Source organism: Podarcis cretensis (assembly GCF_951804945.1).
Source record: "Podarcis cretensis genome assembly, chromosome: 6".
Classification (NCBI taxonomy): Eukaryota; Metazoa; Chordata; class Lepidosauria; order Squamata; family Lacertidae; genus Podarcis; species Podarcis cretensis.
In genome coordinates, this window is record NC_137175.1 from 31410218 (window position 1) to 31531138 (window position 120921).

The 120921-nt window shown below is 42.6% G+C and overlaps 3 protein-coding genes across 5 annotated transcripts; 2 read left to right on the forward strand and 1 right to left on the reverse strand.

The window, feature by feature from the left end:
* Positions 1-731: 731 nt before the first annotated feature.
* Positions 732-14149, forward strand: LOC307217671 (ER degradation-enhancing alpha-mannosidase-like protein 2). Of its 2 annotated transcripts, XM_079979331.1 has the most exons (12): positions 732-940; positions 2236-2274; positions 2638-2748; positions 3512-3551; positions 4418-4523; positions 6240-6365; positions 7895-8106; positions 9315-9456; positions 10272-10396; positions 11155-11299; positions 13163-13284; positions 13594-14149. In XM_079979331.1, the coding sequence occupies exons 1-12, from the start codon at positions 822-824 to the stop codon at positions 14092-14094; spliced, it is 1788 nt and encodes a 595-aa protein (XP_079835457.1). In that variant the 5' UTR covers positions 732-821; the 3' UTR covers positions 14095-14149. The 2 variants fall into 2 exon arrangements, with proteins under 2 accessions (XP_079835457.1, XP_079835458.1); XM_079979332.1 differs by lacking the exon at positions 2236-2274 and having other exon boundaries at positions 733-940.
* Positions 14150-16416: 2267 nt separating this feature from the next.
* Positions 16417-43092, forward strand: TRPC4AP (transient receptor potential cation channel subfamily C member 4 associated protein). The gene is made up of 19 exons (XM_079979150.1): positions 16417-16593; positions 22346-22474; positions 23113-23229; positions 26069-26126; positions 27371-27426; positions 28244-28372; positions 31025-31226; positions 31384-31572; positions 31866-32008; positions 32740-32871; positions 33153-33211; positions 34484-34585; positions 36310-36393; positions 36824-36914; positions 37252-37392; positions 37481-37589; positions 38095-38207; positions 38383-38589; positions 39926-43092. Exons 1-19 carry the CDS (start codon positions 16432-16434, stop codon positions 40067-40069), a joined length of 2367 nt encoding a protein of 788 aa, XP_079835276.1. The 5' UTR covers positions 16417-16431; the 3' UTR covers positions 40070-43092.
* Positions 43093-43688: 596 nt separating this feature from the next.
* On the reverse strand, positions 43689-102502 carry MYH7B (myosin heavy chain 7B). 2 transcript variants are annotated; one of them, XM_079978808.1, is made up of 43 exons: positions 102369-102502; positions 100841-100992; positions 98315-98418; positions 86745-86888; positions 86032-86188; positions 83952-83979; positions 80614-80710; positions 79817-79840; positions 77145-77237; positions 76057-76120; positions 75846-75944; positions 73936-74039; positions 72597-72735; positions 71518-71636; positions 70845-70994; positions 69253-69423; positions 68043-68222; positions 67817-67949; positions 67466-67542; positions 65674-65761; positions 64480-64597; positions 63809-63932; positions 62553-62689; positions 61511-61766; positions 60451-60693; positions 59850-60026; positions 58908-59053; positions 57878-57968; positions 57125-57514; positions 56309-56435; positions 55018-55136; positions 53938-54134; positions 52929-53278; positions 51900-52024; positions 50616-50731; positions 50212-50404; positions 49272-49475; positions 47891-48016; positions 46625-46795; positions 45588-45692; positions 45144-45239; positions 44416-44553; positions 43689-43812 (listed from the first exon to the last, which is right to left on the reverse strand). In XM_079978808.1, the coding sequence occupies exons 2-43, from the start codon at positions 100935-100937 to the stop codon at positions 43801-43803; spliced, it is 5829 nt and encodes a 1942-aa protein (XP_079834934.1). In that variant the 5' UTR covers positions 100938-100992; positions 102369-102502; the 3' UTR covers positions 43689-43800. The 2 variants fall into 2 exon arrangements, with proteins under 2 accessions (XP_079834934.1, XP_079834935.1); XM_079978809.1 differs by lacking the exons at positions 80614-80710; positions 86032-86188; positions 86745-86888; ... (1 more) ...; positions 100841-100992; positions 102369-102502 and having other exon boundaries at positions 83952-83978.
* Positions 102503-120921: the final 18419 nt, after the last annotated feature.

Consider the following 120921-nt stretch of genomic DNA (forward strand, 5'->3'; position numbering starts at 1 on the left):
ATTGTTCTAGGACCAATCAGACTGCTGCATTCTGAATCCTATGGTTCTAGGACCAATCAGACTGCTGCATTTTGGATCCTATTCAACTCAGTACATAACAATAATATTTAGAGAGGGTATGTTTAGCCTGGAAAAGAGGTGGCAGAGGATATCTGATAGCCATCTTCAAATATCTAGACGGCTGTTACATGGAAGATGGAGCACGCTTCTGCTCAGGAGGCTAGCACCAAACCAATGGCTTCAAGCTGCAAGAAAGGAGATTCACACTAAACATCAGGAAGAACTTTGGGATAGCCAGAGCTGTTCGGCAGTGGATGGGGACTCCCACGAGAGGAGGTTTTGAAGCAGAGGTTGGATGGCCAGCTGTCAATGGATGCTTTAGCTGAGATTCCGGCATTGCAGGGGGCTGGACTAGATGACTCTTTGGGGGGGAGGTCTCTTCTAACTATAATTCTATGATTCAACACAGGGCTATTCGGAAAGCCAACCTTATTTTCTCCTCTCCCCTTTCTCCCTCCCGATAGGAAGAGCATCAACCAATAGCCAGAACCGGCGCACCGCAGCGGCCTCTATTGGCCACGCCGTTTAGAACACGTCCCTACTCCCCTCTGCGCAGGCGCCCTCCAAGCTCACCAACCCTTTCACCTCGCGTCATCCCTACCGCAGGGGCGGGAGGGGCAGGCGGTTCTGATTGGCGCTCGGAGGAGTGGGCGGGGCTACAGGAGTGGGCGTGTCCCGGAAGGGAGGCTGCTTGATGGCCGCGGAAGCGGGGAGAGGGAGGCAAGGGCGCCCGGGTTGCCCTCGCTGCGCGCGGCTGCTAGATGCTGCTGTCGGCGCAGCGCCCCCTGCACCGGCTGGGCTGGCTCTGGCTGTGGGTGCTGCACTCGCTGGGGCAGCCCCCTCCGGCCGCCGGGAAGGAGGTCGACGTCGCCCGCTACAGGTGAGCCCGGACCAGGATGACTGATGGAGAGAGAGCAGCTCACTGCTCCCTCATCACCACCTGGGCTCTTTTGCCTTCCCTTTTCTAAAGGCTCTGTGGTGCCAGGCGGATTTTCAACAGGTGAAGCCTCCCCTTTTTCCATGGCGCGCCTCTCTGGCTGGCCACGTTGAATTTCACCTGCCATCAAGTCTCCCGCAAGGACAAGGGGAGAAAAAAGGATGGTGGCAGCCCTGCTCTCAGGTGGAAAACCGAGGGTGGGAGAGGGCGGAAATACTCTGATACTAACATGCAGCTGTATTTATCAGTTTGCTTTTTTAAAAAAGTGCTTGTTGTCTAATAGTGAGGATGGAACAGAAATAAAAGGTATGGGGATGAGGATTAGATGGCAAGTTCTACCCCTGTAGAAGACGGTAAGAAACGACAGTCATTTTATTCATGTGTTTGTTTAAATGTCTTAGGGATGTGGCTTCATGGAAAAGTAAACAAGATATCATAGCCATATATGTGGGGAAGTCTTAAAAATAACTGAGGGCATGCTGCTCTTGACATATGCAGGTCTTTGTGGTCATGGTTGAAAGCAGCTGTGAAGAACCTTGAGGCAAAAAAACCCCAGAAGTAGATCCTGCAAACCTAAAGTGCTTCCTTTGAGAAAGTAGGAAAAGTGCAGTGGATTCTTGGAAATTATAAGGGAATCTTGAAGACATTGGTTTGGTGTGAAGACATGAACAGAGGCCTTTTTCTCTTCCCTTCTTCTCCTGCCTTCCACTGCATTTTGTGTATATCAAGCAGGCAGCAAGAAAGTTGGAAGGAAGAGAATTGCTGAGGTGACCTACTGAGGGCCTGTCACAGCCCTGGCATGGGAGCTGCCAGAGATCCATATTTATTCTGCATGGCGGCATTCCATGTGGAGGCTGTAATATTTGAAAGCATCTCATTGTGTAAATCCTAGAGGAAAAAATTTTATTTTGCTTTTCAGACCAAAATTGTTTGCCAGAGTGGCTCATGGTGATCAAAAAGTCAATTCAGTCCTTGTGGCAGCAATAGTATGTAAATGAGATTGACACAGAGGCCTTGTCCTCAGGTTTACAGACTAAAATGACCAAAAGGAATGGGAGCAGAGAGAGAACCTCGTGAACGGAGATCAGTTTGACAGTGTCAGAATTACGTGATTAATTCTGAGTTGGCATTTATCCAGTTGTGGTCATACTGACCTTCCCTTGCTGTTGGTCTTGCTGGCCTAGAAGGGATACAACTATCCATTAGTCCAATTAGTGCTTTCCCCCTCACTTCTGAAGTTCCAGGGCAACTGGAGCAGAGCTCTTTCTGGCTGGAAGGTGGGAAGCAAACATATTGCGGCTGCTCCATTTCTGGAAGAAGACTGCTCTCATCCTTGCTGTGAACCCCCTTGCTGTGGGGTTTCAGCCTCCTGGCCGCCCTCAAAACTTCATCTAAAAACATACTTTGTTTTTAGATGATATTGCACATGTATTGCGTCATACCCCATTTTAGAAGAAGCATTCTCTGCTCTGTGAGAGAAAAAATGCTGCTTCTATGATGGCAAGTGTGATCCACTCCTTTCAAAATTTTGGCAGTGCTATGCTCACCTTTGTAGAGGTCACCTTTTTTGCTGTTGTTCTGTGGCGTCCACTTTTCTGTAACACTGTAAGTCTGAAATGCCTTTTTTTCCCTCCCTTTAGAGAGCGAGTCAAGTCCATGTTTTATCATGCTTACGATAATTACCTGGAAAACGCCTTCCCATATGATGAACTGCGCCCTCTGACATGTGATGGGCAGGACACTTGGGGAAGGTACTGGGAAGACTGAATGCTCTTTCTCTGGTTGCTTGTGAAATTTTGAAATAACACCACCTTAGGGGATATCCCTGTTTACTAGAGCAGGTATCGTTGTCCCCCACCTGCCATGCTGAGTGAAGCTGGTGGGAATTGCAGTCTAACTTCTGGAGGGCCCCATGTTGAGGAAGGCCATGTGAGAGGACATGTCAGGCTAAATTTGGCTGATTCTTAATCAGATATCCCAGGTAATCTAGACCCAAGAAACAGGTTAAACAATTTAAAAAAACAGGTGTCCATTTTATAACTTCAGTTGTTGAATGCAAAAGCAGCATGGGAAGCTTACAGCATATGCTAGTTGTCCTGGAACAGCATAGATTTACTTAACCTTTTCACCACCTTTAGAATGGGTTTGTTTAGCCTAGTGAGGAAAAACTGAGGTGCACATGATGAAACTGTTCCAATACCTGAAGTGCTGTCACATAGAAGAGACCAAGTTCTCTGCAGAACTTGATGTAATGGGCTCAAGTTGCAGGAGGATGGATTTCAGTAGAACAGTGGGAGAAACCTCTTAATGGTAGGAGCAGTTTAGCCATGGAACTAACTATTAGAGTAGAGGTGGGCTCTCCCTCACTAGATCTTTTCCGACAGACTGGACAGCCATCTCTTGGTTTTTCAGAGAAGAAGCCCATTGGTTAAATGCCAGCATGTGCATCTTTCTATGTATTTTGTGGTTGATGCCACATTTGCCTCACCAGCATTGCCTTCCTTCCTTTTTCAGTTTTTCTCTCACACTGATTGATGCGCTGGACACTCTGCTAGTAAGTACCGTTTGTCAGTAACATAATCTTTCTTAGTTTTCTCAAGTCCTGCTTATTCTCAGGCATATTGGTAGAAAAAAAAATTCTGTTCCTCATACTTTCAGTTTCTCCCTACTTTCAACTTCTTTACAAACAAGTAAAATGACAGCATTACTAAACCAAGCACAAAATGGATTCCAAGCACAAAATGGATTCACAAATTTGAAAACAAAGGGTTATATCCAACACTATTGTTTCACTTACACAACGTATGTTTCCATAAGGAATGGATCATGCTCCTCTTTCTTGCCTGCAGCTTCCCCAAATCTTCTCCAGAGGGTTGAGGGACCTTTCAGAACAGATTTGGGGGTGCACAGGGAGAGAAGAGGACAGTGTGAGACTGGAACTCCATGTGTGCAGTGCAGGATACTGCCCAAATGTAGAAGTAAAATTGTCCATTGTCTCCCAAGACAGATAGATGCCAGCTAATTCCAGACTTGATCCATAGGAACATAGAAAGCTGCTTTATACCGAGTCAGACTCACTGGTCCATCTACCTCAGTATTGTCTACACTGACTGGCAACAGCTCCCCAGGGTTTCAGGGAGGGAGTGTCTCTCAGACCTATCTGGAGATGCTAAGGATGGGACCTGGTACCTTCTGTACACAAGGCCAACTTCTGTTGTTGATGCAATGCCAACATTCCAAGTTCTAGCACATTTTCTTCATTAGAACAACTTAAAGAAGCTTCAAGGGCAAAGCTATATTGCTCCAGTGTAATATTCTGTAAGATAGCTTTCCTACTGATTTCTACCCTGCCTTCCCCCAAATTTAGATGTTTGCAGTCTCATGAATTGTGTGCTTTCAGTTACATTTATTTCTTCCCAGATTTTGGGGAACGTCTCTGAATTCCAGAGAGTTGTCAGCGTGTTGCAGGAGGGTGTGAATTTTGATATCGATGTAAATGCTTCTGTCTTTGAAACCAACATCAGAGGTGAGCGGAACTCAAAAAGGTCACTGTCTTGGAAGTATTTTGCATAGCAAATTAGTCTAAACTTGCAGCACAGAGGAAAGATGAGTGTGTAATATAGTAACAGGAATCAGAATGGTAGCCATGTGTAGCCAGTTGTAGCAAAAACAACAAAGAGTCAGTTGTAGCAGCCTTTTTAAGGACTGACAATTTATTATAGCTTAATCTTTCATGGAGCAGAGTCCATAAGAGGTATAAAGTGTAATCCTAAATTGGCAGGCATTATATTAAAAGCACTGGGGGTTGGAAGAATGGAAAATGGAGAGGGAAATAAAAATTGTAGAAATACCCTGTTCAGAGGCAATACAATACCAGATTAGAACAAGGGTGGATTAACCAGATATTGCTGAACACCAGTTCTCATTATTCCTGACCTTTGGCCTTGATCTCTGGGGCTGATGAGAGTTGCAGCTTCTAGAGGGTCCCCATTTCCCAATCCCTGTATTAAAGAGAGAAATCAGACAGAGAACTATGGCCTTCTACCCCCTGCCTGTAGGAGTCCTGGAAGCAGTCAGCTGGCAACTGTTAGAAACAGAGAGCTGAGCTACATGGGCTTTTCATCTTATCCAGCTGAGCTGCTGTTAACATTCTTGTGATGATTCTAATGCAAGTCTTTGCTCTGATGCTTTTCTGTATTCATTAATAAGGCGCTAAGTTGAACATTTCACGACTTACACAATGATCAAGGGAAAAGATGTTGCTGGGATAAGAACAATTCATGTGTGTCTCCTGAGAAGCTTAACCAAATGGCTAGCTCCTCTGTGGCCACTGAAAAGGAAATCAGTTCTGCACACTTTACATTGGCCAATTTGCACAATCAAATCCTGGGTTAAGAAGCCAGGATGTGAAAGTGTCATGCATGCTCACATGCAACTCCTTCATGTGAGCAGCATAACAGGCCAAGATTCAGCTTTTGGCCCTAGTTTTTCATTATGTGTGAACCTGGAAACTGTGGTTAATGGGCTTTCAGATGAGACTTGGATGTGAGGCCATGGTTTAAACCTGATTGCCAGTTCCTGGCTGGTTTGGAACCCACATAGCATAGCTTATGAATTTGCACATAAAATGAATCTCTGGTTAAAAGCTGAATCATGGCTTGTTCAAAGGAACTCAGTGCCACCCAAAAGTAGCTCCTGCATATACTGACTTCTTAAGCCAGGAATTGATTGTCCAATTAGTCTGTTTGCTCCTCCTTTTAAATATACTGTGATTGCAAATAAAGGAGCTGGGCATGGTTATCAAGAGGATGCTAGCTAGTCGGCTGTAGATATGCCTGGAGGAAGTGGATTTTCTAGATCCGTTCCAGTCTGGTTTCCAGCTTGGTTTTCCTTGATCTCTCAATGGCTTTTGACACCATTGACCATGGTGCTCTTTTGGAGTGACTCAGGGAGGTTGGAGTTAGAAGTACTGTATTACAGTGGTTCCCCTCCTACCTCCAGGATCACTACCTGTTTACTGAGGCATTTGATGGCTGAAAGAGACTGTGAGATCACTAGCTGAGATAAAGGTCTTAACTGTTTTTAGATTTTTGTTTTGTTTTGTTTTGTTTTATCATTGCTATGTCTGCTGCTGTGGGCTCCTTTGGGAGGAAGAGCAAGATACAAATCAAATGAATAATAACATATTCATCCTTTGCCATTGAGACAGCTTTTTTAATAAGCTGTGCATTCCCATTTTCAGTGGTCGGCGGACTCCTGTCTGCTCACTTGTTGTCAAAGAAGGCCGGTGTTGAAGTGGAAGTGGGATGGCCCTGCTCTGGGCCCCTCTTGAGGATGGCAGAGGATGCAGCTCGAAAACTTTTGCCAGGTGAGCACTGTTGCAGAATCTGAGAATTCATTTCCTCCCTTTCTGTGTTGCTGCCTTATAAGCTAAACTAGATTATAAGTAATAGGTACCAGGAACTTCAGGGGGACAAATTCTTGCAAATTGCTAGAAGCAGAAGAGATGTAGTTGGATACCTCAAGTGCGTTGAAAATAAATCTTTATGCTCCTAATGCAGACTTCCCCAACATTGGGTCCCCAGATGATGTTGGACCCCAGTTCCTATCATCCTTGACCACTGGACCCGCTAGCTAGGAATGATGGGAGTTGTAGTCCAACAACATCTGGGGACCCACGGTTGGGAAAGGCTGCCCTAATGTATACTGGGCCAAATGTTGCTAAAATCTGAAGTGATGAAAATGGACTCAAGTGTCTGCTTTTTTTATCAATGAGTATACCACAGCAGCAAAATTAGTATTATGGCTAAGTGGATAATGTGGGATGCGGTTGGTGCTGTGGTCTAAACCACAGAGCCTAAGGCTTGCCGATCAGAAGGTTGGCGGTTCAAATCCCTGCGACGGGGTGAGCTCCTGTTGCTCGGTCCCTGCTCCTGCCAACCTAGCAGTTCGAAAGCATGTCAAAGTGCAAATAGATAAATAGGTACCACTCCAATGGGAAGGTAAACGGTGTTTCCGTGCACTGCTCTGGTTCACCAGAAGTGGATTAGTCATGCTGGCCACATGACCCGGAAGCTGTACGCAACCCCCAGATTCGTCCGCAACTGGACCTAGCGGTCCACGTTACCTTTACCTAGTGGATAATGTAATGGCTCTGATAAATATCTAAGATGAGAAATAATGCAGCTAATGCAGTGTTTACTCTGAGGAAGTAGAAAGGCACTTACAGTGCTGTATATGGCATGTATTTGTCACTAAGCATTCATTGCACACTTGTGCTAAAACAGAACATACAGTCTTTGCTGTCTATTTGAATAGCGATGATCATTTTAACTTGTGGTTACTAGGATTCACATTTGTTCACCTGTGAATGGGTTACCATTAAAGTGGAATATAAATCCCAATCTATACAGCAGAAACCTCTTTGAGCAAAGTAGTTCTTCAGTATACAGCTGTGTTCTTGTGTTTGTGTGTTTTGGAAAATCTTTAAATTATTGTCATAAACGTAGGAAATCTATTAGTTGCCAAGCCCGTTGAGCTTGATTGGACAGTGTATCAGGGTTACTCACCAGGAGCAGGTAACAATTCCTTATGGGTAAATACGTTGCTTACCAGACCTGCTGTTCAAATTGAGCTGTGCACTATAGGTGATGAGGCAGACAAACCTATGTGCATTGAATTCAATGCATTGAATTAGGCAATCTTCCCAGTAGTTGTCCTGACTTGTTTGCCCACTGTTTAGATTGTGCTGGGCTGTCACATGACTTGCTGTTAAAACTTGAAACACGCCCGATAGGGGACTTGCAGGAGTATTTGTGGAACCAACCTTGGGAGAATCCACAGTTTGAACTGTATTACCTACACTGGGCCCCCAGTTATGCTAGTTTTGTTTTGAAGCCTTTCAGACTCCAACTGGAATGCCATATGGGACAGTGAACTTACTACACGGAGTAAACCCTGGAGAGACACCAATTACTTGTACTGCTGGAATTGGTACATTTATAGTGGAATTTGCTACATTAAGTCATCTTACAGGTGACCCAATATTTGAGGATGTTGCCAGAAAGGCTCTTAAGACCCTCTGGAAAAATCGTTCTGATATTGGCTTGGTGAGTGGAAAAACCTCATGTCACACTTTCCAACTACATAGTTTGATTTCTGTTGAAAGTATGGTTGAATTAATGCTGCCACTGAAACAATTGATTGCAAGAATATAACAGTACCAGGTCCACCATGTACCATAAACGTACACAGGCTGGTATAAGCTGAATCCTACTCCCAAACCTCTGTTGTTTGTCTACATCAAGGATGGGCATGATGATCATCACCATTTTTCAGTAGCTTGTGGTCCAGATACCTTGAGCTTTTTTGCATGAATACAATGGGCGATCATATTAGAAGACGGCTTTGTTGAAGTTACAATACTTGTAGAAACCTGCATTGCTTGCTACCAGTCACATTCTTACAAATCTTTTTTAAAAAAGATTTGCTCTTACATTTTCTCAGGTAAACAAATCAGTTCAGGAATTTCCTCATTGGTCATTTCTCATCATCATCATCTTAAATGAATCTCTTCTGTCATGGAACTCGAGAGAGCATACATGACCCATCCAGACACTGACCAGACTCAGACCTGCTTAAGTTCAGCAAGTGGTGGCCTCATGTGCCTTCAGACCCTCCCACTCCCATCCACCACCCATTAGCCATTGGTCCTTGTTTTCACTGAAAACTGGTATGATCCACAAAGTGACTGTCACAGGATTTAATGTGGAAATGAAATTCACTCTGGGGGAAATCCAGTGTATTCAGTTGCGTTCTAGGCTTATAGTATGTTCTTGGGCAAATACAAGAACTTGGAACCGAAAAGCTGCTGGGATTTTAAATAAAGGTCAGAACAGTTGATGCCATGATGAACATTCTGGTTTAAAAGGCTGTGTTAATGAATCATTAATGTCGCATGTTAGAGATGCCTGGTCCTGTGTTAGTTCTCCTAATCAGAGTAGACTCACTGATGTTAACGAACATGGCTAACTTATGTCCATTAATTTCAATGGGCCTATTCTGAGTAAAAATTAGTTGACTACCACCCATAGGTTTTTATAACAAAGAATTTGTACAGTAGCACACATTGTTGGTACTAAATACATGTTAGAAGGGCTGCAGAAATTAAGATTTTTTGTTACATCCTTGTGCTTTTTGGAAACTTGTACAGATAACAAACCAAGGATCTATTGTTTGCTGAAATGTATAGAAATGTAAACCTATGCTAATCCCAATCTACAGCTTTTAATTAATGAGGATTTTTTTCTTTCTTCAGGTGGGTAATCATGTTGATGTGGTAACTGCCAAATGGGTAGCCCAGGATGCTGGCATTGGAGCCGGAGTAGATTCCTATTTTGAGTATCTTGTTAAAGGAGCCATCCTTCTGCAGGACGAGGAACTGATGTCAATGTTTCTAGGTGAGTTCAGAAAGGGCCATAGCTCAGTGGCAGGGCATCTTCTTTGCATGCCAAAGGTCCCTGGTTCCATCTCTGACATCTCCAGGTAGGGTCAGGAAATACCTCCACCTGACATCTCGGAGAGTCATTGCCAGCCATGGTGGACAACGCTCATTGGCTTCCTTCCTTCATCACATTAGGGAAGGGCTGTAGCTCAGGGATATAACATCTGCTTTGCATGCAAGAGGTCCCAGGGTTTGGGAATCTCTCTTCTCTGCAGCCCTAGAGAACTGCTTATAGTCAGTGTGGACAAAACTGAGCTAGACTCAGTCTAAGGCAGTGACATGTGATGGTCTTGTTCAGTGGTGATGAGCACAATCGGGAGAATCACACTTTAAAGCTTCTGATTATGCATCGGCAGCCCTGTCTCTGTCTGCCCCTGTCAGGTTTGGGGCAGGTGCACATGGTTTGGGGAAACTGTCTTGCAGCCAAATTGGAACAGGTGCCAGGCCAAATTAGGACACATGTCAGGCCATGGCCCCGGAGGCTCCTTGCCCCTGCTTTAATGATAACTCATGTGCCATTTTTTTCTCTTCCCCCCCCCCCTTTTAACAGCAATTGCTCTGTATAAGCTCATGTGTTGTGAGCAGCGTTCCTTTTTAAAATATTTTCGTATTGTCATCCCTTTAACATTGTTAAGCATAAAAGGAAATTCCGATGATAAATGTGTTCTTTGAAATATATGCAAATAGAATATATGAAAGCCAGTTCATTTTCAGGTGCTCTGAAATTCTTCTTCCAAAGTTTATCGTTCATTTTGACTTGTCTTTCTGTAGACTACAACAAAGCTATAAGCAACTACACAAAATTTGATGATTGGTACCTCTGGGTTCAGATGTATAAAGGAACAGTCTCAATGCCTGTTTTTCAGTCCCTTGAAGCTTACTGGCCTGGCTTGCAGGTAAGGGCTGATGAAGAACAGCTGTGTTTTAACTCAGGGATCGCTAAAGAACTTGTGGCTCTTCATATGTTGTTGGAAGCTGTGGTCAAGCAATACTTGGTGGCCACAGGTTCCATCCCTCTTTTAATTGCTTGTGTTCTTTGTAATTCCATTTCTACAGTAAAACTGAGAACCTGCATCAGAGTAGGCTTCCAATGCAGTATAACATGAATCCAGTCTTTTTGCCAGTGTTGGATAATCCTGTACTTAAATCAGAAGTGTTAAAGCAGATAAGGACAAATATCTGCACTGAGAAAACCAGCTGTGGCTTTTTCTTGCCAAGAAAACAGTTAGCAAGAATCCACTTTTCGTTGTCTCTCTGATCCCGTGTGAACTGTAATTCCGCTGAGAATCTGACAAAGGCTGTTTTAGTATCTAGGAATGAAAATGAACGATTTCCTAAAACAGAGTAGCCCTATTAAACTTGAACATGTTATTTCTAGTAGATTCCTTTCCAGACTTTAAAAAAAAATCCTGGTTGCCTCTGAGGTGTCCGTCCTATGGTTATTTTATATCCCAAGTCTTCTTACAGACATCATTTCAGTACATAGTTGATTGTGCTATTACGGTTCTTCCCCCCCCCCTTTCCATTTTTTAAAGCAGATTAAGTACTATTTGAGGGTTCTAGTTGTACACTGTGCTTGGTTTGATTATGTCTGCTATGCTCTATTCTTTCTGTTACCTCACTGGGTTTTTTCTGGTTTTGTTCTTCCTCCCAGAGCCTCATTGGAGACATAGATAGTGCAATGCGAACATTCCTCAATTATTACACTGTTTGGAAGCAGTTTGGTGGGTTGCCCGAGTTCTACAATATTCCCCAGGGTTATACAGTGGAAAAGCGTGAAGGGTATCCACTTAGACCTGGTAAATGAGAAATAAGTATTTTGTATGTGGCATATAAGGCATATAAATACTGCAGATGTATGTTTAAATAAAATAATTTATATACCACTTAACTACAGTAATCTCCAAGCAGTTTACAAGGATGAAATACTGAAAGTAAATATTGGTTAGAACTATAAAATCAAACTCCAATTAAAATGCCTGCTGGAACAATAACAAAAAATGTCTTCAGTAGGCGCTGGAAGTTCAGCAGGGAGGGAGGGAGTCTTCATGACATTCCTCCTAGGGGTGCAGCAATAAAACTGCTAGCACATTTGCAAAACTAAGCATGGTTTCAAAGCAGATGAGAAAACTGTGTGTTAAGATTCCTGCCTTGCAGGTGGTTGGAGATGACTCTCAAGACCCCTTCCAATTCTATGATTCCATTATGTCATCTGGAAGCAAGTGCCATAAAATTGGGCCCACAATACTAAACACAACGGCTCCTGGTGAATGTGAGCCATGCAGACAAGTCACAGGGGACCACTAACAGTAACTCCCCCAAAGACCTCAGTAATTAAGAAGAGATACAAGGGATTAGGCAGGTATCCTGGACCCAAATTGTTAAGGGCCTTTTAAAGTAATATAAAAACCTTGAGCATAGCTTAGTAACGTTTGGGCAGTCAGTGTAAACTTTTGAACACTGCAGTTATGTGCTGGCGGTAATCTGCCCCCATCGACAGTCTAGCCCACAGCATTTTGCATCAGCTGGAACCTCTGGACCAGGCCCAAATGCAGCCCCACATAGAGCACACTGCAATAATAGAGTCTTGAGGTTACTAATGCATGGATCACTGTCCAGCAATGGCTGTAGTCAGCATACCAGCTGTAGCTAGTAAAAGGCACTCTTCATCACCAAGGCCTCCTTAGCCTCCAGCAACAAAGATAGATACAGGAGACACCCCCCTCAAAAAAGTCCAAGCCTCTTCTTTCAGAGGGAGCACAACTCCACGCAGAACAGGCAATTGTCCAATCTCCCAAAACACATGAACCACCATCCCAAAGGGCTTCCGTCCTCCCACAGTTGATGCTTAGTTTACTGGTCCTTGTCCAGATCACCCCTCCACCTAGGCAAGTGTTTAGATCATGCATAGCATCCCCTGACTCAATGTTATGGAGAAGTAGAGCTGTGTGTTGATAGACTATTGATGACCCTTAGCCCCAAATCTCCTAAAGACCACACGCAGTGACGTCATATAGATATTAAACTAGATTGTTTAAGACTTTAGCTTGTACCTTGTGGCTTCCTTTTGGATGATCTCCAAGTTGCTTTGTGGTTTGCCTTGGTTATAGATAAATCTATAGATCATTAACATTTCAGTCTAAGTGGCTCCTGAACCTCTTTCTGTTAAAAATAGGGTTCCAAATGCATATTGTTCTCTGGTGTTGCCTAAGGCAGCAGCTTTGAACAGCAAGCTACCTCTTAATGCAGAATAAAATGAGCTCCAAACTACGTGGCATGAGTTTTAAGGAAAACTGATTATTTTGTCCCTCATTCAATAATAGATTGAATTTGTCCCTCTGTTTTGAACTATTGTGTGTTCTGAATCTTTGGGAAACTGTGCAGGTGTTTGCTGTGTATTGAATAAATGCATGTGTATGCAATGATGTAACTTAAGGGATGGGATTCACCTCATCAGTTGAAACCCTGTGCAATGGGACTTCCCCTCTCTCCTTCATGTGCCTCCTGAAATTGGCTCGGGGGTTGAAGAGAACCCCCCAAATACAGCACGGGGGAGGGGAGATAATTCCATCTGGAAAGCTGATAATTTTGTGCATACAAAATATTTGTAATAGTGCAACATTGATTTCCACCCAAGCTTTTTCTTTTTTGTATTTTTGCAGAACTGATAGAGAGCGCAATGTACCTATATCGTGCTACCCAAGATCCCACCCTTTTGGAACTGGGCAGAGATGTTGTAGAGTCAATAGAGAAAATCAGCAAGGTTGAGTGTGGCTTTGCAACAGTTAAGTATTTCTCCTGAACTCTCTTCCCCTGCCCCTTCCTTTTTAGTAATGGGCTAGCGTGTCCCTCTCAACCATCCTTTTCTCACTAGCAAAATTTAACCTCACAGAATGTGTCGTCTTGATTGGTGTGTGTGTATGTGTGTGTGTGTTTTATTCTGTGGCACAAATATGGCACTGATTCTAAGTTCTGCTTATTTCAACCATAGTCTTCATGCCACAGTATATTTCTCCAGGATGTTGCTGAAACAATTGTACGACAGATTCTGGCATATGCAGTGTAACCACTTTCCCCTCCATTTATTTTAAAGATCAAAGACCTGAGAGATCACAAACTAGATAACCGCATGGAGTCCTTCTTCCTGGCTGAAACAGTGAAATATTTGTATCTACTGTTTGATCCTGACAACTTCATCCATAACAATGGGTCATCCTTTGACGTCGTACTGACACCCTATGGAGAATGTGTTCTTGGTGCTGGTGGATACATCTTCAATACGGAAGCTCATCCTATAGACCCTGCTGCACTGCACTGTTGCAGGAAACAAAAGGAAGAGCAGTGGGAGGTAGAAGATCTAGTGAGAGAGTTCTATTCTCTGAAAAGAAGCAAGAAGTTCACTTTGACAAGAACTTCCGGTGGAAGAGAAGCAGAGAGGCACAAAGACTCTGCAGATACTTCTTCAGAAGGCCGCAAAGAGCAAATGAACACTAAACAGAAAGAAAAAAGGAAAATCCCACTCCTGAGCTGCCCTAGTCAACCCTTTAACTCCAAACTGGCTATTCTAGGGCAGGTCTTCTTAGACAATACTTGATTCCTTTGCTCTGATTCAAAGTTGTTGATTTCAATAAATATGTATTTTATTTGCACTTTTCTGTTGCTGTTTCCTTAGAGGGATATCTATCCTTAGGGGCATATCTTCAAACGGGAGTAAATTGTGTTTTGGCATACATCCACTTTGGAAAGCAGAAGTATTTTGAGAACAACAAAAAACAATTGTATGACACTTAGTATAGCTTTAGTTCCCAGATTGTGCCAGCCCCCTGCATGCCTTATTTGTTAATTTTTCTCTATCTATCTTTCTTTCTTTCATAGAGTTTTTCATACTCTTTAACCACAGGCAGCAAGGCAAATTTGATCTGATATTAAATAGTCATGTTGGCCTCGTGCAATAAGAAATATTGCAAGCAAGTTTTTGAACTTTAGGCAAATGTGTTTAGAAGACAAAAATAGGTTACATGCCCAGGTTGTGGGTATCTGGATGCAACACCATTACCTTGGTGAGACTCGTCAAGTAATGTGCAACTTAAACAGCTGCACCTAAATAAAGTTTAGTTTGAAAACTTGCCACACACTTCCAATAAAATGTCTTGGTCTGTAGTCAACAAGATGTTTGTTCACAGCATGGTGACAGGGAGGATCTTGCAGATACGGTGTTCTGTGGTAGCTTTGTCATGCAAAGTAATCTGCAAGATGGAGATAACATACAGTACTAACCTACTGAGTTGCCATAAAGATTGCTGAGATAATTATGCTGAGTGCTATGAATTCTGACATCCTGTATACATGTTAAGTTGATAGCTGTGAGAATAGATGGATTCACACATTTCTATCATGGACATTAAAGAGAAGGGTGATTATTTGTAGTCTTGGGGCTTTCCAACTGGGACACGATGGTGGCTTCTGATTTGTATGTGATTGTTCTGGCAAAGACATCTATCTTACTCTATAGTTGGGAATACTTTTTGTAGAAAGCAGGGGGTTTTTTAAGGGGATTTAAAGGTATATAATGCAGCTTCCATTTTAAGATGCATTGCTTTTCTTTGTTTAGAGAGAAGCAAACCATGAGTGTTGGCTTGCAAGTAACAAGAAGTCAACCTTTGTTCTCCAATGTGGCAACAGCAAAACTGAAAAATAAATGAAGCAAGCAAAAAGAAGAGGGGAAGAAACCTCTTGCAGGCAGAGATTTGTGTTTCTATTTTTATATGGGGTACTTTTTATAAATAATAAATGGCGATAAGTGAGCTAGTAGGAAGGCTGTAAATCCTGGAACACATAGAGATGGGACTGGTATAAGTTCCATGTTGGCAATTTCTAGGATTTCTGCCAGATTCTAAACAGACAGTTTGTCTGAAAGGAGCAGAAAAGCTCCCATTTTGTGATTATGGGTCAGCATAATTGCATAGAAGCGACTTGCATTTACTTTTTCTTTCCGCTTATATATTCTCATGTCCCATTTAAGGACAAAACCCTGTGATTTCACCTCGGCCAACCTCCCAGCTTCGTTTTACTATCTACCCTGTTGAACTTACGGAGAGGAACTTGAAAGCTTGTACGCTACTTTGTTCCAAGTTGGTTGGCCTGATTAAGGTATTGTGCTACTATGGATTATAGAATCTTTCTTGTGGGCCGATATAGCGTCCCTAAACTTTTGTGTTCACAGGGTTGCTTAGAAAATGCACGTGAAGTGCTTCAAATATTCTAACATGCAGTTAGGGAAAGGAGAATGTTAGCCGCTTTGAGACTCCTTAAAGGGAGTGAAAGGCAGGATATCAAATCCAAACTCTTCTTCTTCTAGTAATATAATTATTACTAATTATTAGTAGTAATACTGTAATTATTACCTTATTATATTATATATGCACATAATATGCTGATGCCGATTATAAAAAAAAGTAGTTGTTAGTAATACCTGTATTTCGTACACAACTATGGCTTAATTGAAGAAAGGCTTTACATGTAGCTATCTAACAAAGCAAGGGGGGGGGCATTTAAAAAGAACCTCACGTGCCTTTGTGTCTGCGGAAAGCGTCGCACAAAATACCGGAAGTCCTGGCTTTGACTGAAGGGAGAAGGAAATGACAGCTTCTCCTCTCCGCTCCTTACGCGCTTCCCTCACCCGTATCCCTTTCTGTGAGTAAAGCTGCTCGCAATTTACGGCCAAAGACTACGTTTCCCATCAGCCCCTGGGGAATGAGGGGGGAAAGGGGAAGAGGCTGGCGCGTACTCCTCTCCCCACCAATCAGGAAGCGGCTGGCTGTGCGCGCGCGGCCGGGCCAGCTGGGGTCGCTGCGGAGCAGCCCGGGAGACGTTCAGTTCAAAGCGCCTGAGAGGAGGGGCGCTTCCTGTTTAGCCAGAGGCAGGAGCGGCTATGGCGGCGGCGAAAGGAGCAGGAGCGGCGCCCCCGCTCGCGGCAGCGGGCCCGGATCCCGGAGCGCCGGGGCGGACGGGAGCCTGCAGAAGGCCGGCCAACATCCTGGCCCAGCTCCGGCAGGCGCAGCTCAGTGGCCGGGGCCTGTCGCGGGGGCCGCAGGTACCGCGGGGCTGAGGCGGGCTTTGTGGGAAGGCCGAGGCTGAGGCGACGCCGACACGCCACCTCCCTCAGAAGAGGCTCCGCTCGGCTCTCGGGAGACGGGGCGCTGGCGGCGGGAGGGACGAGGCGGGGAGCGAGGCCGCGGCCGAGCCACGTCCCATTCTAGCCTTGCCTTTTGCACCTCGCCGTGGGGTGGGAAGTGGGGGGCGGTTTTCGCCCCTGTCCCTCCCTCGCGTGTGATGCCGCCCCTTTGTCTCTCCCCACCCTCATACCCGCATCCAGGAGGCGGCCCTTCTTGGCACCCGTTGAGGCGAGCTCGGGCAATTTTATCCCATCTCCCTCACCCTCGGAAATATGGGAGTCTGCCGCTCGTCTTTCTGGGCTCCCTGGGAACCCTGGAGTTGCTGCTGCGAGGCCTGCTTGGCTTCCTGGTCTTCAACTCTCAACGGCTTTTCCGTTAATAAGGCCATTGGTGAAGTCCGGTACCTTTCCCCCAGTAGCATGCAGTCTTCGATGGAAAGGCGTCGTCTTGCCTTGCTCGCCAAAGTGTTTTGCGCGCGCACGGGCGTCTTGCACAGCCCCATGGCAAGGTATGACTCCCAAGCAGTGGCGTAGCGTGGGTTGTCAGCACCCGGGGCAAGGCAAGTAATTTGCACCCCCTAACCCGTGGACTTGCGCCCCCTAACCCGTGGATTAGCGCCCCCTAACCCCAACCCCCAGATGTTGCGGCCGGCCCCCCCTGCACCCCCCACGCTACGCCACTGCTCCCAAGCAGGAGTCAGTTGGCAGAATGTAAGAGCACCATCGCTGAGTCAACGTGTGGCAATTTTGCTGTGTTCCGAGAGGCAATCTTAAAAGTGTGATCTTTATGTAGCAGACACAGTCTGGCAGTTGAATTTATCACCTACTTTACTCCATAACAGCTGCCACATTTAGGAGCATTAGGAAATAATAGTGTCCAAGGACACATATCAAATACGTTTTCTTTATTTAGTAGAACTTAAGCATTGCAGGGGGAAAACGACATATGATGTTAATACCATAAAAACCTGAAGTACCAACATTGCAAATCTACAACGTTGATTATCGATACTGAGATGTGAAACCCTAATTAAATCATAATTCCCTGAATAAGTAAGACTAAAATTGGGCATCAGGCAAAGGTGATATTGGCCTCTGAAATGGAAGAATGGGAGATGCTCAAAGAAATGGATATTTATACCCATTTTTTTCCTTTGAGGGAGATAATTTTTTCTAATCTTTTTCATTTATTTGAAGACTACAGTCCACAAAATACCCAACTTCAATAAAGGTCTATATTTTTGCTTTTATAAGTATGTTTGTTGTTGATGATGATGATGTTCTCCCTCTCTTCTTTTTTCCCTGTATCCCTTTATTTCTTTTAACTGAAATCACCTAAATAAAACATAAGTATTAAATTTAAAAATGAAAGGATTCAATAAATCATGTCCTCAAAATACATTCATTTCAGCTTTGGCAGTGGTTTTGATCAAACATAATTTACTGTCATCAAAGCATAATAATTTTAGTAGCATCTAAAACAACTACATCAAATACAAACAATTGCTATTTTAAAAAAGTATCTGGATAAGAATTACATGCACATTATTAAAACCTAAATTTTACAGGGATGTGTTTGACTCATATTGGAGCGTACTAAAATTATCAATGTTAAAAATAGCATTTGCTGTGAACACAGCTTGCTTAACCAATACATAAAGGTGGATTAATTAAGTCAGGCCAATCAAGGGTTTTTTTATATAATGGGAGACGTAATAGTATTGGTTCAAGATAAGGAATGGGAAATAGTGATCTACCATTCTGGTATGCAAGCCTGTCCTGTCTCTGAAAGGTGTTACAAAAATAGAAAGATGCCTTATATTCCCATTTCTGTAAGTTTAGTTGGATTGCATTGGTATAAGGAAAATCAGCCATATGGACTATTGCAGTGTCCTGGAACCAGCCAAAATGAAAATATTTGACACAAATATATGTGAAGTTTTTTGAAGAAATATTCCTTTGTATGTGATACCTCACAATACACAATATAATTTAATGTTGCAATCCAGCACTGAGCTGGGTACACCGAAGCCTGCTGTTTTCAGTGATTTAAATGAGTTTTAACACTGTTGGATTATGATCAAAATGCACAATGTAAATGTTAAAAATTATATTCCTTCTTTTGAGGCAAGTTTCTAGCTGCCTAGAGTGATTCTTTTCTAACTTGAAAATAGAATTTACTTACCAGGATAACCTAACTTGCTCGGTTCTTTTTTTGTCCTTCAGTGAAATATGTTGTGCCTATCCTACTTACCTAAGTCATTTCCTTTAGTCATTTCCCCTAAATACTAGAAGAGTTCTGGTTTGAATGACTAGTGGAAAAGGTGACATTGATCTTGTAAACTCCTAGTTGGGTTTCTTTGATAAGTTTTGAACCTTTGAATCTGTGCTGTTTTGCTTGTATATATTTCATGCTTGATCAGCATTCCTTTCTCTTTTGGCACAATAAACTAAATTATATGGAAATTTACATCCAGAATTTTTGAAAACTCTTCTCTGAAAATGGTGGAGCCAGAAGCTTTGTTAAGTGTGAATGCTGAATTTAAAATACTGTTTTGTTCTGCTCACAGGGACTTCTTAAAATAGAAGTCCCTGTGAGTTGGGGGGCAGGGAAGCTGCAATGGCCCAAAGTTACCTATCTCTGCTACAACACTTTAGCATGGAGTTGCTAGTCAAAACCTTTTGTGTAGGTTCTTGTCACTGCTTTGTTGCAAGATTGGGAATGAAAAGAGAATTTGAAGCATTGATTCTTTTCCACGGTAATGGAATCTGCATTTCAATAGCATTTTCATGGGGAGGGGAGAATTCATCACTGTCATGCACATTGCATTTTCTGCATGGGCATCATCACTACTGCACATTACAATCACACACATCTTTTCTGGTGCAAGTGTTCACAGTACAGAAACTGGTTTTCCAGCTCAGGTATGCATAACAAAAGATACTTGTAAATCTACTTTGTTTGTTTTTCTTATAGTGAAAGTTATATCTGTGAAGAAAAATCATAATGTGAGGAGTCCTTCTATCTTAAAAGAGCTGTGGTGTTAATCCTATCTATAACCTGACAAAACTGATGGCACACATAAGCTGCTCATTTGGCCAACATCTAAATGATGTCTGTCTGTTTGCACAATGGGATTTCTAGTTTCTCTTCTCTCTCCCTAAAATCTGCTGAATGGTCCCTGAATTCCCCCAGAGCAGATTTGGGGGTTGTGTTTTGGGGGTCCATGGGGAGGAAATGAAGGGAAAGCCCCACTGTGTAAGCAGGAACCTACTTCCGCTAAATTAGATCTCACATCTTGACAAGCAACCCTACTTAGAAAATTTATTTTAACCCTTCAGTGGTTATTGAAAATCTAGAGTATTTTTTGTGTGATAAGGCTTCCTAATTTTGATAAAATAAGGTAAGGAAGATGAGGATAACACACTTGTGGAGAACTAGAGTAAGTTATATTTTGGATATTGAAAGTGCAGGATAATTTACAAAATATTAGTTTATGAGTCTAAAGATAATACAGAATGAAACGACAGTATCCCATCAGTGCAAGGATTGATCCTTGCACGGCTGGACTTTCCTGATACACACTCTCCAAATCTGCTCTGTAAGGTTGAGGAAACCCTCTAGAATTGGTTTAGGGGGAATGCAGGGGGAAAGGAGGGGGGACATTCTGTTGCACAAGCAGAAATTATTGCACAGATAGAATGTTCATATAGCACTATGTTGGATACAACCCTTTATTTACAGTACTATCAACATCTGTGAATTTATAATTTCTCTGTGAAAATGACAATTTTTTAGAAAACCCATTCTTTTCATTTTTATAAAGAAGATAATAATCTACGAAAGAGAAATATAGGTGGAAGATATAGCAGGGAAAGCAATCTAATTTTCTTTTTGTATTAGTATTTTTTATTAGCAACAAACTAGTCAGCAGTTCACATTGTTAACATACCTCACCATTATCACTACTCTGGCTGATAACTTTGCTTATTTCCTTTGCAATACTCGTATGTGAGAGCTGTGGGTATTATTAATATCGTATAGTTATAACAGCAGGGAATCTCTTGATCTACAGATTTGATCTAGGTGGCCTTAAAAAAGATCACATTCAGAGCCTAGCTGTCACTTTTCAATACTATGGAAAATATTGCTGGTGGATTATTATTTTTTTAAAAAAATGTTTTGGAAATTCAGCATTAGACATTGGCCTACTAGAGAATGGTAAGAATTTTTAGGACTGTTCTTGAATGGGAAAAGCTTTAAGCAAAAGAAATGATGGGGTGGCTTGGTTTTCACCACTGTTTACATTAGCTGACAATGTTAACTAGCTGACAAATGAGGAAAAGCTTAACTCACAATGATATCTGAAAACAATATTTCCCATTTTCCTTAGGGTAACCTTCAAAGGGAGCCTGGGAGATTATAAATCTGTCCTCCACCCCACCTCCAGCTGTAGTGGCAATGTTTGCTTCAGTTTACCAAGGTCAAACATTTTTAATGCTGATTTCAAAAATCATGTTTTAGCAGCTGTACATTGGCTTGACATGTTCATCAAGCTATCCACCACAAACTCAAGTCCTCATTCCTATTCAGTTACCACCACCACCACCACCAATTCAGACTCCTTATATGAAATTTAGAGAGAAAAGTGCCCCAGTTTGCATCAGTTTACTTGACTACATAGTGTTAAATTTTCCATTTTACTGCTCATTCACCCAGTTTAGATAGATCCTTTCAAAGCTCTTCCTCATTTTTGTTTTAACTATCCAGATCATTTTGGTACCATCAACTCTAATTTATGAACAAGTTAAAAAGCACAGGTCCCAATATCAGTCGTTGGGGAATTTGCAGAAATCTGCTTTGGCAAGTGTTAGGACAATTGGAACACACACCTATAAGTTTTTCTTATAAGTAAGATGCAGTGAACATATGTGGATTTAATACATTTTTAAAAGTACAATTTTCAGTGAGTAAACCATACTAGTCCTGTTATGAGTATCAGAGTATTTGACTAAACATCACTGGCCCCATTCTTCAAAATGTTACAGTCTGCTTGGCACTAAAGATCTGTTGTAATTAAGGTCACACAGTGTTGCCTGTATCAGAATACAGAACCCTCTTTGTATCCAGATTTTCACGTGAATGACAACTGAATTTCCAAATCTCACTTACAATGAAAGAACTTATATTCTTGTGGAAGCATTGTTAACACCATTACCTGATATTTAGAATGCTTGCTGGAGAGATGGGGACAGTGTTTAATTTCTAAAGAAACATCCAGGGACTCAGACTTATACCATGAGTTTTATGAGCCCTTCTCAACAGAGTGTGGGAAGGGTGAGGAAACTTGTTTAGTGGAAAGGAAAGGACATACTGTGTGAGCTCAGGGACACTTTTAATGTATTCTAGTGGGTCAGTAGAATTAACTGTTGGCTTCCAAGTTTGAAGGCAATTTGTTGTCTCTTCTATATCAAGAAAAAGAAGTTTCTGCATGATTGGGGGTGCCTGAACAGACCTAGTGTAATAGTGAATATCAGATACAGTGAGCTCACAATTTGGGTATAGTGACCAGTTTCCAAGACACAAGGTAGCATGATGTATGCTCTGGGGCAGTATAAAATATATTATATCTGAGAAATGTGTCAGTCTCATCTTTATCTTGTCTTGTAGCTCACAGAAGCGTTGTTAAAGGAAAGAGATAAACAAGCAAAGTGGAATGGAATTCCCTTGCTCTTACAGAAGCTGTATGAGAACAGTCATCCCAACAGTGATTTATCCCAGTGCCAAGGCATCTTAAAGGTAATGTTTCTTACTGGCAGACTGATGCATGGAGCAGAATCCATTCTCAGTTTCCTCTGATATTTTAAGTCAATTCATAAGTTATGTGTTAGTCACAGATTCTCTCAGTGGCCCCTCAAATGCATGTGCTCAGCTGTTTCCATCCTATGCATAATTATATGGACTGCTATCAGAGCCCTCATTTGTTGTCTTCCTCTACTCCCAGCTAAACCTCCTCAAAGCTTTAAGCTTTCTTCGTACAGAAGATTCTCCAACCCTTTGGTTATTTTTTCCAGAAGAGTAAAAAGGAATTGAGTATTGGTTCAAGTTCTGCTCATATAAAGTGAATTTCAACAAATGTGTTTCGCATATTTACTTAGAAATCATTTCTTTCCCCAATCTTGCATGTTTGGCATTTCAGACTACATTGATAGAATAATTATGTTTGTTCTGTTTTCTGATATCACATTTAGCTGCTGATGCAATGAATTAATCTGTATTTGTATATTTTTTGATGAAATCAGCTATCTGGTGCTGCAAATTGATGTTTTGAAAATCTCATAAGTACCCTCAGTAACCTTCTGCAACTACTTTGAATATTATGCTTTGATATGAAGTATCTCTCAGTACTTACAACTTTAACTTTTGTTCCCTGCCAGGAGATTTCTCCCCTCCTTTCAATGGAAGCTATGGCATTTGTCACAGAAGAGAGAAAGTCTGCTCAAGAATCCACTTTTCCAAATACATACACATTTGACTTATTTGGAGGAGTTGATGTAAGTGGTTTCTACTTTTTTAAAAAAAATGCTGTAGCATATTGTCAAATACAGTAACTAACACATTGAGTGAGGCATTGGTAGTAGGAATAATTAAATACTAATACTCTTCTTCAAGACAACAGTACAGCCACAGGAAGGTTTGGTTACCCAAGAAAGCCAAATTTAAAATGTAAGGAAGGGATTCTTCATTACAATAGGAATATTGTGTTTTTGGAGACTAAAGTAACTTGGCCTTTTGGTTTAGAAAATGAAGGCTTAAGAGAAAACACAATTTCACTCTACAAGTTGAATAAACAGTCACAGGGTGCAACTTTAACCAAGGTTAAAGTTATGTGATCTTGGTGTGTTTCTTCCATTCTTTTGGATTATGGGGGTGTAAAGCAGCATGGATTTGCATCACTTTATTGGATGCTAGGAAGGAATCTCCCTCAATCAGATTGAGTATCACAAGGAACGGGAATGTTTTCTCTCTAGCAGGAATGACTAACTAGCAGTCCATGGGGTACTTGTAGCATCAAGAGAGGTAAGGATGGAGGGCACCAATACAAAAAATCAGAAGAAACTTCTAGAGTGCAGAATCTTGGCCCTCTGGGTTTTTTCAGACTACAACTCCATAGTGTTAGAAACTGAGATATGAAAGCTAAATGGCACATTAAAGCTAGGTGATGGGTGCAACAATGGAATGTCTAGGTGTGTTTTTTTATAACAAGAATTCCGAAGCTGAAAATGAATGAACTGTAGCTAAAATATTGTGTTCATTTTTTACATGGTCTTCTAGTCCTTCACCCGCTCCCCCCATATATTCTTAAGAGGGTCTCTTCTCCAGTCTTCAGAGAGTAGCTGGAAGTGGGGAGGCAGAAAAATGTCTCCCTTTCCTTCTACTCTGCAGTTTTAATCTGAAATCTTAGGTGCAGTACTGCACCCAGAGCTCAGAAATTGCTCACTCTAGTGAAATTCCCTATGACAAAATGTGCCTAGAACAGTGGGAGTTTTGAACACTGCAACTCCAACAATCCTTGATCATGCTTGTAATCTGGAGGGCCACAGGTTCTGCACCCCTGCTGTAAGTGGCACTAGAAGTGTGTGACTTATTTCACCCAGTATATTTTGAAGTAAGACTCTTCATCAGAGGCACTGCGTATTTTTTGTGTTGCAAGGTAAATGCATTCTATATTAGGCGTCTCATAACCTGACTGGCCAACTGTCCTTCAGCATTTCAAAACGTTTATGGGGCACCCATAATTTCAGTGCTAAGAAAGTTGAGGGTTGTCATGGCTCAGAAGTGATATTCAATCTTCTTGAGAGTCATAGGATCCTGACGTATATAATTAATACTTAGCCTCTTGAATCCAGTATATTAAGTACAAAGTGTCTAGTTTCCTTTTGCATATTTCATAACCAAATCTTTAATCTTAATAAAGCTTCCATTTAGTGGGAGGCTGGCTCTGGCAATGGAACCCCTTGTCAATACATGAGTGGCCGTAATGAATGGGTCTGTGATAGAGCTAACTAAAAGTTGTCTATAAATTAAACACAAGGTCATAGTTAAAAGCTTGGAGAGCAACATGTCTGTATCTTAAAGATAAATTTAGAAAAGCACATTCTTTTATTACTACAGAATCTTAATAGCTAGCTTGAACTAATATTGAAACTAAGCTATTTCACACTAAAATATGGAGCTGCCTACTACATCAAAATCTTTTAAATCCTCTTCAATAGGAAGTTAAAAAAAACCCGTTTGTCTGTATAAGCTACAATTTTACAACTAATATGCGCAAAGACTGAGTAGTGATGCCGGTTGATATAATGTCTCGATCAGATAAGCTACAGGCAGCGCAGATTTTGCTTTTAAGTAGCCTATAGCTTTTAAAAGTTGCAATGTATTCAACTTCTATGCAGCCTTCACAAGGAGAGGCCACAGGCGTATATTATAGAGTCCTGTCCTCCTTAGTGATAGAGGGGTGGTTCGTGGTCCAGTCCTGTATGTTGTGCAATACAATTGCATCCTGTGCCACTACTGAAAGAATAGACTGGATGCCAGCCCTGATTCTTGCTCTGGGATAGCACCAGCTATTGGTGCTACTGTGTCAACTGATAGGGAGGACAGGGTGGCTTCCATAAGGTGCAGGAATGTGCAACGGCCATTTTCAAGGGCAGGAGGTGCCCCATAGTCCTATAGATAGCTTTGCTACAATTGTCTGGAATGTTCTCTGGGTGACATTGTTTCCTTTTACAATAGTTGCTTCTGTCTTTTTTAACCCCTTATCAGTCTTATCCCAAGTCTTTCTTTGAAATGGAAAAGAAGGGTAATATAAAAGGGTGTGTGGGGTGAATAAAAGTATCCATTCTTTTTAATTCACTTGACTTATATTTATGTAAGTGTGTTACTGTATTGAGTTTTCCCAGTGTGTATATTCAGTAAATATTAGTAAGTATATGTGTATCTTTAAAATATTAATACATGGCAGGGGGAAAGCTTGCCCTGCAAATGTAAAGATCAGTAGACTATCCATGTCCTCTGCAAATGGCATTGCCTCAGAAGTGGAGAAATGTTGTGGGAACTTTGCACCAACTTTGCAACATGCACGAACATACTTCTCATTCACATTAAAACTATAGTTTCTTTTAAAATGTCATTGCATTGCTCTTGAAATATGACTATTGTTTTGAAGAGAAGCATAGTAAAGTAGAACACTGGATGTTTTGTGCAGTACAATAGAGCGGAATTGTCGTTTTTTAAAGTAGTTTGCTTTAAATTTCAATATAGCCCAAAAATTAGGTGCTTTTTTTATTAAAATGCATCTATATAAAGTTATTATGTATCTAATTTTCACAGCTTCTAGTAGAAATACTTATGAGACCAACTCTTATTACACAAAAGAAGAAGCAGAAAAGTAAGTCAATAATATACTTCCTTCACCAAACCTTGTTTTGTTTCCTTCTCTTCTCGTATCCTGATAAAATAATTGGTCACTAAACCAAGTACTGGTAGCAATACTTGTTTGCTAACATTGTGTGTGTGTTTTAATGATGTATGAAAATGAAGTTTTACCACACAGTTTCTTAACTTTTATGGTTGCAGAGGTGATAAATGCTGGTAAACCATGTTTGTTTATGGGATTAAATACTGCACAATAAACAAAGTATATAGGCAGTGAACATAGCACATCCATAAAACATCATTAGACTACTTAATAACATCTGGATAGTGATGCACAATAACCAGTGTGTTAGAGGACCCGCTCCCCAAACCCTGGAGGCAAGCCCAAGTCTTGTTGGGTAGCAGTAGCCAAATGACCAGAATTAAACACCAACCACTGTCATCACTCCTGTGAGTCCACCAGTTTTGGCTAGGAAAATCACAGAGCTTTACAGAACGTCACCTAAGATTTGAGGAACAAAATACTAAGAACCAGATTTTCTGTTCCAACAATACATAAGCCTCCAGGAGGTTATTCAGTAGCAGTTTGTCTGAGCAGCCAAGTCCATGGATTTAGTTCTAGAAATCTTACTCAGAAGAACGCACAGGAAATAGGTGAAGTAGATTTCTTAAAAATTAAATTAAAAATAGCTTTTTTAAAAAAATAGACTCCAGTATCCCAGTGAAAGTATAAAAACAAAAAACCATTGTTAAGACTACAGTTGTGAATTACAAGACAGAATACAAAGCAACAAAAGCTAGCTTTCTTAAGCTAATATAAACAATATCAGCAAATGGACCAGCGCTGCTTACTTATAATAATAGGTACAGAGTTTCACAATCCAGACAAGCTAAATGCCCTTTCATTTAGAAGCAAGGCTAGAATCACATGGCATATATATAGGCTCATAAGGTAATAAAAGGAAGTCAAAGTCTCAGTTTCTTGTTTCATATGGTGTTCAGAACAGGAATATCACATGATATCTGCAGTATTTCTGTCAGCCATATAAACTTGATGTGAACGGATTGCCTACCTGCTCTAATAATAGTTGTCGTTCCTCTGTGTGTTCAACTTCGATCAGATCTCATTTTTATTAGATTTTAGCAGCTGAGATACTTCCTGGATTTTTTCATTTGGGCTGTTAAATAGTGTGGTGACATATGTCTTTGTTTGTGGTTGATTGTTCAGGAAGCATTAATCAGTTTTTTCTATTGCAGTAAGCGATGACCTCATCAAGGATTGTTTAAGCATATTGTACAACACTTGCATATGTGTAAGTTATATTTTCTGTTCTGTCAATAATTTTTGTTTTGTGATACAGCTAGGTTTAGGGGATTCTTGGTCTGACAGAGAAAAACATTCAAAGCATTAAATTAATGTTGCATGCTGTAATATTCTTGATGCTAAAATTTCTATTGCATTTCACAAATTGCAGTGCAGCAAACCTGTTGCTGCTTGCATTTTGTCTAAACATCTTTTAAGTAAGGACTCATTGCTGTTTATTTTGCTGAAGTGTTTTAAGCCTTAATGCAGTGGCTTACTGTGGGAATCTTGGTCAGCATTCCCTGTTTAAGACTCTTTTCAGTTATGTATGCTTTTTAAATTTTGTTCTGGAACTGTATGAGTCATTTTATGTTAGTGGTAGTATTTGGACTGGGTTTTTTTTAAAAAAAAATAGAAACTTTTTATCAATGTAAAATTAGTGTTGAAAACTAGAGTTGAGTTCATGACATTAAATGTTGCATGAAAACAAACCAATAATTCCTTTCATTCACATTACATTTGTATGCATTGGCAAGACTATTGGATACTTTACTTAGCTGGTATGCACTTTTATACTCACGTCATTTGAGCAGCCTAGCTTTCCCTGTTGAGAATTTATTGCTCTTCTACTTAAAGGCAAAGAAAGCTGGAAAGGTTCAGAATCCTATGTGGAAGGAAGGCACTTTTCTCCATTCCTTTTTTAATTTCCACTTTGCCGCCTCCTGGGAGAGCTCTGTTTTTCTATATTATTTTAAAATTATATGTTATGTTTGTCTCAGCAGTGTTAGCTTTTGCTCATGTGTATATGTGGTTTCTCATTATTGTAGACTGAAGGAGTCACTAAACGATTGGCAGAAAGAAATGATTTTGTATTGTTCTTGTTTACATTGATGACAAATAAAAAGACATTCCTGCAAACAGCCACCCTTATAGAAGACATCCTGGGAGTAAAAAAGGTTTGTTGATAATGTAGCCTATACCATCATGTTCTCATTTAATCTTGAAAACTCTTTAACAGCTTGTAAGTAGAAGTCCCTTCTCAGTTCAGTAACTGGGAAAAAAAATATTGTATCCTAAATGGAAAAAGCCATATTACTTGCTCCTAGCCTGTCTTTCCTTTGTAATGTTTAAGAGTATCTTGGCAGCACCTCTCCTAACTGTAAAATGAAATTTTGGGAAGGCATCATGTAATAGCAAGGCTGGGTACTTTTTATTGAGCCTGCTGAAGTGAGTCCCCATTATACATCTCTGCATGCACTGCTTTGATTACCCCATTCACGCCTTAGCTTTCTGGTCTCAAATAAAGTAATGTTGTGGGTAGCACTATGCCCACTTCTGGATACTGGAATTTACAAAGAAAATGGTGAAGCAAGTGTGTCCAGAGAATAGTGACTAGGGTGGTGTACAGGGTCTGGAGGGACAGTTGGAAAATGGGTAGGTTTGGTGTGGATAAGAAAAGGTTAAGGGGAGACATGTCTGCTGCCTTCAAATACCTGAAGGGCTATTGCATGCATTGTTTTTTGTTGTTTGAGAGCTAAGAGCTGTTGGACAGTGGAATGGACTGCCTTGGGTGGTGGTGGGCTTGCCTTCATTGGAAATATTTAAGCAGAAGCTGGGCAACCAGTTGTTGGGGATGCTGTATTTAAGTTCTGCATTGCAGATCCTTCTTTGATTAGGAAGTTGGATTAGGTGATCTCCAAGGTCTCTTCTGATTCTGAAATTCTGTGATTCAATTTTTTTATCATGAGCTTGGAAATGCATTTATTTAGCACTTAAGTTTTATCAGCAGATTTAATTAGATCTCCCTTTTCCCAGTTAAAATAATAGCCGAGGCTTTCAAGAGAGAAAGAGGGGAGTTTTTAAAGATGAGACATTATTTCCTGACCCCCATTATGTTTGCTATTTAAACTGTATTTGGGTTTGCACAGAGACAAATATAGCATAAAGGTAAATGCTATTATTTATTTGTAGTACACAAGCTAAAAACTTTGGATGTAATGTTTCATGAAACTTGTACACTTTCAGGAATCTGAGGAGTTTACTTATGTTCTCTAACTTGTGAGATTAGTTGTCAGTTGCTATCAATACTTTTCAGCATTGTGCCATTTTAAAAAATTGCTTAGCAAAGAGTAATTTACCAGTTATAATTTTAAAATATGTTCCCAAAGGTATAATTCATTCAAATTAAAATGAGATACAAGAAATAGAAGGAAAACCAAGAAGCAGGGGACTGCAGCCAGTCTCATTTTATACCCTGCACTCTCATAAATGGTGCACAGATGTCCTTGAGACTCTGCAAAATGTTTAAGCTAGAAGCATATTGCAAAACTGTTCTTTTCAATATTCAGTATTATTATTTTAGCTGCTAGTGCTAAAAGAATTAAATTCTTTTAATTTTCTAGAAGTCCAGAAAGTGGGGAGGTAGCTTCATACCCCCATCTAATTAAAGAAAAATAATAAATTATTCCTGCAATTAATAATTTCCAGCCAATCGGCATGGAACAATATGCAGTTTTGTGGTGAAGTACAGTATAATTTGTGGACTGTTTATTAATGTTAATAATATATCAGAAGTAAGTGTTGATAACTGCTAAGAGGGTCTAGACGCCTTTGCTGCTGTGCAGCATGATCTCTCAAGGTTGTTGTATGGCCCAACTAATACATTACTTAGATAGAATAGGAGCCCCTGGAAAACTGTTCTCCTATGATAGGCTTCCATGTTGCCTAGGTAAAGTATTCTGTTCCCGCCCCAACTTGTCAAGGTTGATAGCAACAGCCCCACATGATCAGAACTTCTGTACTTTGCTGGGGTGACTCCTTTGTACAGACGTATACAAATCATTAGATCCATTTTAAGTACTTGCTATACAGAATCTAATGAGCCACATAGCAAGTAATATAAAAAGTAAAACGGTTACAGTAAGCCCACAACTTGCATGCAATTAACTTGTGCCCATTCAGTTTTACATGCTTGGCAGAAAAATACTTTTTTTCAATAGAAAGGGGGTGGGTGTCTGGGAAATCCCAGCTGCCATTGAGCTCAATGTGTTTTGACTAGATGTGATTTTGGCTGTAGGCATGATCCCTGTAACATAGCGCCACATAAATTGCAGACTTACTGTAGTTATGTTAATGTTCTTCAGAGTGGTAAATTAAAAGATTCCTATCTCTATATAATGCCCTATCTAGGAGTTTGCTAAAAAGTGTTAAGTGAGGTGAGGACAGAGGTGCACACCAGCTCCTTTTCAGACCTTCAGCTGAGTGCATCTTAGGTTCCTGACTTCAAATGCACTTTGAATTGAATATTAATGCAGTTAGACTCCTCCTTGTAAATGGGAACCCTGGTTTCCCTATCAGTATTCTAAGCACATTCAGCTGAATATGTTCAGGATTCCCCTTTGTCATAGGGACAAAATGAAGTGCAGGTTAGCATGTTTAGGGACATTGAGATCAGTGCTGCCTTTCTCCACTTCTAGCTAGTGGTTTCAGATGGAGATCAGAATAGGCTTTTAATCTGCAAGAATCTTGGAAATAATATCTTTGCTAAAAAAAAATTAAAAATCATCTATGGGTCACTAACAGTCAGCATATCGCTTGTCATGTTTTAGGAAATGATTCAGTTGGAGGATATTCCAAACCTCTCCAGTCTAGTCTCTAGCTTTGACCAACAGCAGCTTGCAAACTTCTGCAGGATCCTTGCAGTTACAATTTCAGAACTGGACACAGGCAGTGATGACAAACATACACTTCTTGCAAAAAATGCTCAGCAGAAAAAGAACATGGGTCCTTCTCGGGCGGAAATTAATCAAGGTAAAGCATCCTGTTTCTGAAATTAATATGTACTCAGATTGATATGTACTCAGTTAAAGTATTTTAAGATGGAAGTAAACTTGATTTCGTTTGGATTTCTAATAATAGTTGTTCCATCAATTTAACATTTGTTAATCCTATTTGCTTCTTGTCATAGCTGCACTCCTCAATATACCAGGCTTCATTGAACGGCTGTGTAAACTAGCAACCAGAAAAGTTTCAGAAACAACAGGAACTTCAAGTTTCCTTCAAGAATTGGAGGAGTGGTACACCTGGCTAGATAATGCACTTGTACTTGATGCACTAATGCGTGTGGCAGGTGAAGAGACAGAGCAAAGCAGCACAGGTACCTGCTTTTAAATTTACTGGAACAGCCATTTAATAATCTGGTAGCTTTATCACCTGTAGATCTGCGTGTGGCCTTGTCTTGCACTGTACTCTTGCTTTGACATTTTCGTACTGGAATGGAAGCATGTGTGCAGCAGTCCCTAAAGACCGAAAAGACTTGTGCAAATACCTCAGGATGGTATATTCAGTTTCTGCTACATTGGAGAAACTTAACATCTTCTCATTTCCTACATTTTTGTTGCATTGATAACTATTATATAACTACCTCGTTGCCCTTTTTTTGTCTTTTAGAATCTTCAGATGAGAGTGGATTTGCCTCTACTTCACCAAGGAATCAACTTCCACAGACCATGAAGATTATGCATGAGATTATGTATAAACTGGAAGTTTTGTATGTCCTCTGTGTGCTTTTAATGGGCAGGCAAAGGAATCAGGTGAGATTCTGCATCAGAAGTGTATAGTGAATTGCAAGCAGTGGCTCTGAAAATTCAAATGGGGGTCCAGCTATTTAAAATCCTACAATCTTTTCAAACTCTAGACCACTAATAATCTTATCTTGTAGGAAATGGATGCTTGTTGATTCATGTATCTTGCACAGTGATCAGCTATAAGGTTTTTGGTTGGTGATCTAGTAAGACTTTAATTTGTATGTGCCTTTATGTACTTTTCTATTTGGCAAGTACTTTGCATTAAGATAGGCAGCAGTTAAGGCACCCTGCTTTATGCAAATACTTTGAAATGAGGCTTTTGGCTAAGGAAGTCCATGCCATGTTTTATGCCAGTCTATTTTGGGATCAACAAACTCACACTAAAAAGTTTCACTTTAAATTTTGAAATTTGGTGCATTATTGAAAACAAGTAGATTAAAATGAAGGGTGCAGCCACTGCAGAAGCACTCTTGAAACAACATTTTCTTCATTCCTATTCATTCCTGTGGGGTGTGCAGAATAGAAATCTCTAATGGATATTGCTGGATATTGAAATATATATTTTTCAGAGTTAATTTTGTGTGTGTGTGTGTGTGTGTGTGTGTAGATTATGATTTTTATATTTATATATATAATGGGCTATATTTTGTGGGGAGGTGGGGGAGCTTTAAAGAATAAACTGGAAGATCTTAAAAATATACCTGTAGTGAATATACCTGATTATTCTTCTTGCCTAGGTTCACAAGATGATTGCAGAATTCAGATTGATCCCTGGCCTTAATAATTTGTTTGATAAATTGATCTGGCGGAAGCATTCAGCATCAGCCCTTGTTCTGCATGGGCATAATCAAAACTGTGACTGTAGCCCGGTGAGTATTAGGTTTAAGCTGCTGCATAGAGTATGTTCTTTTGGAATGGCCCTTAAGAGCTCGTATGTAATAGCTGTTAATAATGTTGATAGCTAGCCTCTTCAGTTGTTTTTCATACTAGTATTTTTTTCTGATTGCAATGGTAACAGCATCACTCTCTAAAATGGCTTAAATATTTTTTAAAGCCTGGAAGTTGTGAGTTGATGTTTCTACCAGTCTGCTAGGAAGGATATTATGTAATGTTTCTTATAAAATAAATTCTCAACTTCTTTCTTCTGTAGGATATTACATTGAAGATTCAGTTTTTGAGGCTACTTCAGAGTTTTAGTGATCACCATGAGTGAGTATAGAATATGTTTGCCATAAACTTTGTGGTGGCACTTCATGTATTGCTGAATTGATGGAACATCATATTTGAAGTAACTCGGATAATTTAGAACCTCCTTAAAAGTAACATACAAAGAATATGTAATAGTTTTGATCATGTTTTGCTGTTACACTTCCAAGAAGTGAGTGAAAAGATATTGGGAGGTATTTGTAAAGCACATTTTGGGAGAGACTATTCAGTGGCTGCCATGCAAGGGACCAAAAAATGGAATACAGCTGTTTAGACTAGTTTTGTCAGAGGACACTTCCACAGGCACTATGTGCATGAATTTTGAGATCCTAAACAGATTGCCCCAAATCTAAACTTATATTTAGGGCATTCTTTATCAAAAAGTTTAGGGGAAAAGGAACTGGAATTGTGAAACTTGGCCTTCTGCTATTTTAAAGGTAAAGGTAAAGGTACCCCTGCCCGTATGGGCCAGTCTTGACAGACTCTGGGGTTGTGCGCCCATCTCACTCAAGAGGCCGAGGGCCAGCGCTGTCCGGAGACACTTCCGGGTCACGTGGCCAGCGTGACATCGCTGCTCTGGCGAGCCAGAGCCGCACACGGAAACGCCGTTTACCTTCCCGCCAGTAAGCGGTCCCTATTTATCTACTTGCACCCGGGGTGCTTTCGAACTGCTAGGTTGGCAGGCGCTGGGACCGAGCAGCGGGAGCGCACCCCGCCGCGGGGATTCGAACTGCTGACCTTTTGATCGGCAAGCCCTAGGCGCTGAGGCTTTTACCCACAGCGCCACCCGCGTCTGCTATTTTAGGAGTTCCTTTTTCACAATTTCCTTTAATATGACAGTATTCAGCTAAATAATTACGCAAGCAGAATGATTCCTGCTTGCGCAACAGAAGTTTGCCCCCCCACACATACACACCATCCCCAAATCTGTTCTAAAGTGTTGGGGGGAAACCCCAGAACAGGGGGAGATTGGGGAAGGGGAGACATTATGTTGCACAAGCGGAAGTCATTCTGCTTGTGCAAGGAACTACCTAATGCTACTTTGAATGCAACCTGTAATTTATTCTGTGGGTTCATTCTATGGATTCTCAGGGCTCAAACCCAAATTGTGAGATTATTTGTCCAATATAGAGTTAAGTTTTTGTAAAACTGAATAGAACCTTGATACCACAGAAGAACCAGCATAGTTGTGTGCATTTTTGCAAAGGGAATATAGATGATGCATTAAAGAATCAATGTTTGTAATCACTCCTTCTGTCCTGATTTTTATAATAGGAACAAGTATCTGCTTCTAAACAGCCAAGAGCTTAATGAACTGAGTGCAATATCCCTCAAAGCCAACATCCCTGAAGTAGAGGCAGTTGTCAACACAGACAGGTAGAGAGAAGTGCATGTATGTTTGTATCATTTGTTCTTTCTGAAAGTATGGCAAGTATCCTATTTTACCAGGCCTGTCTCTTGAACCCTTGCAATAAGTTGGGTTATCTCTAACTTTGTTAGTATGTTGAACTAGCAAAAACGTGAATCACTCACACAATGCAATGGCATCTTTCTGAAGTGTATATTGGACATCTGGGTGGGGCCACATATGCCCTTTAGGGATTGCTTGCAGTCCTTTACAATCTGCTTCTACCCCTAAAGCCAACTCTGTCCCTTTTGAGGCAGAACTTAGGTCTGTTTATTCAGACCTGTGAACACTTAGCAGCCAATGTTGGCTGGAGAGTGAATGCATAAGCGATGGATTTTGAGAGTGGAGGTTGCAAATCATAGGTAATTTTGATAACTGATGGCAACATTCATGGGAAGCAGGAAAAGGATCACATAGGACTTCATAAGGAATTTAATTAGCATATTTAAAGTATGCATACACTTATACAAATGAACATATTTATTTATATAATGCCCTTTATACCTATATTTCTGCTTAAATATTTATTACATACAAATTCCAAATTGGGTCACGCTGACTTCCTAGTGAATTGCTGCACATTCTGTTTATGAATGTAGCTTGTGCAATGCTTTATGTTACCCCGTTTGAGGTATGGGACATTCTTGCCATCTAAGAGGGAACAAGTTTCACAGCTTCACCCTTTTCATAAAAATAACAGAATGAGTTTGTGGGCAATAGCAGCATACATTATTTTTTAAAAAAACAAAACAAGTAGTAGCAAGATGTGGTCCTTACTGCCCCCTTTCCAAGTTATTTGGCCTGGAAAATAACGTTGCTGTAGATGTCAGTTTGAAGGACAAAGGTGCAAGCAAATGGACTTCAACCCTCAGATTCCTAACATTTGAGGATTCATGGGACTGATTATCGTTCATTTGCCTAGCAGAGAGTTCAGTTGATATGGAATGATAAACCGGGTAAGGTGGCCTCTGTGTTTTAGCCACAGGCCAACACCATTCTGCTTTTGCTTGTTTTCATAACTTCCCTATAATTACACATTGTGTAATCTTGTACATCTAGAGACATGTGGAACATATAAGTATTTCCATATTGGCTACCAAAAAACCCTGGGTGTAAAACTTTTTTAAAAAAATTGAACTAACATCTGTTGGGTTAGAATATGCAAGTTCTGAGTTTGTACAGTTCTGAATGCTGTGTAATGGAAAAGTAACAACCCGTTCTTGTGCATGTAAGCTCAGAAATATCCTACATTCAGTGAGGCTTAGATTTAGACTAGTCAGGTTTTATTTTATTCATAAAATATATACACCACTTGATTACAAAAACAAAACAAAACCTCAAAGCGGTTTGCAAAAAGCTAAAACAATAAAATTTGTAGTATCTGTTTGTGTGAGAGAGCACAAGGTTTTTACAAATGCAGGTTTTCTTCTTGGGCACTTAAGATTCAATCCCATTGAAAAGGTTTTTAGAATTACAATAGAAAATTCATTCACCAGCAGGGGGTGTTAGACTGTAATGTTCCATGGAGTCACAGTATGTTCAAAATACACCATCCATTTTGAAATGGTTGTAGCATTGCAAAAGCTTGGCATAGTTTACTCAGGTATTGCTGTACAGAACTGCTAGATATTTTCTTAATAAATTCCCCTTCAACCCATTGGTTTACTCATTGTAATTTCTCCCCATGTTTTAGGAATTTAGTCTGTGATGGGAAAAGAGGCTTGCTGACCAGACTTCTTCAGGTAATGAAGAAAGAGCCAGCGGAATCATCATTCAGGTGGGCTCTGTTATTACTACATTAAGCATCGTGTTCTGTTGTAGGAAAACTTGATCTTCAGAGTCCAGAGAGAAAGTGGATCCTTGCCAACTATTAAAAAACTTCAGTTTTGATTAGTTTTGTCCTTTAATTGAAAAAAATTGAGGCCAGCAGTGCTCAGGGATAGGAAACCTTCTCTCAACATGGTTTCTACCCTGCCCATGACCTTAAAGTTGCCTAGTCTCCAAAGATGTCTTAGTTGTTTAAGCTTTGAATCCTAACTAGTGATACACATAAGGAAGATCCACATATATAGCCAGTTTTGCTTTGCTTTCCTTTAACTGTTCTCACTATCAAAAGAGCATGTCACATAAAACTTTCCACTTTTTATTTACAATTAACCAGATGTTTCTTTCTTAATATAAGGTGTTAATTTTATTTTATGCACCAGGTTTTGGCAAGCCAGGGCAGTTGAAAGTTTCTTACGAGGCGCTACTTCTTATGCAGATCAGATGTTCCTGCTAAAGAGAGGGCTCCTAGAGGTATTCTAAATGTTTACTAAATACATATGTTTGTGAAGCGTGCTTCTAAACCCTTAAACCCTTGATTTCTTAGAGAACATGGAGTCTTTACTAAGAGTTAATCAACTTGTTAGACATTGTCATAATCTAGGGTTCAGTCTAAGCTTCTGAAGTTTGTCACTTTACTGTGCTCTGTGTCTCTGAAACACCACAGTTATAAATTATCAGGCTTAATCCCCTAGCAAGTCAAAACACCTTCCTGTAACAAGTATAGGAAGTCAAAGCCATTTTATTTCTGCCTGCAGAAAGCAAAATGTGAAGCTTATTGTCTTTATGGTAATATTTTTCTCCTTGCCAGCATATTCTCTACTGCATTGTAGACAGCGAATGCAAGTCACGAGATGTGCTTCAGAGTTACTTTGATCTTCTGGGAGAACTGATGAAATTCAACATAGATGCTTTCAAGAGGTTTAATAAATACATCAATACGGATGAAAAGGTAAACCTAAACCCCCAGAGTCCCAAATGAATCCTCAGCCTTATAATATATTGGATGCTGGCAAAGCCTAATCACTCTACTTTTTTAGTTTCAGATATTTTTGAATCAGATCAACAGCTCACTGGTTGATTCCAACATGCTGGTTCGTTGTATTACTTTGTCTCTAGATCGATTTGAGAGCCAGTCAGATATTAAAGGTAACTTTGTGGTCTGTTCTGAGACCAAGAAATTGTTTTTAAAATATGGGCAACTGTGTCTATAACCATCAGGGATGTGGTGGCTTCTGAAAATCCTTTTGGAATTATTGGGTGCAATGATTGGTTCCTGGTCCATGGCGAGCAGGTACATACAGGGTCTGGCTTTTTCCCCATGCCGATTAGCAGTGGCATATTTGCTGCACAGCCAGCAACTTCAGAAAGATTTTCAGCAGCCACTAAGGCTTAGATGAATTGATGATAACAAACAGGTAAAACTCCTAGTATCTGTTCACAATAGATAAGCACCCATTGTTGCTACTGCTTCTGTTTTTGTCTGAGTTTCTTTGAAGTTAAAAAAGTGGTAATTTTAATCGGCACTTCATGTGGTTGCTTTTCTCAATTAACGAACAGTGGATAGAAACAAATATTGGCAAAGCTGTTAGTCCTTTCAAAAATGATTCTTGGCTCAGCTCTTTCAACCTAACAAATGGCTTGTCTCCTACAGTGGCAGAAGTCCTGTCTGAGTGCCGCCTGTTATCCTACATGTCACAGATGTCCATGAGGATGTCCTTCCTTTTCCGGCTTATTAATATTATTCATGTGCAGACGCTCACACAGGTAAAAAGCTGGCACTGATCTCCCATGGAGCATGTGTAAATAGATTTTGTATCCAATGTGATGTTTTCCTTTAAGTTCCTAACCTGTTGGACTCTAGTGTTCCATAAATGGACTCTGGGAATATCTGTTAGTTTGAGCCTTTTATATTTTTTTATCCTTATTTTCTTTACTATAGGAAAATGTAAGTTGTCTGAACACAAGTCTGGTTATCTTAATGCTGGCCCGAAGGAAGGACAAACTTCCCTTCTATCTTCAGACACTGCAAGAGATGGAATACACCAAGAAATACCCTGGATTTATCCTGAATAATTTTCACAGTCTTCTGCGTTTCTGGCAACAGCATTACCTCAATAAGGACAAGGACAGCACCTGCTTAGAAAATGTATGTCTGTTCCAGTTGCTTTGGAATATGCTCTTTATATTTTGTAATTGTGGCCCAGAGGGGAAAGAGTAAAAGAGATAGTCGATGTAATGACAGTGCTAAGGAAGGCAGTGTAATACAACAGCAACATGAGTGTCAGGGTGCATTTTAAGAATATGCGAGAATTGAACACTCTGAGGTGGCTGTGTTGGGCTCTCAACAAAACTAAAGCATTTTTTGGTTATTGTAAGTGTCGCAGTTTCTTGGTAAGCCAGAACAGACTGTGCGCTGCCACAGAAACATTCTGCTTCCTCAGATGCAGGCTACATCTGCATTGAAAAAGTGAGAACTCATGTTTTGTGTAGGTGGATCTAAACTGGACTGAATTTCTTAGCTATAGTAAAACAGTGCTTTCTATGTACCTATGCATTTGGTCCATGTTAATTTGAAGCAATAGCCCAGCATTGTCTGGTACTTTATATAGTAACTAACACACACACACATACACGCACACACACACCATGGTTAGCATGGAAATGCTTATGCTGTGTTCTTGGCCAGTTGTGGCATAACATTTTTCCACTGGAAGGCAGTTTTTATAACTTTTTATAGTAAAATACATATGGAAAACATTATAATTTTGGTCTCCCTGGAGACATCTGGCCGATTACTGGATGGGGGATGTCCTGGTTCAGGCCAGAAAGATTGTTGTGCTACTGGGCTAAATTTAAAGTTTCACTTGTTGGCATATAAAGCCCTAAACAGCTAGGAACCAGGCTGTCTGAAAGATTGCCTTTGCTGCCTGTCCACTGCAGTTATCTGTGGTGCCATGTGTGCTGGAGGTTTGTTTCATGGTAACTCAGAAGTCCTTCAGCACAGGGGCACCTGTCTTGTGGAATACAACATCTGTCAAATTAGGCAGGCTCCAATAATTGGTTATATGCTAAAAAAAACTACTTCAGTGGGTTTTCCCAGATTTGATTCACGGGCAGTATCAGATTTTTTTGTGGGGGGCATTATATTTATTATACATTGCTGTGATATTTGTTCATATTCAGCAGCTTATTTGGAAAATTTATGAAATTTATAAAAAATTATAAAATGGTCATACTGATTGCAGAATTTCTGCATTCTAAGAAAATTTGCTTTCCTTTCAAAAGAACATGCTCCTGAAAGAAGACTGGGCTAAGTTGCTCTGAATTCAATTTGAATTCCTAGTTTCCCTGTGTTTGATAATGGGTGGGGCCAACATGAAGTTTCTGTTCTTGGTAGCAAGTTAGTTGCTAGATACAGCTGCATTTTAGTGGTACTTGCTGTTGTGCTGTAGCATAAACTTTTTTTTCTACCTTCTTTACAGAGTTCATGTATTAGTTTTTCCTACTGGAAAGAGACTGTATCTATACTGCTTAGCCCAGACCGGACATCACCTTGTGCCATAGTTAGCTACATTGACGAGGCATACATGGACATGGACATGGACAGAGATTTTGCCGAGGAGTAATTCTTCAGGCTCTGGCTTCCAATGGACTGTGCTTCAGAGGGAATCTTGCAGACAATGGATTTTCAGGGATATGCTGTGTGCACAAACTTGGAACTATGGAATGTTACCATGTTAAAGTTTTCTCTCTCCATCCCCTGCTCTCAGCACTGTTTTGAAGAGCAAGACATCACCAACTTCCTAGTCAACATATTCAGGGAATGCTTGTGTTCTGTCCGAAATTGTCTGCAAAAAGCCCAGTCTTTCTGCTCACTGTGGCTAGAATCCTTTGAGTTTGATAGATGGGATCTTTCAGATGTGCAGTTGTTAGCTGTGGCTTTTTATCCTGGCTACCAGAATTAGATGTTAAAAGTGCAGGCAATTTTTTGGGCCATCCAAACAAGCCGATTTTTATGGGCACGCCAGATGCACACCAGCCACATTTAAGCCACTTTTAAAAGTTTCTATTTTTATTGCTTTTTCCTTTGCATTGGGATATAGAACTGATTGTGTGTGTATTTTGTTTTTAAATTCTTGGAGATAATAGCTCTCTTCACTTCTTTGCAAACTACTTTGGGATTGTCTCCTACAAAACTTGTGTCCAAACCCCTTATTTTATCTTGTTGTGGTATTGCATCCAGAAGTATCTCTCTCCGTTCTGTGGAAATCTCTTGTCTTCAGCTGATTTTACAGTGTGGTCTAGAACAGGCATACATTGTGGTGATGGGGTTAGTCTTGGGAGCCTAGTTTTGACTAGGCACTAATGAATTGAAATTAACTGATTTTCCCCACTCTAAATATTGCAGCCTGGCCATTTTGTCAATAAATAACAAACTCAAGTTGAAAATTTATTCTGCAGTCCTGCTTTGGCTGACCATAAAATCCGCTCTTGAACATTTGCTATTTGGAAACCTAACACTCTAGGCTAAAATAGCAAAATTAAATCCTTTTATTCCAATTGTGTATATATATTTATTTATTGTTCCTGAAGTGTAATAGTTACTGGAATTGGCTGATCTTCTCCTAATGATATATGTATTAAATGCTGCCCAGTGATTTTGGTTTGGGGACAAATTGCTCAACAATATCTGAGTTTGCTCTTGTAACTGCTGGCATTTAAACAAGTCACTTGGAATATAAGCTAATATTTGAAGTCAGAAACTTTCTGAACATTCTTTTCATTACTGTGCTAAAGCACTTTAAGAAGCTTTAGCAGCCCTTTATCTCCCTCAGTTTAAAATTACTTTAATTGTCCCTTAATGTGTAAATGTATACTTCTGGGACATACTCATATAGCACAATATACCCCTGAAAAGTCTTGTGTTAGAATGCTATGGCTATGTGGTATTTTCCTCTATGAAGGAAAACCTTAAATATCAGAACCAGTCTTGGTTCAGAAAGGTAAGTTCCAGACATGGAACTTAACAGTAGCTGGGAAAGCGGAGTGCTTGACTATTCTCATCATCTTTACCCTGCACTTTTTGCTGCACCTTATTTTCAGATAACGCCATGGAAAGAACAGCTGGACTGCAGCAGGTTTGTTTACAGATACTATTTTAATATATATTTGCCTCATAAAAAAACAAAGGCACTTGCTTCCAGAATAAAAAGTATAGTACTGTTCTATCTCACAGTACTAGTTGCTCTTTGGTTTAAATCAGGCGTCCTCAAACTCAGCCCTCCAGAATTTTTTGGCCTACAACTCCCATGATCCCTGGCTAGCAGGACCCAGTGGTCAGGGATGATGGGAATTGTAGTCTCAAAACATCTGGAGGGCCAAGGCTGAGGAAGCCTAGTTTAAATAATCTAATTGGTTGGGCATCTATTGAAGGAACAGCACAGCACTTTAAGACTGACCCAATCTGTGTTCTCCTTCGTGGTATGTTAGAAATTAAAATGGAAATATGGGAGCAAATTATGTATCTGCTGTGCAGGAGCAACCAGCCCACATCCTTTTTGATTTTTATTTATTTATTTTTTTAAGGATATGTTAAAATTTTCATCCCAAGGCACTATTAAACTGGCTTTACCTGACTCCACATGCCTTTGACAGTTATCAAATGAGTCCAAGTGTTGAAGTAACTTTTTATAGCAGACATTTGCTTCTTGGTTTTAACCTGTTCCTTCTTGGGCTCATCCTTTTTCCCCTTCCCCAAATTCTAGGTTATATTTATGCGCTGATTCTATAAATGTAGTAACCCTACACTTCAAATTAAACGCTATGTATTAAAAGGCTCAAATGAGACTGGATGCCTTCTGAGTCGTTTTAATTATTGCATCCAGTCTGCAAAGAACTTACTAATTTTCATCCAGTATAAATGACATATTTCCTTGTAATTGAATGGTCAGGCTGCTTTGTTTCTTTTATGCATTTGACTCAGGTGAGACTGATCCTTAGCTACTCCTGGGAGTGGCTTGGTATCGCCCACCATGTTCCTCTATTTGTTTCCAGTTTATTGGTCTAGGCCCAGGGGTAAGGAACTTGCAGCCTCTCAGATGTTGCTGCACTACAGCTTCAATCAGCCTTGGCCACAGTGGTTAGACCTGATGGGAGTTGGAGTCCACCAACAATTAGAAGGCCACCTGTGTTCCCTATCCCTGTTACAAGGTGATTGCAAGGAGTTGAGCTGGGGTTTTTGACTCAGGCTGCACCATTTGCCTTTTAGTTCTTACAGGGAGCTTGTATGCCTGAGAGATCTCCCGCCACAGCTTTTCTCATAGAATCTTCTTTGCAAATGTTTAGAGATTGCAATGGTAGGCTTGGATTTAAATGCAAACTGCTTCAAGGAGTGATACCGATGAGTGACACTTAAATGTGGCTGAAAAACAAAAAAGGTCACTGTTGGCTGTGTTGGCTTTGGTTTGGATTTTTAATCACTAAAGGAATGGAACTGCTGTGTGGCAAGAGGGTGGGCCAACAAATGTTCCTGGAAATTTAAAGTATCTCAAGTGGATTAATGTTCATGCTGCCCAGATTAATGCTGATTTACTAACAGCACATAAATGTATTAAATGGAAACTATTAAAATAATTTTATTTTAAAAAAATACGCTAGTGAAGGTCTTTACTTTTTCTGCAACAATTCTCATAGTCATGGAGCTCTTCCTATAAATAGCATGGATTGGGTATAAGCAACTGGACTTCACAGTTGTAATGCTCAGGTGGAGGTATGTCTGCTGTAGAACGTAGCACGGTATCTTTGCAGCCCTGGGTCAACTGTATTATTACTGTTGCATAACTATCATTAGATGCCGTATGTCTAAGAATTAAAAACATTGGCTTCACAATGAAGGCTGCTCTTTGTCAGGTAGAACAATACATTTCCCCTTTGTGTGGGTACTTGAGTTATTTTTCCAAAAGACCTTAGAGTGTCCAAAAAACTTTGATCTATACATACTCCATGATTGAAGTTTTCACATCTGACCATGTTTCCTTACCTGCTGTACTTGAAAAAACACCTCTATCACCACTAGAAGTCAATTCTCTACCGGGCAATCCTCCACTAAGTAGATGGGGAAAGTTGCCTACTGATGGAATTCTTAGAAAAGGACTTTGAAAGTTCTTCCTGCCATATTTCCATTTTAAATAGAGGAATTGTCATAGTGAGAACAATAGTCCACCCAATTATAAATAGGTCACAGCCTTCTCATGAATGCTAGGTTTTATTCACTACAGAGACAGTGATGGCTGTTGCAGCCATTTACATCTACACAATGACATACACGGTGAGAGAAGGGATGTTGCACTGCAGCTTCTTATTCTTCATACTGTTAATAAAAAAACAGAAAGTATGTTTCAGAGTAGCTTGCAGGAACTTTGCGGAGTCCCAACCGCTCCCTCAGTCTTTTCCTTCCAAGTTGCAACCCAAGGATGCAGCCACTGCTCTTGAGTGCTGACTTGTGCTACTTTCCTGGAGTGGTAGAGCTTGGTCATCTTCCAAATAATATTAAACCATAGCTTAGCACTATGTGTGAACCCTGCCCTGCACCTTAACTATGAAATGTTTACTGCTAATAAACCATGATCCAAAGCCATGGTTGTTTGTTGGCTTATGAATCCTGGTTTGTTTTAACTGGCTTGGTAATATGTGAACCCAGTAGCTTAATGCTGGCTGGTTTGTCTACCCCTTTCCAGAAGCTCTCCAAACTACAGAGGCATAAGGAAAGAGCAGCTGGAAAATAAAATAAACCAGATAAACAAGGCATGGCTTATCATCTGGCTTAGTGGTGGGTGGGTGTGGTCCAAGCTATCTAGAAACCACTAGATTTAGCTGGCTCGGTTATTCTCTATCACTAGCATTCAAAACAAAAAGATTTGCATCCCCCTCCAGTAAGCCATCCTCACAAGCTTTGTGGTAGCTTAGCCTTTACCTTCAGAGGTACAACTTCCCTAGTGCGAATCCGCAGTTTGTTCACTTGTGTCTCTGCGATATCTGCCCGCTCTTCAGCATCATCCAGCTCGTGCTGCACCTTGCGGTATTTCACAAGGTTGGAGTTGGCTTGCTGCTCCTAAGAAGGGAAGACAGGAATGGATGTAGACAGCAGAACTGGTAGTGGCCCTGTGATTAGATACCCCTGTGGCAAGTATGGTCTGCTTAGACACATGGGGAAAGGTTTGCAGGCAGGTGTGAGTATGAATTTACCCTTGTGCCTTCAGAGTCTTCTTTAGCCCAAGGGGGGTAGCACTGCCTTATGGACATCCTTCCACAGGCCATATGCTAGTGATGGTAAAGGCTACTTTCCAGCCATGCAAAACACTTGAGGAAGGCTTGGAGCAGGATTGGTGAAGGGTGTGGCCTGTAGAGAGTTCCAAGGGCCAGATACTAAGGCCTGGGAGCCACATTTCCCTCCTGGGCCAGAGGTTCCTCATATATAAGAGCAATAAGGTGCAGGGGCAGTGAAGGTTGATTTGCCCTAAGCACATGAGAGTGACATTTTAAGGTGTCAGAGCTCCTGTTGTGTCACTTTTTGAATATGATTCTTGCTTTGAATTAACTGCAGCAACACATGGGGAATGTAGACACTAGGGTTCCCACAAGACCAGAGGGAGCACGTTTTCTGCTGCCTATAAGTCCCTGTCCATGCAGAGTCACACTTACTGCCTCCTCAAACTGGCGCTTGTAACTCTTGACTTTGCTCTGCAGTTTGTCAATCAGTTCCTGCATCCGTGCCAGGTTCTTCCTGTCCTCTTCAGTCTGAAAAGCAATGGCAAAACATGGGATAGCTCAGCTCTTCCTGTCAGTGATTCTCTCCCACACTATGCACAGAGATTTTCCCCTTCTGCTCCCTTGGAGCTTCACTTTCCCTAGATTAATCCAGCCCCTCCTTGATCTCCACATATATCCAGTAGCATGTGGGCCTCCATATCTTGGAACTTGCCCCATTTTTCAGGCCCCCTTGCATTAATTATTGTTGGGATGAGAAAGGGGAATACATGGGGGCAGACTTTTAAAGTTCCCTCCCCGCCTCCTACTTATGGTGCAGCTCTACTGCTAATAAAACAAGGGGCTGAGAAATTGGTGTGAAGATGCTGAGGCTTGTACCTGATAGGTCAGTTCTTTGATCCTGCGTTCATACTTGCGAATACCCTTCTGAGTATCTGCATACTTCTTCTGTTCTACATCCAATTCACCCTCCAGTTCACGCACCTGAAAAGAACAAATAGGGTGGCTTAGGTTCCTTTACACCTCTCTTTATTTGACTCAGAGAAGAGACCTAGAATGAAGGATATAATTGTCACACAGCAAGGCAGAAGGAATTCATGTGGATGTTCGTATGTCACACTAGGAAGACCTTAGAGGGGACTTGCCTATACTCCCACATTCTAGATTCCTGCAAGAACCTTGTAGCTGAGATTTTGTCAACTCTGGGCTGAGTACCCTGAGCATCTTGTCTTCCTATGACAGGATATAACTGGAAGAGAAGAGGCCAAGTTGCACTATTCTCCAGGCCTATCCTTGGTGATTCCCTCTCAACTAGGATCTTCTCTCAAATAAAAACCTAGCATCTTTTAGGGATATTGGTGAACACAGTATTTCATTCGGTGTCAAGGGAATTCAAACAATGGAACCAGAACAAATCATGGCATTTGGCAATTTAATTTTCTGCATGATTTTTTTATCCTACCCATGAGCAATAGAGGGGAAATGAAGGCAACAGGAAATGGCTGAGTTGGAGCCTCCTAAGTCAACACATTTCCAAGCTGTTTCCTAGAACCATGAGGGCTATTATCCTCATATTATTGGAATGACAAATTATCCCTGCAGAAGTACATCATGAGTACAGCCCAAGTTATGATGAAGCATTCTTGGGATGCTTAGCATAGCAGGTGGTGGGGCTCAAGCTTGTATGAGCGTTAGGGATTTAGGATAAGCAGCTCTGGGTTGGGCTCAAAGGAACACTTCCACAGCATTCGGTCAGAACACCAAGAGTGGCACTGGGAAAGGATGTTGCTGGAAGGATCTATCCAGTAGCTTCAGAGTTGGCAGAGTTCAGATTTCTATAAATCCCTCCTCCTCCTTGCCTTGTGGATCATAGATGGCTGCTGCAAGAAAAAATGTTACATTCCCCTTGTTCTCACCCTGGCTTCCAGTTTTTGGATCTGCTTCTTGCCTCCTTTCAGGGCAATCTGCTCAGCCTCATCCAGCCGCATTTGCAGGTCCTTGATGGTCTGTTCCATATTCTTCTTCATCCGCTCCAAATGGGCACTTGTGTCTTGCTCCTTCTTCAGTTCCTCTGCCATCATGGCTGCCTGGTATGACAAAGGGCAAAGAGTCCATGTAGCATCTGGAGGTCTGGAACAGATGCATATAACTACCCTCTCTTGCACACATTCAGGGTGAGATGGTCCAGCACATATACTAGCACAGCTTAAGCCTACCCAGACACAAGTGAAAGTGAACCTCTCTGCATTATCCATAGCTCCACTACCCATTCAACCAACCAGGTACTGGGTCTAATTTAGAAGTTTCACCCACTAAGTGAATGTTGCAATCATCAACCTTATAGCAAATCCCTCCTCCACAATCTGTCTCCATGTTCATCAAGTTCTTCACTTACGTTAACAGCCATTGTCTATCCCCAACTGGGAGTTCCCCCTGGTTTATCTCCTCTCCTCTACCAAAATTACCAAGGCTCAGCCCATTAGTTCCTAAAGCAGAGATAGGTAATAGAGTGCCCTCCAGATGTTGTGGGCTAAAACTCCCACCAGCCCCAGCCAGCCTGGTCATGGATGATGGGAGTTGTAGTCTACAAGACCTGGAGGACACCACTTTGGCTATCCCTGTCCAAAGGTGCTGCAGATCACTCACCTTCTCTAACCCCCAGATGTCCTGCCTCTCTTGTCCTGCTACTTCAGTAACACCTTACCACTGGCCAGGCCATCTACTTCAGCTGCTGATTCCTAAGTGCTGTGGCAGCATCAAGAATGCCATCTACAAAAAGGGATGCTGTAGGCAACCACCTATTAACACGGAGGCATTGCCAGCTCTAGCCAGTCATTACACAGAGAGCATGGAGGTGCTCTGGTGAATATGTGATAGTGAAGCTGCCAGCTCTGTAGGTAATTTCATGTAATGAGTTACTGTTAACTACAAGAGCTGAAACAAACGTTTTATTGAGTGGACGGCTGTCAAAATTTGGACATTTTAAAATGTACATTTCACAATTTAGATTGATATCCAAAAGCCAACATCTGACTTTCAGAGAATCAGCATTTAAAATTGGGCTGCTTTTTCTTTGTTTTTTTGCCTGTTCAAAGAGTGTTTCTGGCTTAATATATACTAAACAAGCATTATGGTAACAGGAACAGTGCAAGAGTCCCTTTCAAGGGCTTCCAATCTCTTACATCCGTGATGGCTTTCTTGGCCTTCTCTTCCGCATTCCGGCATTCCTGCACCGCCTCCTCCACCTCAGTGCTCAACTGGGAGATGTCTGCCTCCATCTTCTTCTTTTGGTTAATCAGACCAGTGTTCTGGGAAAGAAAGGGACCGTGGAAATGAACTCGCCATGACATTAGGAACAAAGGGTGCTAACAAATACTCCCTCTAACCATGGGGATGTCTGGTCTGACTGAGAAGCAGCTCTCCAGACTCGCAAGCAGAGAGTCTTTCCTGACCCCTGCTCCTTTTGACCCTTTTAACTGGAGATACCAGGGATTGAACCTGGAAGAGTCTGCATGCAAATTGGTTCACTTTAAGTTCCATGTTGGAAAAACAGGAGGATATAAATGGAGTAAATACAAAACGCAAATAAATAGATCTCTTTCTGGGCTTAAAAAAAAAACCTAAATCAAGTTTATCTTCCCCAATTCCTTGAGATAACACCCCCTTTCTACATAAACAAGAAAATATAGGGTCTTCTAGCCATATCCTCTTCTTTCGACATGGGGCTGTTCATAGGACACAGTTTCCCATGAGCCCAAGCAAGAAATTATCCCCAGGAGAGGCAGATCAAGAACCCTGCATTTTTTCAGGGCTGATTTGAAACAGTTCACTTCAATCATCAATTCAGCACTGAGTCCAGCAGCTGGTATCTCACATGGGAACTCAGCCTCTGCCTTGTTAACGGAAAAATCTGAGGGCTCCCTTGGACTAAAACAAAGACACCAACCAGGATTACTTAGAGCAAAACAGCAGCCTGTAGACTTGGCCTTTATTGATCTGTTGCAACAGGGTGCTCCCCTCACCCGCAGGAGAGAGGAGGAACCCAGAAAAATAGTGTGCAAGGCCTTATAAAGACTTTTGAAATTGCCACCCTGTAGATCAAGACCACCCCCAGAAACATCATTCATACATCACAGAAGGGGTGTAACCCAAGACCACCCCTCAGATACATCACACCTACATCACAGAAAAGGCGGTCTTAAAACAGAAATTTGAATGTTGTTTTTCTCCTCTCATTGTTTATCTCCTGTCTGGCAGGTTATTTGATTGGATTGCCTGGGTAGCCTGGCCAGTCTTTTGTAATGATAAATACTTGGTTCCTGGGCCATGTCACAGGCTCACACCCTATTCAAACACAGACATACCCTTAAGACAGAATTTGTGAAGGAAAAGACAATGGGGAGGCTTTTCCAGTTTGACCTTGCAGAGAAAACATTTGCTCAGTTTAAGAATCAAAATGGTTCCAGGTTGGCCTTCCTGTGCTGATCTATGTATGTGCTTGGTTGGTACACTTATGAATATTACCATATATCTAAGACCATAAAATTCCTATCACAGCCTCACCTGCGAGTGCAGCAGATTGACTCTTTCTGTGGCCTCCAGCAGCTCCTGCTCAGCCAGCTTCCTTCCACGCTCAGCTTGCTCCAGGGCTGCACGCAGCTCCTCCACCTCAGCCAGCATCAGGTTGTTGCGCCTCTCCAGGGCAGCAGCCTGCTCCTTCAGGTCATCGTTATGGCGCAAGGTGTCATCCAGTTCTATCTGCAAGTCCTGTCAGGCACAACAAGAAAAAAAGGGGTCTGATTAATATGAGAGAGAAGCAAGAGCTGGAATTCTCCTGAGGTCTGCAGAGAACCTTTAAGGGTCTTCAGATACCAGGCCCAAACTCTCTCCTGTCAAAGACTGGGTGTGGCCTGTCTATAAAGAAAGAGGAGTGGGGAACCTGTAGCCCAACAACCACATGAGGACTTTGGCCTAATTTCATGCAGGTGGCAAGATGTGGGGGGAAGGGTGTAGCACAGAGAGAGAGAGAGAGAGAGAGAGAGAGAGAGAGAGAGAGAGAGAGATTGTGCACTGTGGCCCTATTTACCTCTGGATTTGGCCCACCTACCATCAGCAATTTGCCCCCGCAGGGCCAATCCAATACACTTCCTGCCTAAGGCAAAGGGCAAGATGGCACCCCCCCAGTTCCACATACAGAAGTCAACTAGACTCACAGTCTAATCTTACTCTAATATTGGTAATGGAGCAGCATCTTCCATGGCACTTGAGGATAACAGGCTAGTTAAGAGGACACAAGACAGGCAGCATTGCAGACACGGCTCTGTCCTTCAAGGAAATGCTGTCCATCGACAACTGCCACCTGAGAGGCTTAATGGTAGAGCTGGGCCTGGGGTAATGTGATACTTGGGGGGGAGGTGGTAGCTGTGGAGCAGCCATGGAAAGAGGCAGAAATACAGGAGAGCTCCAAGAGGCTCAGTGAGGACATGTTTCCAACATGGCTGACCTTCATTTGGGCTTGGAGCTGCCGCACCAGTTTCTGAGACTCGGCGGCCTGGCGGTTTGCGTGGCTCAGCTGTATCTCCATCTCATTCAGGTCTCCCTCCATCTTCTTGCGCAGCCTGATGGCCTCATTTCTGGCTTTGGCTTCTGCATCCAGTGAAGCCTGCATGGAGTCCATGGCTCTCTGGTGGTTGCGCCTGGGAGAGTGAAGAAAGATGCTTAAGAAAAGAGGCACTTTATACCCACCAATGCAGCACCGGTGAACTTTCATCACAACTTTTGTTTTCTCCACGATGCCTCTCTGTGTAGATTTTCTCTGTGTTGGTTATGAAGGCTTCAGAAGGCCCAAACCTATAAAAACCTAACTAGTTTCATAGAACAGCCTGACACACTATGTTCTGTTCCTACCTGAGGTTCTCAAATTCTTCATCCTTCTCTGCCAGTTTCCTATCGACATCAGCCTTGATCTGAGACAACTCCAGCTGGATGCGCAGAGTCTTGCTCTCCTCGTGCTCCAGGGCTCCCTAGGAGCAGAAGGAAAGATAAGTACTTCATGAAAAGACTCACCAGAGTCTCGGTCCCCTCAGTCTGCTTCAGCTTATTTTTGAAAAGGCATCAGGGGTGCTGAATAGCCTGAAGCTCATTAGGATATCTAATATTTGTGAAAGACTAGGGTAGCCTTTGCCAACCCTCTCTCCCTCATTAACAACTGTTATAATGAACTTAAAACACTCCTGTTTACCCAGGTGTTTGGTTGCTGTAAGATAACATTAGCTGTTTCTAGGAGCCTTGAACCTTATTAGCTGTGGGGCTATGAGATTGTTCTTAAATGTTGTGTTTTTAATTTAATCATGTTAGAATTTTAATATTTTGGTGTTTGCCACCTTGGGCTTCTCTAGGAGGAAGGCTGAGGCAGAGATTTAATAATAAATAATATAAAATAAATAAACCTGGCACCATGTCGGCAAAGGCCAAAAGTGTACTTTTCTGACCACTAGATGCCACCGTGGAGCCAGGTAAATGGTCGGCTTCTATGCCTCTAGTTGTTCCACCTACTAGGATTCAACACCAAGACAAGGCCAGGAGAAAAAAAAAAAGATGGATGAGAGGCAAATGGAGGAAAGAGGAAGACGACTTGTCAAAGGCCTGCATGTTAAAAGGATACGGTTTCTAAATGCCACAGTTCTAACATCTATGTGGCTCTACCTAACAGGATCCTTCATGAACACTGTAGCACTTGGGCAATACTTCCTACATTTGTATTTTCCCATAGGAACATGCACAAACACACTGACATATTCCTCAAATTAAGCAAGGCACTCCTTTCACTGCCCCAAATCTTTGTGGCCCAGTGTCCCTTGGGTCCTAGATGATGGATTACAACTCCCACGTGGCAAAGCTTTCTGGTCAAAATCCAAAATGAGGAGCAGCACAATGAGCTAGAGCAGGGATGGGGAATCTGTGGCCCTCCAGATGTTGGTGGATTCCAGTCCCCATCAGCTGCTGCTAGCACAGCCCACACTCAGGAATGATGGCAGCAGGAGCCCAACAACTTCTGGGACTCAAGGTTGAAGGGCATTGCTGTAGCCCCCAGTTCAGTTGGGATATGGCTTGGATTTCACATAATGTGGCCTGACATTGTGCACGGCCACAAGGTGAAGCTCTCCCTCTGCTCACAAGCTGGGGGCTCACCTCAGCCTCCTCCAGGGCAGCCTGGATTTCATTTTTCTCACTCTCCAGACCTTTCTTCAGCTTCTCCAGCTCATGGATGGTTTTGCCACTCATGCCAATCTGATCAGTCAAGTCAGTGATCTCCTCTGGTAAGGAAGACAGGAATTATAGGCCTGCATGTAGCTGTAGTTGTTTTTAATAATAATAATAATAACACGTAGCTGGTATTCATATACTCCACTCATTCAAAATTCCTGGGTGGAATTCAGTGCCTGTTCTTCTCAGAGTAGACCCACTGGAGTGAATTGACATGACTAAGGTTCATTCATTTCAATAGGTCCACTTTAAGTAGGACTTGGTTGAATTCCACCGTCTATCTCCAAGTGACTGGGGAAAAGGGCGACCAAAATCAAACCCAGAATGGAATACAAGACAGGACAGAATGCCTAACTTAAAGCTCTGGACCTTTGCTGAGCTTGCCGCATGATTATGGCTTATGCCATCCTTCGCCAATCTGGTGCTCTCCAGATGTTTTGGTCTAAAATGCCGATCAGCCCCAGCTAACATCTGGAGAACACAAGACTGGCGAAGGCTGGCTTACGTACTTGGGCCACACACAAATACAAGAGGCTATCAACCCACCAGCACCACCCTTCGTCCAAGGTGCTCAAAACCAGCCTTGCAAATTGGTCCACAGATGAGCCCACACATTCATTAGGCTACTGGTCTTAAGTGGAAGGATAGAGACCCACAAGGAGGGCATGCTTTGACCTTATGTGGGTCACATCAACAGAATCATTATTTTCTTTCTGTTAATGAGGAAAAGGGCAAAATCATTCCCTGAACACTGGTGATCCTTCTCGGATTCTCTACCCTGCTTCCACCCCCAGGCCATTACTCCCACACTTTCAAGCATACTCTTCCCATCGTAAGGGCTAGATAGAAACTACCTTTACAGAAGAAAAAGAATAAACGACACCTGTGCCTGTCCAGTAACAGCTCCTTGGATTGCAAAGTACCCTCTTGGATTACCCACAACCCGAACGATACCTTGTAGGTTCTTGTTTTCGCGTTTGAGAGTCTCTAGATTTTCCAAGGACTCCTCGTAGGCGTTCTTGAGCTTGAAGAGCTCTGTGCTGAGGCTGCGGGACTCCTTCTGGGAGGACTCCAGCTCCGACTGCGTCTCCTCATACTTCTGCTTCCACTCAGCAATGATCCTGTCGAAATTGCGCTGCTTCTTGTCCAAAGCGGCAGCGGCTGAGTTTGCTCTCTCCAGGTCGATCGAAAGGTCCTCGATCTCTGTCTGCAGACGGTGCTTGGTCTTCTCCAGAGAGGAGCACTTGGCATGGGCTGCTTCCACAGCTTCCTCTGCCTCCTGCAGCCGGATGGCCAGCTTCTTCCTGCAAATTATCATGGTTAGCTAGGGAAATAGCTGCTCCTACACAAGATGGAGATGGAGCTCTAGAAGCAGTACAGATCTCATCCACCTGGTGCAGTGCTTTCCACCTTTCTGTTGAGAAGGATCTTCAAGGGAGACAGAAGCAACAAACTGGGAAGTGAAACATGAGGAGGCAGCTGGAGATCATTATGGCATGCTTCCTCTCGTTTCCTGCAATATATGCCTAACATGGACTTTTCCTGCCTCCTGCTATTGGGTGGCCATTTACACACCATCAAATTTGCATAATTTATATGTATAGATGCAAATTTAGAAAGAATTACTGCAATTTATATAGAATAAATTGCCTTTCACCATAAAGGGAAAGACTGATCAGGTGACCTGCTGTCTTCTTTCTAGGTGCCAACTGGCAATGGGCAACTTCAAGGTGGTACTTCTCCCTTCTTACGCTTTTTAAAAATCTGGACCAGCCCGCCTTTCAGATAGAGAACACCTCCAAACAGAGAACTGTGCTCTGTGAAGTTGGACACATGGCCATCCTACCTGTTGCACTTAATTGCAAAGGTGCCTTTGGGCAACACTGGAATGCCAAAGCTGCTTCATTTCTGCACAGAATTGAAGAAAATTTATTTCGCATGCATGGCCACCTCTAGGACTTACTTGGCTTCCTCTAACTCTTCTGTCCTCTGGATGGCGTCTGTCTCGTATTTGGTCCTCCACTGGGCCACCTCTGCATTGGCCTTTGACAGGGACCGCTGGAGATCTCCCTTGGCCTCCACTTCCTCCTCGTACTGCTCCCGCAGAAGGTCACAGTCGTGGCGGGAAGCTTGCAAAGCGTGAGCCAGAGCGTTCTTGGACTGGAAGGTTGGAATCGCACGCATTAAAATGGAAACAAGGCCTCTCTCCCTTGCGTGTGTCCATTTATCAAGGAGCAGATAGTTCTAACTCCCCAGTGTGTCAAATGAAGGCTGAGGTTCAATACATTCTGACAGATTATTCATGAATAAGTTAGGAGCAACTGTTTGTGAAGATGGTTGCCTTCTATACAAAAAATATACACAGTATGCAGGATAGGAGGAGCTGGGCTCTTTATGGACACTCACCAAGGGGCCTGTGACAATCATTGGAGCAGATACTCTTGAGAGCTCAAGGTGGATGAGACAACAAGGAAAACAGTCCACTGACTGGCCATGCCAATCGCCCAACATAATCACCACACCTGCCCTGTCCTGGCTGAACCAGAAGCCATGGCTTTTCTTATTTGCAGTCTTTATGGAATGTAGAAGAATCAAGGCTACTGTTGTCTCCCTTTCGAAAAACATCTTTCCCATCAGAGACATTTGTTAACATACTGAAAATATTGCTGCAGCTATGGGAGTATAATTTACTGTCTTATTCACTCTCCCCATGGAAATGCAATATTATCTACATTAAAGGGTTCCCTTTATAGCATTATAGCCAAAAAGATGGGGATGGATCTCAAACATGCCCATGAAAGTCCTGTTCCTGAATCCTAAAAATATGCAGACTGTGGTTATTCAGTGGTATAGAAAAGCACCCCGCACATACTCAGAGGCACTTCTCCTTACTATTTATTATTTGATATATTCCAGGATATGATCTGGGTATTGAAAAATAGTTTCAGGGCCCAAGTGAGGCTCCCCACAGTACAAATTGAGTCCTCGTTCCCTGTTACCAGCTCTTGACTGCAGGTGTAACCCCAGATGTATAAATGGTCACCTTAGTCTCTTCTTCTAGCTGTCTCTTGAGTTCATCAATGGTTTGCGTAAATGAAGTCTTGCCGCGACTCAGCTGGTTTATAAAGGACTCCTTCTCTTCAAGAAGCCGGCTAAGTTCTCCTAATTTTGTAAAAAGCCAGATATCCCATTGACATTTCATTAGAGAACACATCATTTTCCAGTCCTTTGAAATCCAAAATAGCCACACTGCAGTTTTCAGGACTGATCCAACACTGAACACAACTCATTTGAAGGTTATCAGCATGGGCAGGATGCAGACATTGGGTGGTATTCAGTTTGTCAGATGGAACAATCCCCTTCCCCTTCTTCGCATGCTGTTCTAGCAGTTTTCCTGACTTTCTTGAGCTGTTTTTTGGGGGGTGGAGGTGAAGGGGAAGGAAAGCCCCAGTGCACAAGTGAAAGTCCTTGTGCAGGCTTCTACTGATGGGACTCATTAGCTCATCAGATTTTATGAATCTACCCTAATCCCCATAGGACAGATGTTATGGGATCTCAGTCTAATGTTCACCTCAAAAGACTGTAGCCATGTCAATCAAAATGGATTCAGTGCTTTCTCTTGGTGGCTCTAAAATCTAACTTGTTAGAAAGCCGAACCCAATGAATGTAATTAGCTCTGTATTTTCTGAAGCATGCATAGCATAATAGCTACCAATTGGCATGAGCTTCATAAAGCTCCAAAATGGTTGATAATTCTAATCTCAATTATTTATCATTACAGGAGTGGCATCTTTGGGCAATTGCCAGGGCCTCAGTACCAGGCGGGGCCTTCTAATGATGCCTGCCATGTTCTCCTTCGATGAGTTTCTGGCTCAGCACTACAACCAGGGCCAGGCAACTGCATCTAGCCAACATTGTAATGTCCCACAATGCCCCTGACGTAGCATCAGTCACTAGATAAATCCACCAAGCCACTAACAGGGGAGAGTAGCCCATGAGAGAGCATTTTGCCCAGGGCCCCTCAAGCCTGGAGCAACACTGGGAAGTATGTAGACAGACAGTGACTTTTCCAGGCACATTCAATTAGCCTACTCATGGCCAAGTGAGAATCAAAACCCTCATGCCTCAAGTTCAAACTTAACATGCCAAGATCCTCAAGGCCAATTGTCCAGCATGGATATTCTGCAGCTCTTCGTAGGCAATTTATCAGACATAAGAATATCTTGCATCATCAAGGCTGCTTATCCAGACTGCTCTCTTTCTGGGGAGATACAACATGCAAGCAATCAAGCCAGGTATCTAACAGAGGGAGCGACTTTGAAAGCAAAACATACCATTTTCAGTCTGCAGTCTCCCACGCTGGGTGCTGACTTCGGCTAGCTGACGCTGGAGTTCATCCAGCTTTGATTTGGTTTCGCTCAGCTGATCCTCATATGTCCGGCAGAGCTTTTCAGCATTTGCCTGCAACAGGGAAGAAAACTTTGTCTAGATGTCTGAATTGTCAATGCATTAAACAACTGGCTTGAGGCAGAACCTAGGGCTGGATAATGGCCAGTGAAGAACTCCAGTGCCCTCATGGTCTGCTCCCTGCGCCAGACTTGGCACTTACATGTAGATCACTGTTCCCATCATGCACAGTATACACGGTGCTTCCTAAAAAAAAGGCAGCTACCTTCTTCCCACCCTGACCAGTCAGAAAGTCAATGGTGTAAACTTGCACGGCAGTGCTGGTCCTTGTCAACTGAGCAAACCAGCAGGGGACCTGTCAAGTTGAGGAACGCTTCAGATCCAGAGAAAGGGAACTGAAATGCTGAAAAAGTGCACCTGATCCACTCCATCTGAACAACCGATCACTATAATGGACTTCTAAGCTAAAATACACCTTAGCTGATTCATTGGGCTTATGGTGATTTTTCTGAAGTCAGGAGGAAAATGAAAAATCAAGCTTCTTGAGATGCTGACTTCTGTCTCAGGACCAAATTACTGCTGTATGTGATACCTTCCTCCCTCAAGCCACCTTCTGGCTTAGAGTTGCAGCACTAAACTAGCCCATTCACATTCATGCACGAAAAGCTCTACCTCTGCTTACAACATCTTCTCCTCCTTTCAACACATTAGTGCACAAGGAAGCACCAGCTAATGGCATTCACCTTGTTCTTGGTGAGGTAGTCAATGTTGGATGACAGATCATCCACCTCCATCTTCAACTCGCTCTTCTCCTTCTCCAGCTTCTGCTTCACGCGCTGCAGGTTGTCAATCTGCTCCCCCAGTTCTGCCACAGAATCTGCGTGCTTTTTGCGCAGGGCGGCAGCAGTTGACTCGTGCTGCAACGTGGCCTCCTCCAGGTCCCTGCGCAGCTTCAAGAACTCCGCTTCGCGCTTCTTGTTCAGCTCTATCTGGCAAGCCGTGGCACCACCCGCCTCCTCTAGCCGCTCACTCAGCTCCTCCAGCTCATGCGCCACCTCTGCCCGCTGCTTCTCCACCTTGGCCCTGGCAGCTCGCTCGGCCTCAAGCTCCTCTTCTAGCTCCTCAATGCGGGCCTGCAAGTAGACAAAAGATGGCAGAAACCACCAGGTATCTCTGCCCAGAATGAAAGGGAGAGGAGAACCCAATAGCCCTGATCAGGGTCGAGGGGCTCATAATGCTTCTACCTGGGCTTCCAGGTAGAACATTTGGATCATTGTGGTACCAAGTGGCCAAGAGCATCTACATTGCAGTGGACTACAGGAAATTCCTCAAGGGCCGGACCAAATGTTTGCCCCTTTTGACTTGTGGCATAAATGGTGGGCTTGCTCCCCACTTACCCTCCAAAATGTCAAACCCAGCCCTGCTGCTGTAAAAAAAAAATTATTTCCCTTCCTTTTTTGTGCCTGTTAACATCCAACACTTCCTCTTAGGTTTACCTGGAGCTCTTTAATTTTCTTCTGCAGCTGAATTGCAAGGACTTGCTCATCTTCAATTCTTGAATTTAACTGGTTCATTTCAAAGTCTTTCCTATGAAAGAAAATAAGAACAAGCTGCGTTTATATCGGGACTGAGATAGATGCAATTGTCACTGCTAGGAGACTGAGGGAGGGTTGTTTATACACTGGTGGCTTGAAAATGTAAATGGTTCTTTAAAAATCATGTTTTTTGCATTGTGGGACAAGACCACCTTGCTGAAAATATCATATAAAGGGGTGTTCACATATTACACACAAGGAGTACACAATCTGTGTACCTGTGTAACAATAGTTGAGCTGCACACTTGCACAGTTATTCACAAGTTCAACAAGTGTTCAGTCTGTGTACAGAAGTAGTTCAGCCGCACAAACCAACAAGTGTATACTCTTTGACACAAACACTTGTTCATGTGCAGAGACAGCTTGTACTTGTGGTTCAGTGAAACACATGAATAAGCCTACAAAGCAGCTTAATTCTTTGAACCATGTAGCAATTCACTTGAGTTGATTGCTTGGGCACAGATGAAGGCAGATTCATCAGCTGCCCCTGCTTTTCTTCATTGAGGGCAGTGATCTGAAGCCATAATGAGCATCTTAGTGGGTTGCACTGTGCAGCTCATGCCCTTTCTCTGTTTCTCACTCCGGAAGCTTCCATGAGGACATGGGGGAAAGCAGGAGGGATAAATCCTAAGTACGTGTGCTTAAGTCCCATGGACACAAATCAGACACAAAGCCCACCATTTCTATTTTCACTTGCATCTTCAACAATCCTTCATACAGCAGAGACTCCTACTCAAATTTGCCTTTCGATACTGCGTGAAAATAGAGGACCCTTTTCAACCTGTAATTATTGTTCCAAAATTCCAGTGCAGAAACAATTCAGCATCTGTTGTGAGCTATTATCTCACATCTGTTGTTAGGCTGATATCAAGCAGCCTGCTTAACCTGGTTTGGTTTGATTGGGTGGTATTTCCATCAATTGCATGCTCACTTCTTGAGTTTCTCTTCCAGCTGCTGCTTATCATTCTCCAGATCCATCACAGATTCCTGAGTGAGCTTCAAATCGCCTTCCAGCTTGCGTTTTGCTCTTTCTAGGTCCATCCGTATCTTCTTCTCTTGCTCTAAAGCACTTTCCAGCTAGAGGGCACAAAGAATAGTGAAGGAAAATGAGAAGTCACAGAACATGCTTTGCTCACCTGATTTACCCTTTCTCCCAAAATGGTGCCTCCGTGCAATGATGTCAGAGATAGAGAACCCATGTCCTTCCAAATGTTGCTGGACTCCAACTCCCAACAACCCCAGCCAGCACTGCCAATGGACAGGTATGGTGGCAGTTGTAGTCCAACACCCTCTGGTGGGCCACAAGTTCCCCAACATTGGATAAGAAGCTCAGCCAGCTGGAAACATTACAGAAGCACCTACCCCAAAAAGGACATCGTTATGGGGCTAGACATTTTGCTGTCTGAGGCCAAAGGCAAGATGGTACCCCCCTCCCACCCCTTCTACACACAGAAGGTGACTAGACCAGCAGCTGTGTTTCACTTCAACGCAGGCAATGTTACTGGCACAGTGTCCTCCAAGGCACCTGAGGGCAGCAGGCTAGTTTAAGGGGGTTAGAACTGTCCTCTAATAGTGGGGGAAGCTGTCTCTCACCACAATCATCTGTTGACACACTCTGCTTAATGGTAGGGTCAGTTCTGGACTTGAATATTTGAAAGGCAGATATTCCTGGGCAGGCATTTCAAAGAACTGGACAAGTAGATATTGTTAAGGTTTCTGAGACTGATAATTTTCCAGCAAAGCATTTATGGTTGCACAATCTAGTGACCTTTAAGCCAGATCTCTGGACAAAATGGGTTTCACAGTTCCTCTATCATCCCGGAAGCCTCAATTTTTACACCACCACAGACATTTTTCATGTGCCTTGACTCACGTCATCCACTTGTTGCTCCAGCTTGACTTTAGCCTTGGTCAGAGTGTTGACTTTGTCCTCCTCAGCCTGAAGGTCATCCAGAGCTTGCTGGTGGGCCTCCTGCAATGCCTTTTTCTCCTTGGTTAGCTTAGCAATGACCTCATCCAAAGCAGCCATTTCTTCAATCAGGTTTTTCACCTACGATGGTGTGACAAAAGCTTAGAGGGTTATATGAATAATATGGAAGAGTGAAAGGATGCACAAATGTAAAACACAGCAGGCCTTTGGTGAAGCATAACAACATTCATCACAGAAGATGGTAATTTTTAAATACCCATCAACTACAAAAGAAAAGTGGTGTAAATTCATGCTTTCACCCCACCCTTTATGCCACTGCCCCAATAAACCAAATGTGTTATTTCTGCTAAAAGGGAAGACAACTTTTTTTTCCTTTTTGTGCTGTTTTGAAATCATACAACACGAATCCTCTGTTAAACTAGTGGCACTTTCAGGTATCACAAAGCCAGCAGTAGTTTGTGCTGATTTTGTACTCTACCTGTTTTTCTTTATTCTTTTCGTGCTTCCATTACCTGTTTTTTATTTGTATCCTAATGGTGCTCACCTTGTTTTCTGTGGCATGCTTCTCCTTCTCCACCTTGGCCAGGGTGATCTCCAAGTCATCAATGTCTTTCTTCAGTTCAGCACATTCATCCTCCAGCTTTCGCTTCTTAGAGGTCAGGTCTGAGTTCATCTCCTCCTCGTCCTCCAGGCGCTCCATCAGTTCCTTCACCTTGGCTTCCAGCTGAATCTTGGTCTTGATCAAGAGGTCGCAGCGCTCCTCTGCATCAGCCAAGTTGTCCTGCTCCTGTTGAAGAATATCCAAGAGGAGGGAGCACTTTACCACACTGGGAGATGCTGCTGCTCCATTCTCAAGTGTACAGATATATGAAATGTGCATGGTGGTTAAGGTGCTGTTTTGTCAACTGTCTACAATAAGAGTCTTACTTTGACTGCCTTCAATTCTCCAGCTGAGAGAAACACTGAACCCATCAATTTGTTGAAATTTGTCAGATCCACAGTTCTATCACATGTATAGAACCATGTAACGGGGCACAGAATCAAACATCTCAAGTATCTTATTTTTCATTTTAAAAGCCCCCGACACACCACAACTTTCTAGTTCTCATGGTTGCATGCTAAAAAGGGAAAACTTGATGAAGGCTCAGAAACTAGAAGGCATCTGCAAAAGAATTCCAAGACTGGTTAGGCAAAGTCGACTATCTAAGCCAGGCAAAGGCACTTGTGGCCACCAATGGAAAATGCAAGGCAAACCCCAAATGGCATACCTGATTCTTCAAGGGGACTATTCCCCCATCCAAACCAGGCTAAATTCTTACAGTATGCCATTGCCACGTTTCCATCAGCAAGACTTCAGTGCCTTGTCTCTGTGCATATTGTCTCTGTAGACTTCAGTATTCATCTTTTACCTTCTTAGTATATAATAGTCAGGGGGCCACATGGAGGAAGGCCGAGGGCCACATGTGACCTGCAGGTTGTTCACCTGTGACTTACAGAAATGTACGAAAGGAAAATGTCAAGGCCAGATTCACCGTCAGCTTCTTAAACTACATACAACAATGCCTACCCTTCGTTTGGAAAGCTCAGCTGGACAGATTACTCACTGCTTGAAGCTGTAGTGACAGATCATTCTTCTCCTGGATGATGCTGACTTGCTTCTCTTCCAGCTCCTTCCGTTTAGCCTCCGACTTCTCCAGAGCTTCCTTCAGCTTCTGGAACTCCTCTTTGAGGGTGGCCATTTCCTTCTCAGTCTGAGCTGACTTGAGGAGAGGTTTGATCTTGAAGAAAAGCTTCATCCAGGACCAATTCTTGACTGCATTAAAAGCCCGGATGTTCCACTGAATGGTGTAGAGTGCGTCCCTGTGGGGAATAAGGAACACATGTTGCGATGTCATTTGGTGGACACTCTTACTGCCTGATCACTGCCCATTATAAAGGAGGCAGATTCTTGCTCCCTCCTCAAACTATGAGTAATAAGCTACAGAAGGAGGAAGAGATGCACAGAGGAACTCAGTATACTAGGTATACACTATATCAGCTTGTGTGCAGGTCTTTGCTGAAAATCAGATCTTTTCTGAAACTTAAAAATCACTGTATTAACATAGCAAGGCAAGGGGGGAAGAGATGGAGTGGGGGTGAAAATCAGAAAAAAATGTATGAAGGGTTTATTGGCCATGGCCAAGCAAACAAATGCTGATATTTTAAAGAAAACAGAGAAGAACTTGTTCAAGGAAATACTTCATATACCTAAATGTTAATATCTTTGGACTGTAATATTTTATAATGTAACCCTCCCATCTGTTTTGAACAGAAGATAGGCACAAAGTGGTTGTCTCTGTGAGTGAATGTAGCAGTGGCTGCATATGTGCTGCATTGATGGAGCATTGATGGGGCGTGCCAGCACCATTCTGAAATCCTGTCTCTTTTTCTGCTCATTGAGGGCATAGCAGCCATTTAGTGTTATGCCATACTCCCATAGCAGCCATTTAGTGGCTGCCATCCACAGTGCTTTCTCAAAATAATTCCAGACATGCTCACTGGCCCAAAGTGGTCTGCCCATCTGGTCACTGAAAGTGAAAAGTTTGAGAATATTCCAGCAGATGACATGCAAGGAGTTGCTGTGGCCAGGCTTGCGTGTTGCTATACCTTCTGCCAATGATCCACCCATACTCAATGCGCATCAGCCGTCCACGCATCCTGGCCTGCAGGAGGGTGATAATCTTGGCCAGACGTTGATCTCGCATCTCCTCCAGGAGACCCAGCAAGCCTGCTTTGAAAAACACCTGCAAACAAGGAAACAGGTAAAGTTGGAACAGAGGAGACATATCCTCTGAAGGACATTCTCCTTGTGCCAATTCCTTGCCCCCAAATTATAGAATACGGAAAAGGCGTCGTATATTTAATATATCAAATCACACAAGTCCGCTCACCTCTCTTGGTGCAGCGGCACTGCCCACTGGGATAATTGGCTCTTACCCGGTGGTTTTGCCTACCTCATAGCAATTTGTCACAACTTGTTGGGCATTGGGGCAATCCTTTGTTTTGGATGGAGGGGAGGTTATAGTCTCCGCCTGCCCCTCCAAACGCTGGGGTATCCTGTTAAAGGGATCTGGGGGGAGTGGCCATGTCTGCATACCCAGGGGGGCAGGGGGCGAAGGCGCTCCCCCAGATGGCGGTGGTCACCCTATTTGATATAAGACTTAGGAACCCTCGCCTGGATTGACCACGCATCCCTTCCGACGGGTGGGCCAGAAGTATTTAGACTGCCCCATGCCCAAGCCAAACCTCTTTCATCTGTATTCAATAAACTTGTGGCCTGTTTTTACTCCAAAACCCAGTCTTATTGGTCTCTTATTTATATGGGTTGGGGTATGGGAAGTCCGATGCCTTGTCCTGCAATACCACTTACATGCAGATCCTAAAATAATTCTATTAGGCTATCTAAGCAGGAAGTATAGCTACCACATTAACTTATAGTATACTGGAAGTTGTAAGAATATGCATTGGTACATTAACTCTTAATTTACCAGTAGTTGTAAGCATATGTGTTGCTAAATGATAGAAAACATTTACTCCACTGATTTCAGACTGGGTTCAAGAAGTGTGGCTTTATTAAGTAGCTTTATTCATAAAAGTCATAAAAGCTTCTATAGGTTGATGCTACAGAAAGTAAGCACTGAACAAGCAGGAAAGTATGCTAGTAAATCAGATGTCCTTAGCAAAACAATATGGTAGACACTGAACAAGAAGTTTGAAACAGGGAGAATAAAACGTAGTGGATTTACTACCAGCAAGGGAAGTGTATGTAAAATTACACATGCACATTCTGACCATTCTCAAGGCTTTAGTTTTATGGCACAGCAAATCACTTAATCCGTCCCTTCAGTTTGCACACCATGTACCTTTGTGTGTCCAAACTTATATTGGGAGTGGTCAAGGTCCAAGGAAAGAAGCAGCTTCTCTGTGGCCTTCCTGCTATCCACAAATTTGTCATCAGGAATTGCAGCGGGATTCAAGATACGGTAGCTGCAAAGATACAAGAGATGATGTCAGCACACTCAGGAAGAGATGAGGAGCATCAAGAACACTTCAACTAAAGCCTACCCACTGAGGTCATTTTGAAAGAGGAGGGTTCTCTGCACATCTTTCCCAGCATGGGACAGATGCAGAGTGTGCTCCTGAAACCAAGTTTTGTATTTATTGTTCTATTTTATTTTATTTTATTTTATTTTATTTTATTTTATTTTATTTTATTTTATTTTATTTTATTTTATTTTATTTTATTTTATTTATTTCATTTCATTTCATTTCTCCCTCTGAAGCAGGTGTGGGAAACTTCTGGCCTTCCAGATGTTACTGAACTGCAACTCCCAGCCATGGGCCATGCTTGCTGGGGCTGATGGGACTCATAGTTCAGCAACATCTAGAGGGGGCCAAAGCGCCCCCCCCCCAGTCCTGTTCTAGAGATTAGACTGAGACATATGTTTTTATTCCTCACTGTGTGTTCATAGCATGTTGTCCAGGTCTTGCACAGCTGATAGCATCAGCAAAGTTGAACAGAAAACTTAATTACCGCTGCTTAAAGTCAGCATAGAGGATTCTGTTTGGAAAGCCTTTCCGACAGATGCGGATGCCTTCTAGCACACCGTTACACCGTAGCTGATGCAGCACCAGGAAGGGGTCCATGACTCCTGCATGGGAAAGAAGGGAAGGACAGGTCCTAACACCTTTCCTCAGCGATGAGAGCTCATACTTTGAGAATAATAATAATAATTTGAACTAGTGGCCAAAATTGTGGAAAAGTGTATTTCCGAGATTTGATGGCTCACAACACCTGATTGGCTCTCTAAACACTCATGCTCATTGGCTGCATCCAAATGAAGGAAAGCTACTGTATATCCAGAAAAGGGAAGCAAGTTATGCTTCATTTTTCTGGTTATTTGGCTATAACTTTTGATAGAATACAGATAATTGAACAAACTTTGTTGCATTACATTCTTCATTAAATTATCTTTCCATTGCTATATAATTTTATGGTATTACTCCAAAAAAAAGTGGTGTTATGAGCCATCAAACCTCAGAAATACACTTTTTCAAAAAGGTTTCCACAATTTTGGCCACTAGCGTAGGCGTATTTGCATCCATGCAAGGCTAGAGAAATGAGAAAAACAACAAACACACCTGCTACAAAGCTAAACGGTAGTGGTAGCAGAATGCAAAACAAGGAACAAAGCAAAGGGAAAGGGATACCTTTACAGCCCAATTCTAAGAATATTTATCCAGAGCAAAGTCACACCATATGTTGAATCCAGACATGAACTTCCATGAATGGAAGACCTCTTTCCATTTGCAGGGCTCCAGTCCACCCAAGGCTCCCTGTGGATGAAGTGGGGGGGAGGCTGATTCTCCTGCCCCCCAGCAGCCCCCAGCACCACCTCTCATGCTGTTTCAGAAGGTCTCCCAATCCTCCACAGTAACTCCCTCAGGGCCACAGGAGGAAGGAGGAATCAGCAAAAATAACCCTCCCCACACAACCCCATTTCCTCCAGCGTGGCATCACAAGAGCACAACTCTACTCTGGATCATCCAAACCTAGAATTCAAGCCAGAGTACTAATGTTTTTAACCTGTATGAGGCTTGAGGCATTGTTTACAGCAGATAAGCTGCAGAGAGATGCCAAACAAATAATCATAAGAGTGCTGTCTGCAGACTTTTCCCGGTCATTCTAATCCCTCACAGACAGAGCGTACTCGTTGCAGTTGTGTACCTGGGGTCTTTGTTTCATTGGGGATGATGCAGCGGACAAAATGAGGCTGGGTAGCACGCAAATTGGTCATCAGCTTGTTCAGGTTTTCCTATAAGGCAGACATACAGGGTTAAGTCACCTCACAGGCTCCCAAGTCCACGTCTGAGCAAAAGTCAAAGAAGCTCATTTTAACCTTTAAAGCCCTCTGCAGCTTAGGATGCAGATATCTGAAGGGCTGCCTCCTCTCACAGAAGCCTGTCCCATTATGATGATCTGCGTTTGAGGCCTGACTTTGGGTATCCCCATCACCCAGCTGTTTCTAAGGGCCTCAGGCACAGATTATTATTTCCTGCCCAACCCTGCTCCCTTATATCCCTTTATCTGGAGATTCTAGGAAGTGATTCTGGGACCCTGTGTGTTAATTACTGAGCAGCAATTAAAATCCATACACAGGTTAAGTGGTGGGCCTGGGGAAGGTTCAACTCCCCTCTAAGGGGCTCTGAAAATTGGACCGCTCCCTTTCCCTCCTGACCACAGCCCTCTATCCTCCCACCACAGCACTCCCACTTTTTATGTGAATGGGGCAGGTCTGCTTTAAGCAAACAACTGGCATATTTAGTTTGGCCATCCAATCTATTAAAAAACAGCAACCCACTACTGCCCCATCAATGCTACTAAATAACATGTTGCTGCTTCTGTACTCTCCACATGCCCAGTTTACCTTGCAATCTAAAACCATTCCTAACCCTCTTTGCTTTTAACCTTGTGGTTTCTGGATCATTCACTTGCGAAGCACTGTCTCTCAGTCAGACGGTTGCTGCTCTGCTAAGTGGTTCAGTGTGTGGAGTGTTGTGTCCAGCTAACTCCCTCTCCCAACACTGGAAAGGCCAAGGGCCTGTTGCTCCGACCCTTGTAAGATCCACATTTCTTTTCTTCTTCCCAAGGGTTCTCCTTCCCGCAGTCAAGAGTGAGGAGGAGAGAAGTAGCACAGACTTAAAGTGATGTTCATGTAATAAATTATCTAAACATCACTGCAAGTCTTAACTGCCTCTCCCTCAGCAACGGAGAAGCAGCCAGGAACCATGTAGCGCAGACATCACAGGGGCGGAAATAAGCATTACTCTACTACAAATGGAACCTGACTCCTCTGCATTCTAGCATTATTCCTATTCAAATGCTGATACGAAGATCACCAAGAGCTGGCAATACAGGGATAAGGTAAAGGTAAAGGGACCCCTGACCAATAGGTCCAGTCGTGGCCGACTCTGGGGTTGCGGCGCTCATCTCGCTTTATTGGCCGAGGGAGCCGGTGTACAGCTTCCGGGTCATGTGGCCAGCATGACTAAGCCGCTTCTGGAGAACCAGAGCAGCACACGGAAACGCCGTTTACCTTCCCGCCAGAGCAGTACCTATTTATCTACTTGCACTTTGACGTGCTTTCGAACTGCTAGGTTGGCAGGAGCAGGGACCGAGCAACGGGAGCTCACCCCGTCATGGGGATTCGAACCACCGACCTTCCGATCAGCAAGTCCTAGGCTCTGTGGTTTAACCCACAACGCCACCCGCGTCCCTACAATACAGGGATAGTTACAGCTGTTATTCCTGAGCAATAATATTATCAAAAAGGGAGAGCGCTATGGGCCAACTGAGGGAAGAATAGCCAAGCCCCAAAAGTCCTTAGTGTCTGCCTGGTGTTCCAAGACTTCACGTTCAGGTTATTGCCTGGAAGAAGTGTCGTGTGTATACACAGAGAGAGCCAAGTGAAATTCGAGCCAGCAGTTCTGCTTACCATGGGGAGTGAGCAAACACTTACCTTATGCAGCTGGGACACAGTTTGGAACGAAGCTGCCTTCTTGCGCTTCTCTTTGCCACCTGTCCTGGTTGCATCATCTGCCCAACGAGATATCAGTTTATTCCCTTAATGGTGTTCATTTGGTTCAGGTCCTTGGTTGGTTCCCAAGAGCTGCGAGACCAACCCTATTGCTCAAGTTATAGGACAATTAATTCTCCAGCTCTATTGAATACCCAGGCCCAGAGAATGGTCTGAACTCTACACATCTCTGAAGCTAAGCAGGGGTCAGCCTGGCCACTTTCTGGCTTTTCAGATAACCTTACATATTCTGTATTTAGTGCTTTGTTTGGCACAGAGAGGAATGCCGCTCACCTGAAGAAGAGGACACATAATTTTCATATAAAGTAGCCAGCAGCTTATTTTGTGATTTTTGGAAGATGGTTACCACTGTCTCATTCAATGGGTCTTTGTTCTTGTCTAGCCAGCCAACAATGTTATAGGGCACCTGCCAAAGAGCAAAACCAGCTGTAACAGAGGCAGAAAACAGAAAAGCAGCACTAAAAACCCAGTATATGGGAGCCGGGAAACAAAGACATACCACTCCAGCGTAGTGCACCAGTTCAAAGTGGGCTTCATATTTGCGCTTCTTATCTGGCCGTGGTTTTTGGAAGTTGGGTGATTTCCCAATGTGGTTGTCATACAGTTTGGCCTTGAATGACATATCAGAGGCTTTGGGGAACATGCATTCTTCCTCCAAAATGGAGAGGATTCCCATTGGCTGCAAGGAAAGGATACGGATCAACAAACTGGAGGCAAGTTCACTTGGTGTTAATTTTAGTCCTATGTGAGAGGAGGATAGTCTAAGCAATAACTACTTCCATGTGATGAATGTTATAAAAAGGCTTCTTAAGTTAGCATGCAAAGTATAAGAAAAACCATATTCAATCCATTCATAGAGTGGGGATGGGAAAAAGTGCTTCCAGAAAGTGGAAAAGTCACCACAAAAGAATGCTTCCCCTCAAAATTGATATACTGTTTGTGTGAAAGCAAGCTTGTGCAGTAGGATGACAAACAACTATGCCAAGGGGGAAATGCTTTTGTTCTACCATGTTGGTAAAGTGATTTAAAATTTTCAGGCCACTGTATTATGTGCACATTGAATAGTGATTTGATCACACTTTCTTTCAGCCCAAAATGGTTGCTTGCCTCTGTCCTAGTTCTAAAGGTGTTCTATTTACCATGTTTTCAGTAGAAGAATGCAGCACCCTGGAGCTGTAGAACATACGGTAATTTTATGAGGATGGTTCCTTTTTGCCTCATGAAAAAAGCAGTATAAACATTATTTCCTACCTAATTTTACTTTATGTTGTTCTTCCCAAAGAGAACTGGGGAACAAGGAGCCATGAGAAGTTTTCAGAAGCTGAAAAGAGTCAGTTGCCAGTGGGAGTTAAATGTTTAAATTGTTCCTTTGCTACTGGAAATCACTTTTTAAATTCACATTGTAGCTTGCAAGTAAGTGTCTCTTGCAGTGAGGCCAATTTCAGCAAGCAGGAACCACTAGCCAGAATGAATGGAACCAGGTTTCAGTCAAAAGTATGTAAAAACCTTGTTACAACAGAAAGGAAATTAATTTTTACTTTGCTCTGTTGTGAAAGTATTGGCCCGCCAGACACATCTGGCAAATTGGCTAGAAACAAGAGGAGGTTAGAACCGATGTAGCCACATTTCCATTATCACTCAACCTTTTCAGTGACATATATGTACATAAAGCCAGCCACATTAGTTGTACAATCTTGCCTCAATCTTACCTTTTCAATCAGGTCAATACAAGCCTGCAGGTCCAGGCCAAAGTCAATGAAGACCCACTCAATTCCTTCTTTCTTGTATTCTTCTTGTTCCAGGACAAACATGTGATGGTTGAAAAACTGTTGCAGCTTCTCGTTGGTGAAGTTGATGCATAGCTGTTCAAAGCTGTTAAACTGCAGGCAGAAAGTGAACGCCTAAGAGCCTGGAGACTTCACTGCCCAACTCAAGACACTCCACTACCAGTAGCCTCGGAAGAGTAAAAACCACCCATCACTTCCCAGCTGTTGATCAGATCTGGTGACAATTGGCCAGCATGTTTGTACCCCACACATAAATTCCTGGTTGAACAGGAATGCCATAGTTAACTGAATGAAAATTGTTACGCACCACAGCCAGGTTACCTGGCGCTCCAAGCATGCCATGTGTATTGAAACATACAAACAAACAGCAGTGTTCAACTAAATAGTTGTGCTAGCACAAGGGATTAGTGCTAGCACAACAGGATTTGCCCCTCCTCTCCTCCTCCCCCACATGCCCCATGCCATCCCCCAGAACAGACTTGAGTGGGGGGCGCAGGGGGAGGAGAAGGGGAGAACATTCAGCTGAGCAAGGAGAAAATATTGTACTGAAGGAATACTTTGCTTAGTGCTATGCTGAATAAAACCCAAAGCCTTGATGTAGCTTCTCTTATGCACCATATGCTATGATTCTGCCTGTCTAGGTTAAATACTTCCGCTTGTCCCATGCTAGAAAGCAATGGTCTGAGTGGTTTTCTGCATCTCCTGCGTTTTCTAGGTATGGGTCTCTACAGTTTTGCCTTTGCCCTGTTGCTTTCCCCCAGAAAACCCCCTCTTTAGTACTAAATTGGAACAAACAACAATCCACAGAAAACCCAGCTGCCTTTTGTTCCGATTCAGAGCTAAACTACAGGTTTCCCCAGGTGGTGCGGGGAGGGAAGTGGCAGGCCAAATGGAAGTGTGGATGAGCCCATAGTTCTTGAGATACTAAACCTCAGCAAAAAGCAGTCCACAGTTGTTGTTTTTAGTAATGCAGTACCATTAGGGCCCGAATGCCTGAATGATCATTAATCAGCACTCAACACCGCACAAATGCATATGTGAAACCACCCATAGATAGCATAGCATAGCATGAAACCAGAAAGTCAGCAGAATGGTGTTGTTTGTTATGCACAGACATCAGCCTTTCACCCAGTGGCCACTGGAATGTTTAATAATTCTGTAAGTCACCTCAGGAGGATGGGAAACCGGGAGGGCATTTGAGAAAGGGAATGTCCATTGGCCACTCAGGACATAACTACAGACATGAAATGGGTTTAAAGTTGTTCTTTATCCCAGAGGAACCAGTTCTCCAGGGAGATCTACTGATCTCTAGCGCAGAATTCTCAACAACCTTGCCAAACTGGATCCAATTCTATAGCTCGGTTGAGTTCTGAATTTTCACAATATCTCTTTCAACATGTCAGCAACTTTTTTGGGGCAAGGAAGTCAGCAGCAGTTTGGCATGTGTATTTCATTCTTAGCAACACTTCCCCTCCATTGCACTGTGCAAAATGTGAGCCAGTTTTGAAACCCACCTCAAAGATCTCAAATCCAGCAATGTCCAGAACTCCAATGAAGAACTGCCTGGCTAGCTTAGTGTCCAAAGTTTTGTTGATACGAAAAACCAGCCACTTGAACATGCGATCATAGGTAGCTTTCGCCAAGGCTCCCACTGCATACACAACCTGCAAATAATTATGTAACGATAATTGGTCAGAATTTATATTTGTTCGTTTCTGATGGTGTTACATAGCAATAATGATGATAACGATAACAACGACGATGATGATAGTAATAATTAGTTTATTATTTATACGCCACCCAGCTGACTGTGCTTGGCGACATGGTCAAGCACAGAAAAGGGAGGGAGGCTATTTATAAAATAGAATCAGTATGTTTCAGCTGACACTGATGAAATAGTTCCTGGATAACTAAAGACACAATCCTGTGCATACGCGCACTGAACTCAGTTGGGCTTTATTCTGAGGAAACATGCCAAGAATCAGGCTGCATGTGTCACTGCTGCTATTTGATAATTTAAGCACAGGCAATTAAATAACCACCACTCTTTTGCTTGAAATATATATTTTCCACGAGTGGCACGTCTTAACCCAGAGATTAAGATGCACAACCTTTCTCCCAGGTACATTGCTAAGAGGTCCTATGGGAAACTGCATTAGGCCAAGCCGTACAGTCCAAGAAGTTTACCTGCTCCACATTCTGGCCTTTGGTCACATACTCATTTCCAACTTTCACCCTAGGATGGAGCAGCCCCTTGATCAGGTCACTTGAGCTGATTCCCATGAGGTAAGATGCTTTATCGGCACCTGCAGTGCAATAAAAAATCATAAATAAGAAAGTGGTCTTGATAAGAAATAAATGTGGGTTCCTGTAATTTAGAACCCCTTGATTAAGAGCTACCACCCAGCAGGAACTGCTTATAGTTCAAGCCAATTAAAGGCAGACCAATTTGGGCTCCAGTAGTAATAATAAGATCAGAGATTTATAAATCCTAACACATGTACATTCTGGTCCATAAAAGCTGATGATGCCACAATGAATTTGTATGACTTCTTCCAGACTGGCATTATACTGGTGGGGTTCAATTGCCTACTGACAGGTTCACGTTGTGCCACTGACATGGATTATACCACTCTTGTACAACCCTCCCCCAAAACGGATTGTTTGCTGTAAAGAAAGGGACAGGAAAATGCACTGGAAAGTGTGGGGTAACAATTACTTGCCCATGACATAGTTTAAGCTTCCTGCAAGCAAATAAGAAAGATTGCTCATAAACAGTGGATTTTGTAGAACTCCCCAGAAACTTTGTACAAACAAATAAGGATGAATTCTCAAAGAAACAGGTTGTCTGGAAGCGACCTTAGTCTTTTCAGAAGGTCTGAGGGAGCTAACAGCAAGGTGTTGTCCAGTGAGCACCTATGCAATTGTGCCCTCCCCACACCTGGTTCATGAGGATCCTGGGGAAGTTTATCTTGGTAGCTCTAGAGAACAGCCATTTCCTCATTCACAAATGCTCCCAAAGCTGAGTTGGCAAAAAGCTAGGTAATGGCTGCTGAGAGAAAGTAAGAGGGTTTAAAAGGGGGGAGGGCAGGATAGACATCAGCAGTGGGTCCCGAATGCCACTGGGCTTGGCAGCTGCTTGAGCTGGTCAGGTGTTTTCGCTGGCTTTGCTTCCAAGTACCACCAGACTGCTAGTTTTGCTGCAACAGACTGATCTGGCGGCCACAATGGGATTTGTAGGCAGCAATGTAGGCAAACTCCCTTACTTTCAGTGCCTTCAGCCTCTGCCTGTTCTTCGCGTTGTTTCTGCTTGAATTTCATGTTGCCAAAGTGCATGATGGCTCCTACTATCTTATAGCAGCCATATTTCTCCTCATTGCTGAAGCCCAGGATATCCATAGCATGCTGCAGAAGAAATCAGACAAGGTGTGATTAACAAACAGAAAAGGACGAATTCAGGATGTACTGGCCTCAGTCCAGAAGGACTGCTGCACCCTTCTGGTGATGCAAATGCTAAGCAAATGACAAATGCACTATACTGGCTTGTCTAGCTGGCATTTCTTTCATGCTGCTAAAATATAGCTCATTAAAATTAAGTAATAACGCTCAACAGCCTATATATGCAGTTTTTTGCTATTTTGCATTTTCTGTGCATCTGAGTTCATAGTGTTTTCCATGGTGCACCCTTCAGACCCCTGCCATAAAATTTTCTAGTGTGCAGATAATCTAAAACAGACAAATCCAGAAGCCCACAAACTTTTTGTTAGGAGGCTGGTTGGCAGAACCATTGTGGAGGGGGTAGAAGAGGGTGAGGAGAGAAGGGTGTGGCCGAGAGAGAGAGAGATCCCACAGAGAGTGCTGTGTGCCAGACTGAGAATCTTGGGAAGACACAGGCTCCCCACCCCTTAAATAAGAAAAGGATGCATGATTCACATCAAAACCAGTGCCATTTGAAATGGCTAGCTATGTAGCAACAAATGGGAACTGTATTTTGTTAAGAGTGCTGGAAATTCTAGTTCAGTTGGGGGGGGGGGTAAAGTACAGTTTCCAGGATTCTTTGTGGAAAACAATTGTGCTTATTATATTTATTTTCTACCCCCTTTAAAAATAATGTTAGGATTCAGAACTTACAGGGTTAAGATATTCTGAGTGATGCCTCACATTCTGACGTGTAATTTGGAAGGTGGGAGGAGTTTTGCCTTACTTGTCTCTGTGTTTTCGAGAGAGACAGCAGCCATTAGCCATGAGTGCTAGAAGTCCGGGAGAATTTATCTGAGAAATGCTGAGTTGTAAATATTCTGCTGTAATAAAAGACTGATAAATAAACACACAAACGTTTCGTGTGTTTGCATGGATCTGAAGCAACAGTTTTTCCGCTGTGTTTTTACTCTGCAAGGCGAAACCGGAGAGACGCAGATCGGCGCAGCTTGGCTGAGGAGCGTGCCGGACCGCTATAAACTGCAGCTAATTGGGGTCGTAAACCAATTAAGCTTCATTTTCTAACAAATAATGGGTCTCAGAAGCAGTTTATAAGCCTAGACTGTGTCCCTGCATCACAAAGAGACTTTGACACCCCAGTTGATTTCACAATGGATTAATACATACATCTGTAGCCAAGAGTTCCTCTCCATCGTCCAGGTTGTCTACAGTTGTTACACCTTGTGAGCAGAAATGGTAGTCATAGGGGTTGGAAGACAGCAGCAGCATATCTGGGGGGAAACAGAGAGAAGACGCGTTCTTTGTTTCATAGCATATTGTGGTTACATGCCCAATTTGAACTATGAATCAAGTGGCTATGAATCAAGGATCAGCTTGGAAGTTTCAGCCTCAGAGGCCACATAGTCTCCATTACGCGGCTACCAGAAAGGCATGTGCATTGTATAGTTGCATCTCCCGCCAGCTATCTTAGGAACACCCTTGGGCCGCTGACTGATTTAGAAGTAGTCAGCCTTGGCCTTGTGAGCACCAGATAAGATTACTGCTCAGTAGAGCTCTCCAGACCTGCCTAATAAGGTATTGTTTGTCACCGAGCAGCAAGAGCAGCAGGCCGTAGCCCAGATTCTTTACTGCCATGACAGGACACTATGCTAAAAATCCCTGTCCGGTCGGAAAAGGGTTTCGCCTACATTTCCTATTTCACAGCATCGGGTTCCATACTGGAAAGATGCCTTGAGTGCAGATCATAGCATGACTGGGAGGGATCATTATTGGACAAGCTTGCCATCCTCTCAGAGAGAGGTCCTACATGAATATGTCTGAAGGACTTCCCTGCTCACGGTGCTCTTATTTGTGTGCTCTTATTTGTGTGCTCTTATTTGTGTGCTCTTATTTGTGTGAGGTTTGTAGGAGCAAACAGGGAGAGATTGAAAGGGAGCAAGTGCAAACCTTCTCTGTGATCCAGTTCTGGTCAAGCATAGTTACCCGTTCCATTAATATGTGGATAGGGATGCCCATCAAAATGGGCATCCTGTTGACAGTAATGACATGCCGATGAATGGCATTTACATAAATGACAACTGTATTCAGATACGCATCTGAATAATCCCCTGTAGGTTCTGATCCAGAGGGTGATACATCTGTGTGAGCCTGCTCTCACACACACATCTATGTTTCTATGATCTATCTCTTGATCTGGCTCAGAGGTACAGCTTCTGAATCAATTATGTGAAACACCCAACTGATATGCAATGAAACTAACTTCCGGTGTGCTCAGAATCATGGACCCACGAACGAAAGGTGCTTAGGACTAAACAGAGTTTTGGGCAAATTAAAATTTTTTTATAAAATGTTCAAAATTCGAATTGTACTTTCAAATATGCTTAGTTTTCACTTTTGAAATTGAAATTTGAGGGCTACTTAAAACATTCTTAAAACTTAATTCCCATTTGTAACTTGCCAGATTCAATATTCTACATCCAACCGTGATAGTCATTAGGCAGGTTGCCTTGAGGTCCTTGGAGGGAAGGCAAGTTATAAATGTATTTACATAAATAAGTCTCGGAAACAAGGTTCACTTTAAGTGCACTGATAAGCACAAGCCTTTTCAAAGCACCGGTGCCAATGTCACAAATATTGGGTTAGCTTAAATTTCAAAAGCACTGAGCTGTGTTGACATAAGGTGTGTTGGCATTGGTGGCAAATTTCTCCTAATATACACATTTTTGTATGATTATTGTATAACATACACATTTTCGCAAAACAGTTTCCCCTAATATAATGCACTTTTGTATGCTATTTTTCACTAATATTTGCATTTTTATGCATATTTGGCCCTACTATATGCATTTTGTGACACATTTCTTGGCTTGCAAAATTCAGTGAAGTGTGAATTTCAAAGGATAGCTGTGTTTTGGGCCATCCATTGTTTTGAAAAGTGCTTTTAAATGTGAATGGAATTGAATTTATTCCCCATCCCTAGGGATATCATACTGAGCACAGCTCTTTTGTGATCATCTGCATTGTGGTTTCCAAACTAATATACATATTTATTTGTATATTATTTTAGTGCCTCTCACCTTGGAGTTCTGGCTTCTTTCCAGAAAGGATTTGATAGTAGATGTGGTAGCTCCTCTCTCCTGGCTGCTGGAAAATCACTCTTGATTTTTCCAACAAATCTAGAAACAACAGGTAAGAAATCAGATTGTGGGGTTACTACTTCAAGGGTTTATCAAACTGTTCAAATTAAAAACAACATGGGATGTCAAGTGACATCAGCCATTTACTCACAGATGTCAATGTCAGCGGAAGCCAGCTTCCCTGAAGGACCAAAATGGATGCGAATGAACTTGCCCTGTTTTGATGGGAAGGAAAAAGGCAAATGAATAGAAGTACTCACTATGACCTGCTGGTTCTTAAATAGGAAACCTGCTGTATTCAAAGTAAGATAATTTGTGCATCTAGGCCAGTATTGTCTGCTCTGACAGACAACAGCCAGATAGAGGAATAAAGTGCCGTCTGATTATAGCCTCTGAAGTTGCTATTCAAGGGGAACTCCTACTGGCACCAATGGAGTTGCCCCTTGGCATGCAAATAGCAGCTTCAGATTTTTGTTGGGGTTGTGACTGTTGAATGGTTTCTTTAAATGTAAAGGTTCATCATTGTTCCACCTGATGTGTATGTCTTTAAGGGGCCAGAGCAAGGGCCAGAGCAAAATAACGAGACCCAGCTTTGCAGCTGTGAAACACAGCAGGTGCTGCTGAGTTGTATTGATTAAGCTGTGTCAGCAATTGGGCGTAGTATATAAGGAGCAGCACCTAGCTCTCTCATTACCATGGGGGATGGGTTGGTGGTTGGGTCATGTTTGTTTGTTAATGTATTTAGTGTAAAAGGAGTTTTTGTTTTTGTAATTAAAACCTTGTTTAAGTTATTTTTGAGTCCCTTTTTAATGCATGGTCTCCCCAGCAAGCTCTCTGCAGCGCTACCATACTGCAAAAAGCCAACAGTGACAGGTAAGGAAGAAGTTAAACTTCCCATCCCCACCTGTCTTCACACAGCCCCAAGGCTCCTCATGTTTTCCCATACTTGCTATTTCCATAACATAATGGTGCAGCTTTAATTGCATTCACATTTTAATCATATTGTGTTTGGTCATAACTCCTCTTCCTCAGAGGCTGATTTCTCTGTTCCAAATATCAAAACGTCACTATAATCTGCTAAGCTAATGAATAAGAGAATTTATAGATATGGAAATAGTTTGTTTCATATGCTTCATTATATCATAAATATTTCTATAGGTTTACCAAAAAAACCCCACATATGCATACTGCCTGTATAAATGCTCTGTACTGTACTTTCGTTTTTAAAAAAATACTTACAAATCGTGAGGAATTGTCATTTCTCAGGGTTTTGGCGTTGCCAAAGGATTCCATAGCAGGGTTAGCCTCAATGATTTGATCTTCAAGGGTACCCTAGGTCACATAAACATAGAATAGTTCAAATACCCAGCGTTGCAAGCCAGATTTATCTGAATACTGATGAGAGCAAGATGAGGAACACAGCGTAGAGGATGCCATTACTCTCTTAAACCTTGACCAATATCAGCAGTTGCCTCCTGAATCACTGGCATGTGGCCCTTGGAAGGCTGCCCAGAAGAGAAAGCAGCCCTCAGGCTGAAAAAGGTTCTCTAACCCACAATCAAGGGTAGCCTCCAAATGTTGTTGAAGTACAAACCCCATCATCCCTGACCACTGGCTGGAGCTCAGGGGAGCTACACTCCATAAACATCTCTAGGGCAGTATGTTGGCTATCCATATCTAGAAGAGTCCACTCATATTTTGGAAGCAGCTTGAGCCACATACATTCTGGAATCTGGAACACTGTGTCTGAGAGATGTTCTGAGACTACATATAAGCAATGCAATGAGAGAGAACAATGCTTCTTACTGGAGAATGGAGAGAGAACATACAAAGGAAGCATCAGGGTTCTTCCAGATGGGTGTTTATTGTGGGATCAGCACTCCTCAAAGATGGAAGTTGTTTTTATTTTTTTACAGTGTCCCCATGACGTCATTGTCATCAAAATACCAGCTCATATCTCCTGCCTTCCCTTTAATCTGGATTTGCCCTTTCCAAAGAAAATCCAATATTATAACAAAAACAAAAAAAAGCAACAACTGATGCCAAAGACCCATGTGCAACATCCCAGTTTACAGTATTATGCCTCCATCTGGAAGCACCCTCAGGCTACTTATGAAGGTGTCAGTATGTCAGAAATGAACAGATGGACATAGGAGACTGAACCACAAACATGGGATGTAAATTCAGTCTTGGGTAGTTAATCTGGGCCATTAATACAAAAGCGACAGAGGATTTGTTTGCTTCTAATTATGCTTCTTGTGTTGTATTGGAATGCAACACCATTGAAATGATGTGTTCTGAAAAATGGAGATTTACATTTTATATTACCACCATTCATTCAAAAGAAAGGAAAGACACCTCTTCTTTTTCATGCCTTTAAAGCTTAAAAGATGAAGGGAAACTTAGAAAGCACTAAATATGCAATTCTATACCCATTTTCCTGGGAGTAAGATCCACTACTCACTGTTAAGTAGGGTTGCTATACGTCCAGAATTTCCCGGATATATCCGGAATACTACAGCCGCAAGCAGCGTCTGGGTGGAAATTGGTGAAAGGTCTCCGAGAATCCAGACGTATGGCAGCCCGTGTCGGCAGTGTCATTTCCCCTCAAAAATAACTCAAAAACGTCAAGATTTTCACTTTTTGAAATACGGCAACCCTACTGTTAAGACCATGCTCATGGAAGATAATCTAACTTGGCTACAAGTGATAGCGAAAGAAGAAAGAAGTTGGTTAAGCTTAGACCCATTGAAACAATCAGGCCTCTGTTAGGTCCATTAATTTCAGTGGGTCTACTCTCAGTAAAACTTAGTTGATTACCATCCCACAGTACTGAATTATTAGCGAAGAGCAAAAGAACTTGAATAAAATGAACAACTTCTAAATATCTAAACAACTATTGAAATACACACACATTTTAATGTTTAGCAGATTAAAGGCAAAGAATGAAGAGTTGTTGCTTTTCTACAGATTTTTGGAAACACCCTATTATATTCCTGTAGTGAGATGCTTTGTATGTTGACAAAGTCCTATATTATATAGGATATATTTCTGGACACTAGAATGAAGCCAGAAATGCTGATTCACACAATCATTCTGCTTGTAGTGGGTCAGCTAAAATTGCCACATGTATCAGCTCTGCATCTGGTGCCAAGTGGTAACATGCAGCCACCGTAGGCACTTTTGGATGATCTGCTTATTGAATATGCATCCTGATTTGTTTGCAGGGAGGTTAGATTATGTTGGGCCAAGGCAAATGTTACCTTACACGGAACTGATCTTTTGGAGAAGCTGGTTTGTTGCACGAGACCTCCCAATCAACTATAATAAAAGTCTGAAAATACTGTCCCCTTCATGGATCACTGCCTTGCCATGGCGAAGGGGCTTGAATAACCCCAAGAAGATATGAGCTATGATGTGCAGGGCCACCCAAGATGGACAGGTCATAGCTGAGAGTTTAGACTAAGTGTGATCCACCTGGAGAAGGAACTGGCAAACCACTCCAGTATTTTGCCAAGAAAACTCCATGGACATAAAAAAGGAGAAGCTTTGAAGAGAAAGTGAGAGTTTCCAAGGCATGCTCTGGTTCATGGGGTCACGGAGAGTTGAACATGACTAAGATGACTAAACAACAGAAAGAAATACTGTGCCATGCACAAGACCAAACCTTTTGCATGCTCAAATGGTCCAAAATGGAAGTCAGTGGACAAAAGGTTTAATCATATGCACAGCTTCTGCTTCATATGGGCAACTAGCCACAGGCAAGAAGCAGGCACAGACTGGAAAGAGCTGCCATGAATCTGATGATCATGTTGCCTGCTCCTCAGGTACCATTTTCTTGGAACTAATAAGGTATTATTTCATCTCTCTGCCTTTGAACATGAAATCAGTTATTTCTTTTAAATACTTACCCCAGTTTTAGTGGCAGGAGCTTGCTATAACAAAAGATAAGAAAATAGCATTACAATTCCATAAATATAAAATCAGTTTCACAGAAAGTTCCATCCAAAGAGGAGGACTTTTCAGTTTTGTCCAGAAGAATGTTAAAAAAGCTTAACTGTTTAAATTTTAAAATCCCCACTTATTATTATTCAAAAACCCCACTAAAATATGTTAAATAGATTAGATCAAGAACAAGAACAGCATCAAGAAGCAAGAGGGTTAAAATCAAAATCCAGGGAAGGAAAACAATGCTGGTGAATTTCTTTTGGCGTAACCCAAGTCCAAAAATAATCAAGAAGTAAGAAGGGTATTTTTAAAAAGAAGAGGAAAAGGAAAAAAGGAGTGTGAGAAGAAGAAGAGAGTCAGAAAACATACAAGATGAAAAAGAATCAAAGGGAACAGTAGAGATAACGGAAGGAGGGGATCACAAAAAGCAAGGCTTAAAAGAAAGAGTTACAAGAATGCCTTGGGGAATTTCCCCCATTTTCAGAAAAGAAAAACTGTGGAGTGGAGGAAAAAGCCAGTGACTTAAAAATTCCGTAAAGCAGCCACCGCCTGGGGTTTTTAGCAGCGCCCACTTTATGAAACCTTTTCCCTCAAAGCAATTTTTTCAAGCCTTGCTTGTTTCAAAGTAAAAGAAAAAGTCACGTCCACCACGCACGCTGCCAAACACAAAAGAAGACCAAAACAAAACAAAACAAAAATGAACAAAAGAAAACAGCCAAAAAGAAAAAGGGGAAAAAAGGTTTTCAAATGAGGGCCTTACTCCTTTCTTGCCCGGAGAGTCACCCAGGGCTGCGACAATGGCAAAGTACTGAATAACCCGCTTGGTGTTTACAGTCTTACCAGCACCAGATTCTCCGCTTAGAGTAATAGAAATACACAGATCAAGAACACGAAGCAGCTACTGTCAAAGGTTATTTCACAGGCACACAGAAACAGCTAGCCAAAATCCCAACCACCCAGAAATACACAGCAGAGTTGGGGGGCATGTGGGGAGGGTTGTTTATTTGGGTATGGTGGCATCTGGCATGCACGGGGCATTTGAATGAAAGTTGTTCAGGGTAGAAGTAGTTCCCCCCAGAAAGCAAAGGTGATGTGACATGGGGAAAAGCTTCCTGACATTGCTTCTGAAATGGTGTGGGAAACTGATGTTCCTGCTGGATTGAAAATGTGTCCCCACCTGCAGGTTGAAAGACCTATATCAGATTTGGCACACATGGGTTCCTTGTGCTGCAAGGGCTGCCTTTGAGGGAGCAGCGAACATGTAGTTCAAGCATAAGGAAACCTGTGGCCTCATTGGACTACAACTCCCTTCATTCCTGACCATCGGTAATGCTGGCCAATGATGATGGCAGTGGGAGAATCACAGGTGTAAATGATGTAAATGCACCTACATTTTGCTCCTAGAGCAACAGCTAATAATAATAATAATAATAATAATAATAATAATAATAATAATAATTTATTTGTACCCCACCCATCTGGCTGGGTTTCCCCAGTCACTCTGGGCGGCTTCCAACAAAGATTAAAAATACATTAAAATGTCACCCATTAAAAACTTCCCTAAACAGGGCTGCAAAGAGTGCAGATTCGTAGTGTATATCTCGTAAGAGCTTTAAATGGAAAAGGAAACAAGGCAGCTGAACTTGTTTTTCCTATGGGCCATTTTCCTATAGGCAAAAATGAACTGGCTACAGGTGGTTCATAATCTTCCACTTTTATCTCAAGCAGAAAATGCACTTCCCACGAAGTTACTGGAAAGGAGGAGGAGATAGATTTTCCTTTCTTTTCGATACAAATCCAGAGAAAATTTAGTTCACCCATGGAATAGAAGCAGGGCCTCCAAGTATTCCTGGCCCAAGTCCAGCAGGCTGGCTCCAGGGTCCAGGCTTCTTTATCACATCAGCAGGCTAGTATCACCCTCCCTCCTGCTCCTTTCTCTGCAAAGCCCTCTGGCACTGGCCTGGCATTGATTTCATGCCTATAGTTAGCTGTTCTTCCATTGTAATCCCAGCACACAAAGAGACATGCTCGGCAGTGGGGGGAGCGAGGCCTCTGTAGGACAAAAGCCAAACATTGCATGCTATCAACCCCTGCTTTACCTAATTAGGCCATGGCCAAAGCTTCAAGCGTCAGGGGCTTCTGGCACTAGACTAGGCTTTATATAGCCTCCTCAACATGGCTGTTTCGGTTATCATGTCTTCCTCCTTCTCGCTCCTCTACAATTGGGCCTCAGCCACCCCAACATTCCTCCACAGCTGTGAGGTAGCCATTTCCTATCCTCCCCTTATCCTATCAGCTGCCTCTTTCTCTACCCCTACTTAGCTAAACCTTGTCTCCTTACTTCAAGTCATTATCCTTCATAAGGCAACCACACCATGTCTCTAGTCTCTCTTTTAATCCCACCACCCCACTAGGGATGGAAGGATCTGTCAATTTTTTTGTCCTAAAATCAGTTCTCCACATTTTGCAGTAATTTGTGATTTATTTTTTTAAAAAAAATCCTTATGAAAATCCACCAACATTTTAGTGCAAATGTACCCCGATAAACACATTTCTGGATGCAGTTTTGACTAATGTGTACATTTTTGCAAGCAATTTTCGCTAGTAAAGTGCGTTTTTTGTTCTTTTTCACATCCATTTTTGCACACTTTGCATATTTATGTATGTATGTATGTATGTATGTATGCGGGAGAGAATTTCAAAGCATAGCCGTGTTTCAGTTTGCATATTGTTTTGGAAAGTGTGGATTTGAGAGATTTAGCTTCAAATGAGAACCTGAATACAATTCCCCCCCCCCCCGCCATCCTTATCCACACATATGCATTGCTCCCCAATTTCTTTGGAGGTTGACTGCATGAGTTCTATGTGTTAAAAGTGAAACGGTGAAAATGATATGTGTCACTCTAAGAGAGCAATATTTTGCTTGTGGTCAGGTGGCCTGCGCACCCTGTGACCATGCAAGCTGAATCCAACCCACCAGCCACATCAGGCAATGGAAGAAACCCATGTTTTTTTACTGTCTGATAGCAGCCACAATACCAGGTTATAGCAATGAAAACTAGGCAGGGTGACTATACATTATCTGAATACCCATTGCTGGGGAAAATGAGGAGGAGAATACTATTGCACCAATGTCCTTGTGAGATTCCCAGAGGCATCAGAATGGCCACATGGGGAAACATGATGGCTGGCTTTCCAGAAGGGCTCATCTCATGTTCCAATATGATGTTCTTAGGGGAGCTGTTATGGAACACCTGGCAAGATGCAACACGCGATTGCTGAACAGTGTCATGTTCATGGGTCATGAGTTGTGCAGGCTTGCTTTAGTTTCACTCTGCCATCTTGGGATATTTGCTATGGAAATGGATTGGTTGAACAGGACCTACCCCACCCCACCCCAGTTTTGTGCCCTAGTAATAACTAGTCACATTCAAAGAAGCAGACAGGAAATACAAATAAACAACATATGAGCAGCCACACAATGAGAGGAATTTTCTGCCCTACTTTTTGTTGGCAGTGTACTCCTGGAAGGGCTATAGCAGCTGTTAGCTGACATGTAAGAGCCAGAAATTCTGCCGTGTGTGTGTGTGTGTGTGTGTGTGTGTGTGTGCTTGTGCTTAGGCGACAAACTGAAGGGAGTGTAAAGATCCTACAGCGCAGCCAAACCATTTGGCTTTCTCAAACAGGGAGACAGGGGCGTTTCCTCCGCCTGCAGTTTCTTTTCATGCATAACCAATATTGTGAGACCAGGAAAAGATATCAGACCTTGCATCTTAAGGGCACTCCCAGATGACCTGTTTCTTTACATTCGTCCTGATTTCTTTGCAGGGAGATTAAATGATGCTGGCTACTTAATTCACTCTGAATTGTTTGCAGGGAGGATAGATGATGTTGCCTCAAAGGAAGGGTTATCCTACCCTTTCCACTGCATCCTGTCACTTTCTTTATAGCAAAAGGCTGCAAGAGTTCACAGTCAACTATAATTGGACAACTTGTATTTGCTGGTATGTGATTGAATCCCACCACAAAATAGTTTGGAAGTGCCCTAGCTTGCAGGCAATACAAAACAGAAAACAGACTTATAAAGACAGAACTTACGTGATGAGCATAGACTGGTTCTCACGATCTGGAAGACAAGAAGCAGGACTGTTAGACTCAAACAGTTACTTTCAGGCTCTGCCACTGGTTCTTCATATTATGCTTCCAGACAGGCAGCTCCTAGCACAATCTGATCACTACTTTGCTTTTTCAGTGTTAAGCTATATGAAAAATTGCTGTTGACTGTCGACACTGTCCATGACATCATAGTTTTTGTGTGTGCACATTCCACTAAGGCCACATGCACACCATACATTTAAAGCACTATGGTACCACATTTAAACAGTCATGGATTCCCTCCAAAGAATTCTGGGAGCTGTAGTTTGTTAAGTATGCTAAGAGTCATTAGAAGAGCCCTATCCCCTACTATAGAGCCACAATTCCTAGTTAGCTGGGAAGAGAAATTGATGGTTAAACCACTCTTGAAGATTATATCTCTGTGAGGGGAACAGAGGGTCTTCTTAGCACCAACACTTCTTAGCACCCATAACAAACTACAGCTCCCATAATTCTTTGGAGGAAGCCAATACTGTTTCAAAGTGGTATCATTGTGCTTTAAATGTATGGTGTGAATCTGAACACTTCACCGTCCACCGTAATAAATCTGGCCTTAGTTCCCTCCACTCCAGTAGGCAGATCATGATGGGACTTGACTAGGATTCAACCTGACTATCCCTCCCTACATAGGAAGCCGCTTTATTCTGAGTCACACAATTAGTCCATCTAGCTAAATACTGTCAACACTGACTAGCAGCAGCTGTCCAGGATTTCAGACGAAATAATTCCCAGCCCTACCTGGAGATGACAGGGATTGAACCAATCACCGTCTGCAGGCAAAGCAGCTGTTCTGCTACTGAGCTTCAACTCTTTTCTTGCAGTCTAGTTCTTTATTTACTGAATATGCCTGCAGCTGTAGGTGACTGTACTCAGACTGGTAGCCCCTCTCTGTTTTATCTCAGTGATTCCAGCTGAGAAGGAAATTAGGGCTAGCACTCAGCTGCAACTCAAGTTTATAGCCCTATTTCCATACTTATTCTCCTATACTCATAAGTACACCGCCCTGCCCCACCCCCGTGCTACTATGGTGCCAAACTAGTTTTTGTGGCACTCCCAAGGTCCCCTAAAATTTGACTCTTTAAAAATCTAATTATTATTGTTTTCCAGTGCTCTTGTGGTCCTTCAGCTTTGATTCTGTGATGCCAAAAAATGTGACACACACCCACACCCTCCTGCCCCAAAATGTCCCTTTAAAAAAAAGGCCACACACACTTTGGCCACACACACTTTCACATAGGTGTTACCCTCAGTGGGTTGAACACAGGTCAGTTAGCCACCCCTGCCATATAGCAATGCAAAATAAATTCGCAACACATCAAAGAGAACGACCAATATGCAAGGCAGAAGCTCTGCTGATGCAATGGGTTTCCAAGCATACAGCAGAACTTCTTCCTCTTCCTCTCCCTCCAGCCTTCTGCATCGGCCCAAGGGAGTTGCGGGACCCTCCAAGGCAGATTTTGTGAGAGCACAGGGGAAGGAAACCATACTGGCGCATACCTAGAATTCCAGCTTAACCTTCTTACTTATTTGAATTCCATATGCACAGAATTTCTGGTGCAGGGGAACATTCAAACATGCCATCCCTCCCACATCTGCATCATGAAGTGCTACAGTCCCTTTCTGAATGCACTTGCTTAGGAAACTAGTAGTCTGCTAGCAGTGCAACATCCAAAGCAGGGAACATGGAAGATTACAGCAGTCTATTGGCAGTAAGAAAAACACCACAAGATGCATTTTTCTAATCACCAAAATTTCTGCCATCTTCTCTCTCTCCCTCTCTCTCTGTTTCTTACATTAATTTTCACACATAGAAACAAACAGAAAGCATTTAGAAAATTAAGAGCTTCATTGCCTCTGGGACAAAGGACTGTTTCCCTCTCTGTGAGTTTGGTATGCAAGAGAAGTATGAAGCTAATCAAATAAGAGTTGGGGCAATGCTAGGAATGTTTTAATGCAATGGCTAAGACTAGACTAGCTTTGAACTTCCTTCCCACAACAATGAGACAATGGAGAAGATACTTACTACGTAACATGTCGTTGTAGGCATTGTCTGCAATGGAATAAATGTGGGGCGGAGCCTCAGACCTCCGCTTGCCCTTATAGGCTGCTACCACAGGAGCAGTATAGACTGGAAGCCATTTATATGGGTTTATGGTGACACAGAACAAGCCTGAATAGGTCTGAGAGGAAAGAAAAAGTAAAAATACATCACCATTAGTCCCATTTCGGATGGGACAGAAGATGGCAGCCACCCCACCAACATATTTTGGACTTGTGTGTGATTATTCCTCAGGAACATCTTATTTCTGGCTGTCATGAAGCCTAATATGAAGTAGCTATAACAAATGCAGATTAAAAATGCACCCTGTTACATCTCTTTGCTTGCAACCCTGCTACTGAAACCTGAATTGGAACCTATGCTTGGGAAAAAAAATTATTTACTCACTCTTCTGAGTCACGCAGTATCAACACTTGTATGTAGATATTCTCTCACACACATCTCTGGACATTTTCTAAGTGAACATCTAATCAAAGGTACCAAGCAGCTACTCTCTATGTGTCTAGAACCAAAATTTGGGGAACATTTCTAATATAATGGAAGTAAAAGCGGGGGGTGGGGTGGGATTTTGTGACACAAACCTTGCTATTTGGGATAGCAAAAGGATGTGAGTTGGGAGAAATCTGTTCTGGGTCTTTTGATTCAGATATATGACATGGTGCCCTTGTCTTACTTACGTAGATCATCCACTTGGCATAACGCCGTTTCAGGTTATGCAATACAGAGGCCTCATTGAGATGAGTTAACATAGCCATGTCTTCAATCATGTCGAATTTGGGAGGATTCACTTGTTGAATGTCATCCTCCTTTACAACAACAGTCTGCAGGGATTAAACAGAAACATTTTGGTAAAGGGATTTCTTAAGAAATGTTTTCTTTTCTTAACAAGGATGTTGAACTGCAGTGGTGGAATGGTGGAATATATTCTTGCTTATTAAATCCAATAAAAATGTATTTTGAAAACGAGGTGCTATTTGTGTCAGATTTTCATATTGCCATCCTTGGTTTTGTTTTCTCTGCTTTGGTTTTATCTTGTGAGTGTAAGGAAAGCCTGTAATACTTACTACAAAAAGAAAAGCAAAGGAGGTGCTGTTGAAACTCATAAGCAGGAAATAAAAGTGATGGCTTTCCCCTTCATTTGAACACTTTTGGTTAAGAGGTCTTTAAAAAGTTTGGTCTAAAGGCTGCACTGCCACCAGTCATCACGCATAACATTTGCACATTGAGTTTCATGCAACAGATGAGCCATTGGGCCCCATAGCAATATCCTCCTATGAAACCTCCTTTGTGGTATTGGCCATACACAAGGAGCACTTTAGATTAATTCTCCAGCTCTTTCTCCTAGACTAGAAATAAATGAAGACAGACTCTTGGTCGCAGCACTTTATTGGGCAAGGTCTAGCAACCCAGCTCCACATATGGGACATGGAAGTAAATCCCATTGACTTTCAAGAGTGGAGCCTTAGGGATTTAATAGGGCTTAGTCACATCTTGTCGTGACTCCTGTAATTGCACTTCAATTGCTCCTGTGGTGCAACGCAGCGGCTGCTGTCAAGGGTTTCTATGGATAAATATAACCTAAACAAAATAATATGCCACAGGGTTTTAATCAGGAAGGTTTGAGGTTATTTAGACAAACAGCTGAAGTATACAATTCATTACTTATATGAAATATACTCAGAGTCGCAAAGTGATTTCATGCTCTTTATTCAGCTCATAGTGGTGAGGAGGAATGAATGAAAGTCCCCTCAAGTATCTGCTTTATATACATTATTTACACAATGGGCTGCACATGATTGGCTAATTCCGGAATTCTACTGTAAGCCAATCAGGTTGTGGATTCACTTCTATCTGGAGCATGATTGGGTAGTTCCTGCCAACCAATCATACTGCTGCATTGTTCTAGGACCAATCAGACTGCTGCATTCTGAATCCTATTGTTCTAGGACCAATCAGGCTGCTGCCTTTTGGATCCTATTGTTCTAGGGCCAATCAGACTGCTGCAGTTTGGATCCTATTCAACCCAGTACATAACACCCCTCCCCTCTAAGTTCCAGTCCTGCCCGGGAGGTCGCATTCATAGTCCTCGAGGTACGCCGGCGGCCTACGTGTGCGTTGCGGCCTGGGGTGTTCCCTGGTCCGGGGTTCAGGTTCTGGCTCGTGTTCCAAGGATGCTGGCTGTGATGGGGCTGTTTGGTCTGGCGCAACCGGCTCGCTCAGTCGTGGTTCTGGTTCCGGTGTCCTTTCGGCCTCGCGGGTCCTCTCTGTATTTACTGATTCTGCCTCTCCTGCTGGCCCCTCGTGCTCTATGGGCCTCACTGCCCCTCTGTTCCCTTGGGACTCCTCTGCCCTTTCCTCCTCCTGGTTTTCTCCTGGGAATCGTCGCCGTATCTGGTTGCAGTGGCGGCGCCAGCATTGCCCCCCATCCGTTAGCACCTCATACGACACGGGGCCAGTGACCCTGGTGACTGTGGCGGGTACCCATGCTGGGCCTGCCCCAAAATTCTTTGCGTACACTGGGTCCTGAGCCTCGAAGGTCCGGGGGTTCTTGCCTTCCCCCACCACTGCCTCATCCTGAGCTCTATCGGGGTGAAGGCGGTCCAATCTGATTGCAAGGCGCCGACCCATTAGTAGTTCAGCGGGGCTCCGGCCAGTCGTTGAGCTGGGGGTGCTGTGCTGTGCTAGAAGGAATGTGGCAAGGCGGTACTCCCAATCCCCTTGTGTCATACGGCGAAGGGTGTCCTTGGTGGTCCGCACCATGCGTTCTGCTTGGCCGTTGGTGGCAGGGTGGAATGGCGCCGAACGGATGTGGCGGATGGCGTTCTGCGTTGTGAAGGTTTGGAATTCTCCTGACGTAAATGCAGTCCCGTTGTCTGAGACGAGAGTGTCAGGGAGCCCGTGGGTTGCAAACAGCCTGCGTAGTACCCGGATGGCTGCGGACGTAGAAGTGGACGGTACCAGTGCGACTTCCAGCCATTTGGTGTAGGAGTCCACCACTATGAAGAATGTTTTCCCCTGAAAGGGGCCAGCGAAGTCCACATGCAGGCGTGACCATGGTGCTCGGGCGGACTCCCAGGACTGGACTGGGGCCCTTGGGGGATCTGGGCGGGATTCTTGGCAGGCCTGGCAGTGTTTGACCCAGGCCTCTATCTCTCCATCGATCCCTGGCCACCACACATAACTCCTGGCAAGGGCCTTCATTCTTACTACCCCTGGGTGTGTCTCGTGTAGGGCTGTGAGGACCCTTTTGCGGAGGGGCTGGGGAACAACGACCCTGCTTCCCCATAACAGGCACCCCTTGTGGGCCGACAGTTCATGTTTGCGGGTTGTGTAGCCGGCGAATTCTGGCCCGGGGCTGCTGCTGGGCCATCCCCTCCACACCCAGTCCAGGACCCGGGAGATGACCCTATCTTTCTTGGAATGGTGTGCAACTTCTTGTGCCTGAATGGGGCGGTCAGGAAGCAGCTCCAGGCTCATAACCTCTTGTGCAGGTGCTGGGTCGGGGCCTGTTTCCGGTAGTGGTAGCCTGCTGAGGGCGTCCGCATGGCCCATCGCCTTCCCCGGACGGTGAATCAGTGCATACTGGTAGCTGGCAAGGAAAATTGACCACCTGAGGACGCGAGGAGACAGCACTTGGGGGGTCTGCTTTTCAGGGGCAAACAAGCCAAGCAACGGCTTGTGGTCAGTCACCACGGTGAAGGGCCGCCCGTACAAGAAATCATGGAATTTTTTTACTCCCTTCACGATTGCCAGACCCTCCTTGTCGATTTGCGAGTAGTTCCGCTCGGTTGCGTTGAGTGTCTGGGAAAAGTATGCCACCGGTACCTCTCTTCCATCCGGGAGTTGGTGTCCCAGGACAGCGCCAATTCCATAGGGCGAGGCGTCGCATGCTAGCACCACCGGCAGCCTCTCGTCGAAGTGTGCCAAGACCGAGTTTGAGACAAGCAAGTCCTTGACTGCCTGGAATGCGGCCTCCTGGCGCTGGCCCCACACCCAAGGGGCCCGCTTGTCCAGGAGTCTGTGTAGGGGCTCCGCTACCGCCGCCTTGTGGGGAAGGAAGGAATGGTAAAAGTTCAATAGTCCCAAGAAGGCCTGAAGTTCAGTCTTGTTCTTGGGTGCTGGGGCATCACAAATGGCCCGTACCTTGTCCCCAGTCGGGTGGACCCCTTCTGCGTCCACCATAAATCCCAGAAAGTCCACCTGAGGCACTCCTAGTAGACATTTTTCCCGCTTCACCTTGAGACCCGCCGTCTGGAAACGGTGCAGAACGGTGCGGAGGCGGTCCTCAAACTCCTCTGGTGTGGGCCCGGCAATCAACACATCATCGAAGAAGGGGGTGACGCCAGGAATCCCTTTAAGTAGAGAGTCCATTAGATTCTGGAATATGCCTGGTGCCACGCTGATACCGAATTGCAGCCGCTTTACCCTGAATGCTCCTCTGTGCGTCACAATCGTCTGTGCCTCTGCTGTGGCCTCATCTACTGGCAGCTGTTGATATGCTTGGGCCAAATCCAGCTTGCCAAAAATTTTCGACCCAGCCAGGGTGGCAAGAACATGGCTGACCACTGGCACTGGGTATGCATGGGCCGTAAGGGCCTTGTTTATGGTACATTTGTAGTCTGCGCAGATGCGGACCGAACCATTAGGCTTGACGGGTGTGACAATTGGGGTTTCCCAGGGGGCATTAGGCACCGGCTCCAGCACTCCTTGCTCCACAAGCCGGTCCAATTCCTCGTCTATACGGGGTTTCAGGGCGAACGGGACCCGGCGGGCCTTGAGCCTGACCGGTCGTACTGTGGGGTCAAGCTGTAGAGCAATGGGGGGGGCCCGTATACTGTCCCAATTTCCCATCAAAAACCCCCGGAAATTCCTTGCATATGGCGTCCACGTCCACTTGTAAGCTAGTGTGGTTCACCCCGGTGACGGCTAGCCCCAGTGGTCCAAACCATGCCAACCCCAGTAAGCTAATGTAGGGGCCCTTGACCACCAGCAATTCCAGTTGCCGCGTCCGCCCTCGGTATTGCACCCTGAAGGTCCCTACCCCCATTGTGGGGACCTTACGTTTCTGGAAGTCCCGGAGGGTGAATGGGGCCGGCCTGAGTTTGGGACCCCCAGTAGGACAGAGTTTCCTTAAGGTCCTTGCCGAGATTATGGATAGAGTTGAACCCGTGTCAAGCTCCATGCGGCATGGGGCCCCCTCTATCTGTACGTCAACATAAATTTTCTCTACGTTGGGGTGGGGCAACTGGTATACCTGGAAGTCCGTGAGCTCAGTCGAGTTGCCTTGGTGCATTGGGCCCCGGGACCTGGGGCTCTTGGATTGGTCATCTGATGCCTGGCGTCGGGTGAGCCGAGCCCGACACACCCGGGCGATGTGTCCCGATTTTCTGCACTGCCTGCACTCTGCGTTGCGGAAACGGCAGGTCCTCCTCTCGTGACTTTCTCCGCAGCTTGCGCAGTTCCCTCCTTCTCGTCGAGGCAGCTGTGGTATGTGGGCTGCTTGAGTGCGCTGCTGTACTCGGTGCACCTCCTCCCTGTTGGATCCTGAGTCGTCGGTGAGGTCTTCATGGTGGACCCTCGGTTGGGATGGCTGGCTCGGCCGTGCCTCTTGCGTCGACCTCTCGGCAGCTTCCGTTGCCAGGGCCTCCTCCAGAGCGACCTGGAACGTTAGGTCCTTCTTAGCGTAGAGGCGTCGTTGCAGCTTCTCATCCCTCAGGCCACCGACGAGGCGGTCACGAAGCATGTTCTCCAGTTCTGAGAAGTTGCAGAACCGGGCGGCTTGGCGGAGAGAGGTCACAAACCCAGTTATGGTTTCCCCAGGGGCTTGCCGCTTTGCGTAGAAGGCATTTCGACGAGCCACCACTGAGGGCTGCGGCGAAAAGTGCCCCTTCAGCTGTTCCATTATTGTTTTGTATGGAACAGTAGCGACGTCTTCAGGCGCAAGGAGAGCCCGGGCGATTTCAAACGTCTCCTCTCCGCAGACGCTGAAGAATATTGCCCTCTTCTTGGCGTCTTCTTCATCGGTGACCCCTTTGGCTTCTAGGAGGAAGGTGAAACGGGAGGCGTATGCTTCCCAGTCTCCAGATGCTGGGTTGAACGGCGAAAAGCTGCTGTTGGTTGCCATTCTGAGTTCCTTGTGTCCCGGAGCTGAAGCCTGGATACACGGTGCGAGGCAGCGATGCGGCAGGTGGCGGTGCTGCGGTGCTATGTGTGGCAGTCAGCTCAGCGGGATCCCACCTTCGTCGCCAGTGAAATATACTCAGAGTCGCAAAGTGATTTCATGCTCTTTATTCAGCTCATAGTGGTGAGGAGGAATGAATGAAAGTCCCCTCAAGTATCTGCTTTATATACATTATTTACACAATGGGCTGCACATGATTGGCTAATTCCGGAATTCTACTGTAAGCCAATCAGGTTGTGGATTCACTTCTATCTGGAGCATGATTGGGTAGTTCCTGCCAACCAATCATACTGCTGCATTGTTCTAGGACCAATCAGACTGCTGCATTCTGAATCCTATTGTTCTAGGACCAATCAGGCTGCTGCCTTTTGGATCCTATTGTTCTAGGGCCAATCAGACTGCTGCAGTTTGGATCCTATTCAACCCAGTACATAACATTATAATAACTGGAATTAGTTTGATCCTATAAATCTAAGAACTGGAATAACTATCATATTACACATCTGTGCCTGATGAGAATGAATTGCATTGAACAAATGTTAAAGCTCATATGAAAATAAAGCCTTGCCAGTATCAGCTTAATTAGGAAGACATGACTAGTGGTTAAAAACATAACAAAATAACCTGGAAGCTTGAAGGAACATAGCTAGGCATTAGTGGAAGTCTGCTGAGAAGAAGAAAGCTGGTCCCAAGGATTGAAAACAATATTAGCTATATATCTTATATCGATTTGGTTGGTTATTGATAATTGGATTCTAAGCCATGCTGTCCCTAGATTATGATGGTTAACAATGATATTGGAGCCAAAGTAGAATATATGCTAAAATATATTCTTAAAATTCCTATAAAATGTATATCTATATCAACATAAAATGACCTGGAACAAACCTTGGTTATAGCTCATGGTTAGTGAGGAGAGAGCTAAACTATGAGCCCAGACCAAGAAAACATGCTAAGTCAAACCTTGGCTTAGCTCAGCACTGTCCAGGTCTAAAAAAGACAAGGGAAGAGCTAAGGGGCTGCAAGCTCCCCTCCAGGACCCCACACATTCACAGTCTCAGTAAGCCCGACTTTAACTTACTGTGTCATGTGACCCAGCCCAATACGTCAAATAGTGTGTTCGTAGTGGTGGTGAAGAAGACTTTGGATTTGAAGAAGAAGACTTTGGATTTGATATTCCGCTTTATCACTATCCAAAGGAGTCTCAAAGCAGCTAACAATCTCCTTTCCCTTCCTCCCCCACAACAAACACTCTGTGAGGTAAGTGGGGCTGAGAGACTTCAGAGAAGTGTGACTAGCCCAAGGTCACCCAGCAGCTGCATGTGGAGGAGCGGAGACCCGAACCTGGTTCACCAGATTATGAGTCCACTGCTCTTAACCACTACACCACACTGGCTCTACCCAGGGTGATATGCCTAGTACCTGTTTTAATGACTTGTAGGCACCAGTTGAAGATCGCCCACAGTTTTAATAATACTGTTTTTATCAGTTCATTGATGGTTTGTTGCTGATGCTTTTATTGTTGGGTGTCTCTTATTGCTGTTTTCCCATCATTTTTAACGCAGTATTTGGTTTTAAGTCAATTGCTTTAATTCTTGCTACTAACAAATGGTAAAATAGAAATATGTTAAATAAACATCATTGGCTTATTGAATTTGTCCCACAGAACAGTGGCTCTCCAGGGTCTCTGAGACATGTCCTCTCTTGCCACACTAGGAGGTGCCAAGGAAGGAACATGGGATATTATCCATGCAAAATATGTGTTCTACCTCTGAGCTCATGGTTGACATCTGGTGCATTTCCATGGGGAAGAAAAATTCTAGATCTGGAGAAGCATAACCCAAATTAGTGTATTGTCCTAAAAGGTAATGGGAAGGAAGTGTAGAGCTGAATCTACAGATGCTTGAATTAACAAGATATAGGGATGTTGTTGCTGTTGCTGTTGCTTTATTCATCTTTATGCACAGTTCATCAACCAGAGCTGCAAGGAAAATCTCAGTACTACAGCTAGGTTGAAAGCAAAAGCTACCCAAAGCCTGAAGCAGGAAGCCATTAGCCATCTTGCTGTCACTCAGAAGTAGAAGTTTGAAGAGTTATTAGATGTTGAATCAACATCAAGAGAAGGTTTTATGTAAACTGTGTTACTTTTACTCTGAGCTTTGCTTTGGCTGGGGAGGGCAGGATATAAATAAAATTTTATTTTTATTATTATTATTACTTTAATTAGGACTGCAGCATATAACTGATTCAGCAGTTTGATTAATGGGTTCAAATATTTTTAGTGACGATGTACCTCATCTAATTTGATGGACAGCTGATTATAATTTTTAATCCCTGTGCATAATAAACAAGAATGCAGATGGCAAACACACAATCTTAAATTAGGTATTTCTTTTTGTCTCTCACCGAGCAGGTCTATTTGGATGTTTGCTTGTTGAGGGTAAAGTGGGGTCCAATGTAGTAATCCCTGCCAGCTGCAGCCTCAGACCTTAATGTGCTGTTTGGAAGGAAGATTGTTCACACATTCAGCTGAATGTGCTTAGAATTCTCTATATAACCAGGAACATCAATCACACTGGGTTTCCAGTTGCAGCAAGGCATCTAAGTGCTCTCAGCCAATGCACTTAGAATATCTTTTTGGGCTTTCCTTTCCTGAATAATGCGGGAAGGTTAGGGTAGTTTCCGCAGGGCCAACACGTGTGGAGAAGTTGAAGACGGGGCCAGTCCTTATAAAGTGGTACCTCGGGTTACATACGCTTCAGGTTACATACGCTTCAGGTTACACACTCCACTAAACCAGAAATAGTGCTTCAGGTTAAGAACTTTGCTTCAGGATAAGAACAGAAATCGGGCTACGGCGGCACGGCAGCAGCAGGAGGCCCCATTAGCTAAAGTGGTGCTTCAGGTTAAGAACAATTTCAGGTTAAGAACGGACCTCCGGAACGAATTAAGTACTTAACCTGAGGTACCACTGTAACACCTATTCTAAAAATGTCTGCTGCACCACACACAACCATCATCCTAAAAAATGGATGATTTTTAACGCTTTTTCCTCACATGTCAATTTAATTGGGGACTGGTTAATGGACTAACTAAATGGACTAATCATATTAATTGACTAAGATTAACTGAGAGACTGACCTAGTGGATTTTTTAGCAGCTGCTCGGTTATTAAAAACTATCAAGCGTTCTGCCACCTTGAAGGGCAATTCAATAAAGGCAATAGAAATCAGAGTACAAACTTTAAAGGTAAAGGTAAAGGTAAAGGTACCCCTGCCCGTACGGGCCAGTCTTGACAGACTCTGGGGTTGTGCGCCCATCTCACTTAAGAGGCCGAGGGCCAGCGCTGTCCGGAGACACTTCCGGGTCACGTGGCCAGCGTGACATCGCTGCTCTGGCCAGAGCCAGAGCCAGAGCCGCACACGGAAACGCCGTTTACCTTCCCGCTGGTAAGCGGTCCCTATTTATCTACTTGCACCCGGAGGTCCTTTCGAACTGCTAGGTTGGCAGGCGCTGGGACCGAGCAGCGGGAGCGCACCCCGCCGCAGGGATTTGAACCGCCGACCTTTCGATCGGCAAGCCCTAGGCGCTGAGGCTTTAACCCACAGCGCCACCTGCGTCCCTAGTACAAACTTTATTCCTATTTAAATCAATGTAGCAACTGAGTACTGTGAATAGATATAGCACCACAGAAATCAAGCACAGATATCAACATTGTGTTGCTTGCTTATCCACTACAGGAGCCCTTTTCAAGCATTCAGTCTAGAGATAGTGAAGGTATAACAGAGGGCATTGCATGTCCATATGTCTGTGTATAAGATCTCTGCAGATAATTTAATGAAGATATGTGTGTTATGGGCAAAGCCTGTCACTGCAACGCCTGGTTATCCTAGATTGAATGCCTGGTAAGGGTTAATGTAAACTGCCATAAAATTGCTTTTTAAAAGCCTAATGGGTATTTATAGTACTAGCAGCAGTAGCATCAGTTTAGAATAAATGTTAAAAAATCATTTTGTACAGATATCTTGCTTGTTAAGTCAATTCCCTGAAAAAATAATGGCTGACAATTCTACAATAAATGCATCATTTACAAAAAAACAAAAAACAATTTAGGTGATTTGTATTTCCTCTGTGTAGATTGACAGACCATAGCTTATCTGAGAAGAAAACCTAGCCTATTATTTTTCTATTATTTCCTGAACCCAGCTGGATAATCAAATCCATTGTAGCAACCAGATAAACAAAATAAGTCATTACGGCTATGGAATGTTGTCACAGCTGTCAGGTTGAGACAGTTGATTGCCTGAGGGTAAATTAGGGGACAAGGAAAGGTATTTCACTAATTCTTTCAACACTTTTCCTTAAAAGGAATCTTCTTGAAACTATGTATATGCTTGTACTATTTGGAAGGATTGAGTTGTAAGGAAAATTCATGTCAAAGTCATAAATTTCATCGACAACCGAACTATTTTTCATTGCTAAATTGAAATTATGTTGTTCTGTTGTTGAATTAATGTATGTGAAGTTGCTCTCATATTTAGGGGAAAAAACACTATAAAAATTAAAAGTATATTAGGAGTAGGAGTAGGAGTACTGTTACTGTTACTACTGATATGAGTAGTCGTAGCAGTACTACTATTGTGAGAGGGAGGGAGGCAGGCAAGGACAGCATCTGCTCCTATCCCACAAAATAATTCCAGTATAAATAACTGGAATAAATAATCATTAATTCATTTGACTGTGTAGCAGGTGGTTCTTGCATTACAGCAGTGGCCTAGTTGCTGCTCCTTTGTGTCTTTGCCTCACACTATTCCAGGATTTTAGTTTATGTTTGTTTTTATTAAAAGATTTGTAAACAGCCGTTCAGGACATAAAAGCCATCACAGGGCAGTGGACAGTACTCAGGAAAGCGTAATGGGTGGGATACAACATGGCACTAAGGAAATTGTTCCATCAGTGTTAGCGTTTCCGCTTGCCTGATAGATCAAAATCTCCTCTCCCTGTACTGTTCTGGGGAAACTTCTGGCCCTTCAGAGCAGATTTAGAAGGGGGCAGGGCAGCGAGGAGATAGGAGAGAAGGGGAGGGACTTTGTTATGCTAGAACAGGGGTCAGCAGACTTTTTCAGCAGGGGGCCGGTCCACTGTCCCTCAGACCTTGTGGGGGGCCAGACTATATTGGGGGGGGGGGCAATATGAATAAATTCCTATGCCCCACAAATAACTCAGAGGTGCATTTTAAATAAAAGCACACATTCTACTCATGTAAAAACACCAGGCAGGCCCCACAAATAACCCAGAGATGCATTTTAAATAAAAGGACACATTCTACTCATGTAAAAACATGCTGATTCCCAGACCATCTGTGGGCCAGATTTAGAAGGCGACTGGGCCGGATCTGGCCCCCAGGCCTTAGTTTGCCTACCCATGTGCCAGTGGGTAGTTGAAAATCTATAATCAATCCTAAAAGAGATTCACCCTTTAAAATGAGGAGTACAAATGAACCCTAGAGACAGCAGATTGAAATGTTAAAATCTTAACCCAGCTTTCAAAAAACAACATAATAATGATGAAGCCACACAAATTTCAAGCCTGGTCTTAACAGGGAAGACTACATGAGAGGGAATGATAATGAGGTCATTTCCCATGCTTTAGGGGTTTTTTTATAAGACATCTGAAGGCAGTTTTTAATGTTGTTTTATTGTGTTTTATATTTTGTTGGAAGCTGCCCAGAGTAGTTGGGCAACCCAGTCAGATGGGTGGCATATAAATAATAAAAATTATCATCATCATCATCATCAACCAAACAAGATCATTGTGCCTCTCCCGTGTGATCTGTCCCAGAAGAGTAGCGTGTGATGGAGCCCTGGGAAGCTCCTGTAACGTAAGAGCCACTTTTAATTCTTGATGATTGCAGAAGCGTCAGTAAGAACTGCAGCCAATGTGACATGTTTAAGCATATTTCATCTCCTTCCTTTCCTCTGCCATATGCCCTCATGCAGGCTCTCTTTCCTTTTCAATTCCTCCCTGCCACATTTCACTGCCCACCCATCAGTATGGAATTTTTACCTTTTTGTCTTTCGTTTCCACAGTGACTTTGCCACCAGAGGATTCTTTGACTTCAACTTCAATATATGCTTCCTTTTCATCCGGGATCCAGGCCCTCTTCTTTCCTTTACGATCCCCGAAAGAGACAAGAGAAATGAGAGCACTCCGGAAAAGGGAGCAATAAGGGTTACAATTCTTAGTAGTTTCCATACATGCACTTATAAAACTTAGCAGTACAACTGAACACAATAGTATTCTCCTCCTTTCATTCTCCAGCCAAGCCAATGGATCTGGAAATCATGGGTATTGCAAGCTGATGTTGTGTAATTCTCATACACACACACCCATCTTGTTTTAGGATTGATTTGTGTATTTTGCTGCTACCTTATACAGTATGTGGTAAATCATGACTCAGAATCAAGGGCTAGAGCAGGGATAATTGGGGCAGGTATATTTAAGCAAGCCTTCCTAACTCAAATTCGTTGTGCAATACTGCATAACCATGTTTCATATTGTAATACCTCTAATCGTATTCATATATATATATATTTGTTGAAAGCATTTTTACCCTGTCCTCCAGGTGAAAAAGGCTTCTAGAGTGACTTGCAAAGACAACAAATAAGATGTTGGATTAAGTTTTATGGCTTTGCTTTGCTTTGCTTTGTTTGTTTGTTTGTTTGTTTGTTTGTTTGTTTTAAATACCCTGGAAGTTATCCAGAAGTTTTAAGATTACAGTGGTACCTCGGGTTAAGTACTTAATTTGTTCCGGAGCTCCATTCTTAACCTGAAACTGTTCTTAACCTGAAGCACCACTTTGGCTAATGGGGCCTCCTGCGGCCACCACGCTGCCGGAGCATGATTTCTGTTCTCATCCTGAAGCAAAGTTATTAACCCGAGGTACTATTTCTGGGTTAGAGGAGTCTGTAACCTGAAGCGTATGTAATCCGATGTGTATGTACTCGAGGTACGACTGTATAGAAGTACACCTCTGTTATATGTTATAATGGCTTATAAATCTTTTAAAATATAGATAAAAAATACCAAGTATCCCTCATAATCAGGTTTTTTTTAAACGAAAACAAACTTCCAAAGATTGGACACAGATTTTGAAATCCTGGCCAAATGCATAATTATTTCAGCTCTATCAAAGGCAAACTTGCATTTGCCAGGTAAATGTTTGTGATAAAAAAAATCCAAGGATGTGTAGAAGAGACAATGACTGCAATTATGAGCATAGTTAGGCTGCCTATATCCCATTGACTTCTGTGGGATTTAGTTGGATTAACTATGTGCATGGTTGCAGACAACAATTGGCTGCATACACACGATACCTTTAAAGTATTCTTTCCTACTGGAGTTTACCCCTCACAGTTACTATTCTCAGCAACTCTTAACAAACTACAGTGCCCATAATTCTTTGAAGGGGGAAATGTGCTTCAAATAGTGCTTTAAAGGCATAGTTTGTACACAACCATTATCTTGAATGATTTCAGAAATGGACTAGGAATTTCTAGAAGCAGACACATGGAAGTTTGCTTTGGGACGATCCAGAAATGCATTGTTTCAAGAGATGCTGGAATATAGCAGGCCTTTCTAGATTTTGTCCGGTGACATTTGTCCCTGTTTCTGGATTTGCCTGTGACCCCAAGAGTTGAGTCAGATGGAAAATGTATTTTAGGACAAAGAAAGCAATATTATGTTCCTGCATTCCTTGTGCATTAGCATTGGGGTATTTATTCTGAAACCAAACAGATCACTCCTGTAAATTGTAACAATGGCAGTGAATAGCCCACATGTAATATGATAATGGCAGAGGTGGAAAGAATGAGTATCCATTTCTGGATACTCCTGCAGTCAATTGTTTATCCCTAGTGTGACAGATGGCTAAGAAACAGCTTCCCAAACTAAATTCTCCACAGGTTTCTAGAAAGCAGATACTTTTGTCTCACACAGTCCTTCCAGAAGTACTGTATTTTTCGCTCTATAAGACGCACCAGACCACAAGACACACCTAGTTCTTGGAGGAGGAAAACAAGAAAAAAAATATTCCGAATCTCAGAAGCCAGAACTGCAAGAGGGATCGCTGCACAGTGAAAGCAGCAATCCCTCTTTCTGTTCTGGCTTCTGGGATAGCTGCGCAGCCTGCATTTGCTCCATAAGACGCACACACATTTCCCCTTACTTTTTAGGAAGGAAAAAGTCTTATAGAGCAAAAAATACGGTACTTTGTTCACGTGTCCAATTTACATATTACAGTAGTGGTGTAATTCTCAGGAAAAACACAATCTCACTAAAGGTTTACCTACAAATTGCAAAATGGAGCTGTATGAGTAGTAGAACTTCTATAGTTGTAATCAGATTTCATAAACGTTTGATTCAAATACTCTGAAATTAATGGGTTTTAATCTGCAGCAACACTGGGTAAACAAATGTTCTCCTAGCAGCGGTTATAATTGCCCCAAAACATATAAGCAAACAATAGCAACACTTGAGAAAGGGAGAGAGAATGGATACAAGGCCCCTTGAGAACTGTAAAAGTTGCCTTACCATCAAATGGTATATTGTGATACTTTAACATCTCCTCATAACTTTTCCGGAGGTACTCAGCCGCCTCCCCAAACTCAGCCATGTCCAACATAGACATCTTGCCTACTACAAGGAGTAGTGTTCAACAGCAGAAAACAGATAATCTGAACACTCTAGAACGTTGAGAAGAGAGAACAGAAACAAAGCATTAGCCCACCAGTTAGCTACAAAAAAACACAGTATCCCCCCCCATGCAGAAAAATGCTCTCCATTCACTTTCTAGCCTATCTAAACATAGAAAAGATTCTTCCAGTGTCAAAAGAAGAATTAGAACTTTCTTTCTTTCTTTCTTTCTTTCTTTCTTTCTTTCTTTCTTTCTTTCCCAGTATGTCCCTATAGGCTTAAGTCCACCAACTTGTACTACATCTAAACAGAATAAATACCTCACTCCAATGTATCAGCCTACTCCTTTTCTGCTGGGTGAACCAAAGCCAGCTGTCTCTTGGCCAATGCATGCCTCATACATGGCAAACAACAGTTGCTTCAATATGTTCCTGGTACACTCCATCACACCTTTATTCCAAATCACTGACATAGCAATTTGTTTAATTAATCTGGTAACACAGTGATGGGATGACTTGCTTCTTGCTGAGACGATGGCTTATTTTTACAAGATTCCTTTTGGTCCCTTTACGTGTATGTGTTTTAAATGAGAAAGCAAGAGTGCAAAAGATCTCTTTATATATATATAGTAGGTGATCATGAGTATGCATCCTTGCTTAAGAACATAAGAAGCAGCTTGTTGGATCGACCCAGCTCCAACTTATTCAACATTCTCTACAAAAATCCCAACAATCTGTAAGCACTGGTCAGTCAACTTGAAACTGGCCGGTGGTTGACTAGTGGACTGTAAGCTATCTATTGTCTGCTCCTGTCATACACTTTTGCCAATTTACATCTCAGAGATAGTTCTTTGCAGATGGTCCCTATGCTTCTGCTCTGATTGAGCTAGTATCTGCAGACCTGTCCATCCATTTGTGGTTATGTGGATGGTTGGAAGCCCAGTTTTGCATGAACTCTATCAAACTAATGAAGAACTTTGGTTCATGCATCCATTAATTTGACCAATTAAATGCCTAAGAAGACAAGGTTCCATTTAGAATTACAAAAGAGTGGTGAGTGCAGCCAGACCATTAACTCCTGCAGAACCACTCATTGTTTTCTAAGTGGCTATTGTTGACAACATTCCAATAAAAAGTTGCTACAGCAACAAATAGTTCTCATATTCAGGATCCATGCATGCTAAAACACAACATCAATAACATACACTGTTGCTACTGGCTTTACTGAACTCAAATCTTAATAAATGCACATTATTCTTTTATCTTTCCCTTTGAACTCACCAACCCTGCACCAGCCTTATGAGTTAGCATGATAACCACAGACATCCTGTTCCTTATTCTCTTTTTTTTTCGAAAAGCCATGCTAAGGAAGGTTAGGTAACAGCACAGAACAAACATGCAACACAGACATGCTTTTGATTACCAACCTTGGCTACGGGGCTGAGTGACTGTGTGTGTGTATGCTGTGAAGCCCCTTTTTATTGTGTCCCTCAAGGTCAGAGTAGGGAGAGATATGTCAGAAATTCCCATGTGTCATATCAGCTCCATTGGTGCTGCTGCCCTACTGCCCATAGAGACACAAAAGGCAAACTTTTATCTCTCTGCAAATGCGGGCTGGTTATTTTTACTCCTGTATTGTCAGGCGATTACAAAGGCAGAGAGTGGAGGCTCCAGCTTTGACAGGCAGCACAACCCTCTCTCACAGCCATTCTCTTCCAGAAGAGGAACACCACAAAATGCAATCGCATAATTTGTTCTTTCAGCCCCTTCTGTTGTGACCGTTTCAACTTTCGACCACAGCCTTTGGCCTATACTCGTAACTTTCACGACCAGGAAGGTAATTGCTGAGCAGGATTGTTAACCAGCCCTTCTTCAGGGATGCCACCAGTGATCTCAAACTCCAGATTCAAAAACAGTGGCATGGGTGACTTCAACTTCATTTAACTGCAGAGTGTTTGATTCAAAATATATCAAACCTGATTTTCAGTGGGATAAAGAAATGGAAAGGAACAGGGTTCAGTTCCCCTTGTACTTTCTCCTGCTTTTTATTGCTTTATATTAATCAATAAGACCATTTAATATGAAACTTATTTAAAAGCTCATGCAAAGGGAACATAGAATGAGGTGGGGAGAAGGGCATAAATAGGAAATATTTTAAAAATTCCAGCCAGACTCCCTAGTAGCAGACTGAGGCAGTCAAATCCCGAGGAACAGTGCCCTCACTGACACGCCTCCTGCCCCTGCCCCTGCCCCTGCCCCTGCCCCTGCTGGAGAAGTGGGAGTGGCAACTTCTAGCAAGAACTCTTAGAACTCTTGTGAGATCTTGCTGCCGCCACCACATTTCTTACATCTCCCATGGTGGACGGTGCCACACATGGTGAATGTAAAGAAACATTCTTGGTGACTTCTACGCTGCTGCTAAACTCCCTCCCTTTTAAAACTTGTCAAAGCCCAACATCTGAGCATTTTGTAGAAGCACTTCCTGTTGGATTCTGTGCTTGCTATAGCATAGGGATCAGCCACTGGAGGTCTCCCGGAGCAGTAGGAATGGGGGTGGGATTCAGTTTAGTTTGCATTTATAGGTGAACTTACTTAATTCCAAATTAATATGCAAACTGAAAACTGCAGCTGAAGATGTGCATATATCACTAAAATGCCGCTGAATTTTCACAGAAATGCAAAATGCAGTGGAAATAAGAATTATTATTATTATTATTATTAAACTGAACTTGAGAGTAAAGAAATGAGAAGTGAAGAGAAACTGAAACGGACAGATTCATGCATTCCTTGGGAGGCGGCTTCATAGCAGCAGTGAACCAAACTCCCAGCCGTTGCCCATGTATGGTGCAGCCATATGAATGACGCTAGCTGGTGCATGTGCACCATGCAGGTCCAGAACTAAATGCCAGTTTGTCAGCTGAGCCTCATCAGCTGGAGTGACAGTGCTGGCAGTCTGACAACAGTGTTGGGTCCCTGGCATTTGCAAGGTGCTGACACTGAGCCTAATTCATGCTAAATAATCTGAATGAATCCCAGTAGGTTTCAGGTGTGTGGTGGTTAGCTGCTTGACACAGGACAATTGATATGTCTTATGGAAGCCTAAGGGACACGGGTGGCGCTGTGGTCTAAACCACAGAGCCTAGGAATTGCTGATCAGAAGGTTGGCGGTTCGAATCCCTGCGACGGGATGAGCTCCCGTTGCTCGGTCCCTGCTCCTGCCAACCTAGCAGTTCAAAAGAACGTCAAAGTGCAAATAGATAAATAGGTACCACTCTAGCGGGAAGATAAACAGCGTTCCCGTGCGCTGCTCCAGAAGTGGCTTAGTCATGCTGGCCCCATGACCCGGAAGCTGTACGCCGGCTCCCTTGGCCAGTAAAGCAAGATGAGCGCTGCAACCCCAGAGTCGGCCATGACTGGACCTAATGGTCAGGGGTCCCTTTACCTTTACCATGGAAGCCTAAGAGCTGCTTGCTCCTTATAAACTTCTAACACACATCTTCACAAGTGACATTTTCTGAGCCAGTGGGGAGGGGAGGGCGGAAAACAGAAGGACTCTCCGGTGTCTTGGGCATCACAGCTAGCTTTGCCACTGGGTGGAACTGGTAGTAGGGATCTTGGCTGAGATGCTTAACTTGCGTCCCTAAATTTGGCAGAAGAGTCTAAATTAATGTTACATTTTTAAAAAATGTGTTTTGGTTGGTGGCTTTAAGAAGGGCAGGATAGAAAAGCATATAAACCAATACATGTAGCTCAATATTTGGGATCTTGAGTTATCTTTGCCATGAGTACTCCATCACTTAAGGGGCTAATAAATACAATATGGTATCTCCTCTCAGAGAGTGCAAGTTGTATACCCTTCCCCTGGGATCATCTATATATTTATGACCATCTATTTATTGCCTAGTCAGGGCCAGACTCCTCAACCTGCTCCTCCTCTTCAGCGTTGTAATCTACTTGTTTGTTATCTCAGACAAAACAGGTAGCAAGGAGGAGGACTAGATGCTTCAGTGGTGCCCAGTGCCCATTAGGACTGGCAGAAAAGCAAGGAGGCAGCAGTAGATAAACCCCAAGCCAAGGGCAAGGCAGAGCCAACTAATTCTAGTCCCCATTCTCCTCCTCCCTGCTGAGACAAAGGAGGAGGCTATTGACAGGCTGGACTGGATGCAAGTAAGAAAGCAACAAAGTGGGTATTGGCTCAGAGGTTGGTGGGGTAGTGCCCCATTCACCCAAATGGACCAGCCTCCACTGAAAGGCCCGTTTGCTCATTGGGTCTCTACCTGGCAAACAAGCAAGTGTTGGCAATAATGAGGAAGAGGAGGAGCAGGAGCTGGTGATAATGGCAGTGAAGTAGAAGACTCATTCAGGGAGAGGTGCCCACAGAGAATGTCTTGCCTGGAGCTAACATTGTGCTTGGTAGTGTTTGAATGTGTGTTTCCAAGAGCAAGCTCCTTACAGACAATGACTTATACATTAGTAGAAGCTGGGCCCATGAAATGCTATGGGCACCCAGGTGTAACTACCTTATTAAAGCTAAGGGAGGGTGGGAAATGAGTGGGAGCCACATGCAAGAGCAAGGTACTGTATTGTAAATCACTCCAGGAGGCCTCATGATTTAAGTCATATTGGTTTCAATGGGAATTAAGTGCAGCTAATGCCGTGATCATTTTTAAAAAGTATCTTTCTAAAGAACATCAGTGGCAAGCTCTTTCAAAGCATGCAACAAACCAGGTGGGATACCCAACCATGTACAAAGGCTTGCAAGGCTTTGGGGAATGTAGAATTCCGTCTCATGTTACACTGGCCTCTCTGAAATCCCAAGGGAGGCTGCTGTGCTATTGCTAATCACCAGAGTCCCCTCCAGAGAAATATTTCTCTGTTAAGAAGCTCTGATAAAAGGCAGGAAGTGAGACGACTGCAAGCTGTTGGGGCCTTTTGCTGATAGGTCCTACCCTCAACACATCACTCCCACCAGTTGCTGTGAGAAGCAACCAAAGCAAAGGAGCTAAATCACAGATTAGATAGGGACAACCTGCAGAGGAACTATTTTGGGCATATTTCCATTTTGTAAGACTAGCCACTTATAGGGAAGTGTTCAAGGATATCACAGTCTTGTGCTGGTTCTTGCACCCAGGGCCTCACTAGTGGCAACATCATCATTATCAACAACAACTTTGTTGAGCTTCCTATGCCCCTGAAGCATTGTACAGACATTGTATCAGTTGTGGCACATCAGAAGGTGTTTGATTTTCCTGGACAAGAGTCACTAGCTTCTACTTTTAACATTAGATAAGAAAGGATGAGGCACCTACTAACTCCAAAGAAAAGGAAGATGAGGAGAACCTGAAGAGATCATTCCATTGCTTAGGGAAGCTGATAGCTGATATTGCATGTTGAAGAAGGAGGTTGAACGTTTGAAGAATGTATATCCATATAGTCTTGTAAACAAGACTGAAAGGTATGGCATGAGTACAAGACCTACCGGAGATGAGCTGCTGTGTCAATTGCGTTTTTGCTAATAAAGAGTTAACTCCAACTTGCATGGTATGAATTATTGCTGGTTCGCTCCTGACATACAGTTACGAACATCTGCTGTTGCAATGATTAAACTAGGGACTCATCCACACTTTTTCCGAACCTGCATTTTGATAGAATTGTGTACCAAATTATTCTTGCAGGTCCAAGAGCTTTTCTCATTGTTCTGCAGCTGTGCTTTGCAAAAATCCAATCTTACCCGCTGAATCAGATCTTAGCTGATGAGCAGAAAATCCAGAGAGAGATTTTGCTTAACCAAGCTTCAGTTCAGCAGGTAACATTGCATTTTCAAAAGGCAAAGCTGTGGAACAATGAGAAAAGCTCTTGGACTCAGAGGAATTAATCGGTACACAATATACGACCAAATTACAGGGCAAGTGAAAGTGTGGATGAGTCCTAACCATAAAAGGGGAAATAAATTATTTGAAATTATCTCCATCGCGGTATCAGAGAATTCATTAGGTTCAAATACTACTAAAGCATGTATTTTATCAGCCTATCAGGTCTATGAAACTTTTAGCATGATGACGTTTCCTAAGATGATTTTTGAAGGCACAAGTGTCTTAAGATGAATCAGCCTGTAATATGGGGAAATAAATGGAAGTATCTGTTTCACAGCAAGATCCTGCATATGTGTCTTAGAAACCGAATTGACATAAACCATGTCTCCAGCTCCACAGGGCCTCTTATCATTGAGGGGGGGTTTCAGGAAGGAGAGGAGGCTTCTCCCTGAAGAATGGAGATGAAAAGCCTTCAAATGCATACGAAATCATGGACGCAGCACTTCGGATCTCACATTCTCCAGAGACATAGATAGAGACTCAACCAAAAGCTGAGTGGGCTTGGCTGATCAAGGCAATAAGGAATTCAACGCAGGCAAGGAAACAGACTGGTAAAGGGGGATAGAGTACTCTATTCCTTCTCTGGCCCAACTTAGAAACCAAATGGACTGCCAACGCAAGAAATCCCATTCATCTGCACCCAGCATAGAAATACAACAGGCAGTGGAGTAGGAGCTCTCTGTTCCCATTTCTGCCAACCCCCACCAGCCTAGAACTTTTTAGTTTTTTTAGTTTGACAAGCTATTACATTTACATTTACAATGCTGTCAAGGGGTAATGATTTCTTTATTGTTTTACGAATTAAATCCCACCCACCTTTCTGCCCAACAGCCAGTGTGGTGTAGTCGGTTAGAGTGTCAGATGAGAACCTAGGAGATCAGGGTTCAAATGCCCACTAAGCCATGAGGAACCCACACTGGGTGACCTTGGGCTAGTTGCAACCTCTCAACCTAACCCGCCTCACAGGGTAGCTGTGAATAAATGTTGGGAAGGGTAAAACCATGAACCCCACCTTTAGTGCCTTAAAAGAAAGGTGGGGCCTATATGTAATAAATAAGTATATATAATGGTGAATACTGGTAGAATATTGGGGGAGGGGGTTGAACATGGGTCTCCTCAATGCTAGCCAGTCACTCTAACTGTTACACCACACTAGCTCACAAGGAGATGATGATTTGGCCCATGGGCCTTAAGTTCCTCACGGCTGTTTCTAGTTAATTCTTGTGACAGAGGACCCTTGCCCTTGGATTCTCAGTAACGTCCTCCATTGTCTTGCCCGAAAAACACAGTGCAAGCAGAAACCTCAACAGATGAAAGAGAATGCTTGAAAAATCACATGGAACTGCTTTCTAGAGGGATTCTACCATTTGGGTTTCCCTTACCCATTTCATATCAGAGGACTGGGACCTGCTTCCTACATCCCCCCTGAGGATTCAATGGGCTGTGGGATTTTTTATTTTATTTTTCATTTATCCCAAACGGGTGCATGGCATTTGCTTGCATTGTGCTCCCGAACAGCTGCAGCTTTGAACTGAAGAGGTGTCTGTATTTCATGTACGAGCAAAGTAATCCCCTACATTGTGCACATATCAGCGTGGCAGCTTTAGAAAGCATTGTGGTGAAATACTGCTTCATAAATTAGATTGTGAACTACTTCTGTCCATAACGTGCTTCCAGTATGGCTCCCAAGACTGAAAAGCCATGACTGCGCTTTGTAGTAACGATGAAATAAGATGGCTATGGGGTTGTTGTTTTTTAAAAAAGGTTTATTTTGTATGTAAATTTGAAAGCACAAATAAAAGATGCAAATAAAAAGTAAGTTTAAGGGCTCATTCACACTTACCTTTTGACCCGTAATTCTAGGCAAAGGTCCATGTCTGAGCGTGCTTTTTTTGTCCCACCACTTTCCCCAGGAAAACCCACTCTTTAATGTGGAATTGGAACAAATGGCAATTCAGGTTTTCTGCAGGTTGCGGTGTGCTCTGATTCAGCAGTAAAGAGTGGGCAAAAAAAACCCTGTTTGGACATGTAGCTTTAAAGTGTGCTTAGAAATGCAGCACAAAAAGAAGTCTGGATGAGCGCTAACTGAAAGATTCCCCTGCTTCTGGAATGTTTCCTAGAAATTATCCTAGAAAATATATTGGCCACAATCCATTCAAGGTAAGCTCATTTGAGTGCCATTGATTTAAATAGGATAGGAATATGCTTAAACCTCTCTAGTGGAAATCAATGGGATTTAAATGCATTTAAAAGCCAAACTAGACAAGACAACAGAGATTGCTTCAAAGTTTGGCACGTAGAGGTTTGTATACAAATTAACTATTTCGTAATCGGGCAAATATAAGTTTTGGAATATTGGGGTATTGATTTGGAAAATAATGCAGGGGGAAGGGTGAATCCTGCCCCCACTCCAATGCCATGGTCCTAGTCCAGATCATCGCTACTTGGCAAAAAATTAAAGAGAAAGGAGAGCCAATGCTGGAACGCCATTGTCTCATCTAGTTCGACCCTTAGCTTGGCCATATCATGTTCACTTCAAAGAAGCATGGTGCTTTTTGTGTTAGTTTGTATAGCCAATATAAAGGGCTGCAGATGGTTTGGATGTTGACCATTGCTACCCATTCTGGTAGGCTGGCCAGATTTCATATATAAAGCCAAAAAGCAGAATAACTCATGTAATGTTTTCATTTTTAACATCATGACAACACAGTTGGTCCAACTATCCAATCCATCAGCACACACATATAGATCAACACATGCACAACAGGGAAAGCCTGAAACTGCATTTTTGTAAATATAATGATAAAAAAGATACGACATAGAATGTAATTTCTAATAATGACAGGCATCCTGACACAGAAAACAAGGCTAGGCAAGGGCATGGGATTGAATGTTGGGCTGTGGTGGTTGTTTCCTCTTAGGATTGAGAGGAGGGGTTACTTCTAGTTGCAGCCAGGACCATCTGCCAGATGCCTGCATTTACATGCAGCAGTGATGGGGGACTTGTGGTCCTCCAGGTGTTGCTGAACTGCAACTCCCCTCTTCCCTGATCAATGGTTATGCTGGCTAGAGCTGATGGGATTTGGAATCTAACAACATCTGGAGAGCTACTGGTTCCCCACCCCAGATTTATAGCCTCTAGTACTTAAGTGAGTAAAACCCAGCATTGATACCATTTTGTATATGGCGGATAGCTTCACTGTGTTACTGAACTGAACTCAAAATTATGTAGAATCAATGTGATGGATAATTCCCCCAAGCACATCCCTAAAACAATCTGGGGCAGTCTTTATGACAATTTCCCTTGGAAATAAAGATTCTGGTACATGAATGTTCATGTTTATTTTTAAAATTGGAATTGGGACTAACAGACCATTATTTAATGTGTGTATATAGTGTCTTCTATTAAAATATGTGGTGTTTACAATAAAAAGAAAACCAATGCATAAACCACAGAACAACAGCATCAATGACAAGAGATATGGTCCAAAATAAAAGCAAACCATCAGATGTCAAAGAGCTAAAGGACTACATAACTTTTAGAAGACATCTGAAGGCAGCACTGTATCAGGAAGTTTTTAATGTTTGGGGTTTTGCTGTTTTTATATGTACTGTAAGCCACCCAGAATTGCTGGGGAAACCCAGCCAGGTGGGTGGGGTATAAATATTAGTAGTAGTAGTAGTAGTAGTAGTAGCAGTAGCAGCAGTAGCAGCAGCAGCAGCAGCAGCAAACACAGATTAACCATCAGAAGCCTCAGAGAATAAAAAGGGTTAGGATGAGAGATTTTAAAACAAATTTTACTTTCAAATTTTACTTGTTAAAGTCATAAACCTGTGCCGATTATTGCAAATCACCCAGAGATCTGCCAGTAGATCCCAATTTATATTCTGCTGACTGATGATGGAATTAATAAAAGTGTTGATTCCTCCCAAACCTGCCTGGGGCTTCCCTCTCTTCAGTTCCCACTTACATAGCCTCCAAACGGAGAGGCACCAGGGTGGGTGCATTTCTGCATAGGATGGAATTCTTAAATGTTGGACAGGTTCAAAAATAAAAGAAAATCAGGGGGGTGGAATAGCCCCACATAAATGGATGATCCTACCCTGGAGTAAACCATGAATGGATTGTAGCTTCAAAGCGGATTAAGATAACAGAATAAAAATCCATATGAAGCCAGCATTAATTTCTTGATCTCAAGAAATTTCTTGGAAGCAAATGAGCATCAGCCATCCCTGGCTTTTCTCCAGATTTTTGAGAAAGGCAATGCTATGTTTACTAGATGAGTTATCATCTTCACAGTGAGTGTAATTCAGACAGGCACACAGCAGGAGAAAAACTTTGAACCCGAGCTATACCCTCGGGGATCACTGGGTTCCTGTTCAGGAGGGACAAGGGCACGACAGACTTTATTTTAAGAATGTGATACAGAATGAAAGTTAGCCGCCAAAGCTTTTCACTCACTGATAGGGAGATGGCAGCTAAGCACCTTAAAGTCCTGTCTGGACAGTGTAATTAAGGCCTCTGTTTCAGACACTTGCGGCAAGGGCTACTGATTGTTCTGAGGAACCGCAGTTATTCTAAGGTCTTCTTTCTCAAGAGCTATTTTGAATAGCAGCACGTGTCAGATTCCAGGAGGGCAGTCGGGTGTCGTTCATGCAAAACATACAGTTGTTGTAGATTATCATGCATGCAATGCCACACCGAGACTTAATGGGACTTGAGCAGCTTCAGGCTCCAGGCAGGGTGAACCGTGATTCCTTCTACTTCTCTTTCTGAACTCAAGCACAAATAAGCAACTTCACTGGATAGCCACTGCCCAACTTTGACTACACTTGTTTTCCAAGAGATACAGAGGATCTACAGTCGTCAATGGGACAGATGAACAAACTCAGGAAAGGATCCCGATACCTCCACATCTTAAAGCCAACTCAGGCCTATAGAATTGAAGCTGAATAATAATAATAAATCACTCACAGTGTGATGTTCAGCCAGGTGATGGGGCATATTTCTATAAATATTCTGTAATGTTGAACAGGAGTTCTCTTGCCTAATTGCAGATGTGGAGCAGCTGGTTGTGCTAGGCATTTGGTAAGAGAAACGCTCTCACAGGTCCTCAAAGGAACATTTTTTGTTCTAATATATATATATATGGCTCATATTTTAACTACATCTGGATCTCAAAGCAGCTTCCAAAAAGCATACAATATATAAAATTTAAAACATCAGAAAAGAAAGCAAAGCTGTTCTCAAAGTGCAGGCAGGTTCAACTGTTTACAAGGTATGCCTTTGTTCCGGTGCATTATTTTGTAGGAATTAAAGGTGCAGATCTTCTTTGGTCTACATACTGCACAGACTTTGGTGATTATGCTACATTTTCCCTGAAACACTACTGAACAAATTGATCAGCATTCCGTACAGCAAACAGGGAAAGATCAATAATTAAAATAAGCCATATTTTTAGTGCCATTGTCGGTAAATCAGTAGCCGCCAAATAAATGTATAAATATTAGATTTGTGAATGGCTTGCATTAACGTAACCTTCATATTATTGTTGTTATTCTTGTTGAATTTATATCCTGCCCTACCTTCCAAAGGAGCCCAGGGCAGTAATGTAACTAAAACATGTAACAATACTACAAATCTACCCCTGTATATATTTAAAGTTTTCCAAAAGGCAGCTTGTTTGTATATCTTTGAGAGAAGAAGGGGGGTATTCAAATTATTAACACTGTAAACAATAATGGTAAAAAGTGAACTCAGAAACTCTTCACATGTACGGTATGCAGTTGTTGTTTTTCACATGTATGCAGTTTACAATTCACCGCCACCCAACATGTATCTGCACACCTGCAGCTTAGCATAACACTTCATGTGTCTGTTGAAGTAGACTGTAGTCCAGAAAAGCTTATGTTTTTGCTGCAAGATACTAACATGGCTTCACCTCTGGAAATTATAAGACATGTTTTTTCTTCTGTACTTCAGTTCTGAAACTGGAAAAGTCCATGTTGTGGGAACTGAAGCTCTTTCCTTTCTCAAAAATGATGCATATAGATGAAGCTTGGAGACAGGGAAACAATGCCGTTCCAAAATGTACTGTCTAAACTGACATCTTCATGCCCCACCATGCTAAGACCGCTCTGGAATTTGGCAATGCCCACTAACTGTTGTCAGGACTGCCAAATGTGTGCAGCACAAAATAAAACCAATGACTGCCCTCAGAATTAATGAACCCAGTTTTTTAAAACCATTTTTAAAAATTGCTTATCATTTGTGTTCTTCTAAGGTGCTTCTCATTTCATTAAACACCTAAGGTATACTGTACATACACAAACCATTAATCCAAAAGGTGAATCTGTTGGCTCAAACTGTAGATGCCAGCAATTGCTTTTTTCAATCATAGTCTCATGGCTCACTCCATTATTTAAATGACAAAACTGAGGTATAGAAGAGTCTCAAGTTGATAATTCAATCAAAAAGCTATTTGAGTTAAAAAAGCTAATAGAGTTGTTTCAAGCCATTTGGCATTCCTTGAGCTTGCCTGTGGGTGCAGAATCGCTACAGCCACGAGTACACATGATGGGAAGCTGATGTATATTCTGGGCTATTAAGCCATCTCCTGCTTCAAGCAGTATGAGCGTTAAATGTTTCAAATGAATCATTCAAGGTGCAGGACAAAGATACATTCCATATAATTCACATCGATGTTCCACATTCTTGGACCAAGATAGCCATCAACTGATGGCTATTTTCTAGTCTATGCTTTCTATGCAAAAATTTTGTGCCATGCAATGTGCCCATTGGAAAATATCCTGGCAGCTCTAATCCAGAGGATCAGAAAGCCTGTTTCAGTACTTCCAGGGTCTACAATCCTCAGTCCAGCTGTATATGTAGAGATAGGCATCTGGGTGGCCACTGTGAGAACAGGATGCTGGACTAGATGGGCCTTGGTCTGATCCAGCAGGGCTCTTTTTGCGTCCTTAACTGAGAGAACGTAATGCAAAAGGCTAAGAAAGTGCAGTTAGATTGTGGGGGGTGGGAAAGGATGACATTAGGCATTTATAAATAACTTGCTGATCTATCCCATTGGTCCTTTCGAAGTGGTTCCAATGTCACTACTCCAGTAATGCAGACAATACTTGAGCATTGTTTTATTCTCAGTTACTAAGAAATGGACAGCAGCAGCTGCCTTTCTATTTTTAGCAAGCCAGAACACCCTTCAATTGTTGTTCCATACTTCAAACAATAGATGCATCCATTACGGGCTTTAGCTTTGCTGGCTCTACCTTAGGCATTTCAGATTGAAACAAAGCCTAGAAACAATAGAGTTTGTTTGTTTGTTTTTAAATGCCCTTCCTCAAGCTGGCAGTTATATGAAGGAGATTGTAGTTGTTTTTCTTTTGCATTTCAAACCAAATAAAGATCCGTAACATTATGGCGTAGGATTGATATGAAACCTCTTCCTCAAAAATAGCACAATTGTTTTTTCTTTATTTAGCTGCTGCTAAGCATGATATCATCGTCTCAGATGATATGATCATTTTTAATGCATTTCAGAACAAAGCCCTATTAGTTACAGTCAACATTAATGGGCTGTCTACCTTAGGAGTTAAGCACAGCACAGTTTTAGGATGAAGTCATTTCAACCAGTAGCTAATCTGCAGCATGTAAGTTGTGTTTGAACTTTGCATGGCCCCAGTTATACCTCATAGAAAAGTGGCTGGTGTTTTCTCTAAAATCCCAGAGACTGAAAAACAGGCATTTTTATGACTCGCAGCGGAACACGTGCACCAACTCCAATGCAAACACTGATGGTTGGAAATGATACGACAGTTCAGTATGTTTGACCTTAGTCTGAGGTGGCTCATTCACACATGCACATTCACTTTAGTGCTGCAGCCATTAGGCAATGAGCATGTTGTTGTTGTCTCAAACAGGTACCTAAATGTTTTGCCCTGTGATTCAAAGAGCAGCTCAGGCAGGGACTATTCAGACTGGGAAAATGGTATGAGAAAAGAGGGTTACAGTGGTACCTCGGGTTACATACTCTTCAGGTTACATGCGCTTCAGGTTAAGAAGTTTGCTTCAGGATGAGAACAGAAATCGTGCTCTGGCGGCACGGCAACAGCAGAAGGCCCCATTAGCTAAAGTGGTGCTTCAGGTTAAGAACAGTTTCAGGTTAAGAACGGACCTCCAGAACAAATTAAGTACTTCACCTGAGGTACCACTGTATCTGCTACCCTCTCTGTGCCATAGCACCAATACAAATCACTTTCTCATTCACTCACCCACCCACACAGAGCTATATCTACCCCTTTAGAAAAACTCTAATCATGGATCTCCCATCTTGCTTAGCTGTATCCTGAGCATCATTGTTAACTGAGCTGGTTTGTCCTTGATACTTTCTTCATGTTGACTTTAATCGGTGTTCAACTAAGCTTTACTCAGAGCAGACACACTGAAATCAATGAACATGACTAAGTTAAGCCACTCAATTTCAGTGGGTCTGCTCTGAGTAAAATTTAGTTGACTATAACCCTAATCCAGGCCTCTCTACCACAAAAGGTGATTGCATGCCAGGCAAGCAACTTTTTCAACTACAGGCAAGTTTGCATGTGCGGCTAGGTTCATTTATTTGAATTTTTGTTGCTTATGTAACTGTGTGTTTGTACCATTTCTGTGCATTTTGCATATTTCTGAGATTAAAATCCTATGCATGTATACTTGAATATGGAATTTGGGCCCAAGGCAGTGAGAATATGGGGTAAAGCATGTGGGGAGATGATCTATGAAGACAGCCAATTAGGAATGAGGTATGGGAAGAAAATAAAACATTGTAGCCTCAAAGCTGTTTAAAAATAGGTATGGATTAGTCTAATGTAAATATGTATTTTATCCTAAAAATACTACTTTTAACGCACTTTGGTAGAGTTTTTGAGCTAAGGACTGTATAGCAAAATTCAGAGGAGTGTGAAATCTGCATGATAATTATATTTCAACACATCTGAGAGGTATAAATTAGCTTGGCTTGCTTAAAAATGCAGAACAGAATTCTCTTCTGTCCCTATTGAAACATGGGATTTACCTCTACTTTGGCATTATCTAAGAGATGGTATGAAGAAGAAGAAGGAGTTTGGATTTGATATCCCACCTTTCACTCCCTTTAAGGAGTCTCAAAGCGGCTAACATTCTCCTTTCCCTTCCTCCCCCACAACAAACACTCTGTGAGGTGAGTGGGGCTGAGAGACTTCAAAGAAGTGTGACTGGCCCAAGGTCACCCAGCAGCTGCATGTGGAGGAGCAGAGACGTGAACCCGGTTCCCCAGATTACGTGACTACCGCTCTTAACCACTACACCACACTGGCTCAATGGTTCAATAGTAGGGGAAAATCTGGGAACCGGCACCATACAGGCTGGTTCACTCCCCACTGAGCTGTTATTCTCTCAAAGCAGGAACCAGCAGTTCAGAAGTAAAGCCCAGCATAAAATGCCTGTCAGGTACAGAAAACAGCATGGTCTAGAATATTCTTTTCTCTTGTTTTTATTCCAATTCTTTCTCTCAAGACTGGGTCTATACATGTAGCCTAAAGCAATAGGAATGAGGTAGTAGAATGTTGTACTGGTGGAACAAAGAGTATCACTTGAGACTATAGGTGAGCTATGCCACTTTTGAATCCCTTCCATAAAGAGCTCCCTGAAAATAGAAATCTAGCTAGAGATATTGGGCAGGTGACATTAAAGGAGAGAAATCCCTTATACTGAGTCATATCATTGGATCCATCTAGCTCAGTACCTCCTACACTGGCTGGCAGTGACTCTCCAGGGTTTCAGACCGGTTATGTTCCTAGCCCAACCTGAAGATGTTCTGCCACTAAAGAATGGCCATTCCTATTGAGGCATCTAATCATAGCCTGCATTTTTATCAAGGCTTATATTTTGATCAGGGCCTGTATTTTAAAATGAGCTTAAAGATTTTCAAATGTTTCATGCCAGGCAGAAGACCAGCTGCCTAAGTACTTTGGCAAGATGTTTATCCTCCTGGACAAGGGGGCCCCCTGATTTATAGCAGAAAACAATTCTCAAAGTCGTAAAAAGGGAATTACAGGCTGAGAGCAAAGGTTACACTGACCCTACAAATTACAGAATATAAAAAAGCTGAGAAAAAACATAACTAAGAGTTGGTAAATAGTAAAATAAAACCATGTGCCTCCCATTAAACTTGAGCCATATTTTCCTAAGGTTAGAAGGGCAAAAGCAAATGGAAAAAGCAGCTGGCTTGGCTGGAGAAGGGGGGTGTAAACAGAAGAAGAGGTTTCTTCCTATTTTATTTTGAGGCTGTAAACTGTTCCTTCCTTTTTTACTTTGAGAAGGTTTATTCTTCTAAAAAGCTATCTATGATAATGTATGAAATATATTGGCTTAAATGTAATTATGTAAAGGATTTAGAAACTAAGAAATGTTAAATCCTTATGCTAGATTCTTATTTCATATAGTTGGAAGAGACCACAGGGGCCATCAGCCCAGCCCCCCTGCCAAGCAGGAAACACCATTAGAGCACACATATGGTTGTCAGGCCTTTGTTTAAAGACCTCCAAAAGAAGGAGATCTTTCAATGATGATGTGAATTCAAGATCCCTGACATCTGTTTAAGATAAAAATTTAAAACTATTAACCATCTGTTTTGGAGGGCAATAGGGCAAGGAGGGCAAGAGGTGAGCTGGTAATTAAGGTTCCTTGTTGAGACAAATGTAAGATAAATGACTACTTATTTGTCATTTATAGATAGAAGAATATATAGCTTTTATTTCCCATAAAAGGCAATAGGAAATGGGTGTATCTTTTGTGATTGGTTCTAGCAAACAGCCAATAGGAATTTCAACCAGGCTGATTGGACAGAGGCAGCCAAAGGAGGAGCAAGGGAGCTGGGTTAAGGAAATCTAAGTGCTGGCCATAATGCAGGAGGCCAGGCCAGAGCTTGGTAACCAAGCTCTGGTAACCATATACCACTGTGCCTCTCATTTATTTGTCTGACAAATAAATTATTATTTTAATTTCTCTATTGCTGTGTTGAATATTTCATTCCAGCTAAGCGTTAACCACAAGCAGGGTGCTACACTATATGTTCCCTAAGTGTTGCATGTGCATGGGACAGAGTTCATAGTATTACATTGTTCTATGGTGATTAATGCAGACTGTGCCACAACTATTTATCCCTCCCCTTTCATTGCTGACAATGTATTGAGTTTCAGTCGTTTGAGCATTGGAAAGGCCTTGAAAGGGAATGCTGCACCTAATGCTATAATGCCTGACAGACACAGGAGAGGTTAACAAGCATAATACACTTTTCTTTAAACTTTGAAGGGTGCTATTTTTAGCAAACGAAGATAATGTCACAGTTGCTCTTGTTCATCTCTTGTAGTGTATACGTGCCAAATGCTTACCATGTCTGCCATTAAAAAAAACAACCCACCCCTATATAACCTTTACTGAGCTGCATCTTAAACCTATCATGGTGTCAGAGATGAGAATGGGAATAATTAATGAACCCTTCCAACGGGATTATAATATAAAAGAATTCCACATTAAGTGTCTTAACACTGAGGTGGTGCTTCAGAATCCTGCTAAAAAACTACAATAAGGAAGCAGCTGGAGGGAACGATTCCTGGTTTCAGTTTTCTCGACACAAATGCACAGAGTATGGGAAACAAGCAAGACGAATTGGAGCTTTTAATACAGGATGGCAAATATTACCTGGTAGGCGTTACTGAAACATGGTGGAATGAGGTTCGCGACTGGAATATAGGAATTGAGAGGAAGCATATATACAAGGAGCCAACAGTTACTGAGTGAATGTCAGGTTGGCCAAAATTCATAATGAGCTCAAGCTGGAAAGAGAAGTTAAAATTAATTTTTAAAGAGGTTTCTTTAGTGGAAATTATTAACCTGAGTTCTTCAGACTGGAAAAAGAACAGTTATCTCCAAAGACTGTGTTTGGATTACATTGAGAACACAGAGGCTCAGTCTAGATCAGTGTTTCCCAACCTTGGGCCTCCAGCTGTTTTTGGACTACAATTCCCATCATCCCTTGCCACTGGTCTTGCTAGTCAGGGATGATGGGAGTTGTAGTCCAAAAACAGCTGAAGGCACAAGGTTGGGAAACACTGGTCTAGATAAACTGCACAATCTATCTGTATTTTTTCAGAAGTAATTGTAAGAAATCGTTTCAAGGTTAATTTCAGTGGAAGGAGAGGACCTCCTTCCCAGTGCCAGGGAAGGCCTCTGCAGGCACATTTGTGCCTGTGGGCATCATGTTGGTGAGGCCTGACATAGAGGTTGCCTTTCCTTTTGTTCCTACACTACACTAGAATATGTTATCGGGTACCTTTGAGTGCTTGTTTCTTTCATACAGCACTACCGAAAAGGGACTTTTTGCACCAGTCTTCCCCGCTTCCTAAATAGCCTTGCCCTTTTTAACCCATCTAGAATAAGCTTTACAAGCCAGTGGTAGGCATCCTGTTGTGTTCTTCAAGTTGCTGGTTATCTTGGCACACTCAGTGATATCTTTGTCTGTTCTGCTCACTCCTAGAGGTGCATATCAGAGGTCTCTATGTTAACTTAGTGAGGATATAGCCAAATCTATACATAGCCTCTCAACCAATTTAGGGCTTCCATGAAGATGATATGGATTAGGGATTATTCTTTGCGCAGAGGAACAATCTGAAACTGGTATCACCCATTAGTAAAACAAGTCATTAGGACTGAAGGACAGAGCCAACAGTTGAGCTGTTCTCATTAAATAAAAACTTTTGCTCCCAGTTAGAATTGTTACACTAGTGACTATCTTCAGTGGGTGGCTTTTACTTGTAGTGAAAATCCTACAGTGTATTTAGGTTTATCAAGGGATACATTATAAAATTTATTAAACTGCAAACACATTCTATTATTATTAAACAAATACTTGATGTAAATAAAAGCCTACAGACGATTCACATTGTTCCTGTGGGCTGGGAACAGCATTTTTTCAGAATGCTTTTGATATGACAGAGACACTTCTGCCCATGGTTTGCACTGCACACTGATTCCACTACTGATTCTAAACAGCATTCTAGCGTTTTAAAAATCTTTTCAAAATGCTTGATCATAGGCAACAGAGATGCAAAAGAAATAAGCCTGTACCCCATGGAAACAAAACCTCCATCATAATACCACCTCCAACTTTCTTAAAAGCTGCCTTTTTCCATCCATAATTTATTGTCAGATACTCTGCTGAGCTGCTCTGTCATGGTGGAACAGGCTTGTATTAGCCTGGTATGTATCCTGAAAGAGATGCATAGGTAAAAAGTCTGTATTAAATATACATCAGGCATTGGGGCCTGAATTGTTTTTAGTTATCTATCATGAGATGTTTAGCCACTTTTTAGGACTCAAACCTTCCCAAAATCATATGTGAAAAGTGATTGGGAACAACTTTTTAAGGCAAAACTCAGGCATAGGAAACCATCAGATTAGAAATGTGATATTAAAAGCTTGTCTCCAGTTTTATATATAATTTTTTAAAAAGCAGGGTTGTCACTCAGCTAAATTAATCTCAGTTGATTAAACACATTTTGATTAATTTTCATATGAATTTTAATATGTCTAAAGCAAAAGGCTTACAGTGGTACCTCTGGTTATGTACTTAATTCGTTCCAGAGGTCCATTCTTAACCTGAAACTGTTCTTAACCTGAAGCACCACTTTAGCTAATGGGGCCTCCTGCTGCCGCCACACTGCTGCTGCCTGATTTCTGTTCTCATCCTGAAGCAAAGTTCTTAACCCAAGGTACTATTTCTGGGTTAGCGGAGTCTGTAACCTGAAGCGTATGTAACCTGAAGCGTATGTAACCCGAGGTACCACTGTATTTGTCTTTGGATGACACATGGCTGCATCAAAGTAGGCACCTATGTGACAGGAATACCTTTACTAAGAAGGCGTTTGTCACTCATTTATTTGTAAGTACATAGTTTAAGAATAATTAACATCTTTTTAGAAAATCTGTTCCTCAAAGAATTGGGTACACCATTTAAACTGATCAAAGTTTTAAAATGATCAACTAATCAAGTGACTGATA

Excerpts from the sequence above, each read along its gene's own strand:
- LOC307217671 (XM_079979331.1), top strand. The coding sequence starts at position 822 with ATGCTGCTGTCGGCGCAGCGCCCCCTGCACCGGCTGGGCTGGCTCTGG. Across the intron at positions 10,397-11,154 it reads CTTACTGGCCTGGCTTGCAG|AGCCTCATTGGAGACATAGA; the intron begins GTAAGGGCTGAT and ends TCTTCCTCCCAG. Across the intron at positions 13,285-13,593 it reads TTGAGTGTGGCTTTGCAACA|ATCAAAGACCTGAGAGATCA; the intron begins GTTAAGTATTTC and ends TTTATTTTAAAG.
- TRPC4AP (XM_079979150.1), top strand. The coding sequence starts at position 16,432 with ATGGCGGCGGCGAAAGGAGCAGGAGCGGCGCCCCCGCTCGCGGCAGCG. Across the intron at positions 36,394-36,823 it reads CCAGCGGAATCATCATTCAG|GTTTTGGCAAGCCAGGGCAG; the intron begins GTGGGCTCTGTT and ends TTTATGCACCAG. Across the intron at positions 38,208-38,382 it reads ATGTGCAGACGCTCACACAG|GAAAATGTAAGTTGTCTGAA; the intron begins GTAAAAAGCTGG and ends TCTTTACTATAG.
- MYH7B (XM_079978808.1), bottom strand. The coding sequence starts at position 100,937 with ATGTCTATGTTGGACATGGCTGAGTTTGGGGAGGCGGCTGAGTACCTC. Across the intron at positions 86,889-98,314 it reads TGGAAACGAAAGACAAAAAG|ACTGTTGTTGTAAAGGAGGA; the intron begins GTAAAAATTCCA and ends TAATCCCTGCAG. Across the intron at positions 74,040-75,845 it reads AAAGAAGCCAGAACTCCAAG|ATATGCTGCTGCTGTCTTCC; the intron begins GTGAGAGGCACT and ends GTTTCCCCCCAG.